This window comes from Megalobrama amblycephala, linkage group LG1, assembly GCF_018812025.1.
Source record: "Megalobrama amblycephala isolate DHTTF-2021 linkage group LG1, ASM1881202v1, whole genome shotgun sequence".
NCBI classification, from domain to species: domain Eukaryota; kingdom Metazoa; phylum Chordata; class Actinopteri; order Cypriniformes; family Xenocyprididae; genus Megalobrama; species Megalobrama amblycephala.
This window is the reverse complement of record NC_063044.1, coordinates 30,245,237-30,360,117: the sequence shown is the minus strand read 5'-3', so window position 1 is coordinate 30,360,117 and position 114,881 is coordinate 30,245,237. Positions and strand designations below refer to the sequence as shown.

Sequence of the window (114,881 nt, the reverse complement as noted above, 5' to 3'; positions counted from 1 at the left end):
TCATTTATAGCACAGTCTGTCTATACATTAATGCCATAGAGTCTGTGTTCTGTGTGGAAAATGCAGGGAAGATGCAGATTTTCTGTGTCTCTACTCTGTTCTCCATGCGGCAACCACATTCCTCAGCGCAATAAACTTGTAACTGAAAACTTCCCGGGGGATGGGGACAGACTCCAGAGTGAGCTTAAAACTATTGGTTAACTAACCAATAATTGTGTCTGATTTGCCTCAGTCATTACAATAACATGGATCAACAATAGTGACTCCATAGTTTGCTTTGTGTTGTTATTTTAGTCACAAATGCTTGACAGCTACTGTTGTCAGGGTTAGTTCACCCAAAAATGAAATTTCTGTCATCAATTACCCTCATGTCGTTCCACACCTGTAAGACCTTCGTTCATCTTCAGAACACAAATTAAGATATTTTTGATAAAATCCGATGGCTCAGTGAGGCCTGCATTGACAGCAAGATAATTAACACTTTCAATGCCCAGAAAGCTACTAAAGACATATTTAAAACAGTTCATGTGATTACAGTGGTTCAACCTTAATGTTATGAAGCAATGAGAATACTTTTTGTGCGCCAAAAAAACTAAATAACGACTTTATTCAACAATATCTAGTGATGGGCGATTTCAAAACACTGCTTCATGAAGCTTCGAAGCTTTACAAATCTTTTGTTTCGAATCAGTGGTTCGGAACATTTATCAAACTGACAAAGCGTCTCAGGTTACGTATGTAACCATGGTTCCCTGAGAACAGGGAACGAGACTCTGCATTGAACAGAACGCATTGGGGAACCATCACGTGACCCAGGTGTCGAAAGCACTATCCAACAACTCCAATTGCTATTGGCCGGCGACAGCCTATGACGTCATACGGCGCGACCCGGATGTATAAAGGGAGCGCCTGGAGAGACAGTCACTATCTTATCGTCTTGAGGGACTGTTCTGAAGGCAGGCAACCTGAAGCATGGCAAAGGAACGCAGAGTCTCGTTCCCTGTTCTCAGGGAACCATGGTTACATACGTAACCTGAGACGTTCCCTTTCGAAAGGGAACTCCACTCTGCGTTGAACAGAACGCATTGGGGAACGATATACCCACGCCGCCATGCTGGAGGGGAGTGCCTGCCAAAAAGTATGGCTGAGGCAAAGGCCTCAAGGCAGTTCTCAAACTGCCCAGCAACTCCCCCTCGGGTCACACCAGGCTGTCAGTGACAGCATTCCCTTTGGCCAACAGCCCAAGCTGACCTTCCCACAGGCTTCTACCTTTCTCTTTTAACAAATAGAGCCTAGAGAAACACTAAGGCGTCTAGAACCCAATTTTCTTGTGAGAAAAGTGGTTCCTTTAAGGGAATGTGGCCAAGGAACCAAAGGGAACCTCGGCCAGTCACTCATGAGGGGAGCGAGGTCACCCTCATTGCCACCAGGGAGGCCGACCTGGTCTTATCAGGGAACAGACTCAGTTCAGGCCAACCCTGTCTCAATACAGAGCCTCTAAAACGCATTCTTCAGGAAGATAGTAGGTAAGAGTGACTGCAGAAAGGCAGACACCAGCTCAGACCCATGCGTAGAGACGGGCATCCTGGAGAGCAGAGCTCAGCTGAGTGCTATGAACCCTCATATCGAGTGGAGGTAATCCGCTCAACCTAGGATCTACCCAGTGCTTAATAAAGGCACTGAGGAGGCTGTGCGCTGAAAGCCCTGAAAAGGGGAGCACAAACCAGCCTGGGGCTGACCCTAAAGACGGAGCCTGATCAAGGCCAAACCATCATAATCAGCTTAGGGAGCTAAGCACTATTACAAACCCCAAAGGGAAGCGCAGAGCTCACCTAACAGGTAGACTATACCCAACACAATCCGACGAGCAGTGTACTCAGTAAAAGCACCTTCTACTCTTTAAGCAAGAGGAGTACAACGTACACCAACACGTATTAAGGAAGGCCTGGAAGGCCTATAACCTCAACAAACACGTGGCATCAGCTCGTGGCAGTGTTTTAAGTCCCAAGCCTGGTAAACAACCCACAAAAGAGGGGTTGAATCTACCACTTGGGCCCCTGGCCAACAAGGTGTAAAGAAATAGTTCTCAGAGAGAAATACACCTAAACAAACGCCAGTGTATCCAAAAGGTGGCCCGTAGGCTTAGCCTCCCTCAGGACACAAGGCGAAAGTCTCGTGGCCGTTTCCAGGAGCACAAGGTCCAACCTAATCTCTAGGTGGCTCTTAGCTCAACTAGAATCATCGACTCAAAGAAGCAACAATAGGTTAAACCAAACCTCAGTAAGGTTTCACTACTGACATCTCATCCTGAGCCGCACAGAAAACACAAACTGTGCCAACATGTAAACTAAAACGGAGGCCAGAAGAGGCCTACCGATTCAATGACACATGGCTTCAGCTCGTGAGTTTCCAGGGGACCAAGCTACAGGGAACCTGCTCTAACCCACTAGCTATGGGAAGCTAACTACAACCTGTGCTAGGCTACACTTTCCAAACAAAGTACCAAAAGTACCCTAAGTTCTGAGACTAAAAGGGAACCAAAACAATCAACATGGTCTAAGGGAGGCTAATTAAGCCTACCACCTCAAACAAACATGCTGCAGGGCCTGAAGCAGTGTATAAAACAGTATGTGAGCACTGATATCCATGAAACAGCCAATACAACACTATTGCTAACTAGAAAGAGGCTTAACAATCTAGCCTACAATCACCGTATATGCAATATAGCTGATAAACAGATAACTGAAAGGGAGCTGACAGATACACACTTTAAAAAGAAAGTGATCTATCCACCCTGAGTATGCAAACCAACAGGTGAAGCACTCAGTGACAACAAAAAACTCTCCTAGCTGGGGCTTAAAGGGGTCACCAAACACTTAGATAGAGGCCAGGCTTTTCTCAAAAAGGGCCTACTATACAAAAGCAGGTGTCAACCTGTGGCAGCATATTAAGCTCACATACAAATGTAGGGCAAAACGTCTAGAACTTCAAAGGAACTTTGATATGCATGCTTTAAGAAAAGGAGAAAAACGTATCCCAACCACAGATTCTCAAATCTGTTCCAAGCCTAGAGGACGGAGCTAATTGCATCGTCAACTCAAGGAAATCAAGTAGCTCGGAAGAGAACATTTTTCTCACAGCATGAAAGTTCTAGAGAGTGGGGCCTAGCAAACATATATTGCCAACACTATCTGCTCGAAGATAAGGGCCTACCACCTGAGAAAACAGCATCAGGTTTTTTAACAAAACAGTCTACAACCTAGCTGTTAAACTCATGATTGCACCTACATATTATTAGCAAGGGGATAATTTGGGCAAACAGAAACAGGCCACTCCCTCAGGAGGAGGCCAGAACTACAATACATATGGGAACTTAACTTCACATACACCATACACAACCATAGTCCTAGCCCATATCAACTGAAGTGATGAGTGCCAGCTCAAACTATACTGAAGATAGCCGAACGGCTGAACATACAGAGAAAAACTGAACAGCAGCCATTTTGTGGCTTGCTCAGTCAATCTCACACTCCAGTTCTGCCCAAAGAACCCCTAACACATTTACTGTTACACATTCAGGAAATGAAACAGGAATAAAAACAAGGTCAAATTTTAAACCAGACCCTGTCTTACCTTCCCGTGGCTTGCAGACCAAAGAATCCGTCTTCATTCCTTACCAAAGGGGAAGAACGATATCCTTGGTTCCGTAAACCACCGAACCTTTTCACTATCAAGCCAGAAGGCGGGCCTTCAGAAAGAAAATTCATCATCGGCCGGCCACTGGCTTGACTGTTCAAAGGTGTTATCCTGAACGTGCACAGTTAAAAATGTATCCCGGGAGGACAAAGAGAAGGGGCGAAGGAAATTTTAACTAAAAAATTCCCCTCGCCAAGAAAGGGGATCGATCAGCGACGTTGATCGCGCAGGCGATCGATCACCTCTCTCAGATCACCTCTCCTTCTCTTCGCATCCCGTCGCTTTTGCGACTTACTCCGTGGTGGAGGAGGCACTCGAGCGGCGACACTGGATCTCTGACCCTGCCTCTGAGCCTCGGCTCGAGGCGGGCCAGAGCCTCCCGGCTGTCTGGGCCCAGAATCGGACCTGAGCGGAATGCACTTCTTAAATGCTGCTGAGCGTGCCCTCGCTTCCCTGAACTTTCCGACTACCGCCTCAACGGAGCCGGCGAAAAGCTCAGATGGCGAGACCGGGCATCGAGGAGAGAGCCCTTTTCTCTCTCCCCGATGTCCGCCGTGTTCAACCACAGATGCCTCTCCGTGGCCACCATAGCCGCCATCGATCTACCAATCGAGGCGGCCGTCTGCTTGGTGGCCCGGAGAGCGAGATCTGTGGTGTGGCGCAGCTCAGCCACCGCTTCAGGGGACAAACCTTGCCCCTGATCCAGGTCCTTCAGCAGGTCAGCCTGGTATGCTTGTAACACCACCATAGTGTGTAAAGCAGCACCAGCCTGACCTGCAGCAGCATATGCTCTGCCGTTCAGACGAGATGTCATTCTAAGGGGTCTGGACGGCAGAACCGGAGCTGTAAGTGTCGGTGCACTGCCCGTGGCGAGATAGTTCGCGAACGTCTCGTCAATGGGAGGCATCGACACATACCCGTACTGGCCCAATCCCTCCACATCAGCGAAATTCCCCCGCTGATGCAGATGAATCCTGGCCGAATACGGGTTCTTCCATGCCTTCTTAACCTCAGAATGCAGGTCCGGAAGGAATGGAAGGCTCACTGGAATTACGGGGTTGTGATCGGAGAGAAACCGTTCGTCCAGCCTGCCGCGAGCGGGCTCTCTCCTCACGCGCTCCATGGCAGCTGCAGCCTGCCGGCGGCGCGCTCCACAACCTCCAGTAATTGGACATATGCTGGACAGGGGGGCTTGGACAAAACAGAAGCGACCCCAGTCCCTTCTTCCTCTTCCATAGCCACCTCCTGCTCTCGGGGGCTTTCAGCCAGAAGAGCACTCGCTCCTGGATCCGATGATGTCAAAGAAAGGACATCATCGTCATCCAGGAGCTCATCCCCGCCAGCCGCCGCCTGAGGTTGAGAGACCGTAACACCTCACTCAAACTTGGCGGCGAGCTCCACCTGTGAGCCCCATGAATGCAGCCGCCGCTCGGCCTCAGCGCGAGCGGGACCAGATCCACCGGGCACAGGTGTTGACGTCTCTCCCCTCGAGAAGAGAGCCAGGCGGGAACAGAGCGTTTTCATAGGAAAACGTTCACAATTCTCACAGCCAGCGTCCTCAAACGCTGCCCGTGCATGCTCCTCTCCCAAACAGATAACACATAGGGTGTGAGGATCCTCCGGAGTCAAAAACCTCGGGCAAGGATCCGCACACTTCCTAAAACGTTTCACTTTGTCCTCAGACATAGCTAGACAGGAAATACTCACTTGGAGAAAACGACAGTGCAACGACACAAACAGTCCCGAAAGACGAAAAAGATAGTGACTGTCTCTCCAGGCGCTCCCTTTATACATCCGGGTCGCGCCGTATGACGTCATAGGCTGTCGCCGGCCAATAGCAATTGGAGTTGTTGGATAGTGCTTTCGACACCTGGGTCACGTGACGGTTCCCCAATGCGTTCTGTTCAACGCAGAGTGGAGTTCCCTTTCGAAAGGGAATCATGTGATTTGTGGTACTTTGATGTCATACGCTGATCAATCTGTGTAGCGCCGATGCATCTGAAATCACGTGACTTTGGCAGTTTGATACACGCTTGAACCACTGATTCGAAACAAAAGATCGGTAAATCTTCGAAGATTCATGAAGCAGTGTTTTGAAATTGCCCATTACTAGATATTGTTGAATTGTGGAATTGTCATTATTTTGTTTTGGCACACAAAAAGTATTCTCGTCGCTTCATGATATTAAGGTTGAACCACTGTAGTCACATGAACTGTTGTAAATATGTCTTTAGTACCTTTCTGGACGTTTGAAACTGTTAATTATCTTGCTGTCAATGCAGGCCTCACTGAGCCATAAAATTTTAATCAAAAATATCTTAATTTGTGTTCTCAAGATGAACGAAGGTCTTATGGGTGTGGAACGACATGAGGGGGAGTAATAAATGACTTAATAAATGAATTAACCCTTTAAGACAACATTAAGCACGTCTTTCTTTGTAGATAAAGTATAATACACTAAAATAGAATTATGTTACACTGATAGAAACACTAAACATAATTGATTTCTCCTGACATCTCTACTACAATATAGTGTTTAAAGTGTTAAACTAACAGTTGAAGTTTTTTCTCTTTTATAAAATGTTATTGCTGTCTTTTTATGATTAAAGACAAACCCTGCAGTGTAAAGACGCCCTTTGACTGATGAACACATGACTCTAGATAAATGTCATAAAATAGGTCATTTCACTAAAGCAACAAGCTACAGTGATCATACACGCAGAACAATTAACAAATAATCCTGTGGCTTTATTATTTTTTTCTGGAGCTGTGGAAAATGTACAACAGAAGGGATTTGCAAGCTTATAAAGTTATTACATCAACATTTCAATTACACAATCAGATCATGTAAACATTTTTTCCACCACAAACAAGCTGTCAGGTGTCTGTCCTGTTTATTTTGGTACTCATGTTGAAGAAACTCCTTTATAGATGGTCAAGTACTCCAGCTAAACAAAAAGCTGTTCTTGATTCACAAGATATCATTTTAGCAGGGTGAATTTAACAAAAAATGTCTTATCCAGATATATGGAGTTGAAATATATAAAGGATTGTATGATTTTAAATGGATTACTGAAATAATTTTTTAAACAGTGTTTTAAGATGGTGTCTTTTTCTGAATGTTAGGACTTATATACAGCAGGAGCTGAAGGTCAAGACTCTAGACCAACTCTGGATGACATGATGCATCCAAACTTCACAACGGATCGAACACTCAGATCAGACCTACAGTCAGAAGAGGTATTGACTAAAGAGTAAAACTGAGTGCCATTAACCAACCAGAATAATTCTATATGAATATATGATTAAATGCCAAAGCATAATGTATCAAATAAAAAGTAATTGTTTTATTAGAATATATGTAACCACCTGCTTATCATAAAACCTTTTTACTGATAAATATTATTTTTCAAAAAATATTTTTCACAGTTTTGCTAATAACACCAGTTTGGAGTTCTTATAACTCAGCCGGTCATTCTCTCTTTCAGTTTTTAAGAGCTGATGATGAACAATCATGTCTGAATTTTCTTTATTATTGCAGCCATTTGTCAAATTACAAATACAAATTAAATAAACAAATAAACTACTTTAATAATACAAACAATATAAAATATGAAAACATTCAGTACTAATGCACAGGTGTAGTTTATGGTCAGCACTTGCTGCTCTTCTACATAAAATAGTTTTTTGTAAACATTACTCAGGTCAGTACTGAGTTGTGTGTTTTATTCAGAATCTGCATTTATAACAATTTCCCCATCAACAGGATATCTATACAGCTGGAGATGAAAGGCCACAACCTTCAGCACCACTGGATATCGCCAAATTTATAATCAAAGTGGACTGGAGCGAACCATTTCCAGACAGATGGAGAGCAACATTACAGAAAGCCCTTCAGAGCTGTTTGCTCAGACTGGAAGGAAAACCATCTGTCCACCGCCTTAAACTCATGGATGATCAGTCCTGTGCAGAGGTGCAGATAACTCCATCAACAGGTGATATGATGATAATTCACTTTAATACCTTTTTCAGCTTAAATAGTTTCTGAATGAACCAGCATTTTTTTGCCATAATAATGTACTCTTTTTTTTCTGCAGCTCTAGAAGTGTTAAAAAAGCACACACCCATATCTTTGAAGTTTAAAGATAAGGAAGGTCAATTTAAGGAAGTGGCTGCACGGATTTGTCTGGATGAAGCACTTTCTGTGACTGTTCCAGGAAAGTCCATGCTGAAGGAGAACAGAGCTCCGTCAACAAAGGTATCGTGTTTACTTTGTGTACAATCATCTCATCAGTTATTGATGTCGTTTTTGAGATTTTCATTACTGAGCGAAGAAATATGCATAACATGTATTTAAAAAACAACAACAACAACAACTATTTCTGTTCAGACTCTTAGTAAAGTAGTAGTAGGAATAATACTAATATATGAGAGTCAAGCATATGTGTAATACAGCTTTGAATTGTTGTTGTTTTTCCTGTTTAATTTGTTTTTTCGGAGCAAAAATTAAATATACACTTTTACCATGATTTACAGAAGACATTCATTAAAATGTAATTCAGACTAATAACTTTTACCCCAAATGCTAATGTAACATTTTTAAAGTCTTCTCAGGGATATTTACAACAAAAAATCTATGTATGCCATATTAAAGACAAATAACTTTTACCCCAAATGCTAATGACTTGTAATTTTACATTTTTAATTTCTTTGACCCATGATTATAATTAAATGACACTATAATTTGTAGCAATAATTTGGTATTATAATAATTCAAGTATTGCCATTTCACTGTGTGTTTCAAACTTTTAAATCAAATCTCATCATATGTTTTTAGGTGATCGGCTCTGTGCATAATGTTGAGGATGTTGCTGCATCTAATAGAGCTCCAAATAAAGCTGAGACCACTAACACTGATGAAATGACCCCTGAGACTCCAGCTGGATTCACTCTTCCTCTCTATCAGTTCTGGTACATGCATCACACTTACAGAAAGGAGTTAGAACAATTTGAGAAACAGCATGGAGTCTCTATTTGTGCAGAAGTGTCCGTCTCAATCAAACATATCCAGAGATCAAGCCCTGATTCTGTGTCTAAAACCACTGCAGACTTTCAGACTCTTGTTCAGAGATGTACGGGTAGTTTTAGTGATGCTGCCATTAATCACAATGACATGGATTCAGATATTGTGAAGCAGGCCCTTCGTCACATCCAGTCCGAGGAGTCAAAGATGATGTTCACCATGTCTGCCAGTAACTGCCTGTTCTTTGGACCGAAGAAATTTACAGATGCAATTAAAAGAGAGGTAGAAGTAACAAGACTGGAAAGCCAATTCAATAACTCTAGACCAACTCAGAATGACACGAAGCATCAAAACTTCACAATGGATCGGCTATACTTACAGCCAGAAGAGGTACTGACCTTGTCTAAAGAGCAAGCTTGAGTCATATATCTTCTGATGGACATTATCCTGTTAGAATATCAATATTATGAATAACTTTCTAAGTATGTATGATTAAATTTCCAAATGCATAATTTACCAATGCACCAAATGAAAATTGTTTTGTTAGAATGTATGTGTGTGTGTGTGTGTATATATATATATATATATATATATAGTTAAATTAAAATATTATTTTTGAATAGTCTTTATATCTGGTATCTGGTGTTAAATACCAGTTTATGGTTCAGATTATAACTCAGCAGGTGTTTTAATTTACATGGCAGAAACTTAGATGTTTTAATTCTTTTATTTTATTATTGCAGTCATTTGTGAAATCACAATTATTGAATAAACTGCTCTAACATTATAAAGAATATAACATATAAAAACATAATGCTGTGGTGTAGTTCATGGTCTGCAATTGCTACCTTTCCTGCACAAAAAAAAAAAAATTATAAACATTACTCCGGTATGAGTATAGTTTTTTCAAATGGTAATTCAGAAATGTGAACTATTTTTTCTTTAACAGGTCATTGGTGCAGCCAGTGTTGAAAGTCCACAAACTTCAGCACTACTGGATACTGCTAAATTCATAATCAAAGTGGACTGGAGAGAACCGTTTCCAGACAGATGGAGAGCAACATTACAGAAAGCCCTTCAGGTCTGGTTGTCCAAAATGGAAGGAAAAGCATCTGTCCACAGTCTTGAACTCATGCATGATCAGTCCTGTGCAGAGGTGGAGATAACACCATCAACAGGTGATATGATGATTTATGATAATTCACTTTTAACACCTCAGCTTAAATCTTATCATAGATGTTAGTATGTGAAATAGCTTAAATACATATTGTATTTTGCCATATAAATACACAAGGGCAAGTACCAGTGTTGTACCAGTGTCTAACAAACATTGCAATACAGGGTAACGTGAGTGAACTGTTACAAATGACATCAGCTGTCAATCAAGTATAATCCAGTCAGTTTCTAAGTGTCAGCAGTATCTACAACTCTCACAAATACACACACATATACAACACAAAATAGCTTATATTTATGGAATTTCTGGATGAGTTTGATCTTTGGAAAGAAAGAAAGAAAAACTTATTGTTGGGTATTGATTGTGAATATGATCAAAAATTCTGGTGATGAATCATTTATTAAACAATTGTAGCCAATCAAGTCACTGCTCTGAGAAGCTTTGTGCCATCCGCCATTTTGTCTGTCAAACTTTAAAGACAGTCAAGCTTTAGCGAACTGTTGGACACATACTAACCTCCTTTTTTCACAATTCCTTTAACAATGGTAAACAGGTGTTGTTATGACACTAGTGATTTGAACAGGTATCCAGAGAGGCTAGTTAATGGAGTTCAGCTAGTAACATTGAAAAATGCAAGCATTATGTCAGACGTGTCGTTCTCAACATCTGACCTTTGTTAATTGAATGTTTACTTCATTAAATAAAAAGACTGTATGAATAAAGTGTGGGCAGTTTTCCTTCATATCTAGTTTAGCTGATAAACATTGACAGAGCATCTGCCGTTGACACTCCCAACATTCTCCAACACTGACAATTACATTTGTTTTTCATTTAAATTTATGTGGTAAATTATAAGTGTTATGTCTTTTTGTTTTAAGACTCTAAATTAAATGTGCTCTTATTCTTCTTATTTTCTGCAGCTCTAGAAGTGTTAAAAAAGCACACACCCATATCTTTGAGGTTTAAAGATAAGCAAGTGACGGCACGGATTTGTCCTTATGAAGCACGTTCTGTGACTGTTCCACGAAAGTCCATGCTGAAGAAGAACAGAGCTCCATCAACAAAGGTATCATGTTTACTTTGTGTACAGTCATCTCATTAGTAATCCGTTTTTTTTGTGGTTTTCATTGCTTAGAGAACAAAGCTTATGTATGACCAGAGAAAACTGCTTCACAATAAACACTAGTAGCAATAAGCAATTATTATAATAATTCTTTTTTTTTTTCCCATTTTACTGTATTAAATCCTTAAATTAAATCCCATTATGTTTTTTTTAGGTGATCGGCTTTGTGTCTGTGACTGCAGCATCAGAAGACCCAAATAATGTTGAGGATGTTGCTGCATCTAATAGAGCTCCAAATGAAGCTGAGGCCACTAACACTGCTGGACTTACACATGAGACACCAGCTGTATTCCCTCTCCCTCTCTCTCTGTCCTGGTACATGCAACACACTTATGGAAAGGAGCTGAAGCAAATTGAGAAACAGTATGGAGTCAAAATTTATGCAGAAGTGTCCATCTCAATCAATCCCACTGAGATCTCAAGGTCTGATTCTGTGTCTAAAGCCTCTGATGCCTTTCAGACTCTTGTTCAGAGATGTACGGATAGTTTTAGTGATGCTGCCATTGATCATAATCACATGGATTCAGATAGTGTGAAGCAGGTCCTTCGTCACATCCAGTCAGAGGAGACAAGGATGATGTTCACCATGTCTGCCAATAACTGCCTGTTCTTTGGACCGAAGAAATTTACAGATTTAATTAAAAGAGGAGTAGAAAAAACAAGACTGCAAAGCCAATTCACTGACAAATCAAGTCAAGTGAATGTAGACAACAACTTTTCTCCACAAATCAGGGCTTCATTGGACATGGACATAAAGGATCTTCCAACTCAACTTGAGATGGACAAGGTTTATTGGGATCTGATGAAACTTTCCTATGAGAATCAATTATCACAGCTTGAAACAAAGTATGGAGTGACATTTAATGCAGAAAAACAGCAGAAAAATGTAACCATTAAAGTTCAAGCTCGATCCAATGGAGTTCAACGTATTAATCTTGAAAGTCATGCCATCAGAGCTTTAACACATCTCTACCAGAAACTCGCATCAGCCGCTGTCACCTGTGAACTCAAAAACCCTAAAGATGCAGCTGTTGTGGCATCAGCAGTAGAGAAACTTCAGCAGGAGCATCATTGTGTTGTTGCAGCAGATGTATTGAGTCGCTGGAGACTCGTTGGACTGCCAGAGCACCTCGGTCCTGCCATTGCTGATGAAGAAATCGATCGGTTACTCAGGGGACATTCCTCACGCAAGAGGAATCAAATGGAATCAGGTGAAATAAAAGATCTCAGGAGGTGAAAAATGAACAACAAAGAAAATCTCAGATCATTTTAGATATGTGCTAAACTTTTAGTCATTGAGTTATTAGTATGATCTATGACTTCTGATCGTTGATTTACATATTTCTGTGAACTGTGTGTTCATTCTTGATTTGAGTTTAGAACAGAGATCTCCACTGTGCCTCATCAAGAATAGATGATATTCCTGTAATGTTAAAAGGCTGAAAAAAACTATGTGATTAATGCAGCACAAATAATCAAGTTATACAGGGTTTTTAAAAAAAATATTTTCTACTCTTCGTTCTTCATGCTCATCGTCGGAAGACACTTAGTTTATGGAAAGGTAACAAAAGTGTTGCATTTATTCTGTTATTCTGTCAACCATTTTTAGCTTTAAAAAATTACAATAAATGTCAAAAATGGAAATGTTCTTGTAACCAAAGGGTTTTTGATGTAATAAATCAATCTGTTAGAGCTTATTTATCTCGGCCATAATTTCCACTCATCTTTAGCACATGCATTGGTTAAATTTATGTACATGTACGTGCCATCGCTGAATTAAGTGTCATTAAAGTCAAGTCACCTTTATTTATATAGCGCTTTTACAATGCAGATTGTGTCAAAGCAGCTTTACAGTGATAACTGGTAAATAATTTTGGCTCCACAGCAGCTCTTAACTCCCTCGGGTCGGCGGTCACGCCGGCGTGATCACCGCGTTTTTTTTCTAACCAGTGTGAAAGAGACTCAAAATACTCAGTCAATGTTGCACATACAATTAAGAGTTATACACCATTTTAATCTGTGGAATATCTTCTTTTATTTGTGTACACTCAGAGTAACAACAAAATGTTGTGCTTTTTGTAAAATAAAGAAAACTAACATGATGCGTGATCTCTCGTCGCCCTCTGAATGAACTCCAATCTGATAGTTCTCAGAAAATGAACTGTAACTTATGAATACTAATCACAAAAAAATTAGACTTATGTCTAAAAAAACGTTGAAATGTCAGGTTTTAAATCATGTAAGTCAAATCGAAAACAAATATTCAGTGTTTATGTAATCTGTATGAAAAGAGAGCCATGTCAGAAGTCCGTGATTCAGCTCATTATCCGCTAATGCGGCCACGCCCACGGAGCCAGTGCTATTCAGACGCAAATTCAGTCAATACATGCATACATCGTCTCAATCGTGTATTTATTGTCTTGAAAAGTGTTTTGAATAGCCATAGTTAGCGATCTCTGGCCTCTGTTAGTTTGGTTAGTTCCTGGATTGCCTATTCTTCTTTAGCATTGGCATTTGTGGACAAAAGGGGCAGAGCGCCCTCCGGCTGCAAGTATGAATTGAAAACACAGTATCCAGCGCTCATAGTAATGACAATAAATCCTGAATAAATATTACTCCTCTGTATAGAAAATTGACATAAACATATGAGAATCCATCAATATTTCTCCAAATGTGCATGCTTTTAAGCTAAAAGCCTATATGAAATGCCATAGAGGTAACATAACTGTTCAGACACTTTGCATCACAGAAATACATTATATTTTAAAGAATATAATAGAATACCATTATTTTAAATTGTAATAATATTTCACAGTATTGCTGTTTTTTCTGTATATTTGATTTACAACATGATGAGATTTGAGACATGATCAACAGAGGGTTTTTTCACAGCCTACCTGTCTGAAAGAGCTCATTATTTATGCAGGTCATTAGAGCTCTTTATGCAATTCTTTTGTCTTCTCAGGTGAGAATCATCCATTATTCATGATTATTCACGCCTCCACGCATACTGTGATTCTTGACCAAAGATGTTTTAGAAAATTTAAATCTCTCTATTGTTTTATATGAACAAGCAGGCAGCATAATTTTTACCTCATTTTGAAGCAAAAACTCTAGTCTACAACCTCAAATACCCAGAAGTCTTGTGAACAAAGATTTAATATATATTTTTTGGCTTTATTTCAGTGACTTAAGTTTTTTGTTTTTTCAATAACCACGCATAAATGTTATTCCTTCAAAAATACAAACATGTACATACATGTTCCTCACATATTATTGTAGCCTAGTTTGTGCTGAATACAGTGTAATGACACTTTTTCCATTAATATGTTTATGAACAACTGAAAAAAGCACAAATGTCAGGGCATGTCAAAACTTCTCCAGGGCCCCAAAAATCCTCAGACCCCTGAGGGTTAAAGAAAATGGTGTCAATGCAGGCAGATCAAAACACTGTTGAATATCAGATGTTAAAGAGTTCACTGTCAAGGCTCAGTTGGAAGAAGGTATCATAATCCTCAGTCACCAGTCCAGTCACCTCAGCACGATCTCCAGTCATCAGTCAAGTCACTTCAGCATCACCAGTCACCTCCACACTACATTTCCCATAATCCCTCCCGGCTCACACCTGCACACGTCACAATCATCATTCTCCCTCATCAGCTCCACTCCATTTAAGCAGTCAAACCCCAGTTCAGTCTGTCTGGTTTTGTCGTTCCATACTTCATCTCAACCTGACTGCTTACCTGTGAAATACTTCCATGTGCATCGAACTGTCTTGTTCTTCAGTCTTAAGTCCTTCAGCCACTTCCAGTGTTGCCAACTGCTTTCAGTTTAAAGTATCTAAATCTGATCGCTAAATGTCACTCAATGACGTCATAATGGTGATTTCACTGATTTATATAAATATACTGTATAATGGTAGTGAACGGGGGGCGTGTTTTGAAGCCCAAAATAATTGCATCCATCCATCATAAAAATAATCCATACGACTCCAGAGGGTTAATAAAGGCATTCTGAAGCGAGGCGGGATGTAGGAGTATCGTAAGCGTAGACACCTCTCACGGTATAAACAAATAGGGCTGTGCAAAAAATGAAAGCTCCTTTTCTCTTATATCGAAATCGACATTTCTCTTTAAAACATCTCGTTTTACACTTATAATTCGTGACCGGTGTTTTGTTTTGCTCTATCCTCTGCATTGCGTCATGCATCGGGTCAGAGGTCACTCTTCTGCCACAAATCGATGCATATGGCTATTATTACTTTATAAAGCTTTGAATATGCATATTTTTCTTATAAAAAAAAACATCGCTTTATTTCAGAATGTTCAAGTTCAGTTTATTTTGAATGCCTTTATTAACCCTGTGGAGTCCTATGGATTATTTTTATGATGGATGGATGCATTTATTTTGGGCTTCAAAACACGCCCCCGTTCACTACCATTATAAATCTTTGGAGAACAAGGATATTTTTTAATTATATATCTCAGATTGTTTTTATCTGAAAGAAGATAGTCATGTTCACCTAGGATGGCTTGTGGGTAAAATGGTTGAGTAAATCATGGGATAATTTTCATTTTTGGGCGAACTATCCCTTTAAGTTATTGTAATGTGATCTTAATTGTCTACAGCCTGTAAACTTTTGTTTGTTTGTATCTGTTATTGCTGGAGTGTTACATCATGGCTTTATGATAACAGCAGTTTAACAGTCCAAAGATCAATGTTCTCAGCAGCTCTGTTCAGTTCTTCTGTACTCAGGAGTCTGGTGAGCAATAGGAGGTCTGTTTTCAGGGTAAAACCAAAGGAAGGTCCATCAGCTCTTTAACAGCTTTAGATTTGAAAGCCTCTTTTTCACACAGCAGTATCTTCTCCTGCAGTAAGAGTGCTCTAGGTCAGTTTGTGAAGTGACGTTTGCCACCATGATTAATGTTTTAATCATGCAATTTTACTGTTAAATTAGCTTATTCAGACCCAAACTACTAGTTATACGAAATTAAAATACTGTAGAAAGGAGTTTCTCAAAGGAGTATATTACAGTCCAACAAAATATATTTGACAAACACTGGGCGGATTTTTCTGATATATTTGTGTGCAAGTCTTGTGTGTCTTATCATGCATTGCATGTAAATAACTCGATTCCAAAGGTTATGAAAAGCAAATGATTCGTTCTCAACAGCACGATTGATTTCACATAATTACTCTGATTCCACTCATATTGCTTTGTTTTGATACATGATTTTAGAGCAGGTTTCAGATCTGTGAAAGAGCACTTAATCTGCAGCATTATCTTCTTCATCTTCAATTTCCAAAGATCCTATAGTTATTTCCTCTCCATACAATGGAGATCAGCGTTCTTGACAATGATCGTTTGTGTTCCGCAGATGAAAGACATGCATTCAGGTTTGGAAAAACATGAGGGTGAGAAAATGACTTTTTAGGTGGACTGTCCCTTTAAGTGCTAAATGTCGTCCACATGTCTAACCGATAGGGGGAGCTCATGAACTGAAGAGTTGGTCAGAATGGATCACTATTTTGTATTGGCACTGTAAAATGTATTGTTTAACAACTATAGTGTACGTTAGTAGTTGATAAACACTCACGAATAGCATCAAATGTATCAGCTATTTAAACAACTAATAAAACATTTATCATATTAAGAGAACCATGTTAATTATGGGCTAGCCATACATAAATTTAGAAGAAAAAGAACCTCTAAATGCATTATACACTGCTGTCCAAAAGTTTGGAAACACCCTAGAAAAGTGGGGTTTTGGACAATATTAGCATGAATCCTTTTTAATTTGTGATAATTTTGCACTGATAAGGGACAACACAAACTACAAAAACATATTTTATTACATAAACAGTTTATACATAGAAAAAACGTATCCAGCATTAGCAGCTAACTGACCTAAACTGGGTTCTGATTGGTTCATTGTATTCTAAACTTAATTGGCAATCAATTGTTGAAGCTATTAAGGTGTGCTGACCCAAAAAATTTTTACAAACCTGGGCCAAGTTTAAACCAGTAACAGCATCACAGCTGGCAAAGGGGCATGTCTGACTTTGACATGTTTATATTGCCATTATTATGTAATCAAAATGAAAATTATTATTGCTGGTCTTCAATGATAATGTCAAGTTACTGTAATGTATTTGCACCAAAAAATGATAAGGATTTATACTGATATCGTCCAAAACCACACTTTGCCAGGGGTGTTTCCAAACCTTTGGAGGGCAGTGTATAATAACCTAACATTTTTGATAACATAGTAGGCTAATGAAATGAAATTGAGAGGTCACATGACACTTAAGTAAATATCAAACTTGTACAGTATGTCTGGAGATTTTTTTTATAATTATTATTATTGCAAGAATGCATTCTAACAGAGTTGTAATCCACACATAATTGAGATGTTCTGCTAATTTGGTTTTACCTTCTGGATATTTTCTCAGCTAAAGAGAATGAGGAAGAGAGTTATTGAAACTCAAAAGACTAAAAATAGTCACAAATGATTCTCAGATCCTCACCATCAATCAAGTCTTAACATACAGAATAAATTCCAGGTTATTGTTATTTTTCTTTGGACTGGGTGTTTATGAAATATCAGCAGCCTTCAAATGATAATAACCTCAATAATATAAGGATAACTTGTGTTAATGGTTCTTATGTTTTGTATATGTTATGTATAAATAAACGCACGGATGTTTAATATAGGCCATAGATACAATATGCTAGAGATGTAAAAATCGTCTTTTAAACAAACATTGTTATCATATGCTGCCTCATGTCCTCCAATAACTTTCGCTTTCGTTCTCTGAAGTGGAAAACCAGTCGGTCGGGTTGAGTCGTGCAGTACAGAGGTCGACAGCTCACACTTCACAGCTCTCTTCTCGGTAAGTACAAGATTAAAAGGTAGATTTGTGCTTTTATTTGCTCTTTAATGTGTCGATGTTACTGTCGAGCGACATACTGTACGTGAAACCCTGAACTGCGCTGTAAATATAAGAACCGTCATTATGAACATCGACAGCCCTGACGTCTTCAGACTAAAGTATAAAAAGCTTAATGTGAGCAGATATGTGTGAAGATGGACATTCATCTTCAAGACCTATCGAATTGTAACGAAATGTCTAAAAGTGTGTGTGTGTGTGTGTGTGTGTGTCTGAACACGAAAAGAAAATGAAAGTGAACTCATTTCTCTTTAATCGCTTCAGTCTTTAAGATAACATAAAACTACACAAACGATACTACACAAAATAAGCATTCGACATCAATGCTGGATTCATTTTAACATCTATACTTTTTTAAAGGTAGACTATCTGATGTTCGCCATATTTTATTTCCTCTATTGTTGTTGGTGTTCACTAAGATTTCAAACTACCGGTCTGTCTTATACATTTGAACTACAATTTGCAAAATTGTTTGGATTATTTACAGTTTGTTTGTGAATTACACTCATATTTATTTGGGTATTGATTATTTAATCAAAGCCCAAGTTTGGTTTCAGTTGCTGTTTGGAGATTCTCTCGCAGTCATGTCACAGGAACCAGAGCCAATGGAAACTGACTCTTTACCAGTGAGTAACAGAATAACTTTATTATTCATTTATGAATCACACATATGTTAATTTATCAACTAAGTAATTTTCAGTTATTTATTTTTTTTTCAAACAGCACTCTTAAAAATAAAGGTTCTTTATTGACATTGATGGTTGCATCCATGGAACCTTTCGATTGCACAAAAGCATCTTTATGGTGGAAAAAGGTTCATTAGATTATTAAAATGTTCTCATTAAGAAAACAATAGTTCTATTGTGGCATCACTGCAAAAACCCCTTTTAGAATCTTTATTTTTAAGAGTGAGGGGGAAACAATAGTAGTGTAAAAGACATTCAAAAGGCGTGAAACAATATCATCCATTCATGGACATATAGCATTTAAAATTATTTACAGTTAAGAAGTGGTGCATTAATATTGTAATATAGGTCTTTATTTATATGGTTCTCTTTCATTATTGCTCTAATGTAATTTTCTTCTGTATTGTCATAGACTGATGGGCAGGTGAGTAACCCTGATGATGTACCACAAACACCGGACACTTCACAGGTGATGTTGCTCGCTATTCAATTCAATTATAGTCTCTTTGCTGTGTGGATTGAGTGACTTTTTTATTTCTTTGATGAACCGTGGACTGTAGAATACAATACAATAAAGTAGTGTGTGGATGTTGTCTATTATCTATTACTGTGTGTGTGCACAATATGTAAACGGTGCAGTTTTACAATGTGGGAGAAAATGCATTAGGTCTTAAAATTAAGGCAGTCTAATAAGCTTTCCGGATGTCCCAAAGTGAAAACAACAAACAAACTGTGCTAATATATAAATTGTATTAATTAAAAGAAGTCTCGTCTGCTCACCAAGGCTACATTTATTTAATTAAAAATACAGTAAAAAACAGTAATATTGTGAAATATTATTACAATTTAAAATAACTGTTTTCTATTTGAATATATTTCACAAAGTAATTTATTCCTGTGATGCAAAGCTGAATTTTCAGCATCATTACTCCAGTCTTCAGTGTCACATGATCCTTCAGAAATCATTCTAATATGCTGATTTGCTGCTCAATAAACATTTATGATTATTTTCAATGTTGAAAACAGTTGTGTACTTTTTTTTTCAGGATTCCTTGATGAATAGAAAGTTCAAAAGAACAGCATTTATCTGAAATACAAAGCTTCTGTAGCATTATACACTACCGTTCAAAAGTTTGGGGTCAGTAAGAATTTTTATTTTTATTTTTTTGAAAAGAAATTAAAGAAATGAATACTTTTATTCAGCAAGGATGCATTAAATCAATCAAAAGTGGCAGTAAAGACATTTATAATGTTACAAAAGATTAGATTTCAGATAAACACTGTTCTTTTGATCTTTCTATTCATCAAATAATCCTGGAAAAAAATATTGTACACAAATATTTTGTACAATTGTACACATTAAATGTTTCTTGAGCAGCAGATCAGCATATTAGAATGATTTCTGAAGGATCATGTGACACTGAAGACTGGAGTAACGATGCTGAAAATTCAGCTTTGCCATCACAGGAATAAATTACTTTGTGAAATATATTCAAATAGAAAACAGTTATTTTAAATTGTAATAATATTTCACAATATTACTGTTTTTACTGTATTTTTAATTAAATAAATGTAGCCTTGGTGAGCAGACGAAACTTCTTTTAAAAACATTAAAAATCTTAGTGGTTCCAAACTTTTGGACTGTACTGTATATAGTCAAACAAAAAATATTCAGACATTTCATTTATGTAAGTGAGGATAGCAAAATAAAGTAAACTGTAACATTTATGCCCAAAAATTATTTATACAGTGGACGACCAGTAAAACAGATAAAAATATGGGACCAAAATTATTCAGACACTTGGACCTAACTGTGTTATCTGACATAATTAAGATTATATTATCTGACACAGTTTAAAGGTGCTAAAGAGGATGTTTTGTTTTATACATTTTTGCAATATTACTTGAAACTGTCTTTACTAACTGATAAAAGACTATTATTAGGTGTACTGAAAGGAATAATATTAATATACATCATCTTTGCACGAGGTAGGGCCTTAAAAACATCTTTAACTCTGAGATCTTGTCATATTTTATTACAATTTTTTAAACAATAAATTGTATTAATGAATGAAATGTATATATATATATATATATATATATATAACTATGTTACATTATTGTGTTATTGACATTTAGCAAAAAACAAGAAATGCTAATAGATAATTTCATCAGACATCTATACTGCAAAAAATGTTCAAGAGAATATTAGGAAGCTAAGATATGTCTTCTTTCTCTTCTACATAATTCTATGGCTGTTTTTATAACTTACGGCAAACTCTGCCGTGTAAAGATGCCCTTTGAATGGATGAGAACAAGACTCAAGATAAAAATAAGAAATAGATCATTTAATTCTTACAGCATATAAACTGTACAACACAGCAATGTAAACAACGTAAATAATGGAACAGCTACATCTGCCATATGTGGCAGTGACTCGTCCAACATGTCGGTTCAAAATGGCATTCTTGGTCACTTTCCTGGGTCAGTTGCTCTCATTAAATAAATCACAATATGATTATGATATCTGAGAATGTTTGCTAGTTTGTGAAATTTAATGAGAATAGATTACAATGGTTATTATTGATTGTATTCAAATTTAAAATATGGAACATTCTTCTTAATTCACCAGGCCTCATCATCGAATGATTCAACAAGCCTGCAAACTTCAACAATGCAGAGCAGTCAGCTTACTAGTCATGTGAGTACAAGACACAACTGAAATTTACACTTTATTACTTGTAACTCATTTCTTAGTAAATGTAAAATGAAATACATGAAAAAATTCTTGAAAAGAAAAATGACCTACTTATAGTTTACTGTAATCCCACAAACTGAGAAGATTCTCATTCTCTCAGGCTTCCACTGACAATGTAATCACTGCACAGCCTCCCAGCCTTAATGGACACGATTTTCTCAGAACTGGACATGATCATAAGGTAGATACTGATGTACATTTGCTCATTCAGTACATGAAGGTACTATTGAATTGCATCACGAGACAGAGCTAGAATTCAGTTGAGCTCGTTTATGAATACACTTTTGCTTTCTGTTATTTATGACTCTAATCATTAAGAAATACTTTCATTAATTGTCTGTGCTACAACACATTACTTAATCACATATATTATTTAAAGCTGCAGTCTGTAAGTTTTGCCTCTTTGTCGCCATCTCAGTTTGAAACCTGCAATTGCAGTTATTTGTGGAATTCTCATCTTTATGTGGGTTGACTCCTCAGTGTGGATTAATCTAATGTTTTGAGGAGAATGTGTGTCACTCACTTTGGAAGTGTACTTTGGTAACACAGATTGTTGTCTTGGAAGTATGACCAAAATAAGAATTATAACTGGAAAATGTTATCTGAAAAAGTAAATAACAAATCTGCCCATTTTTGTTCTGACAAAAATGCCAATGCCAATGGTGATTAAATAAACAGATGTGTCGTAATGACACACAGACGATCGGCGGGATGCTCAAATTTACCGCAAAAAACCACCAGTAACACTCGAATTATAAATCATTATTACAAGCTTACCATTGTGATTTGTTGCTAGTCACTTTTTTGGAAAAAAGAAAAACATCGCAAAGTTGGCAACACTGCAGGTAATCCAAAACATACACTGGAGAGACTGTAACACAGCTTCACAACAGCAAAGACAATAATGGACAACAACCAGAAACAATAAATACAAAGGAGATAACGAGGAAGGGCAGGTGACAATAATCAGTTACTATGGTAGCAAATGAGTAGCGGGAAACATAGGGAAACAAGGCAACAGGAACAAAAACACAGGAAACAAGGAAAGCAAACTGGAAAGTCCATGAAAACCAGCATGAATTGGCTTCTGTTAGTGATGGGAGAAACAAAGCTTTTCAAAACTCAAAATCAATTGAACCATCAATTGAAAAACACTCAAAACACTACTTTCTGGCAGCACCTGCTGGTCAAAAATGAAAACTCAATCCAAACATGCATAAAAGCACCTTTTACAAAGCAATTGCAAATGTATTCTTTAAAGTCAAATCAAATTACAAATCATCTTATACCATTAAATATGAAGTGTCTGTATAATAAGTGTTCTTTATTCATTTGTAGGGCTTGTTTTTCTGTTTTAAGGAGGGCTTGGCTACTCAGACAACTAAGAGACAATTAACTAATGCTCTTCCCTTTTTATTATACAAATGTGTCATTGCAAACGTCTACAAATGTATATAACTGATCTGAGATCAGTTAAAAAACATATAGACTAGTTCATGAGTTCACTGAGATTGCCCCTAATGGTGAACCATTGAAATTTCAGAATTTTTTATGACTTATAGAAGCCTGCTTATTGAAATCATGTAACTTTGGCAGTTTGATACATGCTCCGAATCACTGATTTGAAACAAGATTCACAAAGGTTTTGAAGCTCCATGAAGCAGCGTTTCGAAAGCACCCATCAGCTTCAGTGTCATTCACAGTTGTCAATTACTAGTGGGAGTGAAAACCATTCCACAAGACTGAATTTTATTTATCTTACAATATATATGCACATTATCTGTGTAATTCTGCAGGTTTCTCATCTTTTTTTCTGATTTGCTTGTACTCATAGCAAGAAATGATTAACTGTATTGAACATTCTTAATTCAACAGTTCACACTTTCATCAAACAGAGATGATGAGCAAAAGCAGGTTTATACTGGTCAAGTGAGTACCAGACACATACCGAAATATACAATCCATATTTTACTAAAATGTAGAGTTTATACTTTATTCTACATTCTTGTTTTAGATTATTTTTTTTCCAATTGATTGATGGAAAAAATTGTTTATTTGAAAATTGTTTATTTTGAAGTGCAAAACACACAACAACCTTTAAACACACATTTAAAACATAACATCTCAAAACATACTCATCTACTTAAAATCTCTTCATTTTGGCTCTAATAACTGGTGATTGTGGTAACCCAGCTTAGCTTGACGCTTGCAGTTTGAGACACACTCCTGACTGTATCTATTATTGATTGTGTCAAATAAATTAACCAGTCAATCAAAGTATTGCTTGAGCAATGGGAACTGGACATAAACTTCTTGTCCTGACACATTTCTTTGAAATATACAAATTGTGTTTTTCATTTAAACTGTATAATTAAAATAATGTGTTTCAAGATGTTTTTTCTGAATGTTAGGCCTCACATACAGGAGGCGCTACAGGTCAATACTCTAGATCAACTCAGGATGACACAATGCGCCAACGCTTCTCAAAGGAACGGCAATACTCACTGCCTGATGAGGTGCTGACTAAAGACTAGAGCTTGAGCTATAGATTTACTGAGGATCATAATCCTACTAGGATATCAATTTTATATTTATGTCACTTTCTGTGTGGAGTCTACATGTTCTCCATGTGTTTCATAGTTCACCTATTTCTAGTTTAGTTCTTCTTTATGATCCTCATCTTTTATCCCCAGTGATCCTCATCTGTATTCTTCCCTGCTCACACATAACAGTTAAACTCTTTGTTTGGTGTCATGGGCCACTGAAAGCATTTTGAATGATCAGGCCTAATAATAAGAAGAAATTAGAAATTAATTCATTAATTGGTTAATTAATAGAAAGCAGATTCTTTGAAACAAACAAAAGTAAAACATATATACAAACTATACAAGTTGTGTTTTTCATTTAAATGTATAATTAAAATTATATTTTGAAAGGTGTCTAATAAAAAATGTGTTGTTTTTTTTTTCTGAATGTTAGGACTCACTTACAGGAGGCGCTACAGGTCAAGATTCTAGATCAACTCAGGATGACACAATGCGCCGATGCTTCTCAATGGAACGGCAATACTCTCTGCCTGACAAGGTGCTGACTAAAGACTAGAGCTTGAGCTATAGATTTACTGAGGATCATAATTATGTCACTTTCTGTGTGGAGTTTACATGTTCTCCATATGTTTCATTCGGGATCACCCTGTTCCCCCCATAATCCAAAGACAAGTAGAACAGGTGAACTGGTGACACTAAACTGTATAGTGTGAGACTGTCAGATACAGGTGCTGGTCATATAATTAGAATATCATCAAAAAGTTGATTTATTTCACTAATTCCATTCAAAAAGTGAAACTTGTATATTATATTCATTCATTACACACAGACTGATATATTTCAAATGTTTATTTCTTTTAATTTTGATGATGATTATAACTGACAACTAAGGAAAATCCCAAATTCAATATCTCAGAAAATTAGAATATTACTTAAGACCAATACAAAGAAAGGATTTTTAGAAATCTTGGCCAACTGAAAAGTATGAACATGAAAAGTATGAGCATGTACAGCACTCAATACTTAGTTGGGGCTTCTTTTGCCTGAATTACTGCAGCAATGCGGCGTGGCATGGAGTTGATCAGTCTGTGGCACTGCTCAGGTGTTATGAGAGCCCAGGTTGCTCTGATTGTGGCCTTCAGCTCTTCTGCATTGTTGGGTCAGGCGAGTTTGCTGGCCAATTAAGAACAGGGATACCATGGTCCTTAAACCAGGTACTGGTAGCTTTGGCACTGTGTGCAGGTGCCAAGCCCTGTTGGAAAATGAAATCTGCATCTCCATAAAGTTGGTCAGCAGCAGGAAGCATGAAGCGTTGACCTTAGACCTCAGAAAACACAGTGGACCAACACCAGCAGATGACATGGCACCCCAAACCATCACTGACTGTGGAAACTTTACACTGGACCTCAAGCAACATGGATTGTGTGCCTCTCCTCTCTTCCTCCAGACTCTGGGACCCTGATTTCCAAAGGAAATGCAAAATTTACTTTCATCAGAGAACATAACTTTGGACCACTCAGCAGCAGTCCAGTCCTTTTTGTCTTTAGCCCAGGCGAGATGCTTCTGACGCTGTCTGTTGTTCAAGAGTGGCTTGACACAAGGAATGCGACAGCTGTGCGTAGTGGTTCTTGAAGCACTGACTCCAGCTGCAGTCCACTCTTTGTGAATCTCCCCCACATTTTTGAATGGGTTTTGTTTCACAATCCTCTCCAGGGTGCAGTTATCCCTATTGCTTGTACACTTTTTTCTACCACATCTTTTCCTTCCCTTCGCCTCTCTATTAATGTGCTTGGACACAGAGCTCTGTGAACAGCCAGCCTCTTTTGCAATGACCTTTTGAGTCTTGCCCTCCTTGTGCAAGGTGTCAGTGGTTGTCTTTTGGACAACTGTCAAGTCAGCAGTCTTCCCCATGATTGTGTAGCCTACAGAACTAGACTGAGAGACCATTGAAAGGCCTTTGCAGGTGTTTTGAGTTAATTAGCTGATTAGAGTGTAGCACCAGGTGTCTTCAATATTGAACCTTTTCACAATATTCTAATCTTCTGAGATACTGAATTTGGGATTTTCCTTAGTTGTTGGTTATAATCATCAAAATTAAAAGAAATAAACATTTGAAATATATCAGTCTGTGTGTAATGAATGAATATAATATACAAGTTTCAGTTTTTGAATGGAATTAGGGAAATAAATCAACTTTTTGATGATATTCTAATTATATGACCAGCATTTGTATATGTACAGGTTTATATTACAGTGTGGGGTCCAAATGGTCCCCACAAGGATAGTAAAACCTGAGATCACCTACATTGTTGGGACCAGCCAGCAGTCCTCATGGGGGAAATGGATTAATAAACATACTAAATTATGTTTTTTTGAAAATGTAAAAATGCAGAGGGGTAGGGTTAGTGTAGGGGGAGAGAATTTGGTTTGGAGAATGGTTGGAAGTATGGATAGATGGATGGATGCTGAAGCATACTGTACCAAATAAAATGAATTGCGTTATTAGAATACACATAGGCACCTGTTTATTATGTTATTATTTTACAAGCTTTTACAATTTGCAAAGATACATCAATGCAACCACTTTAACTAATAAAATAAAACAGAATTGTTTTTGAATAATATTAAATTATTATTATTATTGTTGTTGTTGTTGTTTTGCTCCCAGTCTTTATACTGGTGTTTTTCCAGTATTATTTAATTCACACCAGTTTAGAGTTCAGAATTTAACTCAGCAGGACATTCCCTCCCTCAGTATTTAAAGGGTTAGTTCACCAAAACATTAAATTTCTGTCATTAATTACTCACCCTCATGTCATTCCACACTCGTAAGACCTTCGTTCATCTTCAGAACAAAAATTAAGATATTTTTGATGAAATCCGAGAGCTATATGACTCGTCCATAGACAGCAATATAATCAACATTTTTAAGGTCCAGAAAGGTACTAAAGACATCATTAAAACAGTTCATGCGACTGCAGTGGTTCAACCTTAATGTTATGAAGAGACAAGAATACTTTTTGTGTGCAAAAACGAAACAAAAATAATGACTTTATTCAACAATTTCTTCTCTCCCATGTCAGTCTTCTACGCAGTTGACATAGTAAACGTTGCAGGCTTCTGTATTTACGTGATTGATTAAATAAATAATACATATAATTTAGTTTTGTTTACAAAGTAATTGTTCTTCAGTCACTGGAACAGTTCACTTCTCAATATAGATAAGTCAATACTGAATATTAATATACTGTATTTTGCTTTCAGTGTTGAACACAGTTGCAAATTACTGATGTGAATGAAAAAATTCCCAAAGGACTAATGATTGTATTGATATTAAAATATGGAATATTCTTCTTGTTTCATCAGTTCACAGTTTATTCAAGCAGTTATGATCAGAAAATACGGGGTCCTGATGATCAGGTGAGTATCACATACTGAAATATCGAGTTTATCACCTCTAATCCATATTTTAGTAAAATGTAGAGTTTATAGTTTAATTATTCTACATGCTTCTTTTAGAAATGTCGGGTGTAATACTAGTTTTCATCTGACCTTTGTCTAATTGATAGATTTTTTTAAAATCTCATCTCTTCTTTTTAATTTGAAATCAATTTGCTTTTAATAAGAAATCAAATACACAATATAACATTTTATGCGAATAACTGAATTACTTCTATGAAACCATTTTGGAAATTCTGCAAGAGAGCGCCCTCTGGCTTCCAGTATGAATGAAACATTTTTACACAAGAGTGAGCGCTCCATAATGTTTAGATCGCCTCATTATATTTAAGAATAAAATGACAGGTCATGCAAAAAGTGCATTCTCTGCCCTTGCACATGAAGGTAGCACAAGTCCAACCTTTTATGACTTTCCCTCGCTAACTTCCCTCAGTCTCGTTGACTCAGATGTGCGTCATTTCACGAGTGCCCACTACTGGCAGAACTCTTGCAATGTGTTTAAATGGAACGCTTTACTAAGTCAGTCCCGCGATTTATAAAGCATGTGCACAATTTAGTATATCAAGAGAATGAATGAGTAAATTGTGAGCAGGATTTACTTTTTTCCCTGCATGTCATATGCGGGGCTCTGTAGCTTTGAAATTTAACTATAAATAACATTTTTTTCATTTAAAATGTGTAATTAAAATAGTTTTAAATGGTGTTTCAAGATGGTGTATTTTCCAAATGTTAGGACTCGCATGTAGGAGGCACTGAAGGTCATGGCTCTAGATCACATCAGGATGACAAGCATCTAGACTTCACAAAGGATCGAGCACACAAATCAAACTCAAAGCCACCTCTGAATGACACGATGCCTCAAAACCTCGCAAAAGGACGGCAAAACTCACAGTCAGAAGAGGTATTGACTAAAGAGCTATAAATTTACTGAAGATCATTATCCAATCAGAATATCAATAATTTTCAATAATGTCACTTTTATATGATACTGTCTTGAATACCCCCTTATGATAACACTCCCTTATTATTATGAATGAATTATGTGGCATTAAAGTCTTCCTGGTAGAACCTATTCTAAAAGCTTTCATTTCCTGTACCTGTTTTCTTTTTTCTCATTTTCCCGCCACTAGTTAGTTTCCTCGGTTACTGATTGTTATGCACCTGTTTCAGTTTCTGTTGATTAACCTCCCTTATGTAAGGGGCCGTTTACATGACAACTAAAAATGGAAAACTTTTTATGTGTTTTGGCCATTCATTTACATGACAGTGGGATTTTGGGGGCCTGAAAATGCAAATTTTTTATCATCTCTGTGTAAACTACGAAAACGCAGATCTGTAAAAACATTGACGGCATGCACATGCATATTACATATTCAGTCTATAGGCATGCTCGTTTGGTGCGAGTGCTCTGTAGAAGAATGCGTATGTGCGCAAGCACTTAGTCTTTCATTACAAAGTCACATCACCAACTACTGGCTTTGAATGCATAATACAGCGTTTTTAGTCATTTTCAAGGATCTGCGTAAACGGATCTTTTTAATAACATCTGTACAAAGACAAACCTGTTTTTAGTACATCGTTGTCATCTAAATGTTCCCTAAGCCTTCAGCTGGGTATTCCAGAAAGCAGGTTATGTGACATACCTGGGTATGTTTAAGAGTAAGTAAGCTAAAAACGGAGGTAACTTTCAAGTAACCATAGCAACTTACTCTCTGAACATAACCTGATAGATACTCAGGTGTGAATTATATGATTAATATAGTTATATTAATGTAACCAAATTTGTTATATAGTTATATATATATATATAATATGAAATGTGTATATAACTATATGGATCTTCTTTTTTCCAAAACAAAAGAAGAACGGAGTAGAATGGCATGCTTTTTCTTAGCGTCTGTTTCCATTGTGAATCATTGATTCTTCGCTCTGTTGAGAATGTCTTGTGTGTTAACCGTGAACATACTCCTGGTTGGCTGAACCTACTCAAAGATACATTTTTGGAACCTGCATACCTCGAGTAAGCAAGGGTTGGGTTAATCAACCGAGAGGTCAGGGTATATGTGACGGATTTATTAAAGACTGTTTTGTTTCTTGGATTCTCCTGCATCATGTGATCATTTGATGCAGGCACCAGGATGCAGGAGCTCAGATTTTTCTTTATTATTGTAGTCATTTGTCAAAAATGAAAATTATGGGATAAACAGTATAAAATATGGAAACATTTAGTACTAATGCTGTGGTGTAGTTTATGGTCTACAATTGCTACTTTTCTACTTAAAAAAATCTATAAACTACACGGATATGAAAGTTTTTTTCACATAGAAATTCTGACATGTGATTCTGCTTTCATAATTATTTTCCCTATAACAGGACACTGATGCATCCGGTGTTGAAATGCCACAACCTTCAGCACCACAGGATACTGCTACATTTATAATCAAAGTGGACTGGAGAGAACCATTTCCAGACAGATGGAGAGCAACATTAGAGAAAGCCCTTCAGAGCTGTTTGTCCAGCTTGGAAGGAAAACCATCTGTCCTCAGCCTTGAACTCATGGATGATCAGTCCTGTGCAGAGGTGGAGATAACTCCATCAAGAGGTGATATGATTTATGATAATTCACTTTAATACATTTTTAAATTAAATCTTGTGGATGCTACAGTAGTATCTGAATTAACTAAAATATATATTATTTTTGCCATCCCCAATGGATATGAATTTCTTTCTGCAGATAAACACAAACAAAAATTTTTAGGGTAGTCCATCTCTGTGAGTCCATATAATGCCATTGAATGGCTGCCGCTCAGTTGATGCTTGAAAAACAGAAAAAAATGTATTGTTAATCCATACAACACCAGAGGATGAATCAATATGGATTATTGTCACGATCTCTGCATGTGTTTTTTCAAGTGTCAACTGAGTGGCAGCTATTCCATGGCATTATATGGACTCACAGAGATGGATTATTTTCCTAAAAATCTCTGTTTGTGTTTATCTGAAGTAACAAAGTCATATACTTCGGGGATGGCATGAAGATGAGTGAATTAAAAGAGAATATTAATTTTTGAACAATTAAAAAACTATCCCTTTAATAGAGTAGGGCAAATACCAGTGTTGGGGGTAACATGTTACTGCTAACAATCATTAAAATTATTAATTACTTTTTAGATGTAATGAGTAAGTAATGGAAGTGTTACATTTTGAAGATACAGTTTCATCCATAGTCTGATTCTGCCAGTTTTATTTTGCTTTAATGAGTATGAAATATTTTCATTATTACACACTGCAACTAACAACTGCACACAACAAAATTCACACATATTCAAACTGATCTGTAAGCTCACAGTACAGTACATTGTTCATTGCATAATATTTTTTAAAACCTTAAAACACTTTTACCCCAGACAGTGCAAAAAAAAAAAAAAAAAAAAAAATTAAAAAGTTTTGCCATGTTTTTTCTGATGTAATGAACGTTCGGTAGCTCAACTACTGCAGCACTCCACTTGCGTCTGAGTCCTGTGAAACTTGATATGAGTTCACAGTGTTGTAGAAGCTTAGCTATAATGGTGTGGGTATCTGAGATTGACTGGTTCACGTCTAAAATAGCTTATATTTTGGATTTTCCGGAATTGTATCTGTGAATGAAGAAACCTCAATTCAAACCACAGGCATTTCCAAATCATTAATTTCCAAAGCATCTTCCACAGACCTTTCACATCTAAAAGTGTTGGGATTGGGAATCTGAAGAAAACACACCCTTGTGATGGAATAGGCTTAGTTGGATTCTAACATTGAAGAAGCCCATGAGATACAGTGTGAAAAATAAGCCGCTTTTTCATCGTAGGGCCAAACCATTCTCATTGTTTAACCGTTCTATTCCATGCCATGGTTTCATTTTCCACTGTGGTTCTGATAACAGATCTCCTGGGAATGTAATACAAATGTGCCAGTCATTGCCTTGGTAATGTGTTATGGAGGATGTTTAGGTCACAAGCCAGGTAACAAACAAGTGACCAATCCTGAGTGTCAACGTCACTACACACATTCTACAAGCCAACCGTGCTGAGAATTCCCAGCCAAGAACAGTTTGTAATTAAAACAAAATCGTTTCTTCCTGTTGATGTACATCTGGTGACTGATTTATTTTATTTTATTTTATTTTATTTTAAATAAACTGCACTTGGCTTCATCCCAGATAACAGTGGTTATATCAGTGGTTCTCATCTCCCTTGTGAACTACTGGTCTATAAGTTACAGTAACATTTCCTGACACTGGCAATTGCATTTCAATTTCAGTGAATTATTAGTATTATTTCATATTGTTTTAGAGCTTTGCATTAAAATGTACTCACTTTTTCTGCAGCTTTAGAAGTGTTAAAAAAGCACACTTCTATATCTTTGAAGTTTAAAGACAAGGATAAGTCTGTGGCTGCACAGATTTGTCCTTATGAAGCACGTTTTGTGACTGCTCTACAAAAGTCCAGGCTAAAGGATAATGGAGCTCCGTCACCAAAGGTACCATGTTTATTTTGTGTTCAATCATCCCATCAGTTATTCATCTGTTTTTGGAGGTTTTGATCACTGAGACAAGAAAGCATGTGTATAACCAAAGAAAACTGCCTGACCTACTACAATACACCAGGGGCCTCATTTATAAAATGTTGTGTAGAAACCGCCCTAAATTTGATCTTATGATAATTTCTCAGATGTGCGTACATGTGATTCATAGAATGAACGTACACATAAAAAGCGAGAATACTCCTCTCTTTCAGATGTGAAATTTATAAATCGCAAATGATCTTGAACGTGCGCGCAGCTAAATAGTTTCAGTTCTCTCCATGTTGTAAATGACACCTAATTAATGTCATTTACATTTAAAAGATCACCAGTCATCATCCAAATCCTTTAATTTAGAATGGCAAGCTTCAGGAATAGCTTAGATTTCCAAAAACCTGCTGTGATCTGACAAGGAAAAGTGGGTACGTCTGCTCAGATCCTGACATGGATCTATTTAAGAAATTAGTCGTTTATTTAAGAAATTAGTCGACTAATCACGCATTTATATTATAAGCCATAAATCATAATAGCAAGCCTTCAATTGCCTATATATAGTACATAGCCTAATCAGCGCTCAAACACACACATAAAGCTTGCCACAGCACACCGGAAAACATAATGATTATGAGTGTGTAGTGAAAAAAAACAGAAGGCGACTGTCTAAACATTTTAATAATTTATTGATTATGTTTTCTGTGTTTTCGGCTGCAGAACAATGCTGACTCATCTCCGCAGTAGTGGATGCGCCTGTATGCATGTTTCATACTACATAATCTGAGAATAGTTATTTTCCACTTGAATTGCTTAGTTTAAAAGTAGACATTTCAAGCTTTCTATGGATAAATTTCTTGTGTCTGTGAGGGAAGCATACGCTGAGTTCATTTTGTGCTCAAATTCACATAGACCGAGACAGCAGAAAGCACATCCTGACTGTTGTCTTTATTATACAAAAGCACAACGTTTTGCTGTTATTGTGAGTTTACAGAAATAAAAGTGGACCCTTTACATTACTCCTATCTGTATAACTAAAATGACGGAGTATTTTAAGTTTAATGCAAGTGATCGCACCGGCGCCTCCATGTCATGCAGTAAGCACGCTCTCCACACAAACACTTGGATATGCCCCAAATAATAGCGTACATTTATCTAGGACTAGGCTAACAGCAAACAGACTTGAAGTTGCTACTACTTACATGTTTCAAGTGAAGCCATATTTGAGGTTGATAAATGATGAACGATAGGCGAATGTTTGGATTTCATGCTGTTAACAATCTCTCCCTCATGGACTGTGTGACTTTGCCACTTCCTGTGGAGATTTTTTTTTCTGCGACTAACCGACTAATAAAATCTTGCTCGACCATGCCTCTTCTAGTCAACAGTTAGTCAACTTTTAGGGGGCAGCCCTAGTTTTTATAAATATGAGCATTGGCAGGGATTTAAGCATACTCTCTAAGATCAAATCTGTGCATACACACGCTTTATAAATGAAGCCTCACATCTCGCTCTGGAGGGCCAATGCCCTGCAGAGTTTAGCTCAAACTCACCTACTTATGATTTTCTAGTGATCACCAAGACCTTGATTAGCTTGCTCAGGTGTGTTTGATCCGGGTTGGAGCTAAACTCTGCAGGGCATTGGCCCTTTAGGGCAAGATTTGAGGAACCCTGCAATACACATTATACTAGTCAACTGTTAAACTACAGTATTTCTGTTCAGACTCTTAGTTCACTAGTTGTAGTAGTAGTAGATGTAATAATAATAATAAAACTCAATGACTTGTAGCAATAATTTGGTTTTATAATTTTTTTTTTTCATTTCACTGTGGGTTCAAAATCCTTAAATCAAATCCCATCATATGTTTTTAGACTGCAGCATCAGAAGACACTAATAATGTTGAGGATGTTGCTGCATCTAATAGAGCTCCAAATGAAGCTGAGGCCACTAACACTGCTGGAATTACACATGAGACACCAGCTGTATTCCCTCTCCCTCTCTCTCTGTCCTGGTACATGCAACACACTTTTGGAAAGGAGCTGAAGCAAATTGAGCAACAGTACGGAGTCAAAATTTGTGCAGAAGTGTCAGTCTCAGTCAATTCTACTGAGAGATCAAGGCCTGATTCTGTGTCTAAAGCCTCTGCAGACTTTCAGACTCTTGTTCAGGGATGTGTGGATAGTTTTAGTGATGCTGCCATTAATCATAATCACATGGATTCAGATGGTGTGAAGCTGGCCCTTCGTCACATCCAGTCAGAGGAGTCAAGGATGATGTTCACCATGTCTGCCAGTAACTGCATGTTCTTTGGACCGAAGAAATTTACAGATGTAATTAAAAGAGGAGTAGAAGAAACAAGAGTGGAAAGCCAATTCAATGACAAGTCAAGTCAAATGGATGTAGACAACAACTTTTCTCCACAAATCAGGGCTTCATTGGACATGGACATAAGGGATCTTCCTACTCATCTTGAGATGGACAAGGTTTATTGGGATCTGATGAAACTTTCCTATGAGAATCAATTATCACAGCTTGAAACAAAGTATGGAGTGACATTTAATGCAGAAAAACAGCAGAAAAATGTAACCATTAAAGTTCAAGCTCGATCCAATGGAGTTCAACGTATTAATCTTGAAAGGCATGCCATCAGAGCTTTAACACAACTCTACCAGAAACTCGCATCAGCCGCTGTCACCTGTGAACTCAAAAACCCTAAAGACAAAACTCTTGTGGCATCAGCAGTAGAAAAGCTTCAGCAGGAGCATCATTGTGTTGTTGTTGCAGCAGATGTATTGAGTCGCTGGAGACTCGTTGGACTGCCAGAGCACCTCGGTCCTGCCATTGCTGAAATTGAGAAGATTCTCAAGATGAGTGTGTTTGATGACAAGATGAAGAAATCGATTGGTTACTCAGGGGACATTCCTCACGCAAGAGGAATCAAATGGAATCAGACGCCTAATTATGGATCAGGAGCAGTGGGAGGATCAGTGCAGGATGAGGGAGTGAATCTTAGAAGACAAAGTGAAGCAGATACTGGATTCAATGAAGATTCAAAACACAGTTCTGGACATGAGAGTAAAGATGCTCATGCTGAAGAGGAGAAATGTGCTATTTGTATGGACAGCTTCACCGACAAGAAAAAACTGAAATGCGGACATGAATTCTGTCGGGAATGTATAAGAATGTCAGAGAAGAGTCTGGGATCCATCTGTCCTGTGTGTAAGGAAGTGTATGGGATATTGGAGGGAAACCAACCGTATGGAACAATGAAGGTAACACAGAGCAGTTGGAGTCTCCCTGGATATTCACATTGTGGAACTATTGAAATCACCTACAGCATTCCTAGTGGTTATCAAACGGTAAGAATATGTAAAACTGAATTGTGACTGGCTTGTGAATAATAATAATTAAAATAATAATAATAAATATCACAATATACAAAATCAGAGCACTTTGCAGAATGTCAGACAACTGTGTTGGGTCATTCTACAGAAACGTCCACTTTTCTGTCCCTTGACTTTACAGAAATATTACACTCGAAATACACTTTAGGATTAAAATTTTTTTATATTTTAATATGAAACAATATGTTATTTGAACAATTAAACCTTCTTGAGCCATCAATGTGGCAATATTTGTTTTTTAATTAATTTTTAATTAAAAATTCCAAACACCACAGAAGTGCTCGTCCCCACAGTCATGTACAGAGGGAAAATGCTTTATTTTGAGCTCACAAACAGGTTTTTATACCATTTCAAATACAATAATGTATACATAACTATCAAATATATAATGTAAATGACATAAAAAAAACAAATGGCAAATAAGTGAAGTTCACAACGTAATTTGGGGAGGAGTGAACCCATCTAATCTTTCAATTAGAGAAATTCAAACATAATCTCAAGAGGAGGGAACCCTAATCTTTCAATTACGTCCAGAGCATATAAGCAGCCACTTACCCTGCTCTGGCATCAGTTGTTTCGATATCCCACCACCTCCCCAACTCCACCACATAAATTAGGCATCTCATCTATCGTACTCCTCTTCCAGGCACTAGTAGTCCCTGGGGGGGGGGTATATCCAAGCTCGAGTTGAAGCTGCTTCCTCGAGCTCCTCCACAGCGGACAGCAAGCCAAATTCGTTTAACCTTATTAGCTTAAAGATTTTATGAGGAAACGAACTCGTGAAATATTATAAAATATTTAATGAATGTAGTGGTCCCCTGGTGTTGTGTCACTGGTGTTACCTTTAACAAAAATCTCTTATTTTGAAATAAAAAAATCACACTGATGACATCACTTGACTTCCTTCTTCCTATTTCTTGAAGATCAATGAAGAAAGGCCAATGGAGAGTCCACTGTCTCTTTTCAGTTATCAGAAATTTTAATTTGAAAATCATAATTTCATATGAAGCTTTTAGTTGAAGTCACTGGTGTGACCTACTTTACTTTGTTAGGAAATTTTAAAACTAGAATACAAATGGATTAAACTACTTAATTTAGTAAATATATCATGATTGACAACATGTGGATTGATACCTTGCAGCAGCCATTTTGTAAAATGCATTTTTCATGAAAATTGTCACTGGTGTTACCCGTTTATAGATAAACTTTATTTAAAGCTATTCATTTAGTTATTTTCATAAAATAGCACTAAGATTACGTGATTCTAACTTTTCTTTCTCATTGTATCCTCCTTTGGTCAGATATGGCTAAATTGAGTGCAGCTGAGAAGCAGCGACTTTACAGACAGTGTATTTTACAGACATTTTTTAAATGTTGTTTATGATATTTTACTGACTGCTTTCACTAAGTGTCAATGATAGTCTTTGATTGTATACCAAATGTAAAATTTAGTCTCATCTACTTAATTATAGTTGAAGAATAAGGATCTTTGGTCTTATGTATACGTCACTGGTGTTACTGTTTTTTGTCTGTCACATTAAATAAAATGCATCATATGTGACAGGATAATAATTTAACATTCATTGAATTCTGCTACACTCAAGAATTAAGATTTAAAGGATTGCATCATTACTTGTTTATAACTGTTTTTCAAATATTTTCATTGTTATAGCAAATACATGGTTGCACAATTGAATTATCATCATTCAATCACATTTTAACTAACCTGATTAAAATAAAAAAAAAAACACAATCTCCTTATCTTTTGCATTATCATTATTATTCTGTAACTCTGACTGCATGTGCTGAAAAAATTGAGAAATAATATTTCATAAAAATGCTTAAAAATGCCAGAGAAGTATGGTAACACCAGTGACAAAAAAACGGGTACATGCAGTCTTTAAATAAATGCACAAAAAAAAAAAAAAAACATTTAATTGAATCATTAGGCTGTCATTTATGTGTACTCATAAAGTCAAAGTGTAATATAATAATGTGGTCTAAGTTTAAATGTTAGAAAAAGAAATACATTTTAAGACATTTTGTCATACCAAAAGTGAACGTTTCTGTAGAATGACCCTGTGCTCACAATAAATCATTCCTCTAGGCTGGAAGACATGGGCTCCATAACACCAGCTCTTTTGTAGAGCAGGGGTGTCCATTCTTGTTCCTGAAGGCCCACTGTCTTGCAGAGTTTAACTCCAACCCTAATTAATCTGTTAGCGTTCCACTGTGCCACCCGTGGTACACATAGTACCTTGCAAAAGAGACCAAAACCATACTCCAAATGGTTCAAGAACAGCATGCAAATTACTTCGGGTATGCCTTTTTAGATGCTTTAGGCAAATTTTACAGGAATGCTAAGAGGTTAAACACACCTGAACCAGATAATCAAGATCTTCAGGATTACTAGAAAATTCCATGTGTGAATGTGTTAGAGCAGGTTGGAGCTAAACTCTGCAGGACAGCGACCCTTCAGGAGCAGGATTGCTGTTGAGCAAGCACATGAACTGCAGAAAAACAATGAAAACACAAAAGCACTGTAGGGGATTTTACAGTTAATGACCTAAGGATCACATGATGAATGAAGACCAGGAGTTAGAGTTAAAAAATAAATAAATAAATAAATAAATTAAAGAAAATTTTACTGAAGTGAACAGTTTTCAGTTTCATCAGCAGAAGTCAGCTTCAGAACTCACAAGGAGTTTGTGTGACACTCTGTTGCACATTCACAAAACCACAGCAATTATACTTTACACAGGTCACTAAGCTGCGTCATTACTTCAGGTTGAATGATTCTGATTGGTTAAGAAATAGATAAACTTTAAGAAATAGATAAAATTTCCACATATGGACTGATTCCAAGCGTATCTCCATTGATTATCCGGATGAAACAATTATCCTGGTTTAGGCAGTGAATGACCAAGGTCATGTATCAGCAGTTCTAGACTCTTTTGTCTAAAATATAAACAGATTAGCCCTGTCCAAATACCCACACTTGCGATCTTGGCCACTTGAGAGCTCATGCACACGACAGGAAGTAAGTGCGCAAGACTGTCCCATGTAAAAATGCAGTGCCCTAAATGCACACTAAACCCACACTATCCTGAATAAGCATATCCCATCATGCATTATGTTCGGGAACTCACATGCCCCGAAATCGTGAGATGACTGTAAGTTAAATTAATTATGTATTACATATAATTTGGTAGTAAAATATAAAGTGTTGCACATTTTATTGATGCAAAGATGGGAAGGCTGTGTGTATTTTGTACATCATTTGCAACTGCTTTTTATCACTTAAAGAAGCACCACAATTTTAATATTGTGTCTTCTGTTAGTTACATAGCGACCACTGAACAGACATTTAGAAGTGTATTTTAAAATGCAAAGTACTGAAAATAATTATAAAAAAAAAAAAAAAAAAAAATCTCTGTAAACACTTGCATTTTTTTGCAAGACTATAAGTGTGCCCCATCGGGTAATCAAAAGTTCTACACACACTTGCGGTCTTCATGCCCACTGGAACACTTGAGCCAAATACAGGAAATATGTCATGTAAGTAGGCAAGTGGTCAAGTGCGAAGACCGCAAGTGTGGGTAATTGGACAAGGCTTTACAAGTGTGTTAGAGTGGGTGGAGTAAACTTGCAGACAGGGCCCTCCAGGAGCAGGATTGATGTCTGAGGAAGCAAGAATGCAGAAAAACAATTAAAACACACAATGGAAACTTCTCATTAGCTTATTTATAACCAGAATCCTCCCTGATCTGACCTCCTTGTAGATCCTTTTCTGTTTTTACATAATGTCACAGTAATAAATCTTTTTAAAATAATTTTTAGGAGAAGCATCCAAACCCAGGAAAATATTATAATGGAACAAATCGTCAAGCGTACTTGCCAGACAATCGTGAAGGAAATGAAGTGCTCACACTGCTGCAGAGGGCTTTTCAACAGAAACTGATCTTTACTGTCGGGAAATCAACAACTTCCGGCATGGATAATGTGGTCACCTGGAATGATATTCATCATAAGACCAGTAGATCTGGTGGACCTCAAAGGTATGAGTTCATGTAAACTCTGCTTTCAGTTGTCTGTCATGTTCTGCAAAACCACTAATCAAACATTTCATATTTATTTGGGTTTCATGTAAAAACAGCGGTTTATTTGAATTTGTGTGTATTTACATATATTTCTTATTTTATTTCTGTCCACAGTTACGGCTATCCAGACCCTGACTACCTGAAGAGAGTGAAAGATGAGTTAAAGGCCAAAGGCATTGAATGAGGATTTGATTTGTATGTTCTCAAATGAACATCTAAGCCTAATATTTACAAATAAACCATTTAATGATTGTTAGATTTTATTATACATATTTTATAAATAATGCTTACATTCACAAGTATTCAGACCCTTGAGCAGTTTACTAAAAACAATCTATATATTGAACTTTTTGTGTGTGAAACTCCATTCTTGATAGTTTTACTCTCAAAAATAATTATTTTAAACTGATATTGGTTTTAACAAATTAAAAACCTGGAAAGCAACACTGACATGGCTCAACCAAAAGGTGAATATCCCACCCAGTCATATACTACCCAGCAGCCCAGTCAAGGTCCTGATCAGAGTCCTGTTGACAATATGTGGTGCTGTTTTAAAAGTGTAGTTGACTACAACCAACCTGAAAGTCCTCGAACAAATCTGTTGAGATATATAAATTACTCCGTCATTGTGCAATGCTGATAGATACTTGCCAAAACATCTTAAAGATTTTAGTATCGCAAAAGGGGGCTAGAAATAATATTAATTTGAAGGGTTTAAATACTTATGCAAGTAGAATATTTCAGTTTTTCATTTTCTTTTGAATATCTACTCAGAAACACCTAATATTGGCTTTACTTAGAGCAGATGAATATGCAATAAAAATTATTGGTAAAATGTGTATGTCAATTTATAATAAAATAACATTTTCAGTGGGTCTAAATAATTTTCCCATGCACTTTATACATGTATGTATGCTTTTAATTATTTTAAGGTGATGGGCTTTCATGATGTTTAATTGTAATAAGATGTTTTAGCCTCGAGTTTTCTTATGATTTTCATGCTGAACAGTCAAGTAAGTGTATAAAGTACATTTGAAGGCACCTGTGTTTTTGTCATGATCATGTGTAGTGCTTTTTTAAACATGGGACTATTGAAAGCCTTATATTAATGTGATTACAATTAGTAAATTCATAAATTATAAATAGTACAAATCAGTGAAGATTTGATTAATGTAATAAGTTGGTTCAGCTTGATGTTTCATCTTGTCTTTTGTAAGCTGCCTCTGAAATGTCATATTGCTTTTCCTTTTAAAATGTTTGCTTTTTCCCAGTAAATCTCTCCATATTTTAGCTCTTGATTTCAGAAAGAAAAAGACAATCTCAGATCACATTCTAATGATGCATCTTGATTTTTGTTCAGTCGTGATGAAAATGTCAACTTTTATAGAACAAATTATTTCTAGTTCTAACTTTTGGATTTTTTTTTTTGTAAGACATATTGTAAACATATTGTCACAAATAAAAAACAATCATAATTTTCATATAAGTTCACAAGTTTTTGTTACAGTTTGTTTCTCTTCTAGGGTTGAAAATTAAAAGGGTGGTTGATTATGATTTCACTTTTTTAACTTTAGTTCACAAGTTCGTTTCCTCATAAATTCTTTAAGCTAATAAGGTTAAGCGTATTTGGCTTGCTGTCCGCTGTGGAGGGGCTCGAGGAAGCAGCTTCAACTCAAGCTTGGATATACCCCCCAGGGACTACTAGTGCATGGAAGAGGAGTACGATAGATGAGATGCTTAATTTATGTGGTGGAGTCGGGGAGGTGGAGGGATATCGAAACAACTGATGCCAGAGCGGGGTGAGTGGCTGCTTATATGCTCTGGATGTAATTGAAAGATTAGGGTTCCCTCCTCTTGAGATTATGTTTGAGTTTCACTAATTGAAAGATTAGATGGGTTCTCTCCTCCCGAAATGACGTTGTGAACTTCACTTATAGTGTGTAATGTTGCTGTTTGATCATAAACAACATCTGCAATGTTACGAATATATAATAATATATAGAATAATATTCTGTTTAAGGACTACAACAAATGGATGGTAGGGACTACAATAAGCTTCGTCCCAGGTTAGTGACATAAAAAAAATCCAAAAATTTACATAAACTCCGCCATGTTGGGCTGCTTTAGAGAAGAGGAAGAGTTGTTGTAGTAGAGTGTTGTTACCATGCTGTCATTTTACACCGGACTGCTTCACAAACGAGGGTCAATTCAACCCAAAAGATGAACATGACGGCACATGCTAGTGGATGAGTTGAATCAACTCCACAGCAACTACATCAATTTATCCACTAACCATTCAGAAACGTCCAGTTTCACTCTTAAAGTTGTAACTTCTTCCTGAGTCTCTCCATCAGTGTCGACTCCGGTTTGAACAATGTAAGGCTGAACACCGTTACTGACAATCCTCATTTTGGCTGCGTGAGATTCTCCAGCTTTGTTGTTGTCGAGCTGTTAAAGCTCCGCCCTCTTCTACTTGCTCCCAAAAGTTGAGATAACTTTTTATTTTGTTAACTCAAATTTACAGTTAGCAGACACTTTTATTCAATGTGACTTGCAAGTGAGGAAAACAAGTGATACATTTTAAAGAGGCAAAAAACATGAGAAGTGCTACAGTAGTAAAACAAAGTTTCAGCCTTCGCTCAGGATATGCATAGGATTAAAAAATAGAGAAAGCATAGAAAAAGTAATATAGTAAAGTATATAGTGAAATATATATAGTGCTATAAAATATAGTAATATAGTGCTCTGCGTAAATGAGTACACCCCCTTTGAAAATTAACATTTTAAACAATATCTCAATGAACTTAATTGTAAAATAAATAAATAAATATATTTACAGTTAAGTGGTCACAGAAATGATGACATTTCAGCAGCATCTTGAAAACTGTCAGGAAGCAGCTATCCTGGAAAGGGTTGGGAAGATACCAGCAAGGAACAGTGAACATAAATGTTCTTGAGAGTTTTGTGATGGTACCACTAGGTGCCGCTCACTTACCGACCACAGGCTCCTGGATGTACACTCATAAGAGAGAGCAGAGGTAGGATGGTGCAGAGCCTGTGGCCAGTGCCGGTTCTCCCTTTAGGCAAAGTATGCAAGTTGCGTAGGGGCCCTTTTGCTCTCAAGAATGACTTAGGGATGTGGTTTAGTTTTGTTTTTGATTTTGACTTCCAACGATTATGAGACATTATGCCGTTTTTCATTCCTTTCCTTTAAAGCAGTGTGCTGTCACCATATGTAACATGATCCAAATCAGTCAAATCATGTAACGTCACTTCACAAGTTCACACTTACAATTAAGTCAGATAAGTAAATTGTATGTGTATTTGGTGTGCTGTCTGGGGAGAGGGCTCTGAGCTCGGTATTTGGACCGAACCCGGACTTTTTAACAAATACAATCAATAATGTCTTAAGTGAACATAAACAGCTGGGAAAGTAATTAAATGCTTGTCAGAAGCTTCTAACATTGCTAGGTTGAGTTGCAAGTGATGATCTTTCATCCATGAGATGTCCGGAGATGTCCGACAGACAATCGAAGATCTGTGGGATCATGGGATCGTCTGGTTGAAATGAAAATACAAATTTCTTTAATACAAATTACAGATGTCTTTATATAACAGGTCAGTGTATAATACAGTCATAGTACCCACATCTAGCATGTCTCTTTATATTTATTTTTATCTCCATATATCAGATATGAAACCACTCTCCAAAGTCCTGCCCCAGGACCTGGTGCAAAATTCAAATGCATTCTGTAGAATCGTAAGATCATGCATGATTATTCAGAATCAGAATCAGAAAGAGCTATATTGCCAGGTATGTTGTTTACACATACTAGGAATTTGTTTTAGTGACAGAAACTCCACAGTGCAACAGCGACAAGACAAGACACATAATAAAAAGAATAAAATAATAATATACAAATTTTCAAGATAGACAAAGTGCAAAAAAAGCAAAAAACAATATATATTATAGACAATTGTATGTACAGTTATGTGTGCAAATTGAGATATAAATAAGTGTTTTAAGTAAATAATGTGTAATAGTGTTATGTGTTCCGAGTTTGTCAAGTGTTCATGAGATGGATTGCTTGAGGTAAGAAACTGTTCCTGTGTCTGGTCGTTCTGGTGTTCAGGGCTCTGTAGCGTCGACCAGATGGCAACAGTTCAAAGAGGGAGTGTGCTGGATGTGAGGGGTCCAGAGTGATCTTCTTTGACCTTTTTCTCACTCTGGATAAGTACAGTTCTTGGAGAGTGGGGAGGGTTGTACCAATGATTCGCTCAGCAGACCGGACTAACCCTCTGTAGTCTTCTGAGGTCAGATTTGGTAGCTGAGCTGAACCAGACGGTAACTGAAGTGCAGAGGATGGATTCAATGATGGCAGAGTAGAACTGTTTCAGCAGCTCCTGTGGCAGGTTGAACTTCCTCAGCTGGCGAAGGAATTACAACCTCTGCTGGGCCTTTTTCACAATGGACTCGATGTGGTTGTCCCACTTCAGGTCCTGAGATATGGTGGTGCCGCAGGAACCTGAATGACTCCACTGCTGCCACAGTGCTGTTCATGATGGTGAGTGGGGGAGAGCAGGGGGTTTCTCCTGAAGTCCACGGATCATCTCCACTGTCTTGAGCGTGTTGAGCTCCAGGTTGTTAAGACTGCACCAGACAGCCAGCTGTTCAACCTCCAGTCTGTAAGCAGACTCGTCACCGTCCTGGATGAGGCCTGATCAGTGTGGTGTCATCCGCAAACTTCTGGAGCTTGACAGAGGGGTCTTTAGAGGTGCAGTCGTTGGAGTACAGGGAGAAGAGCAGTGGGGAGAGGAACACAGCCCTGAGGGGCTCCGGTGCTGATGGTGAGGGTGCTGGATGAGAATTTTCCCAGCCTCACTAGCTGCTGCCTGTCTGTCAGGAAGCTGGTGATCCACTGACAGACAGAGGTGGGCACGGAGAGCTGAGTTAGTTTGGGCTTGAGGAGTGATGGGATGATGGTGTTAAAAGCAGAGCTGAAGTCCACAAACAGGATCTGGTCTGTCCAGATGCTGGAGAACATAATGCAGTCCCGATATTGACTGCATCATCCACAGACCTGTTTGCTCAGTAAACAAACTGCATGGGGTCCAGTAAGGGTCCAGTGATGTCCTTCAGATAAGCCAGAACCAGTCTTTCAAATGAATTCATGGCCACAGACGTTAGAGCCACAGGTCTGTAGTCATTTAGTCCAGTAATTTTGGGTTTCTTTTGGACGGGGATGATGGTGGAGCGTTTGAAGGGGACTTTGCACAGCTCCAGTGATCTGTTGAAGATCTGTGTGAAGATGGGGGCCAGCTGGTCAGCGCAGGTTTTCAGACAGGCTGGTGAAACGCTGTCTGGGCCTGGTGCCTTTCTTCTCTTGTTCTTTCTGAAGACCTGGCGCACGTCATCTTCACTGAACTGAAGTGGAGGAGTGGGGGAGAGGGGGGTTGTTGGAGGTGTGAATGGTGTTTTTTCAAACCTGCAATAAAACTCATTCAGATCGTCTGCCAGTCGTTGATTCTCCACAGAGCTGGGGGATGGTGTCTTGTAGTTGGTGATGTCTTTCAGACCTTTCCACACTGAAGCTGTTTATTGGCTACATAGTCGCATTTTCCAAGCCAACTTGCAGAGTGTGGTTGTAGCAGCTAGGAGGCTGCTCAGGTAGCAGCGGCAGAAGAATTTGTCCGGTTAAGAGTTGTTCTACCATTGAAATAATTTTAGAGACATTATTTTGAGGTTGAAAAACTACATAGTGTTGCTTTCACTAGTTTTCACCTGGGTGATCAGACAATATTAAGATATACTGATAAAATCTCTCAAAGTGTTTGTAACGTGGTTAGTAGATGTGGGAAGAAGGAGGCGGGAACCGGCGAACGTTGAACCAAACTTTAATACCAAAATAAACAAAGAACAAAACGAAAGTAATGCCGGCAGACCCTCGCGGACGTCTGCCGGCCACACAAACATAATAAAACATAAAATAAAGTCCAGGCCTGGTCCTCTCTCGTCCTCCACGGTCGTCGCTCCTCCTTTTATGCTTCCGGAGCTCCTCCGTGAGAGACTCAAGGCCGGTGCGCCTCCCAGGTGATGCTTGTTATCACTTGCGTCACCGGCCTCGCGCCGTTCCCTCACGGCTCTCGCCCGCCCTGGTTGCCACAGTGTTGTTCAAAGTGTATGTTGGAATTGGTTCCCCACTTTTTGGTTAATAAAGGGTGAACTCTTGCTCTCTGTCTTCCTCCTCTCTCTGTCTCATATCACACAGTCACCATTTACTTTTGCTATAGGAGAGAGAAACAAGTGTTCTTTTCTAATTCTAGTTTCTCTTTGTCAATGAATATGTTTCTTTTCATCTGTGCATTTGGCTCACAACTCAGCCATGAGAGTTATTCTGTTAACACACACACAAGTCACCTAGGGCCTTATTTATAAAATGTTGTGCAGAAACCATCCTAAATTTGAACTTATGATAATTTCTTTGATGTGTGTTCATGTAATTCATAGAATGAACATACACACAGAAAATGAGCATACGCATCTCTTTCAGATGTGAAATCTATAAATCGCAAATGATCTTGAACTTGCACACAGCTGAATGGTTTCAGTTCTCAGATGGATCAAATCTGTGCATACGCACGCTTTATAAATGAAGCCCCTAGTCACTGTTTATTTCTTCTTGTGGGCAGAAAAAAACAGGTACTTCTTATTTTCTCATTTACAGCTGTGCTTCTCTTTTTAGATCACAGCGTCTGCAATTTGGATGGTACAAACAGTCGGCAAAGCCAATTTTTGGGCATGTTTTTTGGTGATTTTTCTGATTTCTATGCCTCAGAATCCCTAAACCTTTAGAACCCTAAAATATGTTGTTTTTGTGTATTTTTTATTTTTTTTTTAACTGTAAAATTCTAACAGAATGTGCTATCTTCAAGTCCAAGATGTGGTGTTTTTTTTTTCAGAACACAAATGACTTTCTAGAAATTACAGTTATTAACCATTAATGTGTGTGGTGAGTTTGTAAATAAAATTTAAATAGCCACACATATACACATGCACACACCATATGCGAAAGCTGAAAGCGTCCCTCTCAGCCTCCTCCCAATACTCATCAAAAATCATCCCAATCACCTTTTGTGCTGTGTAGTGCTTTGCTATGTTTTTGTTAATTTATTTTGTTATTTTATTCAATCCAAAACTCTCTAACCTGCCTCGCTCCATATCTCTCTGTTCCAATCTTTCCTTCCCGCTCTCCCGGAAAGCTGCCTTCATTTGCTAATGGAAAGCAAGAATTTACCGTAATACCAAAAAGCTCATATTGTCTGCTGTGATAGTGCAAACTGTTGAAGAGTTACGGTAACTTAAATACAGCATGGTTTGATGTGCCGACAATGACACAGCTGGTTTAATTGGGTTAAAGCAGTCAAAAAAATATTTATGTTCAACACTTAGTTGTATACACAACACAACACAGCCAGTGCAATTATTACTTTTGACAAATGGTTAATACAACACACTTAACACCCAACACTAAGACAATAAATATCACACACTTTTTCAACATTTAAACAAACACTAGACAAACTCTGGCCCATAAGACTAACAGTTCAACTTCTCCGCTCATGAGCACCTGCCAATACAGACCTTCCGTGCGTGGGACATGCCGTGAAACCACCCTGATCACCTTATCACCTATCAATCGGTTTCTCACTTCTGTGGCTGCGCCCACACTGGAAGTGGTATCCGCAGTTTTTTTCAACACCTCTCTGCTGGTGTTTTCACGCTTATGAACACTCAGCCTAGCTTCTATGAAAGGATACACAAATACAACATGGTCTTAACCCTCCTTTCAAGCTATTTTTGATGTATAACAAAATGAAAAGCTCAGATACCATAAACTCTGCCAAAACTCAAACTGTATTATACATTAAGTGGAAGAAAACACTAAGAACAAACATACTATGTACAAAAGATTTTAATGTGTGAATTGTCTGTAGAAGTCCAGTGTAATGTGAGTGTTTGTGTGTGTTGAATCAGCCATACTGGTTGAAACGATTGAGTCCGGGAGCTTGATGTGAAGCAGCATTGTCATGTGATGCAATTCCAAAGGAAATTAATCCAAAAGGTAAGATAATTCCATAATGAAATGAAACATAGCCACAGCCTCAAACAGCCTGAGAGTTCTGTGCAATCGATCACCAATCCAGTTGAGTCCATCCTCTCATTAATGTCGGCCTCGGACCGCTCCAGGCTGGCTCGCCAATTTTATCCCATGGAAAAAAGCCATCTCTTTCTTGCAAATGAAGCTCAAGAGGCAATCCAGAAGCAAAATAAGACTTTATTGAGCAACAAGGCCAAGATGCCTGCAGGACATCTGAACCTGTCTCTGGCCAGGGAATTATACTTATACAGCTAAACTGTTTAGGGTCTTATAGGTCAGATGCAATACTTTGCAATTGATACGGAATAGGTAACAAGTGTATAGATGATAAAATTGGTGTTATATAATCATATTTTCTTGACCTAGTAAGAACTCTAACAGCTGCATTTTGGACTAACTGTAGCTTGTTTATTGAGAAAGCAGGACAACCAACTAAAGAAAATAACATGATGCGGCCCCTCAAAATAAAGAAAACTAACATGATGCGGATCTTTTGTGTCCCTCTGAATGAAGTCCAATCTGATAGTTCTCAGAAAATTAACTGTAACTTAGTGCATTACAGTAAACTTGTCTAGAGGTCATGAATGCATAAACTAACTTTTCTGCAATAGATAGCATGTTTTGTAGCTTAGTGATGTTTCTGAGGTGAAAGAAAGCTGAAGTGTGTTTACAGGCTATTTGTTGTATTTAAGCCGCTCAGTTTGAGTTTGTTCTCTGTCTGGTTTTGTTTGGTTAATGTGGTTGTGTTTCTTTACTTTTCTCTCTTGGATTTATTGTTAACACTCTGGAGTTGGGAAACGTGCCGGCACATTTTGCCGGATTTTTTTTCACATTGCAGCAAAACAGACTTAAAATACTCTGTAATTTTTTGTCATAGAGACATAAGTAATATATCAATTGAAACTATAGAATGTCTACTTTTATTTGTGTACACTCAGATAAAAAAACAAAATGTTGTGCTTTTTGCAAAATAAAGAAAACTAACATGATGCCTGATCTTTTGTGTCCCTCTGAATGAAGTCCAATCTGATAGTTCTCAGAAAATTAACTGTAACTTAGTGAATACTAATCACACAAAAATGAGACTTATGTCTAAAGAAACATTGAAATGTCAGGTTTTAAATAGTGTAAGTCAAATCAAATTGAAAACAAATATTCTCTGTTTATGTAATCTGTATAAAAAGGGAGCCATGTCAGAAGTCCGTGGTTCAGCTCATTATCCGCTAATGCGGCCACACTGACGGAGCGAATGCTATTCAGAAGCAAATTTTGAGTCAATACATGTATACATCGTCGCAATCGTGTATTTATTATCTTCAAAAGTGTCTATCTGCATGTTATAGCCATGGTTAGCGATCTCTGGAAGCCTCTGTTAGTTCCTGGAATGTCACATGGTATGTCTGTTCTTCATTAGGAGTCATTTGTGAACTAAATATGCACAGAGCGCCCTCCAGCTGCAAGTATGAATTGAAAACACAGTATCCAGCGCTCATAGTGATGACAAATATAGAATATAGAATAAATATTACTCCTCTGTATAGAAAATTGACTTAAACATATGAGAATCCATCAATATTTCTTCCAAATGTTTCATGCTTTTAAGCTAAAAACCTATTTGAAATGCCATAGAGGTAACATGAATGTTCAGACGCTTTGCATCACAGAAATACGTTATATTTTAAAGTATATTAAAATAGAAAACCATTATTTTAAATCGTAATAATATTTCACAGTATTGCTGTTTTTTTTTGTATGTTTGATATACACCATGATGAGCTTGATGCTTCTTAAAAACATTATAATACTAATGCGTCCAATCTTTTGACTGATACTGTACTTTAAACTATAATAGACCTATACAAATATTTCTTTACATGATGTAAATAATACATGCATGCATGAGATCACAAAAATCATGTTTTTTTTTTGTCAAGAGTGAAGACTATATTTACGTTATTTACGTTAATACTTTTTATCAGCATGTTCACAGAGGGTTTTTTCACATAGCCTACCTGACTGATAGGGCTCATTATGCAGGTCATTATGCAGGTCTTTGACTTCTCAGGTGTGAATCACAGCATTATTCATGATGATTCATGCCTTCCACACATACTGTGTGTCTTGACCAAAAGCATCTTAAAAAAATTGTAAATCAATATATTGTTTTATATGAACGAGTCGGCAGGATAATCTTTAATTAATTTTGAAGCAAAAAGCTCTAGTCTACAACCTCCAATACCCAGAAGCCTTTGTGAACACAGACTTAATATTAGTTTTGTGGCCTTATTTCAGTGACTTAAGTTTTTTGTTTTTTCAATAACCACGCATAAACATTATTCCTTAAAAAATACAAACATGTACATACATGTTCCTCACATATTATGGTAGCCTAGTATGTGCTGAATACAGTGTGATGACACTTTTTCCATTAATATGTTTATGAACAACTGAAAAAAGCACAAATGTCAGGGAATGTCAAATCTTCTCCAGGGTCCCAAAACAGCCTGTTTATTCTTTTGAAATTCCTCCATCATGTGCTCTTACAGCCAGAGCATGACACTTTTGAAAAAACAGGTTCTGGTATTCAATATTCAATGTTGATTTTTAATTTACAACAAAACCCTGGCATGGTTAAAAGGTTTGGTGTCATGCCAACAAAATCCATTCTAACTATATAATCATCTTTCTTTAAAGTTGTAATTGACAGCTAAGGTTGGGGTTTCAGAGATCTCTAGTGTTTATTTCAATCATAATGCAACGTCTACCCAACAATGGAGTTAGATGTAAAAAGATTAGGTTTTGATATCAAGTCATTATTAGTTTTTGACGTCTGTCCAATGTTGGAGCTCGATATCAAACAAATGTCTGCATTAGACATCAACCCAACTTTCATTTTCAACCAAAACTGATGTCTTGTGCATGCTGGGATGGTGTGCACTGAACAGAGTGCTTTGAATTTCCATGACTTAATGAGTTACAACATGTTCTTTTTTGGGTTAGTTCAATAATTCTTTTTCAGAATTTTCTTCTTTTTTTTTTAATACATGATTTCAAAAATAATGAAATAAAGTTATTTTTAAGTAACCCAAGTCAGTGGCCTCAAAGTGATTTTATATGTCTCAAATTCATTTCTTCATTCTTTTTGCATCATATTACTGAAAAATTTCAGTGCTACATTGACAGCTGCAGCTAATAACTGCTACATGATCCAAGTGCACTGCAGCTTGCAGGGACAATATATTATAAATACACAAAAATATTTTTGCTTCTTGTAGAATTGAATGATTTCTTTCAGTGAACTTCTTTTCTTAATATTTGTTTTCATCCTGATCTTAATGATTCATGCTGAAGAGCCTCTGTCATGATGGAGTTTTTGTGGTTTTCATTGTGCAGAAGAGTGAAGCTTGTGGTTTTGTGGATGGTTTTACTAACGTCATGATGGTTCACAAAATGAGTAACAGTTCTGCTGAAACCTGAACAATGGACAAGTCTCTTCTCAAAGGGTTAGTTCACCCAAAAATAAAGATTCTGTCATTAATTCCTCACTCTCATGTCGTTCCACACCCATAAGACCTTTGTTCATCTTCAGAACACAAATTAAGATATTTTTGATGAAATCTGATGGCTCAGTGAGGCCTGCATTGACAGCAAGATAATTAACACATTCAATGCCCAGAAAACTACTAAAGACATATTTAAAACAGTCATGTGACTACAGTGGTTCAACCTTTTGTGCCTTCTTGTTCAAGTGGTTCATACTTTTTGTGCACCAAAAAACAAAATAACGACTTTATTCAACAATATCTAGTGATGGGCGATTTCAAAACACTGCTTCATGAAGCTTCGACGCTTTACGAATCTTTTGTTTTGAATCAGTGGTTCGGAGCATGTGTCAAACTGCCAAAGTCACGCCCCCCCAGTGGTGAACCATTGAAATTTTGAAACACTTATAATGTAACAAAGCCTCGTTTACTGAAATCACATGACTTTGGAGCTCTGAATCCCTGATTCGAAAAAGATTTGTAAATCACTAGATATTGTTGAATAAAGTCATTTTGTTTCTTGGTGCACAAAAAGTATTCTTGACACTTCATAACATTAAGGTTGAACCATAGGCGCCGATCCCATGGGTGCTCGGGGGCTGGAGCACCCACGGAAATGGTCGAGCACCCACGGAAAAATACGAGATATTTTCCATGGATTTTAACAAGTAAAAAAAATCGATTGCAGCTATCAGAAACGATCCTTATATTAGTTTATTTAAGGCCGTTTCTATGACGTTATTTTAATGGCAAAAGTCGAGAGCGCTTTGAGAGCGCATCCAGTGTTGAGCGAGCACAAATCTCTCAACTACCAGTCGGATTTCCTTCACTCTCGCGCTCGCTCAGAATCAGAACTCAAACTGTCCTTTCCCTGTCCCTAAAATGGTCTTCTTTCCTGGATTTAAAGTTGCCAGAAGCTTTTAACCACCTGACGTTCATGACTGACTGACAAAATAACAGTGTAGGCTACCTTTAGGTAACGCTATCTTCAGATTTCAGCGAGAGCACGACAACACTCATGAAAAGAATGTGCTTGTTTTTGGTCCAATTCAAATGAAACATCCAGTTGACGTTCATTTGAGTTAGCCTAAATAATAAGTGATGAAGGGGGGGGTTACTGGGCACCCACCGGCAGAAACATAAATCGGCGCCTATGGGTTGAACCACTGTAGTCACATGAACTGTTTTAAATATGTCTTTAGTAGCTTTCTGGGCCTCACTGAGCCATCTGATTTTGTGAAAAATATCTTAATTTGTGTTCTAAAGATGAACAAAGCTGTGAAACGACATTAATACAGTGGCGGAGCCAGGATTTTTTCAGAGGGGTGGCCAGGCAGGGGCCAGCAACCAGTCTGGGGTGGCACAGAAATCGTCATTATTTCAAAATAAAAATTTGTTTGACTATAAAGTACAGAACTGTGCCTACAACACAACTGAATAGAGTTCATTTGTACTTAATTAATTGAGATGAGTGAATTTGACCTTTTTTTTTTTTTTTTTTTTTGCATTCCTCACTTGCAGGCATATTAATAAAGTGGCTCACACTATAGCTAAATTTCAACTTGTTAAGTCAGCTTGTTCTGGTTCTCAAAACACCCAATAACTTGTTCTCCGTTGTTGCATCTCCATGGATGAGACATCTACATACTGTACTTCAAAGATTATTCTGTTTCAAAAATTAACCAAAAACGTAAACTAAATTTTAAACTTTCTATATTGTCAAAATAAATAATTGCAACAGTTCTATCATACCTAAATAAACTCAGTACAAAGAAAAAATGTGTTCTCTTTTGAATTCCCATTTGCTGATGCGGAAGCAGAAGTCAACAGCACATAAATGCCAGAATGTAAAATTAATTATTTTATGCATTTTAATGTGATAACTTTTGTTTGTACTTTATAAATGATTGCAAAATTAGCATCTTCTAATACAAATGCACAGGTCTCACATTTATTTATGCATTAAAAAAATTACATATCAGTTTGTGCCTTATATTGTGATCTGACATAGCAGAATATTTTAGTCCAGAGACATGTGATGCATAAATCTCAAATAGGCCTACAATTATGCATGCACAGTTTTAATGCAGCTTTAATCGCCTTTTTGGTTATTTCATGACTTAATAGATGACAAATTACGAAGTTGCATGCTTCGTTATAGTGAGTAATATACAGCGCGCCGTACTTGTGCGTGATTGAAAAGTGCGCGTCTTGCAACCCACCAGTTGAGAAACATTTACGTAAGCTATATACAGTGAGTACGGAAAGTATTCAGACCCTCTTAAATTTTTCACTCTTTGTTATATTGCAGCCATTTGCTAAAATCATTTAAGTTCATTTTTTTCTTCATTAATGTACACACAGCACCCCATATTGACAGAAAAACACAGAATTGTTGACATTTTTGCAGATTTATTAAAAGAAAAACTGAAATATCACATGGTCCTAAGTATTCAGACCCTTTGCTGTGACACTCATATATTTAACTCAGGTGCTGTCCATTTCTTCTGATCATCCTTGAGATGGTTCTACACCTTCATTTGAGTCCAGCTGTGTTTGATTATACTGATTGGACTTGATTAGGAAAGCCACACACCTGTCTATATAAGACCTTACAGCTCACAGTGCATGTCAGAGCAAATGAGAATCATGAGGTCAAAGGAACTGCCTGAAGAGCTCAGAGACAGAATTGTGGCAAGGCACAGATCTGGCCAAGGTTACAGAAACATTTCTGCTGCACTTAAGGTTCCTAAGAGCACAGTGGCCTCCATAATCCTTAAATAGAAGACGTTTGGGACGACCAGAACCCTTCCAAGAGCAGGCCGTCCGGCCAAACTGATCACTGCAGCCCTCCACCAGTCGGGGCTTTATGCCAGAGTGGCCCGACAGAAGTCTTCTCCTCAGTGCAAGACACATGAAAGCCCGCATGGAGTTTGCTAAAAAACACCTGAAGGACTCCAAGATGGTGAGAAATAAGATTCTCCTGTCTGATGAGACAAAGATAGAACTTTTTGGCCTTAATTCTAAGCGGTATGTGTGGAGAAAACCAGGCACTGCTCATCACCTGTCCAATACAGTCCCAACAGTGAAGCATGGTGGTGGCAGCATCATGCTGTGGGGGTGTTTTTCAGCTGCAGGGACAGGACGACTGGCTGCAATTGAGGGAAAGATGAATGCGGCCAAGTACAGGGATATCCTGGACGAAAACCTTCTCCAGAGTGCTCAGGACCTCAGACAGGGCCGAAGGTTTACCTTCCAACAAAAAATGGCTGTCCACCAACGTTTACCATCCAACCTGACAGAACTGGAGAGGATCTGGAAGCAGGAATGGCAGAGGATCCACAAATCCAGCTGTGAAAAACTTGTTGCATCTTTCCCAAAAAGACTCATGGCTGTATTAGATCAAAAGGGTGCTTCTACTAAATACTGAGCAAAGGGTCTGAATACTTAGGACCATGTGATATTTCAGTTTTTCTTTTTTAATAAATCTGCAAAAATGTCAACAATTCTGTGTTTTTCTGTCAATATGGGGTGCTGTGTGTACATTAATGAGGGAAAAAAAAGAACTTAAATGATTTTAGCAAATGGCTGCAATAACAAAGAGTGAAAAATTTAAGGGGGTCTGAATACTTTCCGTACCCACTGTATAATGTCCGTCATTCACTGTTGTTCTGCTGAAGCTCATTCGGCACTTGTATCATTTCCGCGAGCATTTGACTTGCGAAGGCAAAGTTGGAGTGCACGTCTGAAAAGTCTCCCGTTTTTTTGTGGTCTTAAAAAGATGGTTCTGTGTTTAAATAAACGCAATTCTTGTCAACAAAAAAGTAGACAGAAACTGTGGTTGTGAGCCAGGGCCATCCCTGGCTCACCCCCTGGCTTTGCCCCTAAATTAATGACAGCATTTTAATTTTTGGGTAAACTAACCCTTTAAGTGTTCATCCCATTAGATGAAGTCAAATTTGATTAATTTGAGCTTAATTGATTTGATTTGAGTAGTAAATAATTGAGAAGATTTATTTGTGTATCACAAATTTTGTTTGAGCTGACTCTCTTTAATTGATCATAAAGTAGCAGAAAGTTTTGGAAATGCTTCTTGAAAATAAGCCAAACTGAAAAAGTACTGTTTTTTACTGTATCTTTTTTATTATACTTTTTTACTGTTTTTCCCATACTTTAGTATGTGGAACAAATATCACTTTTAACTAGTTGCTGATTAGCTTGCATATTAGCTGTTTATTAGAACTTATAAAGTACAAACTGATGCCTTATTCTGCATGACCTTATTCTTCATCCCTTAAAGGTGATACAGAGGATCTTTTCGTCGACTGAGAAACCAAAGACTGTTAGTGAGTTTTTGAAATGAGCGCATGCGTAAGAACAACCCCCCTCCTTCACAGCTCATTTCGAGGGAACGCCTCCCAAAACTCGTGCACGAGTATTGGAAAATGAGTGTTTACCACCGGCATTCGCTGTGTCGTGTTAGTGGATTCATTATATCGGACTCACCGCAGGTAACTCATAATCTGCAGTTGTTACTTGGACTTGATTAGGAAAGCCACACACCTGTCTATATAAGACCTTACAGCTCACAGTGCATGTCAGAGCAAATGAGAATCATGAGGTCAAAGGAACTGCCTGAAGAGCTCAGAGACAGAATTGTGGCAAGGCACAGATCTGGCCAAGGTTACAGAAACATTTCTGCTGCACTTAAGGTTCCTAAGAGCACAGTGGCCTCCATAATCCTTAAATAGAAGACGTTTGGGACGACCAGAACCCTTCCTAAGAGCAGGCCGTCCGGCCAAACTGATCACTGCAGCCCTCCACCAGTCGGGGCTTTATGCCAGAGTGGCCCGACGAAAGTCTCTTCCTCAGTGCAAGACACATGAAAGCCCGCATGGAGTTTGCTAAAAAACACCTGAAGGACTCCAAGATGGTGAGAAATAAGATTCTCCTGTCTGATGAGACAAAGATAGAACTTTTTGGCCTTAATTCTAAGCGGTATGTGTGGAGAAAACCAGGCACTGCTCATCACCTGTCCAATACAGTCCCAACAGTGAAGCATGGTGGTGGCAGCATCATGCTGTGGGGGTGTTTTTCAGCTGCAGGGACAGGACGACTGGCTGCAATTGAGGGAAAGATGAATGCGGCCAAGTACAGGGATATCCTGGACGAAAACATTCTCCAGAGTGCTCAGGACCTCAGACAGGGCCGAAGGTTTACCTTCCAACAAAAAATGGCTGTCCACCAACGTTTACCATCCAACCTGACAGAACTGGAGAGGATCTGGAAGCAGGAATGGCAGAGGATCCACAAATCCAGCTGTGAAAAACTTGTTGCATCTTTCCCAAAAAGACTCATGGCTGTATTAGATCAAAAGGGTGCTTCTACTAAATACTGAGCAAAGGGTCTGAATACTTAGGACCATGTGATATTTCAGTTTTTCTTTTTTAATAAATCTGCAAAAATGTCAACAATTCTGTGTTTTTCTGTCAATATGGGGTGCTGTATGTACATTAATTAGGAAAAAAAAAATAACTTAAATGATTTTAGCAAATGGCTGCAATATAACAAAGAGTGAAAAATTTAAGGGGGTCTGAATACTTTCCGTACCCACTGTATAATGTCCGTCATTCACTGTTGTTCTGCTGAAGCTCATTCGGCACTTGTATCATTTCCGCGCGCATTTGACTTGCGAAGGCAAAGTTGGAGTGCACGTCTGAAAAGTCTCCCGTTTTTTTGTAGTCTTAAAAAGATGGTTCTGTGTTTAAATAAACGCAATTCTTGTCAACAAAAAAGTAGACACAAACTGTGGTTGTGAGCCACAGCCACCCCTGGCTCACCCCCTGGCTTTGCCCCTAAATTAATGACAGCATTTTAATTTTTGGGTAAACTAACCCTTTAAGTGTTCATCCCATTAGATGAAGTCAAATTTGATTAATTTGAGCTTAATTGATTTGATTTGAGTAGTAAATAATTGAGAAGATTTATTTGTGTATCACAAATTTTGTTTGAGCTGACTCTCTTTAATTGATCATAAAGTAGCAGAAAGTTTTGGAAATGCTTCTTGAAAATAAGCCAAACTGAAAAAGTACTGTTTTTTACTGTATCTTTTTTATTATTACTTTTTTACTGTTTTTCCCATACTTCAGTATGTGGAACAATTATCACTTTTAACTAGTTGCTGATTAGCTTGCATATTAGCTGTTTATTAGAACTTATAAAGTACAAACTGATGCCTTATTCTGCATGACCTTATTCTTCATCCCTTAAAGGTGATACAGAGGATCTTTTCGTCGACTGAGAAACCAAAGACTGTTAGTGAGTTTTTGAAATGAGCGCATGCGTAAGAACAACCCCCCTCCTTCACAGCTCATTTCGAGGGAACGCCTCCCAAAACTCGTGCACGAGTATTGGAAAACGAGTGTTTACCACCGGCATTCGCTGTGTCGTGTTAGTGGATTCATTATATCGGACTCACCGCAGGTAACTCATAATCTGCAGTTGTTACTCCTGTCTCCTGACAAAAACATTGCATGCGGCGCCTGTGGAGTGTGGAAAATTAATATGTGTTCCCCAAATTAAAGTGTAAACCATCATCTACCTACGATCTGAGGAGATCAGGTTGGAAAAAATTGGTCTTAGATATCATCTTAGACAGACAGGAAGGTGTCTGGTGAGAAACCACACATTGACCAGATCTTCTCAGGTAATAAACATGTGACCTATTTACATGACCTTGATGCATCATATAAAGGCATCTTCCTCATCTCTTAGTTTGAAGCGTAGTTGTCGTCCGGCTGTGAGTGAATGACTTTTCTGATCTTCTCCTCTCGTCTGACAAAAAGAGATAAGATTATTCTCAGGTTAGTTTGTTGTTAAAGAACAAGGTCAATATAACACTTTCATCAGTGATTATTTCAAAAACTTCTTGTCAGAACGTATATGAATTTAACTTGTATTAAGAAACTGGTGAACACAGTTTAATTGTACAAATCAATGTGCATATTCCTTTCCATTATATTTTGAATTATAGATGCTGTTTCTGGTTGTGTTTCAGCATCTGTTCTTCATTAGTTCACTAGATCTGAGGGATTGACTAAATCAAGATGCTGCTGATCATTGAAGCTCTTCTCTTTTTAGCTGTTCTAAGACAGGTAAGCTTGTGTTCTGGTATGAATATTACAGACATTAATACTGAAGATGTGATCATTTTTGATTCGTGTTGCTGCAGGATCACAGAATTGCTGTTGAAGAAACAACATATCCATTGGATATGGCACCGGACTCTGTTGATGACCTGTATTAGAAAATGGCAGATCTGGTGGAGAAAGAATATCTGAAGAAGGAAAAAGAAAACTCAGAGATTTTTAGAGAGGCTTGGATAAAAGCTGAAAATAAAATCAGTAGATGGAATATTTTGAGCAAACTAAAAAGAACACATAAAATTGCCATACGTGTGTATACTGATAATGACTTATATAGTAAATTCAATGGTGACACTCGTACTGGCAAACAAAATTACAAAGGAATGACATACAAATGGTATTCACTTCACTTTCTGTTAACAGAAGCGATACAGATTCTGAAGAAAAAACAAAATAGATGCTTTGATACTTTTCGTGGTACAAAATCTGGCTTTAATGGTAATGTTTTTGAAGACGTTCGTTTTGGCTCATTTGCATCATCCTCTCTTGATCGTGAAAGAGCAAAAGAATTTGGACGTGTATCTTGTTTTGAAATCCACACTTGTGAAGGTGCTAATGTGACAAAATATTCTACGTATACTTATGAGGAAGAGGTGCTGATTCCTCCTTATGAGAAGTTTAAGGTCACTGCTGTCAAGACAAGAACGGATGAGCCAGATCTCTGGTGTGAAGACTGTGTACACATTGAAAAGCTCTGGAATAAGAAGTGACCTGAACTGTGCTCTATTCAATGAACCAACCAAGACCATAACTATTCCCTGAACAAAGTGCTTTGATTTTACATGATGTGCATCAGTTCAGGACCAAAAATATGATAAACATCTCTGGTGTGACACTGTGTCCAGCTCTGGGAAAATAAGTGATCTGAACTGTACAATAGCGCATCAAACAGTTGCTTTCTTTAATGTTGTGCTAATTTTAACATTATTTTCTTATGTGTTTAGATAATCTGTAGTTACTGCATATTTCCTGCTGTTACTGAGCCTTTATTGTCTTGTTTTATTGAAGCGCAGCATTTGTCTGATGTTACAATGTAAACTTCTTCTGTCAACCAAATAAATCTCTCAAGCATCTTTTTTCTTCTCATAAATTTTGATAAACAAAACATTTTATGATTGTAGCAATTTTTCATCATAAATAGATGTTGCACTAGTTAATGTGACAAGTCTGTGTGGAGCCCACATGATCCATCTTGTTAGAGGAGTTTCAAGATGGAGAAGTTCATTTTAGCTAATTAAGAAAACAAAAAAGAAATGTAATGAGGTTAATGGGGGATATATCAATAATTGGGAGGGTAATATTGTCAAAGGCGGAAGGTATGTCTAAATATGTATATGCATCTTTATAATTAGATAAGGCCACGTTATTTAAAAAAGGAAGTAATTTGTAACACCAAGAGCAAGCTGGGCTTGAGGTCTTAGATTATAGTACACTTAATGACACTTTCAAAATTCAGTGGGTGATAGATTTTATGAAGAAACATATTTCCTAATTATATATTTAATTCTCTTGGAGGAATATACTTTTTGTTGAAATGTAATATAATATAGCTTTCGGAGGCAGCCTCTTTTCTTGGAGGCCCGAACTTGCCAATCAAGGTCTTCAAGACTGCTTGTGGTGCAGCAGGTTGCATCTAAACTCTGCAGGACACTGGGAGGTTTATATTACCATTTCCATAAACCATTTTCTGGCACTGATAGAGCTGCTGTCATCTTATAAAGATATATTTACAAAAATAAATAAATACATAAAGAAAGTATTGCAAAAGAAAAATAAAGTGTTGAGAAAAAAGAAGTTTTGCAAACAAAAATAAATAATTGCAAAATAAAAATAAAGTAGTGCAAAATTTAAGATGTAATTAATTGCAAAAATAAATGACAGCTGTAAAAGAAGCTTAAAGGGCACTTATTATGCAAAATTTTAATAAATGTGTGTTGGCAGTGTGTGAATGGTGTTCTGTTGTTGGATGTAAGAGTGAACATAGGAGTCTTCATTTTCTTCTAACATCTGAGCCACTGAGGATGCAGTGGATTTGTTTTATTTTTGAAAGTAATGCACCCCAAAATATTCCTAAATTAGTTTATGTCTGAAGATGTAAGGTGGTGTAATTGAAGATGATGCATAAGTCCATCAGGAAGGCCAAGATAATCATATCTTGAAGTATGAATCAGATCTTGATATGAAGTCTCATTTTTTTTTGTCTTTTAGCTTTAAAAAAGTTAAAAATGTAATCCAAAAAATAGATCTCAATGGGAGCATAAAAAAAAATTTATATATATATATATATATATATATATATATATATATATAATTTTTATAATTTGATATATATCTAAATTATAGATATATATCAGTGGCGTGCAGTTGTGTTCTGAAATGAGGAGGCACATTTATTTATTTATGAATCAATGTAAATTCATGCATTACTCTTAACATTGACACATCTTTCTTGTTAAATGAACATTACATTACATCAAAAAAGAAAAAAAGAAACCAAATACAATTCAATTTTGTAATTTTACATTAACAATGTAATGTTCTATTTATCAAAACCAAGTCAGTCTCATCAAGTTAGTGATTGAAGCATTTCTACATTCATTCCAAAATAATAACTAAAGGCAATAATAATTTAAACAATATATTTTATTTGTGTATTGATGTTTTTCTTTGTGATTGTCATCTTAGGCTATTTTGGATCATCAGTCATGCTCCGTAAACACCGTCTGTCACAGACACGAATTGTATTTTTAATTTCACCAGGCTGATTGCACTAAAAAAAAAAACAGCAGTCATCATGATTTCAGCCCGTTTCAAGTTTGATTTTGACGTGACATAAAGCAGTGATATGTGATCTGTTTACTTACTTACTTACTTCCTATTGACGCCATCATTTGTTCATTTAAACTGATGCGGAGAACGCGCACGTCAACAAAAGGCAGGATTTATCGCACAAACAAATCATATCCAATCATAACCAATTACATCCAATCATAGCGCGATGGAGACATTGCCTCCTCTCACGTGACTTTCCCCCATTCATTCTCAATTACCCCCACAAAACCCACCACACGCCGGGGGTCTGATGGTTTTCTATGGTTTCCTATGAGACCAAAGGGAGGCACGACTCCTGCTGTAACTTTACCTGTGGGTGTCGCTGTTGGGCAGTGTTCCTTAAGAAATATGCATGACTTATGCTCTTTTTAATGTCATGATTTGTAATATTTTGTTGTTTTATATGACATATGATTTATTTTCTCATCCTATTTTTTTTTGAGGAGGAACCCCCCCTGAGAGATTATATTTATATATATATATATATATATATATCAGGAATCTAAATTCCTCTTAGCGGTATATGAAGAAGCCATCAACAAAGGATCCTTACCTACATCACTTAGACAGAGTGTCATCACCTTGATCCCTAAACCTCAAAAAGATATTATTACTAGAAAATTGGCAACCTATCTCATTATTAAATAATGATTATAAAATAATGGCAGCAGTTTTTGCAAAACGTATGAAAAATGCCTTAAATGAGATAATTGATGAAGCTCAATGTGGATTTATGAAAGGATGTCATATATCCTCTAATATTTGTTTAGTTATTGATTTAGTACAATATAGCAATTTACTAAATAGAGACCGTTTAATACTTTTTCTAGATTTTAGAAAAGCTTTTGATACAGTAAGCCATAAGTTTATATTTGATTCCCTAAAACTCTTTGGTTTTGGACAATATTTCAAGTGTAAAAACTATGTACTATGGTAGTAATAGCTCTATTAAACTTGCTAATGGAACATCTCCCAGATTTGAAATAAACCAAGGCATCCGTCAGGGATGTCCAATTTCTGCATTTCTTTTTTTTAGTTGTAGCTCAAGTGTTAAGTAATATGATAAACCAACACCCATTTAAAGGTCCCGTTTTTCGTGTTTTTTTGAAGCTTTGATTGTGTTTATAGTGTGCAATATAACATGTGTTCATGTTTCGCGTGTAAAAAAACACAGTATTTTTCACATAATTTACTTATCTGTAGACCGCTGTTTCCACTGTCATAAAAACGGGCTGATGACTTCCTTGTTCTATGAAGTCCCTCCTTCAGAAATACGTAACGAGTTCTGATTGTGCCAGCGGTTCCTGTGTTGTGATTCGACAGCAGTTTAGCGCATCTTGCCCGGAAAGGTCACGCCTCTTACCATAACGTGGAGATGCACGCGCTCAGTGTTATTGTAAACATGTCTTTAATTTTACCCTATCAATTTAAGCCGGAATCAGACCCGGTGATTGGACTGCGGGATGAAAATAACAGCGTTTCGACGACATGGCGACAAACACACTCTACAAACGCAAATCTTGTGTATTCCTGTGGGCGGAGGTTAGTCAAAAAACTGTTTTAGTGACGTCATTAAAGAAGGAAGTAGAGGGATGTAGTCCAAACTGGCCGTTCGATGTAGGCGACTTCTGTTAAATAAAATATCTCGCTTGGCATTGAACTTTGAGCTTTAAAATTTTACAGATTTTATTTATACTCTAACAACAACATTACACACTAACTAAAGTTTGAAACATGGGATCACGAAGAACGGGACCTTTAAAGGAATTGAAATTCATGAAAGGCAAATTAAAATATCGCAACTTGCTGATGACACGACAATTTTTCTTGGGGATAGTACTGAGGTTTGGCTCTGAATATAATTAATAGCTTTTCAAAATTCTCTGGTTTGTTTTTAAATTTGTCTAAATGTGAGATCTTACAACTCAAAAACAACAACCTATCCAATGTGTGTAATATTCCTGTTAAAAGTATAGTAACCTATTTGGGAATTAAAATTTCTAAAAAATACTGATGTAATGGGCAACTCTAACTTTATGCATGCAAAAGAAATATAACTCATGGTTAACAAGAGATCTTTCTATTCAAGGGAGAGTTTTATTGAGTAAAGCAGAAGGTCTCTCGAGAGCAGCATACCTTTTTTCTTCTCTTAGTGCTCCAAAGGATATATGCTCACAAATGGATAAATTACTCTTTAAATTCATCTGGAGAAACAAACCTCATAAAATTAAAAACAACGTCCTTGTTAATAAATTGTCTAATGGTGGGTTAAATGTTCTAAATTTTACTACTTTCAACCAAATTCAAAAAAATTAATTGGCTTAAAAACTTTGTAAAAAATCAAACAAGTATTTTCAATATAGTCCCATATTTTTATTTGAAAAAAACTTGGGGGTTTAATTTTTTTGTTGCAATGTCCTTATATAACTGGTAAACTTCCTGTTGCTTTGGCAAATTATCATAAACAAGCATTACTCTTTTGGTCACTTTTGCACAAACACAATTTTTCTCCTAGCAGATGTTTTATATGGAACAATGGTAATATCATTTATAATAAGAAGTTATTGTACATGGATAATTGAGTTCAACACAACATTTTAATTGTTAACCAGCTCATTGACAAAAATGAGCAATTATATACATACCCTAACTTTATTTCAAAATGTTTTTTTTTTTTTTTTTTTTGTGAATGAAAAAGAATACAACAGAGTAATTAAGGCTATACACAATGGCATAATAATGTTAACCAAATTCTCAGACGTAGATGTTAATAATACAACCTTACAAAATCCTCAACTTTTTGTAAATGGTCTTTACTTTTTTGATAAACATTTTAATAACAATTTTATAAGAAATTCCTTTAATGTTGGATCCATTCCTTCATGTCAATCAAAATGGCTTAAACCTCATTGTATATCTTGGTACAGCATTTGGACTTTACCATATAAATATATCATTTCTAATAAAGTAAAAGAAATCATTTACAAAATTATTCATAGATGTTATCCTGTAAATGCAGCCATTAGTAGATATATCCATACTGTCTGTGATAAATGTACTTTTTGTAACACATCATCTGAGGATAATGAACATTTATTTCTTTATTGCCCTTTTTCTATTTCTTTTTGGACTGACTTTAAAATAGACATAACAAAAAAATTAAATAGAACTCTTAATTTAGAACCCCATGACATTTTACTTTGTTTTCAAAACCCATATTTTTCTCAAAAACAAAATTATGTTATTAATCTTTTAATTATTTTAGCAAAGTTTTATATTCATAAGACAAAAATAACTCAAAAGAAACCCTCATATATTACATTTTATAACACCGATGTTACAATATATTTTGAAACTCTTTCAAACATGAGATCACAAAACAAAAAGCTTATAAAAACAATACAAATTCTGAAGCTTTTCAAGTTCATGTAACTGCCCTAATAATATGTAGTACTTTGTATCCTATTTTTTTTTTTTTCTCTTTTTTTGTATACATTTTCTTTTTGTATTTTAGTTATTGTTGGTACTCTTTGTTTTATATGCTCTGATATGTATTACAATGTCTTATATTTGTCTTGTTAAATAAAAAAAATAAAAAAAAATAAAAAAAAGTTTGTTTCTGATATAAAGAAGCGATATCGCCATCTAAGGGCATTGAAGGTACTATATCTTGTGCGTTTTGCCTTTACTCACCCAAAACTTGTCAACAAGGATACTTTACATGAATGTGAGTGCATTAGCAGGTAGTTTCTGATCGCAGGAGTTTGATTTATTAGATGAGGAATTGACTGTAGCCGGTGATGAGGCTCAAACCAGCACATACAGTAGACTTTGACTATTTAATTTTACATAACATTGTTTTATTTATCCGCTATATTGACAAGACCGTTTTGACAGATATTGGTTTACTTATGGCCACTTGAGCTCAACTGAGACTTGAGAGTTTGTAGATGTTTAAAAGGTTGTTGTGTCGACCTTGATTTATTGCAATATTGAGATGTTCAGTTTTATTTTGATTTTAGAAAATAAACTTGATTTCTCATCTTAGAAATTAATTGCTTCTTATTTTCACCGGCATGTCTCTCAGAACTAGTGCATCTTTGAGCCTACATTCAGCATGAGTAAAATACTTCAGTACTGTTAAAATCAGATACTTTAAGACTTTTACTCAAGTCGTATTGGAATTGGTGATTTGTAACTTGTAATGGAGTCATTTTCGCTGTAAGGTATCAGTACTTTTACTCAAGCATGGTTTTCAGGTACTCTTTACACCTCTGACTATGAAGCTTTGAGAGAATGCAGTCCAGAATACTAAGTATCAGTATTATTCAAACATTGTTTCCTAGTGTTTTCCTGATAAGACTTGATGTTCCTTTTAAACTCACGTCACCTGTTACCAATTCACCTTGAGGACTGTTTCAAAACAGTTTATCTTGGATATTCTATAGTCTTTTCACTTTAATTTTGTCCCGTCCCAACTTTTTTTGGAGTGTGTCGCAACTATCAAAAAATATGTTTATATTTTGCATACAATTAAGCCATTAAAAACATCAGAAATCTTTTCTTAGTACTTTTGTCAGTTAAATAAAGTTGAAACAGACTGACCAAATAAAAGACTATTTATTTTGTTGCATGTCCTAACATTTCTGGAAAAAAAAAATAAAAGTTGAGAAAATCTACAAATATACTTTGAATATTTTGTCACATTAGCACGTTCAAAACAAGATACAGTTCTAAAATCCTCTGCTACTGTACGACTAAGAGATGATGAAGCAAATGAGCCTAAATGAACTTATATGTTGAGAACACTGATAAAATTCATCATTCGTACCATGAAAAGTTGAATAAGATGCATTTTGAGTTTTCTTCAGAATCTGTATCGCTTCTGTTAAAAGAAAATGAAGTGAATACCATGTAAAAGTATTGTCTTTGTATTCTTGTTTCTCAGTACAAACAGGATTATTGAATTTGCTATATTCTTCATCACTAGTGTACGCATACATAGCAGTTAAATGATCCCTGGTCAACCATCATATTAATCATTGACAGAGTTCAGTGCCGTATCCAGTGGAAATGTCTGTCCTCTAACAGCAGCTCTGTGATCAACACCAATCATAACGATCACATCATCAGTATTCATGTAATATTCATCCTTGAACGCAAGCTCACCTGTCTTAGAGCAGCTAAAAAGAGAAGAGCTTCAGTGATGTTATATTTAAGGAGTTCAGGAGCAATGACAAAAAAATGAAGATCAGAGAATTTATTTGCTCACAGCCAGACAAAAACAGCGATCTTCAATCGTAAGGTTGGGATAGTTAGCATGTTATATTGGATATAATGTGTGTGTTCTTAGACGTCACGTGCATGTGTGTGATAAGAGTTTTCACTTCATGACATGAGGCGGTACAATCTCTCATTATTTCTGCAAAAAGGTAACTGTAGTGAGGACATGAAGAAAATAAAGTATAGAAATTAAAAGTACCTCAGTAGTTCCTTCCTGCCAGAGCAAATTTACAAATATGATGCACCCATATATTAATGATTGTAGTTCTTGAACTCCTTTGATGGCATGATGTTGAGCTCTTTTTAAAGGTAACACTTCATTCCTCAAGCCCCAGAGAGAGACAACGAAGAGTAAAGACTCTGGAAAACTTAATTTTGTTGTGGTGGACAAAAGAACATCTATTAAATAGTATTTCTGAAACTGGAATTAAGAAATGGAATGAAATGATGCCATTTGTTTTTGTGTTTTTAATACTTTCTCAAATGTGTACAAAAACAATGATCAGGAGACCACAAAAAAACGACATACTAATGTCAAAATATTGTAAAATATTCAATAACCAATTTCAAATGACCACTTTCAATACAACATTGGGATCTTCAAAATGACTGGAAATGTTTTTTGAAGATCTTTTGGCCTCAGTGATATTCATAAATATCAAGTGTGAAGTGTGAGTGAGAATAAAGGCTCAGAGAATGCAAATGAAATGATTGTGATTCAAAAGTTTTACAAGGTATAGATGAGGACATTCATTCAGGGTCATTTGTATCCTCTTATCTGACACCTGTAGGTAAAAAGACCTTTACTGGACTGTGCAGTGGAGTGCATTGAGCCTCAGATATACTGTATAACACAAGTTCTGTCTGGCCAGGGTTGCAAAACAATAAAAATATTCAGAGTCTTTTCTCTCTTTCATGGTCACTCACAGCAATTTCGAGACTTGAGAAGTGAAGTGTTGCCTTTTAGAAAATAAGATTATGTCTGTAATCAAAGGGGTTCAGGAAAAATAAGCATTTAAAATTACAGTGTACATACAAATTTTTTTGGACAGAAAGATTTTTAATGTTTTTAAAAGAAGTCTCTTCTGGCCACCAAGGCTTCATTTATTTGATCCAAAATACAGTAAAAACAGTAATATTGTGATTTTTTGTTGTTGTTGCTCAAGAAATATTTATTATATATATAATTTCTTTTCAGGATTATTTGATGAATAGAAAGTTCAAAAGAACAGCATTTGTCTAAATTAAAGCTTTTGTAACAAAAGATTCATAAAGCTTCATGAAGCTGTGTCACTCGATTTTGTTGAATAAATTTGTTAATTTTTTTGTTTTGTTTTTTTGGCGCACAAAAAGTATTCTTGTGTCGCTTTATATTAAGGTTGAAGCTGTTTTAAATATTTTTTTAGTACGATTCCAGCGTTTTGAAATCACCCATCAATAGATATTGTTGAATAAAGTGTTTTTTGATTTTTTTGGCGCACAAAAAGTATTTGCGTGACTTTATAATATTAAGGTTGAAGCTGTTTTTAAATATATATTTTTAGTAGCTTTCTGGGCATTGAAAAAGGAAATTAACTTGCTGTCAATAGAGGCCTCACTGAGCCATCAGATTTTATCAAAAATATCTTCACCTGAGGTCAGTTTTGAGAGGCTGCTTCGGGAAAAGGTGTGGGAGCGGAGCGAGGAGTGGACCGGAGCGTTTTTTAAAAGTCGGAGTTTCATGGTTTTCACTCGCTCCGAAAGCACTCCACTGCCGCTCCTTCACAAGTACAATTCATGCCAACGGCCCATAATAGCAGGAATTCACACATTAAACAGATTTAGCTAGCTTGATACAGATGGATCACTCAAATCAGGAAAATATTGAAGGTTATGATGATGGCGATGGGCATGAACGGGAGGTTATAGTTCTCAAGGAATTTGTTTGTATCTTCCAGATACTGAATATGATTGGGTGAAAGCACATTTTAAACAGGTAACACTGATTCACACATGCAGTCACTTTCTCACTAATGGATACTATCAAATGTAATCGGTAACGCTTTAGTATAGGGAACACAACTGCTTTTCCCTTAATAAATACCTAATTTACTGCTTATTAATAGTTAGTAAGTTAGTTGTTAAGTTTAGGCATTGGGTAGGATTAAGAATGCAGAATAAGGTCATGCAGAATAAGGCATTAATATGTGCTTAATAAGTACTAATAAACAGCCAATATTCTAGTAATATGCATGATTAAAAGACCCTAAAATAAAGTGTTACCATGTAATCTTACAGTGCTACTTTATCATTTAGAATGAGCAGAAATATGTAAGCAATGTAGCGACCTGTAGATAAAATAACTGACGGAAGCGTACTGTTATTTTCATCTTTCCAAACGAAAAATGCATTGCAAAAAGCAGCAATGGTATTTAACTTTTAATGCTGATAACCATGCAATAAGCTTGGCATGTCATAGGATGTTTGCACACCCCAGAGGCAGTCCGGGTTCTAAAGCCAGTACTTCATAGTTCCAAGGAAGGATGGGGGTTGCATCCTATCTTAGATCTGCGGCACTTGAACCGTTCTCTGAGGAGACTCGGGTTAAAGATATTAACTGTCCCGCTAATCATGAGTCAAAACAGTTCCGAGGACTGGTTTGTCATGATAGATCTAAAGGATGCATACTTCCAAGTTGCTCTCACTCATCGCAATGCATATCCCATGGACCAAAATTTGGGAGCAGATGTCCTGTTCAGGCAGGGGCTGAAGCCCGGGAAATGGAGATTCTACCCAGATCTGTTGGTGTCACAAGATATGACTCACTGTCTGCTCTGGTTCTCCCTTACCGCAGGGCCGGATGCCATGGTGCCTCAACACTAGAGCTCCTCTCATGAGCAAACTTTATATCATAGTTGAAAGTTCACATTTGGACACAGCTAACTGGATTTCCTTCAAGATTGTCTCTCTGATGGTTGTTCCCCATCCACATTTAAAGTCTGCGTGAAGACCAGTCACCACTAAGTGGTGGACCTCTGGGGAAATATTACCTACTATTACCTAATTTGATTCCTTCATGGCATTATGAGGATGAGGCCTGCAGCACTGGTTAGAGTCCAGGCAGGGGGATCTAGCCGTTACTGAAGAAGAGTTGTCCCTAGCACTCTTCTGACCTTTGGCCTTGGCTTATTGCCTTACAGGCCTTCATCATCCTCCTGTGTCAGTGGACTACATCTATTTTGTATGTCTGCTCAGTGAGAAAGACTGGGCCCACCAAGAGGGCTGCCCAGCTACCAAACTAACAATCAGCAGGTGGATTTGGGAAGCAATTTCTGGTCTCGAGGCGTGCTGTCTGCCCTCGCCTCTGCCAGTAAGCCCATTCCACCCAAAGTATGGCAACAAGACCTTTGTTGTAAGGTTTTATAGACTGGACCTGCTTGGCTATGCTGGGGTCTTAAAGGATTAGTTCACTTTCAAATAAAAATTTCCTGACAATTTACTCACCCCCATGTCATCCAAGATGTTTGTGTCTTCCTTTCTTCAGTCGAAAAGAAATTAAGGTTTTTGATGAAAACATTCCAGGATTATTCTCCTTATAGTGGACTTCAATGGAGCCCAAACGGTTGAAGGTCAAAATTACAGTTTCAGTGCAGCTTCAAAGAGCTTTAAACGATACCAGACGAGGAATAAGGGTCTTATCTAGAGAAACCATCGCTCATTTTCCACAAAAATACAACTGTATATGATTTATAAACACAAATGATCGTCTTGCACGTGCTTCCGCTTTCCGTATTCTTCAGAAAGCTTAAATTGTGTGTCCTACGCCTTCCCTATTCTACTAAACGAAACTGGCGCCGCGTTAAATAGATGCCAAATGCAGTTCTAAAACGCTCTGGTACTGAACAATTAAGAGAGGAGGATGCAAATGATCCAGAACGAACCTGTGTGTCCAGAATATCCTTATCAAATTATATTGCTTCTGTAAGTGAACTTGCAGCCATTTAGTTTTTCTTATCAGTCTGTGGTTTGTGATCATATAAGGTATGTGAATACGTTAATGTTATAACTTTGTATTGTTCTTTATCAATGCAAATAGTAGTAATTTAACAGTAGTTCAGTTATTATATACTCTTACGATACAGTATATCTGAGGCTTAAGGTGTGCCACTACACTGTCCAGTTCACTGCCAGATAAGAGAAGAGGACACAAATGAACACAAACTTTTGCATTTCCAGTCTTTAACCCCCTTCACACTTCTGATATTTGAGTTAAGAGGTCAAACATGTCAGGGAAAAAACATCCTACATTCATTTATAGGTGTAAATGTGGGAATTTAACATTCAGTCCAGATAATGTGAGTCTTAGATGAGGACAGGGCTGTCTGATTGGCTAGATTACTTTTTTCATCTGTCATGGATATAAAAACTTATTTAATATCTTGTCATAGTTTATTATCCTGTGTATGGTTCTTTAGTGGTTGTATTTGTTCAACTTTAAGAAAGAATTGTTTAAAAAAAAAACTTCTGAAATTGTATTTTGTATTTTTTTAACATGTTCTTCTGACTACAAAATAACAATATATATATATATATATATATATATATATATATATATATATATATATATATATATATATACACTACCGTTCAAAAGTTTGGGGTCAGTAAGATTTTTTAATGTTTTAAAAGAAGTATCTTCTGCTCACCAAGCCTGCATTTATTTGATTAAAAATACAAACAAAAACAGAAATATTGTGAAATATTATTCCAATTTAAAACAGCTGTTTTCTATGTGAATATATATGCTGAAAATTCAGCTTTGATCACAGGAATAAATTACAATTTACTATACATTCACATAGAAAACAGCTGTTTTAAATTGGAATAATATTTCACAATATTACTGTTTTTGTTTGTATTTTTAATCATATAAATGCAGGCTTGGTGAGCAGAAGATACTTCTTAAAATATAAAATCAAAGATACTTCTTAAAAATATAAAATCAAATTGTGCAGATATAATTTTTGGCCAAGCTGTCATTCAAAGAAATTATGCACTCAAAATAAAAAAAAATGAATTGTTGGATTTACATAAAAAAAGAAGTGTCAAGTGGTTCCATGCAAATATATTGAGTAATCTGTAAACATAACAATTTAGTTGTATAAACAAAAGAAATTTAAGTAAAGTTGACAAAATTTCTTTGAGTAAATACAAATCATTTGAATGTCACTGTTACATAATATTTATATGTGCAGTTTACTTAATAACGTTGTTTATTATGTAAGGTGAAGACATTTATTGAATTAATTTACCTTATTAAATGACCTATTTTCTCTACAAAATACACTCAAAAAATTGTTCATTGAACAAACTCAACTGAATTGAGAGCAGGAATTTCATCCTATAAACATGCACATAAGAGCGCACAGCCTAAACACAGGCAACACTCCTCTGCATAATGGTAACCTCAAAATTCAAAAACATTACAGAAACTACTCTAAATATACAACATAACTTAACATTAAACACTAACATAAACTAACAACATCTTTCCCTTTACTGAAAAACACATAAAATAACACTTTAATCCCTTAATTTACTCTCTTAATGTACTCCCTTGCAAAGCATGCTGGGAACTATGGATCTCTACAGATGTAAATTTGTGCATTTCACTCAGCAATGTTACGCTGACTAAACAAACACTTATTAAGTAAAGCTGACAATACTCATTTTTAGTAAAAACAACGCAGTTAAATTACGTTCATGTAGTTAGGGAGTTTTTTAAGTAATGTGAACAAGGGTGGTTTGAGTGAAACTAACAACAGTGAAAGTTAATTTTTTTGAGTGTGAACACACAAAAACAGGAGAGAACCAATGAAACACTGGTTATGTTGTAGTCAGTGAATGCTTTTTCCTGTGAGCCTTTTGTTTTTCTATAGTAAAATAAAACATGTAGCTGTAGTTTGCCTTTTTTTGCCAAATAATTTTGTCAGATAAATACCTTAACCAAGTTTACGGTACCACTACTGTACCTGTTTAAGCAATAAGAACAATGACAGACTGTACTGCCTAAATTCATGCAATTATTTCTTATCACACATGTGATGTCACAGATCATAACCAATATAAAAGAGCCATCCCAAGATCACAGTTGTTGTCTGGCTGTGAATGATCTTCGTCTCCTGAGCTCCTGAAGAAAATATCGAATAGAAATTGTCAGAAGACAACTGTATTCGCAGGTAATTTCATTGGAGGATATAGAAAAATGTCTATTTTGACACTTTCATCTTTTAACATCACAGGTTTAAATATGTATTCCACAGGATATTGCATTAGAGCAGAAAATACCAGTTCTACAAATGTAAAATTGCATTATGCTAGAACTTGTAGTGAACAGTTCTGTTAGTCGTATTCTAGTCACAGATTTTGTACTGTATTTGTGAGCCGCTGTTGTGTTTCTGGTTGTGTTTCAGCATCTGTTCTTCATTAGTTCACTAGATCTGTGGGATTGACTAAATCAAGATGCTGCTGATCATTGAAGCTCTTCTCTTTTTAGCTGCTCTAAGACAGGTAAGCTTGTGTTCTGGTATGAATATTACAGACATTAATACTGATCATGTGATTATTATGATTCCTGTTGCTGCAGGATCACAGAGCTGCTGCTGAAGACACAGAATATCAATTGGATATGGCACCGGACTCTGTTGTTGACCGGTATTACGGCTGTGAAAAGAAAATGACAGATCTGGTGGATAAAAAATATCTGGTCACGGAAAAAAATAACTCACCTAATTTTAAAGCTGCTTGGATAATAGCTGACAAAGAAACCAGTAAATTTAATGTGTTCAGCAAATTATCAAAACAACATAAAATTGCCATAAAGGTGTATGCTGATGATAATGTACGTAGTGAATTCAGTCGTGACACTCGTGCTGGCAAACAAAGCTACAAAGACAATACATACAAATGGTATTCACTTCACTTTCTGTTAACAGAAGCGATACAGATTCTGAAGAAAACACAAAATAGATGCTTTGATACTTTTCGTGGTACAAATGATAAATTTACTTAAGAGAGTGGAGAGGTTGGTTTTGGGTCATTCACTTCAACCTCTCTTGATCGTGAAAAAGCGAAACATTTGGGACGTGTGTCTTGTTTTGAAATCCACACTTGTGAAGGTGCTGATGTGACAAAATATTCTAAGCATCCTGAGAAGAAAGAGGTGCTGATTCCTCCTTATGAGAAGTTTAATGTCGCTGTCAAGACAAAAACAGATGACCCAAATCTCTGGTGTGAGACTGTGTACATACTGAAAAGCTCTGGAATAAGAAGTGACATGAACTGTGCTCTATTCAATCCACATTAAATTTATGTGATATACTCATGTGCATCAGTTCAGGACAATACAAAAACATCTCTGGTGTGACACTGTGTCCAGCTCTGGGAAAATAAGTGATCTGAACTGTACAATAGCATCAAACAGTTGCTTTCTTTAATGTTGTGCTAATTTTAACTTTATTTTCTAATGTGTTTAGTTAACCTGTAGGTACTGCATATTACTTTCTGTTATTGAGCCTTTATTGTCTTGTTTTACTGAAGCGCAGCATTTGTCTGATTGTACGACTAAAGGTACACAATGTAAACTTCAGAAAACCAGAGTGCTTATGCTTTTTTAAAGATTCAGATTCAACTTCTGTCATCCAAATAAATCTCTCAAGCATCTTTTTTCTCTCATAATTCTTTTTGATATACAAAACTTTTTATGATTTAAGTGATTTTTTTTTAAATGTTAAAAAGAAGTGCTCTACCAACAGAAGAGGAGATACAACCAAAAAACCAAAATGCATATGAACTGAAAAAAGGTGCAACACTCACTCTTACAGCACTACAGGAGAAAATGGAAAAGGTAGAAGTTCAATGAAACAAAATATATGGTAACACTTTAGAATACTGATCCTTCATTAATGAATAACTACACAGGAACAAATGAGTAATGCATTATTAACACTCTAGTAACTACTATTAACTAACAAGAAACTCTGATGAATGAATTAGTAAGTAATAGTGCTCAGTTGAAGGTGGTAGTTCACTATTAGCTAATCAGTAACTACTGTTTTTTTCATACCTCCCAGAGAACTACTAAGAACTACTATATACATGTTCGTAATTAATGTGAATAATGCATAATGTATAATTAATTCTAAAAAAACATGATAACTCTCTAGTAACTACTGAAGTCATTGTAAACTTTTGAGGTTTTTGTAAAGTATTGGATAGTAATAACTCAAGAGTTACTATATAACTCTAAAGTAACTACTTCTTATTTGGATCAGTATTCTAAAGTGAAGATCATAGTAACCCACTAGTAATTACTTAAGTGTTACTACATCCTTCTAAAGGACCTACTAATTATTTGGATCAGTATTATAAAGTGAAGATCATGGTAACCCACTAGTAATTACTTAAGTGTTACCAAATATATCATAAGGAATTACTGTACAAAAACACACAAAAACATCAAAAGTTTACAAAGACTCCAGTAGTTACTAGAGAGTTATCATGTTTCTCACTTTAGAATACTGATCCAAATAATTAGTAATTCCTTCTTAAGTATTTAGTAATACTTCAGTCATTACTAGTGGGTTACCAAGGCCTTTACTTTAGAATTAATTATACATTATGCATCATTCATGTTAATTATGAATCTGTATATAGTAGTTCTTAGTAGTTCTCTGGGAGGAATGAAAAAACAGTAGTTACTGATTAGTTAATGGTGAACTACCACCTACAACTGAGCAATTCATTAATCAGAGTTACTTGTTAGTTACTAGAGTGTTAATAATGCATTATTCATTTGTTCCTGTGTAGTTATTCATTAATGAAGGATCAGTATTCTAAAGTGTTACCAAATATATATATATATATATATATATATATATATATATATATATATATATATATATATATATATGGAATATTCAATAAAATAAACTATAATCAGTTTCCTGATTCATACCTCTGGGAAACAATAGCCAAGTTTCCATCCAGTTTTTGCGCTGTTTTGTTAACAAAGCAAATATGCACAAAAAAATATTTGTGAAACTTGCTGTCTCGAGGCTGTTTCCATCCAGTTGGCCTTTTACAGATAAAATGGTGTGTGAGATGACGTCATCCCTAAAAAATTGCATTGTCGCATAAGTTTTGCTATATCTCTAAAAAATCTCTAGAAAATCTGCCCTTCAGCCGTTTCCATACAACTTTGCGTATTTAGCAAATTCTTATCATTTGCATCCCAAATATTTGAAAAATGTAGAGAGTAATAGACTAATATAGTAGAGAGACTACTAAAATTCGCCAGTACGCCAACTGCTTATTTTCACTTATAATGTTATTAAATAGGAGGATGTCGGTGAAGTGGAGCAGCTCACCTGACAGGACTTTACTGCCTTTATTTGAACAGAGTTTGAATACAGTTTGGATAGAGCAGTTCATTTGTCCAGTATGCAAAACCATAAAAAGACTGGTACAGTGAAATTGTCAGACTCAGACGGAGATAGAGATGTAGATCAAGGGTCTTCAACCGGGGGTCCACAACCCCCAGGGGGTCCGTAGCGGTACTGCAGGGGGTCCGTCAATTAATGTTTGATCACCATTTTTTGTAAAAAAAAAAAATTAAAACATGGTTAAAAAAAAAAAATCACAAAGTCTAATTCCAATATAAGCACCCTTAAAAACAAGCATGAACACCCTCAGCTGATACTGTAAAAATATAATATACAACACTGCATTTTGAGTTTGCGCTCAAACTCTATCTTTTGCCTCTCATATTTCTTCTGTCGTTGAAAACTCTTTTTTCCATCTTCGTAATATTGCACGTCTTCGATCTTCTCTCACTCTAGTCGATGCTGAAATCTTAATTCATGCATTAATCACATCACGTCTGGATTATTGCAATGCTCTATTTCTTGGCCTGCCTAAAAAACTCATAGCAAGGTTACAGTATGTTCAAAACTCAGCAGCAAGAGTTCTCGCCTCCACCAGGCGCTCTGCTCACATTACTCCTCTACTGCATGATCTTCACTGGCTACCTGTGGCATCACGTATTCATTTTAAGATATTACTCCAAACGTTTAAGGCATTAAATGGTCTTGCGCCTCCATATCTGTCTGACCTACTCCACTCCTACTCTCCTGGCCGGTCCCTCAGATCATCTGAGCTTGGTCTTTTGTCCGTTCCTCGTTTTTGGCTGTCCACTGTAGGTGGTAGATCATTTAGTGTTAATGCTCCTAAATTATGGAACTACCTACCCCTTACACTTCGTAACATATCATCTTTGTCTACCTTCAAGAATCAGCTAAAAACATATCTTTTCAATATTTATTGTGGATAATGTGGCTAAATCTGGCCTTCTGTGTTTGTATTGTGTATGTTGATGTGTAAATGTATTTTATAGCACTATGTGAAGCGACCTTGAGCTATGGAAAGGCGCTATATAAATAAAACTTCTTCTTCTTCTTCTTCTCATGATTAGTATTCCGGGGAAAGTGAATGAGTGGGCGGAGTGAGGAGATCTGGTGACGATGCTTGAGTGTTGGTGGGCGTTGGCTGTGTCTCCTTGACAGAAATATTCAGTCTTTGCATATTACAGAAATCTTTAACGCCTTGAACATGCAGTCGAGCCAGTCGCGGTTTGACGCAGCCAGGAATGCATTCAAAGCAAAAGAGTTCAATAACATCAAACCTTTCAAAAAAGTTTTTTTTAATTTTTTTTCAGAGTAATGCAGCTGTGACCTAAAACATTTTATTTGTTTGGCCTATTTAACCTTTTTTAATCATCTGCATTAGCTAAACTAAAGCTTATTGTCGCATTACATTTCTAAAATTCTATTAGAGCTTTAGAAGTCAACCACTTTATTTTCCTAATTTACTTGAGCTTAAATTCTATATTAATAAATTGCACTTATAAAATTATTTCATAAGTGTCATGTTTGTGATTTTCATTTGTCAAGAACTGCTTCTGATCTTGAAATCGAAACAGACTCACAATTTTATGACATTACTTTTATTTATTCATATACAGCTGTGTATTTTATTCCACCAGTCTTCCTCAATTTGACAAGACACCCTGCTTATTTTCTCGAGCTGCAGAGATTTTCAAGACATCTACTCATCCTTGTGAAGCATCTTATAACTACAGAGAAACGGTGCTTTAACAGGAGCAACACCATGAACACAGATGCTGCATGTATAGGCTAATTCTTCATTTATTTGCATTTAAGCCCTTTTTCTTGACAAAATGTGTTTCCAAAACAGCTTTTGCGACATTTCAAGTATCGACATAGAATTTATGCGCTAAAGATAAACGGAAAAAGATTTTGTCGGCATTTGAGAAATCTTAATGACAAAAGGCATTTCCATCAGCTATATTGCTAAACATGAAGCGATAAACCTTTTTTCGCAAAAATAAATCCTTGAATGGAAACCTGGCTAGTGACACTATTCCCTAAGGCCACAACCTGGCCCCATGCCCTATGCAAGGGAGAACCCTTACTGGGGCAAGCAAACAGTGCCTGGTCCAGGGCAGAGCTCAAGGTCTCGTAATGCCAGACCCTGACAGGCCTTACCTTTAAGGGAATACAGGCAAAGAGAAAGTGAAGTCATTTGCCTTGTCACTATACTAGGGGGATCTGGTTCAACCCCTGAGGACCCCATGGGAGCTGAAAAGACTTGCTCAATCCTGCCTGATTTGAAGTCAGCATGTCTGAGCCAAATAAAAGTTGGGCCTGAGACGGGTCCAATCAAAGACAGATTACCAAGGCGGCCTCACAGAGGGCAGAACTCTTGATGTCTGAATTGAGCCCAAATGAGCAGAGGCCACATAAGGGGAAGCTTTATTATAGTTTCAATTGCTTAATAAAAATGCATGGACTATTATATGTAAATAGCTTTCCTCTGTGTACTGTTTTCTCCCTTATGTGTTGTCTGTGTTTGACACCGATTTATATTCCCGTGAGATTCTGCTCCCGTGAGATTCTCCTCGCACTCCGTCGTCATGTGATGTTACGTCATCTCAGCGGGATGTTTACAGTGTTTTTCCCTATATAAGGAACCGGAATCTTTTTCATTCATATTAATCTTTTTTCATCTGCTTCGGATCCTGACTGTTTTTTGGAGTGCTGATTTTTCGCCGTCACTTGTGGAGTATATTTGTTTTTGCATGAAATACTCGCCCCAGAGGACTTTAAACAGTTGGACTTCTCCTGAAGGATACTACTCTCGGACTTGCTATTTCCCCGGTGAGACTGATCCTATATAAACTTTTACCGCACTGGACTCTAGAGACTTTCACAGACACACACACACACACACACACACACACACACACACACACACACACACACACACACACATTTACATACATTTTTCACCTTGGAATGTTTAACATGCACTGTAAAAAAATGACTGTGATTTTAACAGTAAAAGACTGTAAAAATGCTGCGGTGAAAAACTGTCAATTGGTTTACAGAAAGTTTCCGTACTATATACGGTGAATAACTGTAATAGATCTAACGGTACATTTAATGTAATTTTACGGTAAAATGCCGTTAAATTCACAGTTTTTGGAAGTGAAAAATAACAATTCATTGTAAAATTTAGAGTGAAAAACCGTAAATTGACATTCCCACAATTCCCTGCGTGACACTTCACATTTGATATATTTTCGTTGAAATAACTCTGTTTCTTCTTAGTTTTTCTCATTTTTTTTCTAATCAGTTATGTACATTAGGGTTTTATGTTACATCTAATGTTGTTAAATTAATGTTTATTGCATTTTTAAAATTGCATGCATGTTACCATGATGGTGTTTAGTGTGTGTGTGAATGACACTGTGTGCACCTTCTATATATTAATATTGTCCTCCTCAGCTTGTGGAAAAGCTGCTTGTGATGAACTCTGATTCAGCATGTGACTCTTATCACCACTGTGTTTGATGACTGTCAGTGTATTATAAAGGTATAAAACAGATATTAGTACTTCATTAGGTTGGTAAATTAACATTATATCAGTTAATGAAATACGTTATTTTACCGTAAATTTAACAGATTTTTCTTTTACGTTGCTACTGTATTTTTTACGGTAACGTTCTGGCAACCAAAGCTGCAGTTTTTTAACCGTAAATGTTACTGGGATTTTTTTTTACAGTGTGGTTTTTGTATGTACACGGATTTAATTGTAAATACACTTGGGTTTATTGATGACATTTGTCTCCTGTTTTATTTATTTGTTTTGTGTTGTTTGGCACAATCGTTCCCCTTATTTAGTGTATTCTCCTGGCATACTAACTGGAGTGTTACTTAACCCCTAAACCTCACTCCCATCCGGGTCACGGCACCAATGTAACCCCTCACCCAGGTCCTACTCGTCCCTCTCTGTGCGGGCCTTGAACCTGGGTCTTCGGCGTGGAAGTCGGATGCTCTAACAAGGAGTGACTCACACAGCAACTACTAGCTGGCCTCCATTACACAAGCTCCTTACCTATCTCTGTAGATAGTTATGCAAATGCATCCAACCCAACACATTCCAGCATCTTCTTTGAGTTGAAGGCATTCCACCCAAACACACGTCCCACATCCGTAGCAATAGGGACAACGTGAATAGAGTATTCACTGGAGGCGTTCCCCCAAAGTGTCATTGAATGCAGTGCGAGTTCCCATTCGAAAGGGTTTCCTTCACCATCATCTCTTATCATTGTTGTTCATCTCTGTTTGCTCCTGTGCATCTAGTCCTTGTTGCTCCATTGATGTTGTCTCGAGTAATCCTTCCCTGCAAGTTTAAGAGCTGTGTTTATCCTTTTTAAGTCAGAATTTCTTCATCTCTGCAATTTACACACCTGTAGTCGCTGTGCAAGTAAACCTGACTCCTCTGATCCAAGAGATGCTCTAGTGACTGACGCTAGAGGTTGCAACCTTTAGCCTCCTTGTTAGAGCGTCCAACTCCCATGCTGGAGACCCATGGTCGAGGCCCACACAGGGCAGGGTGAGTAGGACCTGGGTAGGGGGGTTACATTTGTTTTCATTGTTGCAATTACCTGTCTAATAAAACCCTTCACTTAAGCTCACCTTCTGTCTCTCCCTGAATTTGTGACATCTTGTATACACAATAATGCTATTTTCAAAATGAAAATAATGGATAAACCTTTAAATTATAACTTAAATTATATTATTATTTAATTTTATTTTTTTTATTAGTTTTGGACACATTTCATTTTTCACTTTTTTTAATATAGAATTTTAAGATTGTCACAAACTCACATTACCAGCCCAGTCACCTTAGCACTAAATTTCCCAGCATCCCTCCTGTTCCTCACCTGCACCTCATCAGCACACTTATCACCTCTGGCATAAAAGCACACACTTGTCCTCTGATCTCGATAATGACTATGGTCTACTTACATCCAGTGATTTCTCCAAAGTAGTGATTTCGTACCTACTCCTTGTGTTTCCTGTCTCCAGTGATCCTCTCCTTCACATGTTAAACCTCATCCATTACCTGTCTACTCATCTGTACTGTCCATCCTGGGAAGTGTGTGCTCTCCATGATCTTCTTCACTTAATCTATGATCTCCACCGTCACCTATAACACAGTAAATGTTATTTCATTATATCTGCTATGTTTAAGATTACTCACCTGTTTGCTCGTTTTGCCAACGCTGTTAAATAAACCTGTTGTATTCATGATATCTCTGCTTCTGATTCTGGTATTTCCTGACAAACAATACATTTATGCTGTTTTAGTATTTTACTATCAGGTGATGGGTATTTTTGACATTTTGTAATTCTCAGATTAATTGCTTTCTTAGCAGCTTTATCTGCCCGTTCATTACCAGCAATTCATATCATCTGGTTTCCAAAAGAAGACAATTTTAAAATTGCTTCTTTAAATAGGCTGCTGAAAAAATAGCATATGCTGGTTAAGGTAGGTTTTGAAGCTGGTATGCTGATTTGAGCTGGTTTATGCTGGTCAGTGCTACATGCTGGTCCCATGCATGGTCCTGGACCAGCATAAACCAGCTCCAAAACCTACCTTAACCAGCATATGCTGTTTTTTTTTTTTTTTTTTTTTTTTTCTTTTCAGCAAAAGATGTTCAGTCTTCAAGGATTCAAATGCTGGTTTTTTACAATAGAATCTTTACAAGTAATAATAAAAAATGGCCTTGTTCTCTCCCTGGAAATGAGTATGATCCTCAACTGTGAAAATCGAACTTTGTCCAGAAATAAATATACAAATATTATTTTATCCAGTTGCTACAAAGGCTACATAATATCAGTTTATTCCAAACAGGTATTTAAATTGTTACAATGTTGCATCTTCTTATCATGCATTTGCGCGCGCGCGAGTAAAAGAAACATAAATGGATATATATACTGTAGGCCTATATTAGGGATTTGTCGCCACGCATCGCTTCGCTCGCGCCCGCTGTAGAAAGTCTATAAGCTACTACTTCCCCTTTGAAAGTGAACCAGTTGATCAGCTTGAATCGTGCAGTGCAGAGGCTGACAGCTCACATGTTAAAACCTCACGGTTTTCCGTAAGTATAAGACTAAAAGACAGATTTTTCTATTTATTTGTTCTCTGATGGTTCAGTTGCTAGTTAGCCTACTACTGCTGACAATAAATGCGCAGTAAATTTAATAGCATACCGTCATTCTGACTGCCAACAACCGCCACATACAGCCTAAATAAAGCGTTATGTGTAAATGCAAACATAAAGATCCATCAAATTTAAATGAAATGTTTAAAAGTAGGTTTCATTTCCAGCTATTTACAAACTATACAAAACGAAAATGAAACTAAAAACGGTCTTCAGTCTTCATGTATAACATGTTCATGTACAACATTATAGCCCATTTACGAATCAATCAATTGTAAACAATGAATTACAATTTAACATTTTTGTGTTAATTTGGAAGTTTTAGTGGCAATTCCACCCTCTCTTCGTCCCAAAGGTGCTCAGTTTTGGAGACCCTTGAGTCAAGGTATACACCGCTCGACGTATACACCGATGTCTGGACTGTCTCACATCTTCAGTCTAAAGTGTTTGATCCTGACTCTGATTCTGAATGTCAGGAACAGGGATCCCCTGAACCAACCAAAAGTAACAACCCTGCCTGTTCCACATGCTTCTTAAAGCTACAGAATGTAACTTTTTTTTGATTGAAAAGAACAAAATGTAAACAATTGACAAGTACATCATAAATCTATCTTCAAAATTATTCACTATGGAAAGCGATGTTATTATTATTTATTTAGTGCTGTCGGGACATATTTAGTGGGAAGCTACACACCAGTACGCCTCAAGCCATCAGATTCATCCACACAAAACAGCAGAGCTGAGGTAATTTCCAAAACAATGTTCCTATCCAAATGACTTGAAGTTTTATGCTTCAACCAATAGAAAACCAAAAGTTATAGTGTAGATTTAATTACTTCTTAATCACTGGGTAAATTCCAATACAAGTGAGCATCCCTATGCCCTTCCTGCTCCAGACAGGAGGGAGCAGGGAAAATGAGGTGAGTGATGAAAGACTGTCATTTCCTCTTGATCTTCACCTGTTTTCATCATGTGCAGCATGGCATCAATCATTAACAAACAATAAATGCTCTTATTGGAATGGAGAGAAAGGTTTGAGTTTTGAAACTCACAATATGTTTTTTATTGTACAATCTCAAAATATCAGGAAAAACCTGACTCACAGTCTCATGACCCCTTATAGAAATCTGATGATTTGATTTGTTTTACTTTATTTACTTAAAGCTAAAGTTCAGTTGCTGATTGGAGAGTCTCTCGCAGCCATGTCACAGGAACAGCCAGAGCCAATGGATACTGATCCAATATGTAAGTAACAGAATAACTTTACAATTCATTTATGAAACATTTAACTTAAGAGATGAATGATTATTGATTACAGATATATTTTATTTATCTTATGAAGTAGTTGAGTTTTGTATAAGTTGTACATTAGTTTGGCAAGATATCATTTACAAACCAATGGATATTAATCAAACTGTAAGGTCCATCCCCGTTGTTAAGAAACACACAAACACACACATACACACATAAAACATGTAGGCTTATTACGTCTCCTCACTCCACAGCAAATCCTTAAATTAATGGTATTCAGAACAAAACAAGAATGAAAAATAAGTACCCCTATCAAATAATAATAATAATAATAATAATATAGGCTAGAAATCTTATACAAATTCGTTTGAATCAAAACTGAAACCGCACAGAGCTTGGGCTCGCGCATCTCTCATTTGGTCCAGAGTTTCCATATTTGTAATGTAGCCCCACATTATGTTAACAATTAATGTTAAGACAGCTTTATACTTCAGTCCCAATATATACACATAAATCTGCATCTTCACATGTAGAGAAATGAGATTTGGAATAACAGCAAGCTGACAGTATAATGACTGAACAGGACAGCCTTCATAGTGTGCAACAGACACATTCAATTAAGCAGAACGTTTTACATGTTAGGTCGACTGTATTTTATTGTGATAATATTGTCATGATGAATTAGCAGAACTGACATATTGTGCGCATGCACGAGGCGCAATCACATGGATATTTTCTTTATTATTAAATTTATTTATTATAAATTATTCATGATCATACAGGTAAGAGTACATCATTCAAAATGGTAAAGTGTCTATTTTTTATGTGTGTACATTAAAACTGTACATTACAAAATGTCATGCCTTTGAAAAATACAGAAAACAACAAGGAATGCGCTTTTTGTCATCTTCTGTCTCCTTGAGCATCTTTCTGTCGCACATGCCAAAAACATAAACCCCAAAACACAGTGAATACTTGACGCACAGACATGAGAAATATATCTATCTTTAGAAACCTTTAAGTGCCTACTTTTTTTTTTTTTTTTCAGATTATTTGACGTTAAATGCATTATATAAGTCACTTTGGAATAAATAGCACATGTTTCAGATGATAATGCAACTTATAGTATGGAGAAAAATGGTAGGCTATAAGTAACAAACTTATTTTGCGGACCACCTTGGCTATGGGTCACAGGACCCCACTTTGAGGACCGCTGGACTAAATGACATATTTTTGACTTCAGGTGATAATTCAGCAAAAGGTGCCTACAGGAAGAGGATTAGGGCCAAGCAATAATAATAAAATAAAACCATCTCGAGATTAAAGTTGTTAAATTTCGAGAAAAATGTCGAAATAAAATGTTGAGAATAAACTCGTTAAATTACGAGAAAAAACTCGTTAAATTTTGAGAAAAAAGGCAAAATAAAATGTTGAGAATAAACTCGTTAAATTACGAGAAAAAAATCGTTAAATTTCAAGAAAAAAGTCGAGATAAAATGTTGAGAATAAAGTCAATTAAATTACGAAGAAAAAAGTTGTTAAATTACGAGAACAAACTCGTTAAATTTCGAGAAAAAAGTCGAGATAAAATGTTGAGGAATAAAGTCATTAAATTACGAGAATAAAGTCAATTAAATTACGAGAAAAAAGTCAATTAAATTACGAGAACAAATTCGTTAAATTACGAGAATAAATTCGTTAATTTAATGACTTTATTCTCAACATTTTATCTTGACTTTTTTCTCGAAATTTAGCGACATTTTTCTCATAATTTAACGAATTTGTTCTCGTAATTTAACAACTTTTTTCTCGTAATTTTAATGACTTTATTCTCAACATTTTATCTCGAACTTTTTTCTCGAAATTTCAATGAGTTTTTTCTCGAAATTTAACAACTTTAATCTCGAGATGGTTTTATTTTTTTATTATTGCTTGGCCCTAATCCTCTTCCGTAGGTGCCAACTTTGGGGCACTATTACTTTTATAACTGCATTAACCGTGGAACTTAATTATCAAATCTTTTTTATTTTATTTTATTTTTTATCTTTTGGAATTTCAAAATCCATTTGACTCAAAAATCAGAGGGGGCATGTTTGAATGGCATGATGACTCTGAGCAAAATTTATTAAACAGAGCTTCATTTTTTAAATATATTTGCCTCAGAAACCATGTGATTACAAAGAAAAATTCCAAAAATCCATGTTTATGTTATTTTACAAAATAACACTTGACTTGTACTTGTTGCGTTGGCTGGGAAGTGTCGAGGTGTGGATCTAAGTGCAGCAGTTTTTACTTGACAGACAAAAATAATCCAAACAAGGTACAAGTCCAAGCAGGGCAGAAATCCAAAGAAGAAACAGCTTTACAACGGGGAGGTAAAGACTATGACCGATAACAGACTACTGAAACACAGGAGTATAAATACAATTGAAAAAAGAGGATCCAAAACATTTCAGATTGCTGTACAAGGCTCTATTATAATTAGGTGAGCATGGTCATGTTTGCGGTTGCCAGGTAACAAGAGATTCAAATCCCCCAATCAGAGCTTTTCTTTTAAATGGACACCTTTTTGCTTTATGCAATCTGGCAACCATTCACACACGCTCTCTGCAGGAGGTGCCATGATCTGAAAACACTGACATACTGTACTGTACAAGTAAGCTGGAGTTCAGCGATCTCCATTTGAGGTAATTCTGCTTAAATGAAAGTGTCATTCAGTCAGTCTGTGTTGTGTCATGGATCTCGACTGTATTGTTTGCGATTGTAGTTGCTGATTGTACTTATGCAACCTCTGTGTGGCAACCTCTTTTTTGCCATTGTTTTAATAGAGAAAATTAATGCAACTTGGAATTATTGGAATTACTATTATGAATTTCTCTGTTATAATATTTGAGAGTAGGTTTTTGTTTTACCAGTTTTCATAATGTAGACAGGACGAGTGTATATCTAAAGTCTTTGGTGTTTATTTAGCTTATAAATTGATAACCTTTAATTAGAATCTGTACATTAGATGAGGTAATATAAACCATGCATATGAAACAATGTTCTATTGATTAGTGCTTTATTGGTGAAAGAGCAACTTCTGATGAAATGTGAAAAATACAATTTCCCAAATGTCAACACTCATTGCAATTAAAACTGAGCAAAATAATAATTTTTTATCATTTTAACCATTATGCAGTATGAAGAAAATATGACGAAAATGTGTAAGTTTCCACTGACTTAAACTAGATTAAAATGCTCAGACATTTAGTTGACTAAAACTTGACTAATTCAAAAACAGGACAAGGTTGACTAAATATGATTAAAAGACAAAATAAAAAAAAATAAAAGGTACATTTGACACAGAACTAAGACTAAATTAAAAAATATCTGACAAAATGAACACTAATAGAAACAAACAAGGCAGCAGTGGAAAATTTAATTTAAAATAAATGAAACAAATACATATAGTGTCAGTACACCAACTCAAATGAATCACTTTGACAATGACCATTATATAAAATAAAGAATCAGTTGCAGAACCAGAAAACCAGAGGCTGTAACGGAACAAGGCACTTTGGTAGGTGCTTTTAATTTTTCTGTCCTTAAACACAAAACATGCAAAACCAGTTAGGAATTGTATCAGTGCTTATGATTTAATAACTGATTAAATTTGTTGGTATGCACCTTGAACTTGTAGTTGTAGTGTGATCAGTTTTTGTTCCGAAGTGCTACAACTATTCTGATATTGAGGTTTCCATAAACATCTTTATAACAGCATTTTTTCATGCAGTCTACAGTATACTGTATGTACATCTAAAGTAGGTTGAACCATAGACATATAATAAACACTAGACGCCCTATTGGCCGCTGGACCGTACGTCAACGGCGCCGCCATGTTGTGTGGGGCAACGTTCCCATAACGCTCATAACTGGAACTGAGAAAAATGCCTGCTTCGTGTGCTGCTTGGGGCTGTACAAATCGCTGTACAATTGAAAACCGGTCTCAGGGAATAACCTTTCACAGGTAAGACTGAACATTTGTTTCTGGTTGTATTTGGTCATTATATAATTGATAGTAGTTGGCCACCGGAGTCAGTCAGACTAAAATAGCTAGCGATGTCACTAGTTAGCTGTGAAAGTTGAGACGTGAGTTTACATGATTTCTAATATAGTTTTAGCTTGTGTTATTTTATAAACTAAAGTTTAAATATGCATCTCTATTTTATTAAAACCGACATTTATGACAAGTACTCATTACAGCTAGGTGACTGATATTTTGTTAATCTTAATCTAACACTTACTGTAAGGTTAGTTAGCTTTTCACACATTTAAGGTTTCACAAAGACAACGAGTTGAGAAGTAGCTAGAAGGGAAGTTTACCGACTCATCTACATTATTTAAAAGTTTGCCATTAAATGGTGATTTGTTTATATTTTTATTTCTTTTTCAGCCCATTGCAACCAGGGCTATAGCCTCAAGGAAAGCTGTGGAGAGCCTGTCAGTGCACTGTTCTCACCATTTCCAAGAGACTGATGGAAAATATATAGCCTTTTGTTGTTGTTATTATTATTATACCAATACTATATTATTATTATTGTAGTCACTATTTAATTTACTATTTTTATTATTGTCTATATTATTCTGCAATTGATATTACATTGTATTTACGATTATTATTATTATACCACTATTATTATCAATCTATTATAGTTATGTTATTATTGTCTATATTCTGTAAATGATACTACATATTCTATTGCTATTATTATAGTATTATTATACTATATGCTATTATCAATATATTATTATGATATTTATTATTGTACTTATACTATTTTATAAATGTTCTATTCATTACTATTTTATTTGCTGTATACTGTTTGTTTATTGACAATATTATATACTACATAAACTACTTCTTATTGTGTATAACAAACTATTTACTATTCTCAATTTCTTTATTTGCATTGCACTGTAGTTGTACCATCATATGTATTACCATAAAGCATGCAACGTCAACTGGCGGCCCGCGGGCCAAATCCGGCCCGCCAGAGATTTCCATCCGGCCCCAGAATAATACTGAATTCAGGAATAGCCTTGTAAGAGGAAAAGTTTAGGGCTGGTCCGAATACCATTTTTTGATGAACATCGACTATTCGAAGCTTCGGAGAGAGGGGCTGAACATATTTTTCTCTCTAATAAAGGCAGGAATCTGTGTCTGTATGTCCGTTTGCATTTTTATTATTTCGAGAACCGTTCATCCAATCGACTTCACAAGGGAGTGCAGTGTCGCATTTGGTGCAATATAGATGGACACGCGAGACGCGACACATTCAGAATTAATAAACCTTTAGTAAACTACAGTTAGAGCAGCGCGAGCGGGAAGCGGCGCACCTCATGCGGGCAGGGCTTATGCTCCGAGAATGGACACTGCACTAGTGATATAAAACGCACACACACAGGTCTGTTAAATTAAGCAATACTTTTAAGGTAGTCTAATATTTTTCTGACTAACAAATTGACACAGAAATTTAAATAAAGAAAAACGAAATCAAGTTAAATTAAAAACGAGATTAATTTAGATTGATAATAACGGGTAAAAATGCTAATACATTTTGTTTCTATTATTCTATTTTCCACAATGTCAAAGCAACAAAACACAAGCTCAGACATGCACAAACTCCGCTGTTGTGCGCTCTCGGGAGAACACTCCCGTTGCTGGAACACGCGTCGGTTCTATTTCTAGCATGCACGCGTTTTCTGCGTGGCTCGAGCGCGCCTGAGACGCGTGTCTCAGTGTGCAAACTCCAACCTGTTAAATATGGGAGCCGAAATAAAAACGGACACGCCACGCAGCTGAGACGCTCACGCAGCCAGTGTGTCGCCGGCCTTATTCAAGGGGGAATGAGAACCGTTTTTTTATTTTTAAATCTAACGAAACAAAAAGCCTTCTGAAAAGTAGCTTGTGCCATAGCCTGCCTTCAGTCAAGAATGATGATAAACGCGTTCTCTCATTGAACATCTTTTATTGTTTCACGTGCTCATTTTTTCACAAATGTCAAAATTTTCCTTGCCTGGGATTTGCGCACAATTGCGTGACAGTGATGGACAGCTTGACAGCCTCACAAATATGAAGCCTAAAATATCGCTATCGCCCCCTGGTGGCTTGCTGCAGTACAGGTAATATGTAAAAAATAACATAAATTTGGAATTAGAATTATATCAAATAATAACATATTAGGATACAATTCGAATTTTATTTTATATTACGAGTATCTGGCCCTTACAGTGTCTGCAGTGAAAAATTCTGGCCCTTGGACAAATATAGTTGATGACCCCTGCCATAAAGGATCCATCAGTTATCTTTGTTGTTGTATGTTTTTGGAGTATATTTCTGTAAATATCTGTATCATTTTAGTGCTATAAAAATACAGAAAGCAGCCCGTGTGATTTGTATTTGATGATTTGTTTAATTTTATCAATGGTGGTCAATTCTAAGCTCAAGAAAAGCTAAAATTGCGTTAAAGACAGAAAATCCCTTTTTTACAATAAGAAAACTTTATTTAATTTAATGTGAAAATTAAATTATATCTTAGTATGGGCGTTTTCACAATTCTTATGCAAGAATAAAGCAGTCAAATACATGACAAGCCTGAGCTTTGACTTTCTTAATTAAAATAAATATTTTATATGTCTAACTATAGAGATCTTAAGTAACTAGAACTTTTTGTACACCACGTACATTATAAACCACTGAAATTGGTTGATAAATGTAAACGTTATTTTTGTTTTTATCCAGAAAAACCGCAGCTCGTCCGTTTACTTGTGTTTGTTAACAGCGCAGTCTTGCCCCGCACAATATGGCGGACTCGTTGACGTATCGCAACAACAGTCTAAAGCGGCCAATAGGGCGTCTAGTGTTTATTATATGTCTATGGGTTGAACCACAAGCCTGCTTGCCATACCAGTTCAGTGGCCTGTGTTTGGTGGGACAGTAAGTAGTTAGACAGGATCATCCTGTGGGTGTTAATCCCAGATATTTAGTTGAAATATATACATCGTAACTTTCTTTAATGTTTTTTCACCCTGAATGTTAGGACTTATATACAGCAGGCGCAGAAGTTCAAGACTCTGTAATAACTCAGGATGACATGAAGCATCAAAACGTCAAAATGGATCAGCTATACTTACAGCCAGAAGAGGTAAAAAGAGTAGAGATTTAGCCATAGATTTTCTAAAGGATCATATTCCTAATAGAACATCAATAATTGGTTATTAATGATTAAATGCCAAAGCATAATGTACCAAATAAAAATGTATTGTTTTGTTAGAATACATATAACCACCTGTTTATCATGATTTTCATATTTTGCTCCCAGCTTATATCATCTATCTGGAATAATCAGCATTATTTCCAACCAGTTTGGAGTTCAGACTTATAACTCACCATGCTATTCTTTCCCTTAGTAATTTAAGACCTATGATAAAGATTTAAAAGGACTAACACTTCATATCTAGCTCCTAATTTCTTCATGATTGCAGCCAGTTGTCAAATTATTATTACAGAATAAAATGCTAACAATAGAAATACTATAAAAGAACTGGACATTATTCACTTTGACACATATTACATAAACACACTCAGGTATGAGTCAGTATGTTTTTTCACTCAGAAATTCAGACATGTAAGTTTGCATTCATAACTATTTTCCCTATAACAGGACATTTATACAGCTGGAGATGAAAGGCCACAGCCTTCAGCACCACTGGATATCGCCAAAGTTATAATCAAAGTGGACTGGAGCGAACCATTTCCAGACAGATGGAGAGCAACATTACAGAAAGCCCTTCAGAGCTGTTTGCTCAGACTGGAAGGAAAAGCATCTGTCCTCAGCCTTAAACTCATGGATGATCAGTCCTGTGCAGAGGTGCAGATAACTCCATCAACAGGTGATATGATGATTTATGATAATTCACTTGCAATATATTTTTCAATTTAAATCTCAGTATCCTAAATAGCTAAATATAGTATTTTTTCCATATTAATGATCACAATGCTACAGTACTTTTGAAGTTACTTAATAATAGCTTAAGCACTTCAAGGGTCACGAACCTCCAGCTCTAAACAACAGATACCACATGCATCGGAGTAACACTGCATGTGCAAATTGGTCACTACATAGGAAATTTGGTAACACTTTACAATAAGGCACCATTTGTCAATATGCATTGGTTAACATGAACTAACAATGAGCAATACATTTAAAGCATTGATTCATCTTTGATTAAATGATATATAAAATGTTTGTTATATAAAAGGTACATGTTAGTTCACAGTGCATTAATGTTAACAAACTCTGTTTTAAAAATGTATTAATGTTAAAATTAACTTTGATTAATAAATGCTGTAGAAGTATGGTTCATTGCTGTTCATGTTAACTCATACAGTTAACTAATGTTAACAAAAAGCCACCACTTCTGTCACCACTTAGTGCATGTTTGCAAACATTTGGATTGATTTATGAGCCTCTTACATTGAGCTGCGTGACATTTATAAATTGAAGCTCAACAGGTATGAAAGAGGAGGCAAGGTTTCTTACTGCAAATAAACATCCACTGATTGATATAATTTAGCTGTCTTTAAAAAAAAACTGCCCCTTGTTTCATTCTGTATAACTCTCTGTATGCATTTTATAGAAAATTATTACATATTGTTTTTAAGGCTCAGCATTAAATAAACTCTTTATTTTTCTCTGTAGCTCTAGAAGCTTTAAAAAAGCTCAGGTCTATACCTTTGAGGTTTAAACATGAAAATAAGGAAGTGACTGCATGGATTTGTCCGGATGAAACACAGTGTGTGACTGTACCATGCCAGACGTCCATGCTGTACGAGAATCTAATTCCCTCATCAAAGGTATCATGCTTGCTTTGTGTAGAATTATGGCGAAGGACATAGTCATTGTCTTTCTTTATCTTTCTTTGTCCCTGTGGGGAAATTTTCTTTCAGTGTGTTTCAATACACACACCGTTCACACACAATCAGTTTACCAAATCATAATAACACATCCATCACCTAGTACAGTCAACTCATATTATGAAAAAAGGAGACTATCTTTTATTTAAAAACTTAATTGCCTGCAGCAAGAAGGCTTGATTTAGAAAATACTGGCATCCTAAACTTTTGGTAAAAGCTCAAACTCTTTGGACAATCGGTGCCTGTGATCTGAAATGATTTTCATGCCTTTACTAAGTGATCTAGTTTGGTAGATTTGTTGTAATATTCTAATTGAACTCTTTTGTTCTACAGTAACATTTCCAAACCAGCAAGTACTGCAAAACATCATAACACTTTTAATAAAAGCATTTTAAAATTATTTTAATATTGAGACATTAACATTGACACCAACTTACTGGGAAAATATAGATTTTGCTTTCCTGTTTATGATTTTAGTCCATTTATCCCACCTCAGTTTATGACAATCCCAAGGTATTTATACTGAATAGGCTCCCCTTCAGCAATAATTTTGGAAATTAATTTTAATTTCACAATGGGTTATAAAATCCTTAAATTGAAATCTCATCATGTGTTTTTAGGTGATCGGCTCTATGCCTGTGACTGCAGCATCAGAAGACACAAACAATGTTGAGGACGTCACTGCATCTAATAGAGCTCTAAATGAAGCTGAGACCACTAACACTGATGAAATGAGCCCTGAGACACCAGCTGGATTCACCCTCCCTCTCTATCAGTTCTGGTACATGCATCACGCTTACAGAAAGGAGTTAGAACAATTTGAGAAACAGCATGGAGTCTCTATTTGTGCAGAAGTGTCCGTCTCAATCAAACATATCCAGAGATCAAGCCCTGATTCTGTGTCTGAAAACCACTGCAGACTTTCAGACACTTGTTCAGAGATGTACAGATAGCTTTTAGTGATGCTGCCATTAATCATAATCACATATATTCAGACATTGTGAAGGAGGCCCTTCATGACATCCAGTCAGAGGAGACAAAGATGATGTTCACCATGTCTGCCAATAACTGCCTGTTCTTTGGACCGAAAGAAATATTACAGATGCGGTTAAGAAGAGAGGCAACAAAACTGGAACAAAAATCGAAGGACAAACTTCTGAAGAGTGTGTTTGATGACAAGAAGAAGAAATTGATGGCCTGATTATGGATCAGGAGCAGTAGGGAGGATCAGNAGTAAAATATGGTGAGTGCAATTTAGCATTCCTTTATAGTAGTTGCACTAACATTTTGTTTAAATAGACCTTTAAAAATAAAAAGAAATGCCTGTTTTTGCAAACACCCTGACCCTGTACCAGGTCCCATTTTCTTTATCAGACAGTTCAAGTCTTTTAATTTAATTTTTTTTTTTTGTTGGTTTTTTTTTGTTTTTTTTGGACACATTCATTGTTGGCCAGTAGCAGTATTGTACCTACATTAATCCTGTACAACTGAATTATGATATAAATGGATATATGCACAGTCTTGGGTCCTTGTAGAGAGTTTTTTTCTCTCTCTCTCTCTCTCTCTCTCTTCCAGTCTTTTAGCAACCTGAATCAGTGGGTTTCTGGCAGAATGTACCATCCTCTTCAGTGTCTGCAGGTAGTTCTCAAACATGAAGGCACTACAATTTTCCAGACAAAAAGTTTTCAGCATCACTTGCTATATGTAACATGGCATGAGTGTTGTACACAAGGAACTCCTGTCCATAGTGTGTCCAACCTTTTCCCACAAAGTTCATTGGCATAATTGGAATGTTCCTGCACAAGACTTGGACGTACTAAGAATACCATGGCCACAAGTACATCTCCTCTGGCCTTCCTTCAACACAATCTTTCACGTGTATATAAGGAACTAATAAAAATGGGTTACTTTCCAGCTGTCCAGCTCTATAAGACTCCTAGGTTGTAGCGCAAAAGTAGATGGGATGCTGTTCTGAAGAGACAGTAGTCTTGTACTAATCTCTGTAATTTAGCTGGCTGAAACCCTAACAACTAGTATCCTCGGATCCAGATGAACAGGAGCCTTTTCATTACACGAGACAAGTCTGGTGCATGTAATCAATGGGAAATCACCTCACCGCATCTTTGTGTTCCCACTGTGATGCTGAGATTTGATTTCTGAATGTTCAATCTGTCCAGAGTATGAGGTCAGCAGTCTCTTGGTATGTGACTGTTAAACCACACACCTTTTTGCTCACATCGGTCACAGCCAAAGTAACCTTAGCACAAGCTGGAGCATCACACACAAAGCACCTCAGATTAACTTTTATTTTTCGTCCCATGAAGTTAATCCCATCATTCATCAGATGGCACAGTTCCCTTAATGTGTCCTTCAAAAAGCCAAGATCTTCTATTGGTCGACTTATGCCACATGTCAAAGGTGTGTGGAAAATAGCGACAGGATCTAACATGACTGCAAAGGACTGGCCACATACATGTTTTGGAGCTCTTGTACAATGGTAATCCATCAACGTTAAATGATAAATCAACACAATGGAGTTTAACTACTTAATCAAGTGAGTAACTTTGTAATGTTTCTTGTCATTTTGGTTTTAGTGGCTAATAAATGTATTCCATTCCAGATAATTGCTGTGCGTCAATTTGCCAGGGAGTGTGCAATTTTATTTATTTATTTAAATATTTGGTCTTTTTGTGATCTTTCAGCACTAAAAACAAATACTACTACAAGGAACACATACTTCCAAAAGTATGATGTAATATATTACTTTGGTTTTATTGTATTTATTTACCTTTTATTAAAGGAAGGAAAATGGTTATAAAACTTATCTGGTTAGAGGCTTTATATTCTTAATTTCTCACCTTACAGCCTTAATACAGTGAGCAACATTCATACTGCCTTCAATGCAGGAGTTCATATAAATGATTCTCCCTTCTTGAGGATATCTCATCTGGCAACACACTGAATATGTTGGGGGGAAAATTACTCACCCATAATTTAAAAGTAGACATAAATGAGTGAATCAAACCAGTAGTGTCCAGTGGTCACCCTCATTTACAGAACCTGCCAGCAAATCATGGGCCATAGATCCATATACGAGTAGGAAATTACAGGGAATTACAATTAAAACATGAACTTTTATGATAATCATATCAAAATACGAAAGCTGTTTACCTTCTTCATTTGAGTGGCATTGCCTTTCCACAGATTTGTGATTTGGAATGAATCAATGACCAATGCCTTTCCTGCATTGTTACCCTGAACAGGAAAGTTGGTTCAATTGTTTTTCACAGTTTGACACTTGAACGTATGTTTAAAAGGCATTATGGTTAAGCTAAAATATATTAAGAATTAAGCATTAGGAATATTTGTGAAGACTAAGCTTACCTCACTCTAAAGTCTCCCCAGTCGGAGGCACTCAAAATCTCAGGTAAATATTTTATATGGTCCTACCTTGATCCACAATCTCCGTCTTACCACTGATTTGCAACCATGTCCTTCACACTTTCATTGATCTAAAATAATGAGGCAAATCATCCGTTTGCAAAGACCTGCCCCCTTTAGTTAACGTTGCTCCGTCTGACAAGCCATGCCGCTCTCACACCACACATTATGTTCTCACAAAGTGAAAAATACATTGCGGAGCCAAGAGGACACTGACAACGCATCAACAGACAAGACAGAGCAGGTTACTTTTGATATGAAACAAAGTCCTAGTTAGTAGGAAGAGATTCTTGCTCTTTCTTTATTACTGTTTATGAGGGTTTTTTTAGGCTAGTATTATTTTTTTTAAATGATACTGAAAATAATAATAAGAATTGTGAAATTTCATGAAAATGTTTATCATGAAAACCTAATTTAAAGCTTAACTATATTGTGATATTGTTATCGTGATATAAAATTACTCATATCGTGATTTAAGATTTTGGTCATATCGCCCAGCTCTAGTTCAATGTTTCTTTTTTTTTTGAGAAAGTGTTGCTTTATCCACAACTTCATTATTTAATCTCTGTAAGTCTATGATAAAATAATTATGTTGTACAACAATAGTATTTTTGAAATGCTTTAATGCATATTATATTTTTAGCTTTACTGCATATTTCTATTGTGTGTGTATGTGTATATATGTATATATATATATATATATATATATATATATATATATATATATATATATATATACATACATATATATATATATATATATATATATATATATATATATAGCAATATCACACTTAGTTGTGCGATTAATAGAGAGAAATGTGATGCGCTCACTAACCACTGACCTCTCTTTTCCTCAGGCTGAGAGAGGAAGCACTTATCCTGAGATGATAGGCCATCTACAGGACATCCAGCAGCTTGGAAAATCCCTAAACAGGCCCCTAAATGTTGATCATGAAGGTCCTCTTCTGTCATTATACATCAACACAAGCAAATGAAACAAAACGATCAAGCTCAGAATTTTTATTTATTTATTTTTAGGTTTTTCCAGTAAAATACCTCAACTTTCAACTAAAACTCAAGAAAACAAAAGTGGTCTGGTGTTTCCTCTCCTTTGCCCTAGCTGTCAACACAAGGCAAACCTCACCAGCTCCAAATTTCTCTGGTAAGTGTTTTTCTCTGATTTTGTGGCCGTGAGAGAGGAAATTCAGCATGCTGTCTTGGAGCATATGTGCCAAAGAAAAGAGAACATTCCGTATTTTGTCTTTTACACAGTCCTTGTCAACAATCTGTACAGCATCAGCTTAAGAAAGATGGGTTAATATGTTATAAAGTTAATATGTTATACTGTGGGCAATATACACTAGAAAATACACTAGAATCCACAAATATATGGCCAACAGCAGTGTTTATATGTGATAGGTCTGTAAAAAGTCAGAAAAATATATTCATGCATTTTATATTTTGATTACTACAGACATTTAAGTGGCACATGTTGGCTTCTTGATTCAATTGTTTCTAATTGTTTCGGTATTGTTTTGATAGCGCATGTTAAAAACATACCTGAGCTGTGTGGAAAAGTGGAGGATAAGAAAATGAAAAATGTTCTGTAGTTCTGTAGTGTGTGTGTGTATATATATATATATATATATATATATATATATATATATATATATATATATATATATATATATATATATATGCATCTAAAAACATTTATATAGACAATATTTGTGAATACATTTCGATAAAAGTGAAGAAAAAGGTTATTGCGTTTTTTTACAATCACTATCTGTAATAAATGAACTGAAAAAATATTGGCAAATAAAAAAATGATTGATAAGACATAATTAAACAGTGTACTCAGATACTGAAGGATAAGTGCATCATAATATTGCTTTACCAGTTTCATTGGTTTGATTGGTGTATACATTGAATCTAAATATAATTAGTTTTTTCCTTCCCATAAACATTAACAGTCATTTCAGGTCTGTGAGAAGAATCATCTCATGCATACTCAGTGTGTTTTCTCGAACCATCAACAGTTCTGTTCTCCTGCCTTTGATGGTAAGACACCAGATGTGTTTCACTGTATCTTGAGTCAGTGCAAGAGGTAAATAATAACATGACTGCTGCCACAATGTCAAGAATTCCTGCAGCCCATCCGACAAACAGCGCATACCCAAACTCTGAACGTGACAACACATGAGGTGTGGTCTCATCGGAGAACTTCATAACAGCATCATGAGCAACGTAGGAAACGGGAGTGAGCACCAACAATCCAGCGATACATAAAAACACAGCCGCCGTGATCTTCAAACCTTGTTTGGTCCGTCGTCCTTCTTCACTCTTACAGCAATTGATCCGACTCATGGCAGGGATGGCAAGAAGAAGTCCAAAAAGACATGTGGCATCCGACAGGCACATCAGAACACGGACCAGCATCCATGTGGGTTCGAGGCCAAGGATAGTGTCATAAGGACGGCACTCTGTGCCAACCACCTCATGAAACACACAGGACTCCCAAAGCCCCTGTTCGAAGCTCACCAAGACCATTAGTTCAGTAGAAAGCAACAGCCACTTAGGCATAATGGTGGCTGCCAGGGAACAAAACCAGCCCCCCATCCCAATCAGCATACCCAGAATTTCCAGAGCCACAGTGCAAGGGTTTGTCATGGTTACCTCTGACTACAGTGTCCTCTCGGGGTCTGACGGCCTTCGATTTTGGCTGGCACTCCAAGAACCTCCTTTTAATGAGAGAGGAATGGAGAGTACGAGAAGAACAAAAGTAGCGCCTTGGATCCAGATTCTGTACAGATCTGCTGGCAGGTTCCTCACAGTCCGTCAGTCTTCTGTAAGAGCCACTCATCATCTGAGCACAGGAGGTAGAGGAGGTGTACACATGGGGAGAGAGGGCGCTCAAACTTTAGACCCTGCCCTCTAGGATCCTTTTTAAAGAGAGAGAAAGAGAGAGAGATCCGGTCTGGCAATAGGAGACCAAACGCTACACGGGATGTCATAGTAAACTATGGGTTCAAATGTAGTAAGTAGTATCTTAAGTATAAGTAGTATCTAAATACATTTTTAAAATACAGAGATAGTATTTTAAAAGCTCATTTAAGTCCATATTTCATGCTGTCTCAAAATAGCACAGTTGAGTACACTTAGATGTTCTAAAGATCTTAAGTAGTACTAAAGAATAATTTTTAGTATATTAAGTACAATATTAGTGTGCGAAAATAGAGCACTTTAAGTACATTATTGAAATTTACTTTTTTTTCACCTGGGTTAACATTTTAAAGTAGGGATCAGAAGGTATGAAGGTCATAGAAGTCTCCTATAAACCCATCTGCATTTCTGGCAGGGGATCACGACCTCAAGGATGACAGCGTCTGGTTTAGAGTAATATAAATCAAATTGGATCCCTACCTTAATTTATTATTAACTTTATTAAAGGTATATATTAATTTGATAACTTGTTTTCAGAAAACAAACAGTGGGTTGTTAAAAGTACGTAAAAGTAAAATTTTTCAAATGCATTTACTGATTCAGGGGGTTGAACTGTGAGTGAAACTGTCAGTGGTGGAACTTTTGGTCAAGACCGCACATCCTGTTGTTTCTGGCATATTTTTAGGACATATTATGTTACTAGTATCAGATCCATTTCAGAAAAATTTTAGCCCTGTTTTAGACTTCATGTCAACCCTGAGGAGTTTTGAATTTTATTTTCAAAACAGTACAGAAATTAACAGACGTGTTAAAGCATGAAATCAGTGTGATATCAGTGATATCGACAACGCAGTATTTCAGCAGGTAAGCATGGCTTCCCGAGGCAGGATTTTCCTAATAAAAGCTTAAAATTGAAAACTGTTAGACCTCAGTGTCATTCTGTTTTTTTAAGCATGCAACGTGCATTCGGTCAACTCTGGTATTCTTTTGTTTTTAAAGGCACTGCAGAAAGAGGAAACTGACCTGAGGTTTCTGCTGGGAATGCAGAGTGTTCCTATTTCCTGTCAGAGGTCTGTGCTCACATTATGTCCAATGTTACAGTTTGTATGAGAATCTATGTTGTCACTTGTGAATATTACTGTTGTTTGTTAACTTTCAATATACAGTTTTATCCTGATTAAAGCTTTACTGTACCCGAATACTGACTGAGTAGTAGCATTTTTTTTTTTTAATGTATCGTTTGAACATAGAAGTTTGTTGGTGTTTGTTGGAGAAGTATGCAATATAATTTAGCTAACTGGCTAGCAAAGCAAAACCCCGTTGGTCTTAAAATAGCAACATAATACATTTGAAAGATATTCTGGGGACATCAGAGACTTTACATCTTGAATAAGTTTCATTATATGACCCCTTTAAGGGCTAGATATTGTGATAGTATTTCTTTTGTAGAGTGATGTTTCATGTAGTCTGCCCTTCTTTCCTTGTCCGTGCCATGCACTCTTGTAAAAGTTGGACATTTGGTGTCCTCTTCAAGCAGTCTTTCTCCAAGTGGATCCCTATGGAGTATTCATCTTCTCCTGATTCACTCTATTCATAAAAAACACATGCCATCATTTAATAACATTATGCTTTAACCTATTCTTAAATCCTGAAGATTATTCTATTTGTGACTCTTGCCTCTTTAGACCTTCTCTCTTTTGGTACATGTCTTGGATTACATGGATTACATCCAGACATCCATTACTGTAAATATGAATTAAGGTGTCATATTATTTGGCATACCTTTTTATTTGTTGCCTTCTTGGTGTCACATGTCTGTTGGATGCTTGGAGAAATCATCTGGTTCCTTATTCTGTTGAATCTACTGCGAACATTGTTTATCTCTTCAATGTCAACCAAGGGTGATCTTTTTTTCTTGAATTTGTTCTTAAGAATCTCATGCCATGACTCCTTAAATGGAAAAATAACACTATTAATTAAACATGTATCACCTTCAAGCAGAGGTTGCGTTAGACTTTAGCACTGTCCGTCATTTTGACGGACAGGATAGTAAAAATTCTGTCATATTCAATTACCTGTCATTTTAATTTTTATATTTTAAAGATAGTAAGTTAATAGTTTAATAGTTACTTTTTTTCGTCCACATTTTCATTTTTATTCATGAGCTTACAGGATAAGCAAATAGGCCTAGGCTATGCATTTATTTATATTATGAAAAGAAAGTTGAACAAAGACTGCGTAACTTTTCAGTTTTCATCTTGAACACTTGTCGAGGATCGTGAATGAGCGCAATCATCCCTTCCTCTTTACTACTTTACAGAATGAAATAAACATGAATGAACATCAGAAAATATGTTGAAAGATACAGTAGCTTACCGAAATCTGTATCACGTCTTGGAAACAGTGTTGGAAACAAAATATTTTACCTCAGAAAAGCCATTCTTTGACCGTAAACTTGATAGTCAGCAAGAAAAATAAAACAAACCATTTAAAACAAAACGAACTGGATTAGAAATTTAATTATGTAAGTATAAGTATTATAACTTTATTATTATAAAATGGACTTAAATTGGGTCCTCGCCTGTGTGGCTGGCACAAAATGCGGGCATCGGAATTTCGTAGCGGCACATCCGGCGGCATCTCCAGTGGCCAGGGACTTTATTCGCTGGCCAGTTACATAAATCGAAGTAATATTTTTTTATTTTAAAAACTACATTTCAACAAAATAACATTATAAACCACAGTACTGCAATTTGTAAGCATTTATACATTTTGATAATACAGTTCCGATGCTCAACTGCATAAGATAAAGATGAAAGTGTGCGCTATTTATATAGTAAATCACATGCCTTAATAAAATATTAATAAAGTGTATTACACATTGTTTTGAAATGTCATTACATAAATATATATTGTTATTCAGTTAATACAGAAAAGTTTCTGATATGCTAAGTTTCTGATAAGCTGAAACTATGGCATCTTCAGCCACAGACTTTCTCCATCAGCTGTTGCTCTTTGTAGCACCTGTCACTGTCCAGTTATATAATTTAATGGAATATTTTTACTGTAAAAATGCAATAATAACAACAACAAAAAGCATTATATATGCCAGAAAGGTTGCAGTAATGACGACACTAAGTTGTTGCTGTTGTTCACTCTTTATTAAACTTTTATTAAATCTATTTGTAAAAATGTAAAGTTAAAAAAAAAAAAGGGGGAACTGTGCATTAATTGAGCATTAATCACTGCGCCTCAAATCTGGCGAAAAGTCTGTACCTTCATGTATCTCCAAGTTCAATGTAGAACTTTTCATAGTCCTCTTTTTTTGCAAAGACAAATGTAAAAAGTTCAGCTGGTGAATTTTCATCCAATTCACCCATCCAGCTGTTCAGTTTTTCATGGGATTGTACTTGTTCCTCTTTGTCCATGAAAAGGACACTTGGGACATGTACTCCAGCATCAAACGTGTTGCGGCACCAGTCCGCTGCAGCCATGATGTCTTTCAAAAAAGGGTTTTCCTGCAGTAAAAAAGAAAACATGGTCAGTGTGTATTACTGATGTTATAAACAAATGCTTCAAAGTATTAGAGCATTTACATTGCATCATTAATAAAATAAATGCTCTTTGTAACAAAACAATGTCTATCAAGATTTGTCATTTAACATCTTAAAAACATCTGTATAGAATTAAGCAGTGGGTATGTGATTACATGAACATTAAAGGGTTTCTATTGAGAGTTTAAATCAGGCCACAATCCTCTGACACATGCCACGGAAAACCAGATGTGCCTCTAAACAAGCGGCATGTGATGATGGCTTCTGTGCATAGGAAGGCCTTGCTGCTTAATGTTAAAGGGATAGTTCACCCAAAAATGAAAATTTGATGTTTATCTGCTTACCCCCAGGGCATCCAAGATGTAGGTGACTTTGTTTCTTCAGTAGAACACAAATGATGATTTTTAACTCCAACCGCTGCCGTCTGTCAGCCAAATAATGCGTGTCAATGGGGAATTCCATCTATAAGAGTCTAAAAAACATGCACAGACAAATCCAAATTAAACCCTGCGGATCGTGATGACACATTGATGTCCTTAAGACATGAAACGATTGGTTTGTGTGAGAAACCAAACCGTATTTATATAATTTTTTACCTCTAATACACCACTATGTCCAACTGCGTTCAGCATCCAGTTAGTGAGGTCAAAAAATGCATTCTGATGCCGGAAGTGATGTCTCGCGCTTTGCTTCACTGAGTGCAAAACATCACTTCCATCATCAGAGCGCGATGAGACCTCACTAACCAGACCGATCGTTTCATGGCTAAGGACATCAATGTGTTGTCACGAGCCGCAGGGTTTAATTTGGATTTGTCTGTGCATGTTTTTTTTTTACTCTCATAGATGAAGTTCCATTGCCACGCATTATTTGACTGACCGACTGCAACGGTTGGAGTTAAAAATCATAATTTGTGTTCTACTGAAGAAACAAAGTCACCTACATCTTGGATGCCCTGGGGGTAAGCAGATAAACATCACATTTTCATTTTTGGTGAGCTATCCCTTTAATTACACTATCTAGGATCCTGTTTTTGACCATTTTTATTACAAAAATTCAACTTTGGGTTGGTTGGGTCAGGGTTTGAATACGTCTTACCTCTTCAGTGCTTTCTGTGTCTCCTGATGTTATCTCTGCAGCACTGTGAAAAAAAAAATTGGAGGCCCATTAGGTCTTTATGGAGCTGTTAACTTGACCTAGAAAATCACTATCGTGACGATAGAAAGAAAGGATTTAGCGATGTTACACATACATTAGGTATGCACACCCACAATGCAAGCAATGTCCTCTACCTTTTCTTTCCATGGAAAGATGTGCACTTTAGAAGCACAGATTCGGCTCTGTATCTGCACGATTTGGCTTTGCAACCACTGAATCAGAACCTAATACAAATAAAGTATTAATAACATTGTTAAAAATAAGCTGCTTTAACCACATCCAAGGTTTTATAGGTCTTATATTTTTTTCTTAAAATACTACTTTTACTGAAGTAATGCAGTTTTGATTCTAACTATTAGAGACTATTAGGGATACATTAGAGTTATATTTTCTCCAAACCATGTTCTATACATTTTTTTAAAAAGTATACAAACTCCCATATATTAGCTCACCTCTGGCAAAATCAGAGTTACAGTTTCTCAGCTACAGTTCCAGGCACAGACAGGATTTTTTTCCAGTCGCTGGATTAGGTCTTCTGTCTGGAGTAGGAAATAAAGTAAAGAAATAAACATAAAAAAAAATTCCTGACATTTCATCCATCCATCCATTTTGTGTAAAATTAAGAGGAAAAAACAGTCCACTTACCTTCATATCCTTAAATAGACTGAGATGTCGACAGTAATATTTTCTGAGAGATGGATCAAATCCTTGAATTTTCCACAGATACATTCTGTTGGAGAGAACCTGTGCACTCTGCAGCCTTCTTTCCAAATCCTGAAATATTACATATATATTTCAAAGTATATTTAACCAGGCTGAAATGCATGTATAATTATGAAATGCCATTTAGGTAATAAAATTTTGGATTGGATACATTTTTTCTTGTTAAATTGTTACCTTTATCTCTTCATCTGTCAGAATGTCTTCTGCTTGAACACACTCCAGGATGTCTATTCTGTGTAAGAAAAAAAATAAACATTGCCACATCTATACATTTCACATTTTGTTGTACAACATACACCACTACTTAGCAAAAAACAGTACTTAATTTTATTATTTATATTATACATATTTAAATATATCAATCGCTATTATCATGGTCAATAAATGAATAATGAAATAATCAGAAATCGTGTATTAATAACATTGTAAAAACTTAAAATTCTTTCATTATCTTTCATTTCCGTAGGTAGGTAAATATGAGTTATAAGTTAATATAATGTTTTGATGGTGATAATGTGATATAGTACATAATGCATATAGTACATAATGTGATATTGTACATAACAGTTTATATTCATATATAATGACATTTTTAAAGCAATATGTACAACACTGCATTCATATTTTATTGAGGCATGTGATTTACTATATATGTATATATATGAAATTTTAGTAGCTGATAATTTTCTTGGCGATACTATTTGGGCAGTGTTCTGTTTTGAGATTGGCCCATGTGAAATACCAACTGAAGTACTACAGAAAAACATTTCAGAGAAGTGTTATGTTTGTATGTTTGCCACAACACAGGAGAGGAGACACAAAGGTAAAAGTAACAGTTCTTTGTTAATGCGTTGGTATGCAAAAGGTCATGTTCAAGCTGATTACTATTTTTACATTATAATAGTAGTACAGCATTCTGTTCAAATGTTGCGTCTGCTGAGTAGGTGTGTTTCAATCTGTGAAGCTGACCGCAGATCGGCCAATAATAAGACGGCATTCAGACATAAACAAGGAAGCCTGCACTGAGTTCACTACATATGACAACGGTTCAAATTGTTGAATAAATTCTTTATTTGTTTTGTTTTTCCGCACAAAAAGTATTCTTGTCTCCTCATAATATTAAAGTTGAACTGCTGTAGTCACGTTGACAATTTTTAACTACCTTTCTGGACGTCAAGAGGTGCCATTGCTTCCAATGTGTGGATCAGATACCCTCGGATTTCATCAAAAAATATCTTAATTTGTGCTCTGAGGTTGAACGAAGGTCTTACAGGTGTGGAATGATATGTGGGTGAGTAATTAATGACAGAAATTTATTTTTTGGGTGAACTAACCCTTTAAGCATTGTAGTTCTTAAGCTATTGAAAGGCAATCAGTGAAAGAGAACTCATTTTGCTATATGCGCACACTGTCTGAAAAACATCTTGTAAGGTGGTGGTCATAGAGCCCGGGAATGTTGAAGAGTTATTTCTGATGTGTCAAAATGCTAATCTCTGCAAGAATCAAATAAACACAGTAAGTCTTAAGTGAAAGCAAACAGGATCCGGGCAGCTCTTAAAGTGACAGCAGTGTCTGTCATTCATGCTATCAAACAACAAAAGAGAAAAAAAAATCTCACTGCTTTGGACTAAATCTCTTTTGAAGAATAAGAAGAAATAAAATTTACACAGTGAAGAATTTAATACATTTGATTACTTTATACAATGTAGCATTTCTTATTTTATCTACTGTAGTTTTTTTTGTCTGATTGCTTGTAATTAGTTATTAGTTTTACTTTTATTTAATTGTTGACTGTACTTGTCTTCACTGACCTTGGTTTTCATTTTTATTTTTTGTTTTTATTCTGGCTATAATACTAGTTTTGTGATATTGACACTTGTGACAAGATTTTTGAAATTTCTGTGCTATCATAAAGAACTTTTTAAAACAAAAATAACTATATTGTGATATTGTTACAGTGAAATAAAATTACTCATATTGCTCATATTGTGATATAAGATTTTAGTAATATCGCCACCCCTAATGTATTCTTATGGTGTTATTGCATGTGCATACTACCTTCTTTTGTAAGATCGTACTGAAACATCTTTAACTTTTGGTTTTACTTGTTTTTCAGTGCTGTTGCAGTTTTGATGATGTGCTCAGATCAGAACAGACAACACAGCTGTATGTCTCTACAGTCAGGACTTCAAAGAGTTGCATCCATGAGTATTACATTGTTGTGGATGGGCAGCTCATTCCCTGCAAGTCCTCTCTGTCAGCCTTTGATGAACATTTCAAAGCACATTATGTGTTTGGCATTTCATATGATGCTGCTTTGGCTTCATGGTATGGCTTCATTTGCGGTTTGGCTTTAATGCTATCTTGGACCCCAAAATTCTTGAGACCTCTGGAATTAAATTGCCAATCGTATCCAGTACATGGTACTATACCTCAAGTAACTGGAGATAATTTAGGAATGCACACACTTAGTGGGATTTTAGAATTATTAACTCAAATTATTTTTGTAGGTTTTGTTTGATTGACAAGTCTGCTTTGCTGAGCATCTTCACTAATGACCACCCAAACAATAAGTTCTACATACTGAGCAGTGTCAAAGCCTATTTTCACATTTTTGATGTACACTGTAAACCTTAACATTCAATATAATTAATTGTTTTGAGTAGGACAAACTTAAATTAAACAAATTATTTCAAATTTAACTTTAACAAATTAGTTCAAATTAACTTTTGAGTATTTAGCACTTTCTCTTTCTTTCGAGTTCACAGAACTGATATATTTTAAGTAAACTGAACTGTTTCATTGTTTTGAATTTAATGAACCAATTTCTGTTAATTAAGTTTAACTGAAACTGGGCTAGGACTTCTACTTCCCAGAATGCTTTGCCCATAGCACTTAAAAGGGAGAGTAAATGTTAAAATTAAGTGTTATATAATGTTTTTTTTTTCTGTGCAATATTAACGTTATGTAGGAGATTTAGTAGCGATTGTTTAATTATGCAAATTTAGAGTTTACTAATGTATTACAGCTTCCCTTAACTTGAATAAATCACTTCTTTTTCAAAACTTAGGGCACCAGACAGTTTTCTTAAAACTGCCAAAAGAAAAATTAACAACCCAGATAGCAAAGGAATCAATCTGGGATTATGTTATTGTTATTATTAATTTTATACTTCTTTCAATTTTATCTTTATCTTGGGTAACTGTGACGATCCAGCCTACTGGATGATGCCCGCTAGTGTTGATTAGGTTCAAATGGAGGTGGGCTACAAGATGCAGCTAAGGCAGGACACAAACTTGAAGATTTTAAGCACAATTATGAGCCCGATTTGCATCCCCCAGTGATCTGATGGTGTGGTCCAATTTTGAGGCTTGTCACAACTGACTTTTTGTCCAAAAACAAATCCTCAATTATGTGGTGTCATTATGGTTATTTTACTGCTCCCGGTCACGTGAGAGCCTCCACAATCGTAAATATCAAACACGTTTGATAATCTGTGTAATTATGTATTTCATGGCAGCCACTTCTGAGACCAATTAGTGATTGTCAAACTTTGCCAACCTCGCCATTAATTAACGTTATTTTCTTCATGATTTTGTGATAGTATGATTATTGAAATGTCAACTTATTTCTTACTTTACCTGTGAGATATATACATATTTGATGGAAGTTTTAGGCCTAATCGTTTTTCTGTGCAAAGAAGAACATGGCAGCTACTAGACCATGAGGGTTATTTTTCCCAGGCAAACATTGTCAGTATTCATAATAATTTTCTCAAGGTATTATTGTGTGATATTTTGACTTGTAAAACACAGTATTTCGTAAAGTATTAATCATGGGTTAATCATGTGTTTTAAGAACATTGCTACTAAAGCTGAGACAAATTAGTGATGTTTCGTACTTTGTAAAATTACAGTCCATCTTCATACATAAAAATACCCCAATATGTTTGCAGAAAAAAGCATAAAAATACCCCAATATGTTTGCAGATATTTAGGAAACATGCTAAGTTCACCTACTTGTTCCTCAGAAATCAATGCTACAGCCAGATATTCTACTTTGAAATGTGTGTTACATGTCAAAATGTCTTTGTTTTGGGGCAAGCAATATTTTGAATTTGGACTGCAGTACCTATTTCGACCACTGGGTGTCATTCCAACATAGAGCCCCTTTAATAGCCATTATCTATCTGATCTACCTTCCAGGATATGATTGTCACTTTTATTGCCAGAGACCTTTATTTGCTTGTTTGGTGGATTTTGGATAACATTGTAAGATTACAATTAAAGCCAATCTGTTAGGAACATCCACAGGTAAACACAAAATTTGTGCAGTTTACTGGGTGTTAGCAAACATACCTGTGAAAAACAGGTCAGTGTTATGATATATCCAACTTGATCTTCTCTGTAATGCTGGTCTAGTAAAGGAGTATGACTATGAAACAGTCATATAAGCACTTGTTCATTCAACAGATTGGTTTATTCATTGATCAGTTGGGAGCAACTGTAAAAGGGACCGTCTTATATGTATCAGCTGATAACCTTGGTGCTCATCATATGGCAGGATTCCTTGAGGGTTTTATTGCAGATATATTCTGCCATTTTTGCATGGCAACAAGAACTTCACAACAAGGTTCAGCACACAGAGGATAAGCTCCAGCAACTTTGAACCTCGCACTAAAGACACTAATGACAGGCATGTTGAGGAGGTAAAGCAGGATGTATGGAGATGAAGCTGTCCACTATGCAACATTTTCATGCTGTCACTGGCAACCCACCGGATGATTTACATAACCTACTAGAGGGCATTGTGCCAGTTCTCTGTTGCTGCCTTTCAGAGATGATTGAAAAGAAATACAGGTGCTGGTCATATAATTAGAATATCATAAAAAAGTTGATTTATTTCACTAATTCCATTCAAAAAGTGAAACTTGTATATTATCTTCATTCATTACACACAGAATGATATATTTCAAATGTTTTTCTTTTAATTTTGATGATTATAACTGCCTACTAAGGAAAACGTCTCAGGTTACGCATATAACAGGGAACGAGACTCTGCGCTGATTGCGCTATGGGGGAATGTCACTCGTGACTCGTGTTCGAAATGCCAAAAATCACAACACTCCAATCCTATTGGCCGGTGACAGCCTATGACATCAAACAGCGCGAACCGTGACGTATAAAGGGAGCGCCTGAGGAAGCAGTCAACATCTTTTCATCTTTGAGGGACTGTTCAGCAGGCATCCCAAAGCATGGCTGGAAAGCGCAGAGTCTCGTTCCCTGTTCTCAGGGAACCAAGGTTACATGCGTAACCTGAGACGTTCCCTTTCGAAAGGGAACTTCAACTCTGAGCTGATTGCGCTATGGGGAACGATATACCCACGCCACCATGCTAGAGGAGAATGCATGCCCAAAATGTCTGGACAAACGACCGGCAGTTCCAGGGAAAAACCGGGAGCAATTTCTCCAAGGCTGTCAGTGACAGCATTCCCTACGGCCAACAGCCCAAGCTGAGCCTAAAAGAGGCCTTCCGTAAAAGGCCTGCCAAGGCTGCTCGAGCATCTGGGACCAACAAACCATAGAAAGTGGTCCCTCTAAGGGAATGTGACCAAGAGTCCAAAAGGAATCCTGGCCAGTCACTGGGGGGGACAAAATCACCACCAATGCCACCAAGGAGGCCTTACTAATCTAGCGAAAGCCAATCCTAGCCTGGCCAACCTTATCTGATACACAGAATCTCCAAGCGCAAACTCCAAAGAGGAGAGCAGGAAAGAGCGACTGCGAAAAGGCAGTAAGCAACTCAAACCCACACGCAGAGATGGGCATCCTGGAGAGCGGAACTCAGCTGAGCGCTATAAACCCTCGTATGAGGGGAGTACAACCACTCATCCTAGGATCTACTCAGCTTCTGATAAAAGCGCTGAGGAGGCTGTGCGCTAGAAAAAAACCTGGTACAGGGGAGCACAAACCAGCCTGGGGCCAGTCTGAATGGGAGACTTCACAGAAACATGAAACAGCCCGTCCAACACAATCCAACGAGCAGTGTACTCGGTAAAAGCACCTTCCTACTCTTTAAGCAAGAGGAGTACAGCGTACGCCATCACGTGCTAAAGAAGGCCCCATGTGGTGTATATCAAACATACAGAAAAAAACAGCAATACTGTGAAATATTATTACAATTTAAAATAATGGTATTCTATTATATTCTTTATGTATTTGTGTGATGCAAAGTGTCTGAACAATTATGTTACCTCTATGGCATTTCATATAGGTTTTTAGCTTAAAAGCATGCACATTTGGAGAAATATTGATGGATTCTCATATGTTTGTCAATTTTCTATACAGAGGAGTAGGCCTAATATTTATTCAGGATTTATTGTCATTACTATGAGCGCTGGATACTGTGTTTTCAATTCATACTTGCAGCCGGAGGGCGCTCTGTGCACCTTTAGTCCACAAATGCCTGCTAAAGAAGAATAGGCAATCCAGGAACTAACCGAACTAACAGAGGCCAGAGATCGCTAACTATGGCTATTCAAAACACTTTTCAAGACAATAAATACACGATTAAGACGATGAATGCATGCATTGCCTCAGAATTTGCGTCTGAATAGCGCTGGCTCCGTGGGCGTGGCTGCATTAGCGGATAATGAGCTGAATCACAGACTTCTGACATGGCTCTCTTTTCATACAGATTACATAAACACAGAATGTTTGTTTTCGATTAGACTTACACGATTTAAAACCTGACATTTCATCATTTTTTTTGGCATGAGTCAAATTTTTTTGTGATTAGTATTCACTAAGTTACAGTTCATTTTCTGAGAACTATCAGATTGGACTTCGTTCAGAGGGAGACGAGAGATCACGCATCATGTTAGTTTTCTTTATTTTGCAAAAAGCACAACATTTTGTTTTTACTCTGAGTGTACACAAATAAAAGAAGATATTCCACAGATTAAAATGGTGTATAACTCTTAATTGTATGTGCAACATTGACAGAGTATTTTGAATCTCTTTAACACTGGTAAGAAAAAAACCGCGGTGGTATTGCCGGCGATACCTCAGACCTCAGAGTGTTAAAAGGAACCCCGCAGATATTAAGACCCGTATACATTATTAGATTACTGTTGCACCAAAAGTATCAAAGGCATCAGGGCTAAAGTGGAGAGAACAAAGACACAGTTAGGATGTTTTATCCGTCCACATTCTTCACAACTTCTCATTATTTTCTCCTCTTATTTTTCTTCCTTGTAATGTTTAAGGCATTAAATGGTCTTGCGCCTCCATATCTGTCTGACCTACTCCACTCCTACTCTCCGGTCCCTCAGATCATCTGAGCTTGGTCTTTTGTCCATTGCTTGCTTTCGGCTGTCCACTGTAGGTGGTAGATCATTTAGTGTTAATGCTCCTAAATTATGGAATTCGCTACCTCTTAAACTTCATAACATATCATCTTTGCCTACCTTCAAGACTCAGCTAAAAACATATCTTTTCAATATGTATTGTGGATAATGTGGCTAAATCTGGCCTTATGTGTTTGTATTGTGTTCGTGGATGTGCAAATGTATTGTATAGCACTATGTGAAGCGACCTTGAGCTATGGAAAGGCCCTATATAAATAAACCTTCTTCTTCTTCTTCTTCTTATCGCTAGTAAAGCATTAAAGACTTGCATCGCTTCTCTCGTTGCCCTTCGACTGGAAATTACAACCAAAAGCTGCACAATGTTGTGTGGTTACTATATTCTGAGTTGTGCTGAAGTAAAAATAGCAATATGACCGTGTCGGTAGAGCAGTGGAACCATTTGATGTCATCGATGTAGAACGCACTGTGCAGCTAAACAAAATGGTCCCATTGTCCAAATATGTCATGGATTTTTTAAATAACGTAAATCTTTCATGGGTTTTCTACAACATATTTCAGTAAGACATAATTTATGTTATATTAAGCCATACAAGTTTTAACACCAAGTTCCCTTTAAGGAAGCAACTGTGTATATTTGTTTGTGTGTAGGCATCTGTGGTTTCATGTGCAAAATGACCTCACAAATGTGAGAAAATATAAAGATGTGAGATTCGCATGAGCTAATGATCTGCTTCACTCAGGCTTTTTACACAACAAACATGGCAAAGATGAGCTCATAAAACAGAGAATAATAAATGAAAAAAACAGGGGCAAGTTTTCATGAGAACCTGGAGAAATAACTGTGGCTTGTTTTAGTTTTAGACATGAGGCCAACCATGACCTATAACTACAAATAAATAAGCCATATAAACAAAGCAGTCTAAACTTTTAAAGGGAACCCCTGGTGTTAAGACTTGTATGGCTCAATATAATGTAAATGGTGTCTCTTACCGAAATATGTAGTGGAAAACCCATGAAAGATTTACATTATTTTAAAAAATCCATGACATATTTGGACAATGGGCGGCGCCATTTTTGTTTGGCTGCACAGTGCATTCTAAAGGCCCCGATATATTTCAAACGAAATAGAAGAACGAACTGATGTGATGTCATTTCGAACAAAATCAGGCCAAAACGAAGTTTGTTTTATGTTCTTTTTGGAAGTTCGAAGCGGCTTGCCAAAGTGAACTTTCAGGAAAAGTTTGCTCCAGCTGCAAAACACCTTCGTACTACCATTGGTCAGTGGTGATAACGTAACAGGAGGTGTGCGCTGAGGCTTCGCCTTCACTCGCGTGGGACGCGTCTTTGACTCATTTCGTGTGTTTGAGTTCGTCGAGGTAAGAGCTCCGTGGGTGAAAACATGAGCCACTGTTTTTCATATTTGATACTGTAAAGCTGCTTGATTTTAAGCAATCTATTGAATAAAGTGCTGTATGAAGACGTGACGTGACTGGAGTGCTAATTTGCAGAGCTCGTGCTAACATACCCCTGCTGTTATGATCAGACGCTTTTCTTATGCTTTCTATAATAAATGCTTACTGTTTTCTCATTTTTGTTGTGTTTATTTTGTTACTGAGAAGAAAGTGCACAGCACATATTTACATGTTCATGTAACCATCGCTCTCAGCAGTGTGGGCGGCGTCAGATGTTCGTTTACAGTATATCGCAGCTCACGCATTTTGAACTTCATTTTACCCCTAAACGAAGAACGAAAAAGAACTTAGTTTCAAGTATACCAGGGCCTTTAGTCGATGACGTTACTCTGTCAGCTACTTACATTACTCTATGGCTATTTTTACCGCAACACAACTTAGAATATAATATACGATGCCACATTGTGCAGCTTTTGGTTGTAATTTTCAGTCGATGAGCCACAAGAGAAACGATGCAAGTCTTTACAGCTTTACCAGTGATAAGAGGAGAAAAGAATGGGAAGTTGTGAAGAATGTGGCACTCGAGACGGATATAAATCCGATCACTCAAACCACTTCAGGAGGTGGTCTGGGACTCAGAATATCTGCGTCCACACAAAACCACTGAAATGACTCAAAACGATGTAGTATACATGCCAGACCAGTATGTGGCGCTGTAATTCTGTCACAGAGATACAATTAAAACGAATAAGACTTGGAGCATGCGCATAATCCTTGTGCGCTGTATACAAACTTTAGTAAAGCTTAGAAATAACACTTTATTTTGGCTCAGCAGCTTCTGCAGCACGAACACAGCGGCGTCTGACAAGGGTCGACACGTGGAGTGATGACACATCGTTTCAGAAAATATACGGATAGGCTGTCCACACGAAAATGCAAAGATGGCGTTTTCAGATTTATCCACTCTGGGACCCGGTTTCAAAAAATAGTGGTTTCACCTTTCTAAAACGCCAGATCTGTGTGGATGAAATGCCTATCCGATACAAAATTTGTGCGTATTCACAAAAACGCATCTCCGTGTGGACGGGGCCTAAATGCATCTGTTTGTTGAAACCACATTAAATAACTCGCAGATGTGCAGCTGATTTTCTATTCAGCAAGACAACATGCAAAATGTCGCAAATCAAACTGAAAGTAAGTCGCAGGCGCTCAAAACACAATCATCTTCATCAAAAGTAATGAGACTGAATGATCTTACCGGTGCTGTTGCCGCTCTCTCTGACTGCTGTCTCGATTTTGAAATTGGCTGATAATCAATAAAATGCAGCTCATATTTGTTGCTTTCGGTGACGTGAACTCCATGATATCTGCATATAGCGCGGGAATTGAAGATCGGATATTTTGCGGAGACACATTTATGTGGATTTAAGTGTAAATACAGTATTTTTATAAATAAAATATGATGTGTCACCTGAATGTATACACACATTTAAACATGCAGAGAAGATGCTACTCTTTTATGCGATCACAGATATCTTGTGCATCAGTGCACACAAGCTTTGAGGCAGTCTGTTTCAATCAGGATGTGTTATGGGCTGCCCTCATCAGACTCCACGACAGGCGCTGCATTTGGTTAAAGCATTTCACTTATATCCATCAGCAACTGTAAGCTTTTTCAGCTGTGGTCTTCTAAAAGCTTTAAAGGCACCAGGGCTAAAGTGAAAAGAACAAAAACATGGATCTTTAGGAAGTTTTATTCGTCCACATTCTTTACAACTTCCCATTCTTTTCTCCTCTTATCGCTAGTAAAGCATTAAAGACTTACATCGCTTCTCTTGTGGCTCATCGACTGAAAATTACAACCAAAAGCTGCACAATGTGGCATCGTATATTATATTCTGTGTTGTGTTGTGGTAAAAATAGCCATAGAGTAATGTT

At 36.6% G+C, this 114,881-nt stretch overlaps 4 protein-coding genes, 1 long non-coding RNA gene and 1 pseudogene across 11 annotated transcripts; 5 read left to right on the top strand and 1 right to left on the bottom strand.

Moving 5' to 3' along the window:
• The first annotated feature begins 6,785 nt into the window (after positions 1-6,785).
• Positions 6,786-12,716, top strand: LOC125267411. The gene is made up of 7 exons (XM_048189018.1): positions 6,786-6,936; positions 7,463-7,691; positions 7,794-7,954; positions 8,534-9,109; positions 9,669-9,897; positions 10,817-10,962; positions 11,174-12,716. The coding sequence occupies exons 1-7, from the start codon at positions 6,877-6,879 to the stop codon at positions 12,254-12,256; spliced, it is 2,484 nt and encodes an 827-aa protein (XP_048044975.1). The 5' UTR covers positions 6,786-6,876; the 3' UTR covers positions 12,257-12,716.
• Positions 12,717-17,762: 5,046 nt separating this feature from the next.
• On the top strand, positions 17,763-40,969 carry LOC125267383 (E3 ubiquitin-protein ligase DTX3L-like). Of its 7 annotated transcripts, none has more exons than XM_048188978.1 (15): positions 17,763-17,913; positions 18,528-18,596; positions 19,069-19,080; positions 21,289-21,357; positions 21,515-21,595; positions 23,290-23,343; positions 23,826-23,930; positions 24,394-24,498; positions 27,327-27,380; positions 28,153-28,320; positions 29,793-30,021; positions 31,786-31,937; positions 33,843-35,330; positions 39,216-39,433; positions 39,590-40,969. In XM_048188978.1, the coding sequence occupies exons 2-15, from the start codon at positions 18,555-18,557 to the stop codon at positions 39,657-39,659; spliced, it is 2,847 nt and encodes a 948-aa protein (XP_048044935.1). In that variant the 5' UTR covers positions 17,763-17,913; positions 18,528-18,554; the 3' UTR covers positions 39,660-40,969. The 7 variants fall into 7 exon arrangements, with proteins under 7 accessions (XP_048044935.1, XP_048044929.1, XP_048044923.1 ...); XM_048188972.1 differs by having other exon boundaries at positions 17,764-17,913; positions 18,511-18,596; XM_048188966.1 differs by having other exon boundaries at positions 17,768-17,913; positions 19,069-19,125.
• A 17,313-nt stretch (positions 40,970-58,282) lies between these two features.
• Positions 58,283-59,238, top strand: LOC125264565 (annotated as a pseudogene).
• Positions 59,239-72,639: 13,401 nt separating this feature from the next.
• On the top strand, positions 72,640-74,188 carry LOC125249715. The gene is made up of 3 exons (XR_007180613.1): positions 72,640-72,714; positions 72,949-73,045; positions 73,122-74,188. It is a non-coding gene; the product is annotated as an uncharacterized LOC125249715 (long non-coding RNA).
• Positions 74,189-81,912: 7,724 nt separating this feature from the next.
• LOC125264496 lies at positions 81,913-93,290 on the top strand. The gene is made up of 6 exons (XM_048183896.1): positions 81,913-82,064; positions 83,292-83,372; positions 90,461-90,565; positions 91,085-91,313; positions 92,123-92,277; positions 92,958-93,290. Exons 3-6 carry the CDS (start codon positions 90,515-90,517, stop codon positions 93,288-93,290), a joined length of 768 nt encoding a protein of 255 aa, XP_048039853.1. The 5' UTR covers positions 81,913-82,064; positions 83,292-83,372; positions 90,461-90,514.
• Positions 93,291-96,639: 3,349 nt separating this feature from the next.
• Positions 96,640-98,640, bottom strand: LOC125267375 (claudin-22-like). The gene has a single exon (XM_048188945.1). It carries the CDS (start codon positions 98,452-98,454, stop codon positions 97,786-97,788), a length of 669 nt encoding a protein of 222 aa, XP_048044902.1. The 5' UTR covers positions 98,455-98,640; the 3' UTR covers positions 96,640-97,785.
• Positions 98,641-114,881: the final 16,241 nt, after the last annotated feature.

What these genes read in the sequence shown, in the direction of transcription:
- LOC125267411 (XM_048189018.1), top strand. Translation starts at nt 6,877, where the DNA reads ATGATGCATCCAAACTTCACAACGGATCGAACACTCAGATCAGACCTA. An exon ending in CAGACCTACAGTCAGAAGAG is followed by an intron (nt 6,937 to 7,462) that starts GTATTGACTAAA and finishes CCCCATCAACAG; the next exon opens with GATATCTATACAGCTGGAGA. An exon ending in ACAGAGCTCCATCAACAAAG is followed by an intron (nt 10,963 to 11,173) that starts GTATCATGTTTA and finishes TGTTTTTTTTAG; the next exon opens with GTGATCGGCTTTGTGTCTGT.
- LOC125267383 (XM_048188966.1), top strand. Translation starts at nt 18,555, where the DNA reads ATGTCACAGGAACCAGAGCCAATGGAAACTGACTCTTTACCA. An exon ending in AAAACTCACAGTCAGAAGAG is followed by an intron (nt 28,321 to 29,792) that starts GTATTGACTAAA and finishes TCCCTATAACAG; the next exon opens with GACACTGATGCATCCGGTGT. An exon ending in GGAGATAACTCCATCAAGAG is followed by an intron (nt 30,022 to 31,785) that starts GTGATATGATTT and finishes CTTTTTCTGCAG; the next exon opens with CTTTAGAAGTGTTAAAAAAG.
- LOC125264496 (XM_048183896.1), top strand. Translation starts at nt 90,515, where the DNA reads ATGAAGCATCAAAACGTCAAAATGGATCAGCTATACTTACAGCCAGAA. An exon ending in TATACTTACAGCCAGAAGAG is followed by an intron (nt 90,566 to 91,084) that starts GTAAAAAGAGTA and finishes TCCCTATAACAG; the next exon opens with GACATTTATACAGCTGGAGA. An exon ending in ATCTAATTCCCTCATCAAAG is followed by an intron (nt 92,278 to 92,957) that starts GTATCATGCTTG and finishes ATGTGTTTTTAG; the next exon opens with GTGATCGGCTCTATGCCTGT.
- LOC125267375 (XM_048188945.1), bottom strand. Translation starts at nt 98,454, where the DNA reads ATGACAAACCCTTGCACTGTGGCTCTGGAAATTCTGGGTATGCTGATT.